Raw genomic sequence first — 142,834 nt, 5'->3', positions numbered from 1 at the left:
TCTATTCTATGAAATCTGTAATGGGCAAGTACGAATAAATATTCTTGAGAGTTTGTAAATTTATCAAAGTAGTGAAACTCACATCCCTGTTATTAGGACAAAATTTCAGCTCCAAGCCAGGGCTCTTTAGTTTCTCAGTGTGAAATTTCCTTCAACTTGGTCAAAACAGTAGCTTTTCCCGAAGATTACTCTCTCAAAAACACCTAAAATATATTTGCTGTATTTAGGATAAATTGTTATTGTAAAGTAGATACCCGTGGAAAATATGGGTCAAGAAGGTGAAGTCTGTTAAAGAGAGAGGCATTTAAAGCATTAAGCTCTTAAAATAGGTTTCTGGGAAACATCCTCTGGTAATGATCCCATCAGATTTCTCTGTTCAGATTCTGAACTTCCAAGTTGATTACACATTACAACATGTCGTTTCCTGATCAAATGGTAAATTACTACCTACTCTTATAATTAACCTTTCAGCTGCCTTATATGTATTTTGAAGTTTATAATTTTGGTAAATGCAAAAGCTCATGCATGAAGACCTGGATATAGAAGATGATACATTTGTTTGAAAGCTGGCAAGAAACCTTACTCAACTAAGAAACCAAAAAGAAGCCAAATCAGACTTCATCAGATCCTCCAGTTGGTCAAAATGGTCCTTCTTTGCTGGTGGGCAAGGGAAAAATGATCATGGAGAGTGCAGTACTGAATTGAAAACGCAGACATAAAATGGTAGTACTTGTAATTAGTGTCTGAAAAAAATCCCACACAGTGTTAATAAATATCTAAAGACCATTAATAAACATCTAAAGACTGTAGAAATCCCACCAGCTTGTTTTAAACTGTACATTGCCTAAATGAATTGTGCAGTCTTGGTAGTGGACAGAGAGCTGTGAAGGGGCTGTATCCCCACAGTTCGCCTGCTTCCTGCAGCTCCTGTGAACTCACCAACACCTCTGGGGAGAGGCTCCTGGAGGCCCTGCAGGGAGGACATGGCCAGAACTGACCCTGGCCATCCCAGGCTGTGTCTCACCCTGGTTCTCCTCACCAGGCCTGATCCTGGCCACCACTCATGGGCTCACCTCAGCCCATTGCCATTCCCAGGGAAGTGTCTGGGGTTGGGGCTGCCACATTGTCCCTGGCTTCCCAGTTGTGGTAGTGGGATGGGAAGGCCTGCTGGGCTCTGCCCTGATGTCCCCATGGAGGTCCGTCACTGCCCCACAGGGAGCCCATGGCCCCTGCAGCATCTGGCAGTCCTAGTGTTTCTCCTGTGAGCTGGTGTCTCTCCTGTGAGCTCCATCAGAGATACACAGGAGTGGGGAACATGTACATGAGTTTCTTGACCCACTTATTTTGGAAAATAAATAAAAGTTACACCCTTTATTATTAGGCAGCCTGCGCACACTGGACCTTTCCTCTTCCCCCACCAACCCCGTTCAGCTTGGCAGCGGGACAGTGAGCTACCACTGTTCAGCTCACCACACCACGTGTGACTTAAATGAGACAGGGAAAGAGCCTTGCTTTCCCCTCCTTATCAAAAGTGATGACACATTTGAGGAAACTGCTGCCTGTCTCCAGCACGGTATCAAGAAAGCCATGAATTATTTATTAGTTCAATTAGTTGACATGGGTGAAGAGTGGTGAGGGCTGTAAAATAATTACTTATTGATTTGCCTTTTCTTCCTTGAACCACTTCACAATTTTGGTGCGAGACAGCAAAAGCACAAAGGCTTGGGAGCCTACTTGCTATCCATTCTGGTTACAGTGGAGCTGGCATTACAAATAATGAGGCTTCAGCTCTGGACATGTTCAAATATTGGTGCTGGCACAACAGATGGAATAACTTCATTTGCTACAGCTCAGATGCTGTAACCCCATTATTTTCTACAGGCATGTTAAGCAACAATCAATAACTCTCTGTCTGCTTATGGCATTTGGAAATCGCTGGGGACTACTTATGACACTCATTTGTTTTTCACACTTGCCATTAAATCGTATTCAAAACACCCCAGACATTCAAAAGGTGGCTACATAATTTTTATGCATATTAAAACTAATAAAAAAACCTACCCAACTTCAGCAAACGACAGGCCATCTTACCTCAGACGAAGAAGAAGGCAGGGGTAATGGTCATTTTTCTGTTCAGAATTCCTCACAGCTTCCATAAACTTCCTGAGTTGTTTTCTTACTGCTGCTACATCAATAATGAGCAATGCTGGTTATGGTTTGTATCAATGCCTGTGTCCTGAGATCGTCGGGTAGAGACAACCTGAGAGCGATGGCTGTACATGCCTGTGATGGTGTAGGTATCTCTAGCCCTGTTGTTGAATTGTGGCTACAGGCCACTGCTGTGGAAGGTCTTCACAAAACCCTTTAATGAACTGTTTTGAAACTTCAAGTAAACTGCAAAACAGGTGCAGACAGAATTATGCTATGTCAAATAAATCAGAAGCTTTAATAACATTACTGGAAACAAACAAATCGAATCATCTTCTAATCCTTGTGGGAACTCGTAGCACAGGGTAGTGGTGTGACTAAGGAATTGTATCAGGGCCCTGAACTTCCTGCATTGTGAAGCACAATGGCTCTTGAATTTCTTGACTGTTGTCAAACTGCAAGCTAGAACATGACAAATATACCATTGTTAGTCATCACAGTCAGTGGTCAGGAAAATGTCAGGTCCACTCAAAATCATTTCCAAGCACAAAAGAATATGAAGACATTTCTATTGCGGGACCAGCCTGCAGCAGACAAAAGTGGCTGTGACAAGCACTGACATTTAAACCTTTGAATCAAATGTACAGGTTTGAAGGCAGGAGCAGGATTTTCTTTAGCTGGTGACTACCATACTTTCTGGTTGCTCAGACTCCTAGATTCACACACCACAGGGCCATTTGTTTTTCCGTACTGGCCAGAGAAGCATTACTTGATCAGACTCAGCAACTGAGCAACTTGTCTGAGTAGAGGTAGGCAAGGTGGATTCTACCTGCTGACTTTATACTACCAACAGCGTGTTTTTTCTCAATGCCATTCTTGTTGTGGTGCACATGATGGGTGACCTTATTGTATACAACACTGGCCACTGTCAACAACAGGAAAATGAAGCTTATGATGTTCTATACATCACCATATAACGTATAAGGAGCCATATAATGTCACCATATAATGTATAAGAACCATCCCTTTGCTTAAATTGAGTCACCTGTCTTGTCCCTTCCCAGCCTCTTCGCCCACCTCCAGCATGCCTGCTGGGGAGCAGAGTGAAAACCAGAAAGTCTTGTCACTGTGCCAGCACCGTTTCAGCAATAGCTAAAGCATTGGTGTCTTATTGACATGGGTTTAGTCACAAATCCAAAACATGGCACCATACAGGTTGCTATGAAGAAAGTCAGCTCCATCCCAGCCAATCTGGTGCAATTTCACACCGGTGTTGGCTTGTGAAATACCTGGACTGAGATTCTCATTCACCTTCAGCTCTCCTGTTGCAGGGCCAAGTTACAGCTTGACCAGAAGCTGCAGCCAAGACAGGCCTGGAGAGGATGAGGTTTCTAGAAGTCACGCTTGTTCCTGGCTTGCTGACTCTGGAGGGGCTGTGGTGCTGCTTATGGTGAATGTCATTGTGAAACAGCACACTGGAATTTTTATTTGCTTTAAAAAAACAAAACACAAAACTAGGAAATTACACATAAAACTGAGAAGAATACTATGGCTGAAAGCTTCAAGCACTGTAAAGATACAAAATTACATTATTAGGTTACCTTTGTGATTCTACAACAGGGGATTATCACATCTCATTCATTTGCCCTATGGCTGTCTTCAGCTCCACATTCATACACCACTTTTGCTACAGACAACTTTAATTCCAGCATTTCCTTAAGTGCTTGCCTTTGCAACATTAATGCTCTCAGCAGTTTCTCTTTAACACAGTGGGGGTGATTTAAAGATATTTGTAAGGGTTTTTTTATGTTCTTTATTTCTCTCTCTCTCTCATTTCCCCCCAGTAAAATATATTTCCAGGAAGCAAAATTGAAGACCGTTGTGCTAACCAGGGTCAGAGTGAGAAACATCAAAATCTTATTAAAAAAACATTTGTAGTCTGGGCATTCATCTCATCCAGTGGGTCTCCTAAATTTTTCTTGCAATCTGTTTGGGAAGTGAGCATTCTCAGCAAGTAAATGTGAGCAGGAAATTAGGGGAAAGTTTCCAGCAGTTAAGGGTTCTTATGTTCAAGTGTTATTTTGAAAATATTTCTGGTTAAGTGCTAACACATTTTCAAGTGTCATTTAACAGGTATGATGGCATTTCATGTGGGAGGTGAGCGTACACCAACAACAGCACTACTCCTTCAGCATGACACATATGTTCATTTTGTGTGCTGGAACACTGCGGTTTTTACGGGCACCTTGTCAATACCTACGTTGGCATCATTCACAGAGTAATCCTATGGGTGGTGTTCCCAGGAGGACTGCAAATTTAATTACTGTCAGAGTGCTTAGGGGCATTTTTGTACATCAAATCAAAACACATAAGTAAATAAACAAACTTCTCACTTCAGTAATGGCACTTTCTACCAGCTGTAACACTACGTTCTGCTGCCAGCTTCCTGCCCCCATCCATATTCAGGTACAGAAGTACAACTTGGCCCCATCAGTAGCCACAGCAGTTTCTGAATGCTCTGTGGTCATTGCAATCTTTGCTGAATTGCAGAAACAAAGTAAACATAGATGCTCTAAATACATTTGGTCCAGAAGGGGAGTTACAACTGGCAGAGGAAAAAGGTCAGGAGCAGTTTTGAACAAGACTGTCCATCCAGGAGGACATTGGACAGACCTCAGTGTACTCCCAGGAGAAATTAGATATCTTTCAGAAGAGAGCTTCTCCTTGGGTCCTTGCTTTGTTTTATTCTGCAACAGCAAAGGATGATCTTTCCATCATTCTGTCCATTGCCTTTTCCCCTCAGTTATACTGCGAGAAAGTCATCCTTACTCTGACGTTATGGTATTTTTCCTCTTGGAAACTTTTTCTTACAGAGTTTAGCAGCTGGTAGTAGTGAGGATGTCAAAGGTCAGATCAAATATGAGAATTTTACCTTCGTCTGTTCTGGATGTTGGGTTTATGCTCTTAGCATTGGCCTGCGTGGAACACCAAAGAGGTAGCAACTTTATGCACAGACTAGGGAATTTAAACACTTTTTTTCTTTACCAGTATTCTGCCGATGTGTACTTAGTAATAAATCACAACTCGTTTTACTAAGTCAATATTAACACAGCACTTTCAACAAGCAAACCTTTTCAATAATTAAGAATTAATGCTCCTACCACATTTTATAAAGCAATATCAAAGGTGACGTTGGATAAATATTTTTCATACTTTCTTGCTTCCAGATGTCTTTATCATCTTAAGTGGACTCACAGTTTTTGAATTAGGACACTCTAAAAATAGAGGTGTTTGCTAATGTTCACATTAGGGCTGTATGACTAATTGATGGGTGGCAAAATGGGGAACGAACTGTGGTTCAGCTTGAACCATGTGTAACTGTCTTTTTATTTTCACTGAACTATAAATCCTAAACATTTTGGTGGCATTAGTTCCTGTTTTGGCCAGTAACCTAGGGGCTAGAGCACTCCCTACCATGGCGTGGGAGACACTGGGTACACTCTTTGCTGGGTTAAAAACTGTCTGGATGGCTGGGCCAAGAGGGCAATGGTGAACGGATTGAAATCCAGGTGGCGACCGGTCACCAGTGGTGTTTAGTCAGGCATTGGAACGGATTGCCCAAGGAGGTAAGGGAAGTCACCATTCTTGAGGGTGTTTAGGAAAGGTTGGACGTGGTGCTTAGGGACATGGTTTAGTGTGTGATAGTGGTGGTAGGGGGATGGGTGGACCAGATGATTTTGAAGGTCTTTTCCAACCTTAACAATTCTGTGATTCTGTGATCTTTAAAGTCCCCTCCAATCCAAGCCATTCTATGATTCTGGGATTTTGTAAAATGGTGGGACATGCAGCAGAAGATGGGTAGAGAAAAGGTTTTCAGTCACTCCAGTTCGTATTATCCTGCTTTGTACAAATAATTCAATACCCGCTCAGGCAGGAGCCAAACCGAGATGTCCTGCCACTCTGCTGGGACAAACTTTCACTTGACTGCCTACCAGAGGAGCTCCCTGAGAATCAGGCTGCTATGCACTCTCTGTCTCTGAATACTTACTGCAACATAGACCAGCCTGAAAAATGAAAAACTAGGTGGATGCTCCTTGCATGTTAGGACATTTGAGAAGAGTGCAGCTGAAATAAGTTCATATCCACTGGTGGTTTTATTCAGGATGGGGATGTTGAAAAAAGCTCCCCTATCTCCAAATGGGCACCCCAGCTACCTCCAGTAGTCAGCTTCCAGGTGGTACAATCTCAGCTGGGGAGCTGTATGGGATACTAAGCAAACTTAAGGAGAAAGTGTCTAAAGTTTAGGTTCATTTGGATAGTGAAAATTTTAGGGCTCCTCCCCCAAAAAAAACCACCACCAACAAAAAACCACAACAAAACAAACAAACAAACAAACAAACAAAAAAAAACACCAAAAAAAACCAATGCCAAGCAAATACAATGCCAATCAATTAATGGCATTTTTCCACTTTCCCCATCTTCTGTTCTTTCTAAACAGAATATTTAGGACACTGTCTGGATTCAGCTCCTGTCAGGTAGAGGAGATAAATGAAATCCGGTTTTCATACCCAGTGAAAGAAGAATCTCTTTTAAAGATCCCATTCTCACTGATGAAAATCTAGTGTACAAGTCCCTGTGGAGAGGGACTCTTTACTTGGGTAGATAATGATAGGGCAATGGGGAATGGTCTTAAACTAAAAGATAGATTTAGACTAGACATTAGGAGGAAATTCTTCACTGTAAGTGTGGAGAGGCACTGGAAGAGGTTGCCAAGAGAAACTCTTGCTGCCCCATTCCTGGAGGTGTTTAAGGCCAGGCTGGATGAAGCCTTGGCCAAACTGGGTGGCTGTCCTGCCTATGGCAGGGGGGTTGAAGTTAGATGATCTTTAAGGTCCCTTCCAACCCAAGCCATTTGGTGATTCTATGTTATGATTCTATACAGTGAAATGCTTGGTGCTGCTGGCTTAAATCTACTTTGCATTTCTTTGCAGTTGCTGTCTTTGTTTCCCTTTCTGTTTTCCTTCTGTGATTCAATCTGTCTGCTTTTCAAGGAGAGTGTTTTAGACTGAAACCCCCAGAAGAGGTAGGCATTTTAAGTCTTGGAGCGGACAGACAGCACCCACAAAAGTTCGTACTTGGTGCTCAGGACAACAGGGTACTTGGTTTGAGTTTCTTAGGCACTGTTGGAGTAATAGTGTGCAAGGACAAAGTTGAGAAGGGTGGCAGTGAAGAGCTAATGGGTGTGCTAAATGATCTGGGCCATCAGGATTGCAAGAAGCTTCACCTGGGTGTGACTCAGAAATGCTAGTAGGATGAGCGAGGATTCCCAAAGAGAGGTCAAATAATACAATCTTAAGAGTTGTACCTTGAATTGCAGTTTCTAAATACCATTCAAAGCCTTCGTATTGCCTTTCTTTGCAAAACACAATTTCCTGTCACTATTTTGAAAGCTTTGAAAAATCGCAGTGTTTGGAGCAATGTTAACTCAGATTTCTAATAGCATTTCCTACATTAGCAGAAAGTAGTCCCTGTGAGCAAACTTAGGCTCTAGTATTCCATAAGGCAATCTTTTTTGTTGTTGTTGTTTTAATTTACTGTTTTTCTACATATATCTAAAAAAAAAAAAAAAAAAAAAAGGCTGGTGAGACCTTTCCCATCCCTTGCATGCCTTTACCCTGAATAGGCAGCAAATCACAAGTGCTGTGTGATGGGAGCTAGTTAATAAAATGCTGTTGTTCAGATATCAGGAAGCGGTCCTGCATGTTGTGATGATGTGTGAGAAATGTGAAGCTGAGTCTGAATAAGGAGTCAACTCAGGAGGGTGTCGTATAAGATTTATTAACTTCAGGACGCATATATTCACCCACTTCATTTACTCAGAATTGCCATGGGTATAAGTGAAAGCAAAGTCTCCCCAGTATCTTAAAAGACAGATAAGTGCTGAATATGCCCAATGGATCTGGGAAACTGTATTTGGGATGGGAGAAAAACAGCAAGGGCTTGTGCAGACTACGAAAGAAAGGTCAGGTCTTCACACCTCCAACCCTAGATGGGAAAGAGAAAAGTATTAGCTAACTGGAAGATGTTACAGATGTATTTAAAGTAAAGGTCAATGATTTGATTTACTTCTGTTGAGTAATAAGCACCTTCTCTTCCAGAAATATGTATTGCAGAAGTCAGCTTGAGCCTTTCAGGTGTAGGTACAGTGCATCACTCTGAGAAAGGTCAGAGCAAGCAGCAGTTTCCCTTTTTGAAAGGAGCCAAGACACAAAATGGTTTTTATTAAGACTTGTTCTGCAAAGTTCTGCCTAGACTTTGAGCAAACTATTTTCACATGTAAGCAGAACTTATTTTCTTAGAGGAAAATTCTCAGTCTTTCAAGTGTTCTTAAGATATGTGAACCAGTCTGTTAGGCAAGAACCATCTGATGATAATCCAGCTCTATAAACCATTTTAAATTGAGAAAATAATAAGATTATAAACTTTGGTTACATTTGTCTTTCCACCAGTAAATGAATGTGAAACTTCTTAGATTTTTTAATTTTTAATTTTTTATTTTTAATTTAGATGGAGCCACAAAAATTATGAATTACCAGTGCAGGGTATAGTCAATTTGATGTACTTGGAAGAGTTCTACTGCTCCTGTTGACTGAATAAATATTTATAAGCACAGTTCATGAAGTATGGAGTATTTTGTATGTCAATGGTTACTCTGATTATTTAAAGTCATAATTCCAGTACTGCTATTTTGTGACATTAAAAATAATGAGGGACATTAAAATGGTAAACTGGAAATATGCCCATGATCCAGAATAAGCAGATGCAAAAATTATGAGAATGTGATGCAGAAGTAGAAAAATAATTTCAAAAGAAGTATATCTGGAAACCTGTATAGATTAAGAAATTTTGTACACAGCATACAAAACGTAGTGGTTTGGGCTAGTTGTTGTTAACTAGATATCTATGCTAAATACATGCAACATTTAAGTCCAAAATTAAAAACTGTCAGGCACGTAATTTATAGCTATGCCCCGGTAGGTTGTGAACATATCAGACCTCATTTACTGGGTAACTGTGAATGTTTTGCAAATCACTCAAAAAAAAAAAAAAAGAAAAAAAAAAAAAAAAAGAATAATTTCAGGAATGGAGTGAAAGGTTCCAACTAATTTTCACTTGGGTAGGGATGGTTTGCCACTGATACACATCACCAAAATTTTTCCTGTGCTCCAGATTGTCTCTTACCTGGCTTCTCTTGTCCTGAGCCTCTGTGCTGGCCCCACAGCCTGCTGCCATAGTCAACCATTAAGGAGTAAAATAGTGAGCTGTTATCACTGGCAAGATTGTTGGGACAGATAACCCAGCTGTTTGTCTTGGGTTGAAATACACCATTTCTGGAGATATGGACAATTGAGACTCTGTGGTTTGCTGATGATCAGGGTATTTCAAAACCAATCCAGAACTAGACTAGACTTTTAAGGGGAAGAACAGCAAACAAACTTATATCTGCCTGCAAAAATGCACGCAGGCATATTTGGCTGTTTTATGATCTGCTTCTTGTCTCAGTGGAGTTGATTTCATTAAAGCCAAGCTTCCTCTTTGTCATTTCATTCTTTTTCCTTCAGACTAATATAATCCCTGAATGAATGATGACCAGAGGTGCTATCACAGTTCCTCCAAAGGCAGTTATTCTGGTATGAGATTCATTCTCATCCACCTCAGCAAACTGTAGCTCTTGAGCCACCCCAGTATAGTTACAGTGATGAGGTTATCCTAGAGTACATACAGTGGGGCTGGTGGAGAAGTGCTGATAGTGGCGGAGCTTGCTCTAAATCTGGAACAGAGGTAGCTCATACTTGGACCAGGTATTATGAGTGTGGCAAACCTGCAGCTATGTCTGAGAATGGGATGGTCATAAGACTGTACTCCAAAACCCACCTCCAAAAATAAAACCTTGTTTTCTGCACATGCACAGGGTAAAGAACATTACTGGCACTATTTTAGAATATCCTGTTCTGTTAACCTGTGGAATTGGTCAATATAGATAGCATAAAGCTCAGTCTGCTAAGTGGGATCTGTCCCAGCTTTTAGTGGGTGCAAATTGACGTGGCTCCACAGAAGCTAATGGGTTCACGTTGATCCACATCACTTAATGGGTATCCCACAGTTTGATGCTGACATCTTTAATCTGCCCAAATATTTGGCACCTTGCACTTTCTGTAATCATTTAAAACTATGGTGAGGGATTGAGGTAAGGCAAAGCATTTTGCACTTAGTTGGAACACAATGAGCACAGATTCTGAAGAAGCTTTGAGATAACTAAACCCTACCTTTCTTTAGAAATTGGACATCTGCCTCCCAAAGGCTCTGCTCTTTTGAATAGCATTTCCATAACTTCTCAGTCAGATGTAAGGGTGGAGAGAGTGGGGTGCAAAATTGGCCGAGAACTGTATTAATAACTTAAGTGACTTCAAGTGAAGTAAATACTAAATATATATTTCCAGTTTGACACAAAATCCACTGACAGCAACCATAATCTGAGATCCTTTCATCATGCATGATTATAATCACTCACTGGCATGAGGCACCTATCTGTCACATTTATAGTTAGAAGCAGTGGAGGCAGCTGACATCTGACAGGGAAAAAGCAGACCTGACACGCACCCCCATCTTGGCTTGCTTTTCCCCTCCCTTTCATTCCTGTCTTGTAAAAGGCTGGCAGACATCTCATCCCCATGGTGCCCCAGTCTCAGTGCTACTAAAGGGAAATGTGACTTTATGGGGTGGCTTCACATCCTCCCTTCTGCCCTGATGATAGCCAGGGACATGGGCCTTTGAGGTGGGTATGTAATTCCTCAGAGAACAGAAACCCCTTTCAGTCAGGGCACACGCACGTTCTGTTTGCTCATGCTCAGGGATTTCTTTTCTCTCTGGGTACCCTTTAAAAACACAGCAATGTGGGATCCTTCCTGCATGTGGCCTTGGTAGTAAGGATTGCTGCTGCCACATACATTTAGCAGCCCCAGAATGCAGTGATCCCTGTGGACGAAGATGGCTGCCACGTCTCTTCTGTGAGGAGCATGCAGTCTTTGAGCTGGTTAGCCCTATAGTCAGTCCTACACTGTTACAGGAGAAGATGAATAACTACATACTGACTAAATAAGTGTTTTATCTTCTGCTTCTTTTTTCTTCCTTGAAGAGGGTAATGTCTACCTGCCCTTTTCCCGGTAAACCTCACCTCTTTCCTCACACTTGTTTACTGCTGGAAGTCATCACCTTGGTCATCCTCCATCCACACCCAGTCTGTGGTGATTCACTCCCTTCCCATCAGCAAATAGAGAAAAGAACCAGCTCAAAAGCTGTTGCCATTCTGTTCCCTCATCACAATTTATATGATTATAATAGTTCCTAACTTTATGTGCCATGTATATAAGATTGTCTATAAAATAGCTCCAGCAGACCAAGGGAGAATAGTGGGTGAATGAATGTCTAGGTTGGCATATGTCTTTCTAGGAAGTTCCTTTTTTTTTCCAAATCTTGCTGTGAAAAGGACCATGAATTCCTAATCATTTATTTTACAATATTAAACTGATCTAAACTGTTCAAAAGATGAGACTTTGTGATAAAATTTGCCTTTGGTACCTAACAGGCAACTATCTCAACTTGTTTTTCTGAACTGTTGTGCCACAGCCATGACACTTGTGGTCTTCCCATTGCTGAAACAAGGAACACAGTTTTTTATTTTATTACACCAGCATAGATCTAGAATAACACCACCTTTGAAATTAGTGGTGGATTTTGGCCCATCAACATTTTGTGAGTTTTATAACAGCAAGGAATTGAAAAGAAGCCCATTGTTTCCAACTTTGGTACAGGAACTTTATCTATCCGACAGCTGCTGTAGTCTACCTGCAGTTGATTGATGTTAGCTTAATAATGATGATCGATTAGATCATCAGTGTCATCCTTAGAAAGAATGTACTTTGGCTAATGACATCAGTTGACTAATAGATTCCTGTTTAAATGTCAAGGGGCCAGAGAAAGACACTCTGCTAAGTACTTACATTATACCTATTGAAAAAAATCCAATCATCTACCTTACAAAGGACTTTTGTGACATAGTTATAAGCCCTTTATTTCCTCTACTACTGACAAGCAAATTTTGCGTAAAGTTGCAACAGCGTAAAGCTGAGTTACTCCATTTGTCTTCAAAGTTTGGCTCAGCCTTTCTAGAAAGCTTCAGATATAAATCACTGAGCTGTTCCCTGCTGTCATTACAGAAAGCACATCTCTAGCCCTGAAACCAGAGGTATGTGAGGTGGCTCCTTTGTCCACTGCTGTCTCAGAAGAAAAATGTTCTGTATTTAATTTTCTATTCCATTGTGTTTGCTTTTGGAGAAACTCAGATTCCGTTCTTCTAATTATATTACACATCCTACAAATATCTTGAGAATATCTTGCATCATTATTGCTGAAAACAAACCACATTTCCCCTTCCCCTCAAGCAGAAGACTCTGAATAAATTTTACATTAACGTTACGCACAAATTAGTGATTCCAGTCGGCTATATCATGCAATGAAATTTTCAAACATAATTTCCAATTGATTTCTAAATTATCATTCAAGGAAATACTTGCTTAATGCAAACTTACAGTAGGTAAATACAAATGGGAATGTCATTCTATTAGTATTTTCTGTATGGATTCCTTACGGAGAGGTACAATTTATGACAAGAAATGACTAACATACATCTAATTGAAGGAGGTGGTTGAATGAGGGACAAAACTATTCTCTATGCAGATGCATAAGTGCACAGCAGAAGATAATTTTGTACTTTTAACTTTAGGCAAAATGTACAGAACTGTGAGCAGACCAGTTTATTTTAACAGTACATCTACAAGCTTTCTTCCACTGAAAATTAATTACTGGGCAGATTTATTTTATTCCTTTTCAGAAAATCACTTCCAGTGTAAAACTAAATTGCAAAGCTGATGAGAAATTATTACAGATACATGTTTAGGTTTCTTTATTCACAAGCATGTATAATTAAATCCAGCTGCCCACCCAGCAGTGGTTGTTTTTATAACTCAAATTTGAATGTGTTCAAGTGAGTGAATTATTTGCATGGCTCTGGCTCACTGCTAAGTCAAAAATCTTCATGGAAAATTAACTATAGGTGCTGCCTGAGCTAAACAAACAAAAAAATTAACAAGCAGGGCTGTTTGCTTGGAGAAGATGGCAAGTTTAATTGTTACTGATCTTCAGTTAATTTGAACACATTCCTTCTGGAGCAGGCAGATCTGAGGGGACTATTGCAGCAGCAAGGAACAAGTGAACACTGCTGAAGTGGAGGAGCACTTCAGATCCCTGGAGAATCAGAGGAGAGTCTCTACCTGGATGACAGTTTTAGCCACCATTGAGCTCTTAGGAAGGCAGAGATGAGAGTTTCTCTCCTGTTTATCACTGTCCATAGCAAGGGAGGAAGCAAGCTAGGGAAACGTATATACAAAAAATATTCCATCATCCCAGTAAGAATCTGAAGGTTCAAACACAGAGGAGGGTGTGAGAGTATCTGCAGCATTTAATTTTACATGTCCAGCTTAACTGGCTAAGATTATCCACAGCAGGCTCACTGCCAAAATATTTTTACTGGACTGAACTGGCAATGGGTAGAATCTGCTACATCCTGATTTATACCATTTTTTCCAATAACATCTGTGGCTCTTGGTCATGCCACCTTGCTCCATCAGCATGCAGGGTTGCTCACAACATATGAGCATCACAGACTGGCCTTAGCTGTTCTTTCCTTGCATCAAACCACCTCACACTGCTGGGAAGACAAAGACAAAATCTATTCAGGGGATAATGCAGCTGTGACCTTCCTGGATAAGAACAAGGGTTTCATTTGTGGGGTAGTCTTCTCTGCACAGGATGCACTGTAACCTGGAGAAACTTCAAAACTTCAATAAACTAGTAGTAGTTCCAGAAAAAGCCTGGTGACAGCAGTGCAGCACTTGGGGTAAAACAGGCTATAGGCAAGCAATCTCTTGCAGATGTGGCTGTGCCAGTAGAAGATGTCTTGCCTCAACTTTTCTTTGCTGCCCACTCTTAAAGAGTGGTGCTGCTCTGATCTGCTCACTCAACTACATGTCTGAGTGCTCCCAAACCCACCTCAGTGGAAACAAGCTAAAGCTGAATTTGCTGTTTGGAAGGGGCTTTGGGCAACCTGGTCAAGTGGGAGGTGTCCCTGCCTATGGCAGGGGGTTGGAACCAGATGGTCTTTAAGGTCCCTTTCAACCCAAACCATTCTACGATTCTATGACTCTATGAAAATAAAAACAATACAGCTTGGCAGACCCAGCACAAAATTGCTCTCATTGCAATTTGAGGACAAGAAGCGCTCATTGTCTCATTGCATGTTGCATCATTTTCTCATTTCACCTTCATCTCATCTATCTAAAGAATAAAAACATACCAAGGATGTCTGTTATCAAGAGGAAAAACAACTTGAAAAGAACATTTTCGTGTCTGTCTATCTACCTTCCTTCCTATCTGTCCTCTAATTCAAGTCTTTAGAAGTTAATTATATATTACAACCACGAATCCAGATTAAAACGTTGTATGGAGTATAATTTGGCATTGTTGGAAGCATTTTAATTTTTTAAAAACATTTTTGTTTCCCTGAAAAACTAACATTTTTAATGATGGATTTTGCAAAAGTGTCTTTTAAAATTTTCTGTCCAGTGCATCATGCAGTGACTCATGGAGTGCAGTTGTATAGGTCACATCAAACTTCTTTCTTTAAGGAAAACATGATGTCACGTATGCAGCCCAATGTGATGTGTCAGAGCACATGAGGGGTCATGCCTGAAATGTGACAGAAGCTGTTCACAGATTCACTTAAAATCTAGGGACAAATAGCAAAGTGCTAGATAAAGCTGTCTCATGATGTTAATAGTATAAACTCTTATGCTTTTCTATAGCACCTTTAATCCTAAAATGTGACCATCTTGTGACCATCTTCTGTTTCAAGTAAGGCTTAAAAGGATGTCCTTCCTTCCTTCCTTCCTTCCTTCCTTCCTTCCTTCCTTCCTTCCTTCCTTCCTTCCTTCCTTCCTTCCTTCCTTCCTTCCTTCCTTCCTTCCTTCCTTCCTTCCTTCCTTCCTTCCTTCCTTCCTTCCTTCCTTTCTCTCTCTCTCTCTCTTTCTTTCTCTCTCTCTTTCTCTCTTTCTCTTTCTTTCTCTTTCTCTCTCTTTCTTTCTCTCTTTCTTTCTCTCTTCCTCCCCCCCTCCCTCCCTCCCTCCTTCCCTCCCTCCCTCCCTCCCTCCCTCCCTCCCTCCCTCCCTCCCTCCCTCCCTCCCTCCCTCCCTCCCTCCCTCCCTCCCTCCCTCCCTTCCTTCCTCCCTCCCTCCCTCCCTCCCTCCCTCCCTCCCTCCCTCCCTCCCTTCCTTCCTTCCTTCCTTCCTTCCTTCCTTCCTTCCTTCCTTCCTTCCTTCCTTCCTTCCTTCCTTCCTTCCTTCCTTCCTTCCTTCCTTCCTTTCTCTCTTTCTCTCTTTCTCTCTTTCTCTCTTTCTCTCTCTCTCTCTCTCTCTTTCTCTCTTTCTCTCTCTCTCTCTTTCTCTCTCTCTCTCTCTCTTTCTCTTTCTCTCTCTCTTTCTCTCTTTCTCTTTCTCTCTTTCTCTTTCTCTCTTTCTCTCTCTCTCTTTCTTTCTCTCTTTCTTTCTCTCTTCCTCCCTCCCTTCCTCCCTCCCTCCCTCCCTCCCTCCGTTCCTCCCCCCCAGATTTGACATGGACCCACCTGGATTTGTGTTAAAACATAACATCTCAAGGGGTACTGAGGCCCTTAGGTTTACAATTTTGATTTCACTTGACATGGTACTGTCACTCATAGACTGTTGCTTCAGTAATAACATGAAAAGAAAGCTACCGCCTACAGAATCATCAGCAGTACATTGACCCAGAGCTACAAATGTACCCTGAGTCCATAAATAAGTGCACTTTTTTTTAGATTTAGACTCCTGTTGATGACCACCAGCCTGATGCAATGGTTGGGCCAATTAAATACCATGATCAGAGAGCCAACTGCTTTGAGTAATGTGTTTATCTGCTTTCAAGTTGATTTTGTACAGCGTAGCACCAATGATAAGTAATAGATTTTGTTTAAAATAAACTGTCAATTACAATATTTAAACAATTTTAAATGGGAAGGCATGAACATGTGTATATGTGCATTTTATGAATTAATAAAAAATTAGTTTTATTCTTCTGAACAGTGACACTTCATTTTTTGTAATACATTTTATGAAAGTGGACACAGTTATCATATCACTGAGAATTTATGTTTAATATTTAGTCCCAGATTCTCATGCAAAAAAGAGAAATCCATTTTACATCACATTTTGATAAATCTTTGACCAGATTTGCTCAAAAGTTTGAACATTTGTTTTTGCTTGAGTCCAGGCCTTCCCTACTGCATGATGCAGATTTTTTTTCTGTAAGTAGTAATGAATGCCCTATAATTTCTGAAAAAACAGCAACATTGCATCTCATTTTTTCTCTCAGTTTTGTTGCATTGGTGCATTTTTTTTCCTCTTTACTTGCACTAAAGCAAAGAAAATTGTGTTCTGTGTCCATGCCATAAGTCTGTCACATAATAGATCTATATTGGACTAAGGTCTTTATATTTAAAAGTTTCAGTCAAGATTTCTAAATATTCCTGAACATGACACTGTTAATGGGAATAGCTGCCAGATGAAAATGATTATCTCTAAGTTTTGTACTTTTTCTATACATTTAGCAACCTCTTTGGGGTAGTTATTGTCCTTTCCTATTGAAAAACTTCATTATTTGGTAAAAATGCCAGTTTTTTTGAAGTACAGGACCAAAATTCATTTGATGTCTTTGCCTAAAAAAAATCTTTAATTTCCTGACTCTTCTGTGAGAACAAATGCAGTTAAAAAGGGCTGATTGCTCTTTTCTAGTATTGCCATTGGAGTTACGTTTGGGGAGATGCAAGTCATCATTTCTTCTTCTCCTAAACTCTTCTAAAATGTCACTCTTCACTCATACTGTATATACACTGCAAAGTGTGCCCAGATCCAAGATCCAGGCTCGGATCCAAACCTCTGGTCTGGCCAGGCTTTTGGTTTTTACCGCACACAATCCATGCACGTGTCTTTGCTTCCATTCTGTTGCATCAGTTCAAAGAGAGTTCAGTGCTAAGGAGTTACAGGACTGTGTCCCAGAGTCCTCAATACCTTCTTAAATAGAGCCTCTTGAAGGACTAGTTCATGGGAGAACCTGTCTGCATAACAGCCGCCCCAGCCTGAGCCTGTGTCTGGTGTCCCGAGGGATGAACATAGGCAGAAACATTTCCCAGGGGAAGTGAGATGGGCTTTCCGTCACCTCAAGTTGCCTCCTGCTTGCTCAGGTAAGAAGGAGGCATCCTAGCTCTGTGTCACTGCAATGCCACCCAGCTTTGGTCCAGTCACATGAGGGTGAAATGAACCATCTAGAGCTTAGGGATATGGTTTAGTAGGGATTGTTAGCGTTAGGTCAGAGGTTGGACTCGATGATCTTGAGGTCTCTTCCAACCTAGAAATTCTGTGATTCTGTGTGTGTGATCTTGACTCGTTACTGTACCAGGAAAGTGTTGCTCACAGGGCTGGTGCTGGTGGCACCCCTCTGCTGGGACCAAAGCCGGGCAGGCTGTACCCCAGTTTGTAGTGCAGACACATCTGGGCAGGAAGCAGGGAGCTCCTGGGCTACAGACTGAGTCAAGAAGAAATTCCTGGCTGACCAGCCTGGCTACCACAGGCTTTACGATTTTACAGAGGCAATATATTGAGTCAAGAACAGTTAAATACCAAGCACAATGCATTCACTCATCTTCAGGGGCACATCAGCCTCCAAGAATAACACCCAAACCCTTGTTTCAGTTTATTCCCTTCTCTTATCTATATTCAGAAAAAAATGGAAGATTTTTCCTTAAAATATTCATAATCCTCTTTGTGTAACTAGTCTAAGTTCTAAATTTAACTTTCCTCCTAAAGCCACAAAACACTATTGGTAACAAATTCTCTCTCTCTCTTTTTCTTATTTGGGAAGGAAAATAAATTGTTTATTTTTAACAATTCAGTTTAGAGGAAAAAATTATAGCATAGTGAATAGCAAGTAAATTAGCAATTCCATCTATTATCCAAACCAGCGGGTCTTCTATTAGCAAGAGCAGTTTGTGGCCCCTAGATTATGAAATCAATCAGGCAGTTTATTTTTCTTTTATTTCAGGGAATCAAGTAATTGTAAATCGGTCAAAAGCCACATGTAGGACTTGTATTTACCTGTGCTGCATTGATTTAACTGATTTAATATCACTTTCTTACTCCTTTTTATTTATTTTCTGAAGCGGGGGCTGCTGATTGTGTGTAATTTATCCCAGATTGAGGGCAATTATTAGATACCCACTCCAGCACTTCTGATACAGACAACACCTTCACTCCTCTTTAAGAAATGTGCTTAAAAACCTGACATTCAGCCAAAGGGCTGGTAACTACGCATAGGCTGGGCAAGGGGAGCTTTCCACCTACTCTGTTTTGTTTGCAAATTTAATGGAAGATTATTATTATTATTTTTTTAATCAGGCAGGTATGTTGGCACAGAGAGCAGCTTGGTTAGCTGTCTGAGGCAGCTCAAATAAAACTTAAATACACAGATTGTTTCATGTCCCTGCTCTGAGGCTGGGTTTTATTGAATTGTAGTAGATAACAGAAAGCTCTGAGTGATCTGCAGCAGAGACTACCACTGTGCACAAACTGGGGTTAGAGGGAAAATATCCATCTTCATATTCTGCCCTTCTTAAAAGGACAAGTGAGACCTAATTGAGTTCTTCTTTGCCTGTTGGTCTTCACTGTCTGCTTGCTATACCTAGGAAGCAGGAAACTTTGCATTTGGCTTGTTTTAAATCCCTTGACTGTCCATAGACATTTGCCACTTGGCAGCCTCCAACTTTATGGTCCAAAGGCCATACACAACTTCATGTGCACATGCACCTCAAGTTCTTTTTCTGAGGTGTTGAGTTGGTGCCATGAAATGGAGCCAGAGCCATAGCTGTCGATGCTGGGAAGCATGCAGTCTAACCCAGGGAGAAGAGGAGCATGGATAGATGATGCCACAGCCACTGGCCTCATCAGCTTCTGCAGCCCTGGAGGGACATTGAGCCCCGAAGAACTCAGAGCAGCTTCAAGACTGGCCTGAAATATGCCATGGTGTCAGTCAGTCCTTTGGATCCCGAAGCCCACTGAAGCCATTCAGGTAAGCTCCAATGTAACTGGCAGTCTGTTTTATAACTTAGGTCCAGGACCAGAGATCTTCCCTGGAAATTCAAGCAGCAGTCAACTGCATTACTGGATTGCATCGTTTTGCCTTTGAAGATTAAAAGAATTCAATGGTTAAGATTAAAGTATACTTTCACTGTGTGAAGGCATACAATCCACCTACTCGGAGAATTAGATGAGTCACTCAAAAATTCAGTGCATCAATACATTATTTTTTAAACACAAACAAAATCTGAATTAACAATGGTTGCAGGTTTGAAAAGGATGTGAATGGGCACATACTTAGTTATGAGCCTTCATGAGAAAACATTTAAGCTAAAGAGTGTATCATTTAAAAAAAAAAAAAAAAAGAAAAAAAAAAACTGTTTCTAGAAAGAAGAGTAGTAGTAGATGTATTTTGCAAGGTTGGTCTCCGCTTCTGGTTCTACATTATCAAGGACAAAGTAGATATGAAGATGGATGGTATTTCAGGCCAGAGAGCATCTAACCTTAAATCCTTTCTGCATCACATATATGCAGTTCAGCATCACCTCTAAGCTGAATTCAGTAACATCAGGGCAGGTGCTGAACTCTGCTCTCTGGGGACAGTGACAGGACCTGAGGGAACGGCATGGAGCTGGGACAGGGGAGGGCCAGGCTGGGGGTTAGGGAAAGGTTCTGCACCCAGAGGGTGGTCGGGCACTGGGACAGGCTCCCCAGGGCAGTGGTCACAGCACCGAGCTGCCAGAGTTCAAAAAACATTTGGACAATGCTCTCAGGCATATGGTCTGGTTTTTGTGTGGTCCTGTGTGGAGCCAGGACTTGGACTCAATTATCTTTGTGGGTCCCTTCCAACTCAGGATATCCTGTGCTTCTATGATTCTATGTTTAATGAAAGATATCCCAGAAAAGTACCTGGTCCTGTTCTGAAAACACTGAGAACTGGAGAGCCTATGCAGACTAGGCAGACCTTTATCCAGTTTCATGATAAAAATGGTCTGTCTTTTCTGTATTGGATCTGTGCGGCACATTTCCCTCCAGCTCTCACATCTTCTTATGCCTTTCCCCACCAGAGCAGAGAACTCAATGGAGCAGAGCAGCAGTCAGCCACTTTTCAGTCAGTCAGATGTCTTAATTACAATGTCAGCGATGCGAATGATCCAGGAAGGGAGCTTTGCAATTCCTCAGCCTCTCTGGAGCACCGAGAGTACTGCCTTGCGTGCAAGGGCTGCACTGTAGCCTAAGCTTGCTCTTCTGTTCCTGGAAGCCCGTATTAATTATCCTCCACAGCTGTAAAACCGAAGTTGTGCAAAGGTGATTCAGCTTTTTAGCATCCAGTACCTCAGGGAGAATAGTGTGCTCTCCACCCTGTCCATGGACTTCTACTGACTACTGACTGCTCCCCCACCCTCTGCCCTGCAACTAAGGGCAGGATTCAGCCACAGCTTAATGACAAGTGTAAAACGTGGCTAGGTTTGGGTTGTACAGTCAAACCACTTCTCTTCAGCAACATAAAGGTTCTTCAGTGCTGCTGTGGCAAGGTGGAGGTGCCTTACAATATATAATAGTTTTATTTTACATTCAATTGAAGGGATTATTTTATTGCCGAAGTAGCAAAAGGAGACCATATTAAGGTGCAAACTGAAATTTTTGGAGGCTACATCTACGCTATGCAAAGGAACAAAATGCAGAAATTCATGAATCAAGTTTTCTGAAACAATTGTGTAGTAACCTCAACCACGTACAGGACAGTCCTATGAGGAGGTGCTATCCTGGGTCCCCTATAGGAGCCACAAAGTCCCATTTCTCAGCAAGGTTAGAAGTTGTGATGCATAACCCATGCAGCCAGATTGCTACTGGTTCCTAAATGAGCTCAGTAAACACTAACTCAGGGGTCTACATACCTTCAGCAAAGCATTTGAGTCAGTATGTCCAAGACCCAGTGCTTGTACTTTAGGACTTGTAAATATTAGCAGTCCGTAGTTTCTGTGCTGAGATCTGGATGTGTCAGTCTAGAGGCCTTTACTACCTTGTTCTCTTTAAGTTGGTTTATACATGGACTGTGCTGACCAGGCTTCATCTGGAAGAGAAGAAATCCAGCTGCACATGTTCCACTGAGCCTTCAGCTCCACTGCCTCATCCTTGGGATGACACATGTCACAGGTGATATAATGTTTTCTTCCACAGCTCAGGAGCAGACTTGTTAGTCACTGAAGAACTCAGCACAACTCAATTAAATTTCTTCCACTACCTAATTGACATTTAGTCAGCTAGGAAGAAAACAACACCAACCAAAAACAGTCCTTGCTTTCAGTTAAGATGTTATGAAACTTCATGATCCCAACTGGCCAAATGTGAGGAAGAAATGAAGAAAATTTAATTAGACATTGCATGGCCTCTCCTCCAAGATTAAATGTAATATATTTCTGGTTACAACTTCCCTTGAGGATCCTCCTACTCATGTCAGGCACACAAAAGTGCTGTAACATCTGTGACAGCATGATGCATAACATAATATGTAATCTGTGGTCACAACATCAGGATTCACTTCCAGCCAAAGAAGGTGATCAGGCTGCAGACATATATGTTAAAGGTCTGAGGCTCTGAGCATTTGTGATAAACTTAATCTCTGAAAGTGAGGTGGACTCATACAGCCAGTACTATTGTAATGCAGAGCATGCCTGAGCTTTAAATGCTACAGGACATTACTCTTCAGAGTGATATAAGACAGTGTTCCCATCTTTGGGAACAACGCCCTACAGTTTCCAGCATTTAACATTTTTTAACACCACTCCTTGAGCTATTTTGTTTTTTCCTAACAACTCCTGAAATCATACAAACATAAGAAAGCATACAGATGTCATGATCCCACTGCCTCTTAGCCGAAGTACTGTGATGCTGTGACATAAAATGTATGAACTCTCTCTTTTCTCCAGAACCTGGGAAGGGGAGTTAATCAAGAAGAAACAGATGAAACTTGACTCAGTACAATTCTGACACTATCTCGAGCGTATTCGTCTTAAGCAGTCTAGGGGAACTCAGTCTAGATCAAGTTTCTTTCTGGTAGTCTGTGGACTTCCCTCTAGTTTATCATAAGATACAAGAGGTGAGTTTCAAAGTAGTTGCTAACAACAGTTAAATAGAAATGCATGCACACTTCTTTACAAGTTGGGAAGGCAAAACAAGGAGGGAGGGGAATTAAACTTTCATCTACTTTTCACCACACCTAATTCTCATACAGTAACATTGCAAAAGGTGGTCTGTGGATTTTCTCTCTCTCTCTCTCTCTCTCTCTTTTTTTTTTTTTTTTTTTTTTTTTTTTTTAAAGGATTTGAGTGGTTCTTGTTGAAGAAGAATGTTCTAGATGAAAATACAGCAGAACTATTGTAAATCTGATTTAAAGTAATTGTTCAGAGGGTAGTTATGATTTTCTTTCCAGCTGAGAAGATGTGTCCAAGGAGTTATAATGTGGATTTAATATTCAGCATTTGATTAATGGTTTGGATGATAGAGTAGAGACTATACCTGTTAGACAGGCACATAACACTCAGCTGGGAGGGGCAGCATGAATGGAAAAGGAAAAGGAATGTTCTTGACAAGCTGGAAAAAAAAAAACACAACAAAACATCTGGCTGTGCTAAGAAGTAAGAAGCTGCAGCTCAACAAGCAAAATTCTATTCTTAGGAAGGAAAATGCACAAACTTAAAATGGGGGGTTTCACTAGACATATTTTCTGAAAAGTTTCTAGGGATTATAGCAGATCACAGCCTGAACTTACATCAACCATGTCACATTGTTTGGATGAAACAATGCACTAAGGTGTGTGAAGAGGAACACTAATTTACTCATTACTGATGAGGCTTTACTTTAACACTGTGTCCACCTTCTGGCATTATCCTGCAAGAAGTGTGTTTAGTCCAGAGGAGACTACATGTAGGTGTGGGTGCTGCAGTCCTAGGAAACAAAGTGTGTGTGGGTTGAGGAAAGCAATTGGGAAGGGTTAGTACAGAGAAGATTGAGTGAGGCAGTTGCTGTCTTCAAACAATGTTGGGTTTCCTAGGATGAGAACTCATGGTCAATGCGGATGTTGAGGTTAGATGTTAGGAAAACTTGCTAATGGTCAGGAAAGATTGATAGGAGAGGATGTGGAGTCTCTGTGATCCTACCTCGAAGCAAGACAATGGTTTGGTGCGTCTCAGACAGGACCATCAGACGAGTGAGGTTGTCTGGAGGCACAGCTGCCAGCAGCATATGTGTCCTATCTGCCTTCTGCTCCATCACAGCCAACCAGAAATAATTTGTGGTGTATTTCATATACGCTACCTCCTATTTTTACTTGTGTTGAGCTTCCTATATCCAAGGTGCTGGGTTTTCCATCTCACACTTTCACTGGTTGTCTTTATTTTAACTACTGATCATCTGGAAGAGAATGCTTTTCTGTACTATTTCCTTCTGGCTTCACACCAAATGAGTTACTCAGTAGGAAACAAAATAATCCATATTTCTCTACATGTTTCAGCAGCCGCAGAAGCACTATTAGGGCACATAGTAAGAATTACTGTCAAAACCAAGTTTCACAATGTCTGCAAAGTAGGTAGGGGTCCTGAGTATGTAGGAAACAATAATGGAACTGAGTTGCACTATGTAGAAAGTAGCAGCTAAGAGTAATCCCTTAAAGTAAGTACAGTTGTGGTGGTGCAAACCAGGTCTAGCTGAGAGGAAAAACAGGCTCAAAGAAACTTGACTCATGTTACATTATCATAAGATCAGCTTCATCTTCAACCAACAAGCTTCCCACACTGATTTTGATTAAACTCTTGTCACATGTAATATTGATTTCTACTAAATTATTTCTATTCACACAATGTGAAGGAGGCGGACTGTCCCTAAGAGCATGGAAGGTCTGTGCGTCCTTCAGAAAATATATAGAATGTAGTCTGCCCTTCCAGCATCGATTATTGTTTCAATACATGCAGGAGCAGGAAAGCATTATGCATGTGCATTTCCCAATGGCTAGTTTCAGCACTGAAGGGAGAAGTAACATTTGCATTCCTTAAAGAACTGATTGAGATTCTAAAAACAGATTGGAAACTTAATGGTAAGAAAGGCACAGCTTGAAAGTCTTTACTTTTTGGCATGAAAGTGTGGACCAGATTGACACAATCTGTGACGTAGTTTCTAATGAAGCATTTGTAATGAGACATTTAAAGCAACTCAAGAGGCCTCTCTATCCTGTTGGGAAAGGAACACAAGGAGCACATATTTGAAATTCATTCAGCAATGAATACATAAGCTGATCTTGACATGAATTTAGAGTAGGATTCAATTGTAGATAGGTGCTTGGGGAAGAAGTTGCTTGTAGCAAAAAAAAGAAAGAGAGAGAGAGAGAGAGAGAAATTAAGAGCTAAAATAGTTGGAGGAAGCTCTTGGGAAAACTGCCAAGAGAGAGAGGTATCTGCTTATTGAACTGTTGAATCATGGAACTGATTTCAGTTGAAAAACTTTTTGCTGAGATTTCGTGCAGAGACAAATTTGGCTTTCTCAGTAGGCAGGTGGGAAGGGTGGGACTCTCAATTTCTGTTTCTCTTTCACATCTTGCTTACGCCAGGTGGGGGGGGGGGGTGCCTTTGGTGCTCATTAATACCCTTTAACAAGCCCATTTTAAAGCTCTGCTGTAGGTGAGGTCAGTGTAATTGAAACACTTTTTTTATCTTGTTTACATGTTTATTAGTTAGGCAACTCAAAGCTTCCCACTGGGCTTGATCTGGTCCCACTAACATCTGTTAAAATCATAGTTTACCTTATTTACTTATTAAAAAACACCTGTTTGCCTGCAGAAAGCCACAACAAATGAATGACTGTGCTCTAACTATCTGACCTTGTTTCTGTAGCTCCATTTTCTCATGTTAAAATTTTGTTTTTTCTTGCTTCCTTTGCTAATTATTTAGGGATTAATTTTCTACCTAAGCTGCTTGTGAAGCTCTTTGAATATAAAGTGTTTTTAAGTGCCAAATATTGCTATTACTGCTGATTAGGTTATTAGGTAATAATCAGTAGCTGAAATCGGACTTCCCAGAATAAGAAAGAAGTCTGGCACTCTTCCATCCTCCTTCCCATCTGAGGAATGACTGACTGGCTCTGAGGTACATGCATGGCATGCTTGTAAACACCCCTCTGAGGTGCATACCTCATGTGGTCATATACACAGGTGCGTTTTAACACCTGATCATGACATTAACTTTTGGATGCCACGACAGCTGTCGCTTTTAGTGACATGAGCACTATATGCCACACTGCAGCCATCCTTTGGGACTATAATATAGGGATGGGAGAGCCCCAAAAGACTAATGTCTTGATTCACGTGGTCTGATTTTTACCCCAGTTTCTGTGTCTAATATTTCCTCTTGGCTAGCTTCTGGCCTTCAGAAGCACTGATTGAAAACACTAGGTATAAAGAACCAGGTGGAAGTAGGGCTGAGTGAACCCAGGCAGAAGCTTCCTTCTGTCTCATGTGAACATCAGAGAAGTGGCAGATTACAAAAGCTGTCATCATCCTCAGTAGTCACGAGCTGAGGCCTATCTCAGGCACAAAAGAAATTCTTGTCCTTGAGACACTGTGATTGATTTCACCATTGGGATATAGGTCAGGAAGGCACACCAAGGCCTCCAAGGTTAGGTCTGCAGCATCTTCTAGGCCTGGGCTCGGATGGCACCCTGCTGAACTGCATCACTGAAGGAGCTGGCTTTATGTTGTCAAGTGTAATAAACCCAAATGTTAGCATGAATTTGCTAACAAATGAAGGTAATTGGGTTCTTTAGAAGGGAATGAGATGACAGCTTTTACTGTACTTCAAATATCAGTCCCAATTACTGTAAATACGATCATGATGCAAAACATTAATTAGGAAAATCTGAACTGTTTGAAATGTAGAGTCCCATATGAATGATTAACTACATGCAAAATATTGTGCCTGATTAGAGGCATTCTACTGAGACATCCATCTGTGAGCTCTGAAATAAACCTGGTGGGAGCAGAGGAGAGATTGCAGCACAGAGGGGCTGGTTTGCTTGAGATGACCTAGGAAGCTGTTGGGCCATGCGTATCTCCTGTAGGGTGATAGGGCTTTCGGGACTGTAATGTCTGTGTACCCTATATTCTCTGCCGTAACAATCTCCAGAAAGACTATTTCGGGAGTAAGGAAGTCAGGCACTAAAACAGTATGGGACTTATTCAAAACCACCTAGGACAACAAAAGCAGAGAAAGGAACCGAGCATTGGTTGTCCACGTCTTAGCCTAACCCTAGCTCTCATGCAAGGGTGGAATTGGCTGTCCACAGCCGGGTGAGAAATAAAACTTCTCAGAAAAGATGATGAGTACACAATTCTGGAAAGATCAGGAACAACAGCCCTGTCTATAGATCACCCCAAGTGCTCTCTCTTTCTGGTGGTGTGAATTCTTGTAATACTGCTTCAGCACGCGCTCTTCAACTACTAATGAAATAACACACCTGGAAATACTGGCTTTAGGTGTTTCCTATGGGACAAAGACATTTGCTGGTTACCTCCACTTAGTCATGGGCAAACACTAAATGGAAAAAGACATTCTACTGAAGTAAATAATACCTGCCTCTAGGACATGGCTCCGTGACAGAATTGATGTAGGAAAAAAATGGCAAAGAAATAATCTCTGACATTGTGACTTTTATTTATTCACCTGTTCTTTGTCAGGGAGATGGACCATGGGAGATCAAAACACTTTATCTGCTGGCTTGTGTCTTGTTTGAAATGCATTGGTCTTCTCAGTTCATTAAAAATACTAAATAACTACGCTATTGCTGTTTTATTAGGAAACTTGGATATATGCTGCCAAATGGGCTATTTTAAGCAAAATATTCTGTTGTAGTCTAAATGTACTATTGTTCCCTATTTGGACATGTGTCTGTAGCCACTGAAACATAAAAGCTCACAAAATGGTGTTTCTTTGTCAAAACCTTGGTGAAAGAATCAAGCAACAAAGGATAATTGTTGCTAGTTTGGACTCCCTTTTTCAGTCAGTTCTTAGCCCGAGAGTCCCCTCTTTTTTTGTTGGTGGTGCCACATTCATTGCTGGTAGAGCAGCTCACCACCAGATCACCCACTGATCCAGCTGGAGCATGAATATACACTCCCATTCCTGTCAAATTACTCAGATCACGTGCTGTGGTATTTTTGCTGCCTCCATCTTCTGTGCCAGCTCTAGGGGGAACAGATGATATACCCAGAGCAGCACAAACCCCGCTGGTACAAAATTAACTTGCTTTTGAAGAATTCCTATCCAGCAGCTCTTTGCACCAGGTGGCTGCAGTACTTTTGATCCAATACTGGCAGGCGCCTGGTCAGATTTGCAGTGCTGAGTACTCAGAGCTGTGTGCCCAGAGCTTGCTCTGATCATGTCATGAGCTTTTCTGCTTTCCTTTCTCAGCAGCTTTAGTCTTCTCAGCCTTGTTCAGATGTATAGCCTTCCAAAAACAATGTCCAATAAACTTCCCCTGCTATTTATGCTGATGTGTGGCTTTATTGGTGACGTGTGTGCACTCTGGGGACAAAGAAGAGTATCAGTTATTGTCTGATTCCCTGGAGTACTATAATTGATACTTGCATCTATCCCAAAATGGAAGGTGACCATTGCATTGACATGTTCCAAGGAAAATTGGTCTAGTCCATAACAATAAAATGTTATACAAATTATGTAAGAATATAATAATGATGAATTTAAAATAGGTAATATCCTAGCATTTGGATTTCTTATCTCAGTATGCTCATTTATATGATGAAGTAAAAATAGGTTCATTCCTGAGCAGCTTATGAAATTTCCCTTAAAGTGCTATATCAGCTAATCGTTTAGGAGCTCTTCAAGAAATTCCCTAACCGTTGGTCAAAACACTACAATTTATTAGCTTTCTCTTGTTGATTATAAAGTAAAATCTTTAGTGGTCTTTTTTTCATAGAATAAATGAAGTTAATGAAGAAGGCTTAAGCATCCAAATTTTAAAGGAAATAAATATAGAAAACACATTGGAAGCTGTAAGTGGAGAGTTCTTTTAGGTGACTTTGAAATCAGTTGCTAAAGGATGGTGCAGGTAACAAGTGATAAATGCTGTTAGGTGATAAGAAAACTGGTTATTCACTGCTCTCCTTGAGAGGCCACACGGAGGGTACAGTTGCCATGGGACTGATTTCCCAGTTTGGCCACACACCAGTAGGACAAGAAAAACCTCAGACACTGCAGATGCTCCTGCCAGTGGTGCTGTCAGTGAGCATCTCCGGTGCTCTTCCTGCTTTCTTACCCAAGGCCCCTGGTCAATCAGAAACGTGATGTGAGTTCCTATCTGAAGTGTTTCGCTGCTGCTGAAAGAGCTTCTGGTAATTCATCCACAGTGCAGGGCGCTTGTCGCTGACGAAAGGCCTGGTGTTAGTTTCAAGCATGATTTGACTCATGCGTATTTTGTAGTGTGTTGCTCTAGTGCTCAATTTAGGGACAATGAGACAAGATTAACTCATGAATATTTCCATCTGAGGTAGTTGTTCTCATTATATTGATAATGAGTGCTTCTGGCTGTAGCTGGGAGCGAACAGTTTCAAGAACTCTAGGAAGTGAGCAGTAAGAATTGAGGATGATTGTTTTTCCAGAACAGTTAATCCCCAAAACTAAAACCCAGGTTACAGTCCTTCTAACAGCACAGACAGCTGAGAGACTAAACGATGCGGATAGGAAACATTATATACAAAGCACAGTGAGTGCAGCCATCTTTTGCATCTTTCCACCTGAAACCCAGCTGGAGCAGACTTTGCTAGGTGTGAGATAGCTGAGTTCTAGCACCACCTCTTGGCTCCCACCTGTAGGTATGGGACAATTCGAGCTAAATAAATGAATGCTGGGGACTCAGGAATCTTCGCCTTTTTTGATAAAGATCACTCGATGCTTCTCTTCATGGAGAGACGTTATTTTCTCGGCTAGAGGCCCACAGCAAGCAACACACCAGTCTCACAGAGCACTGATGGGATTTCTGATATTTTCATGGGAAATCTGAGCTGTAATTGATCATCTGCCTTGTTTATATTGTGGAAGAATTGTATTTCTACAACAGTTTGAAAATAATTTCCTTCCTTTTCCAATGTAAGGGCAGTGATGTCAGAAGCAAAGACATCTTTCTGGGGAAAAGAAGGATCTTGTCAGTTTTACACATGGGTTGTATGACTGAAATTCTATTTTTCTTATCACGGTCTCATTATATGTTAGGATCTGTTATAAGGCTTCTTTATTTTTTTTATTGCAGATGTCGTTTCCAGATAAAGCACTTCTCAATCAATCCTTGCTCAGACAGATTCCTGAAAGAAAATTCTATATTATTCTATTAAAATTCTATTCTGTCAAATACAAACCCTGTCACTGGATCACAACGTCCCTGAGCCACAGATCGCTTCCCACCAGAGCCCCTGCAGACAGAGCTGCATGGTCAGGCCCCAGCACACAGCACAGGGGCAGGGAGCACTGTTTGACTGGATGCTCAGTTGAATGAATGACAGACATGCACCATATTCATGCAGTACAGTAAGCACCATAATTTTTGTTACTTCTTCAACCTTGAGCAGGATAGCACAGTTGAAGACACAGCTAGTTTTATGGCTCGTAAATGAGGCACCCACGAGTTTCTACATGAACTCAGGATGAGCGCAGGTGGGAGATGCAGCCTGGGACTGGTGTCTAGGTGGAGGTGTGATGCTGATGCTGTGCTTGGCAAATGGAGGAAAGCCAGGTTATTTAGAATATACAACCTGCGTGTGGCCTAACCAAACTCTTGCTATCAAAATTAAAAAAAACCTGTTTTCTCTCTCCAAAAGCACCAGGAGTTATACATGCCTTGAGTTCACCACAGCTCAATTCAGTCACCCCCTGAAGAGGAAGATTTACTTCAGTTTATGTCCTTGAAAACAACTTAGTCTGTCTCAAGCTACATCCTTGCCATAACTGAAGGCTGAAGGAGAAGCATACTATTTGTGCTTTGGTAATGAACAGGGCTTAGTTATCAGTAGGTGTCAATGAGCATGAAGAGATTCACCAGTGTTTTCTGTGACTTCTCTGCAATTGGCATGTTTCATGTCTGATTCTTAGAAGACAAAAATCAAACTGAATAAGACCTCTGTGATGCTGTGGTGGAGTTATATGTGGAAAACTCGTTCCTTGTGGCTCCAGTCGTGTTGACAGGTAGCAGGTAGAGTTATTTAAGCTATGGCATTCATTCTTTGGAGCATGAGGTGGCTCTGCCTCAAGCTCCATGTGGCAGCTCAGCCAGAACCATGCAGAGAGACGCAGTTACACTTCAGGACAGTGCTCAAGATTTGAAATCTGGCCTTGATCCAAAACAGGGATTTTGTTTTAATTCTCTGCAAAGAAAGAGTCAAATAACATCTTCTGTCAGCAGATTTTGACTCTGCTTTGTGTTGACTTCTATGGATTTTATAAAGGGGTCATTGTGGAGCTCATTTTTGAAATGAAGAACTGTTCTGAGGGGCCCAAACTAGGATCTTTATCCCCCAGATAGTTATCTAGGGTGTGGAGTTTATTAGAAGTTTGTCCTCAGATGTAGCTAAGCAGATGAAGGAGTGAGGATAGCCCTGTGCCTGAGGCAGGAGACACAGTTCCCTACTACCACAAAAAATGTGTGCTGCAATTTATTTGCTCTCAGGATGGATTAATACCTCATTCCCTTGCTCCCTGCAGGGGCTACTCGAGCATTTCCTTGCTCTAAGTAGAGCTGTGCTGGAAGTGTTGGTTGGTTGTGAAATGTACAACATTGCTTCTTGCTCATCTCTTTAATTTGGGGTTTATTTCTTACCAGGAGTAGTAAATAGACCCAGAGAACAAATCCACCTCGTAGGCACAATCCCCGTAGTAGTGAAATTGGACGGCATCTTGAGTCACCTTTATTTATCTGTTGTCATAGTTCTTGCTGACATAATAGAGACATTATTATGCCGTTCAATCACCTGTTGCCACGTGGAAGCCAATTCACTTACCACTGCCCTTCTTTTGCAGTTCACCGGTTGCCTGCTACTGACATCTCCTTTCCATTCCTGTTTTGCAACAGTCAGCCAGTCTCCATCACACAGCTCTGCCAAAAGCTGTGCCAAGAAAAATAGGAGGAAAGTGTGCGTGCGTTTCAGTTTGGGGCCAAAACAAGTTTAATTGCAGTCAGTGTCAGAACCCTAGATTTCAGGATGCACATTTTTTTTATTCCCACTGAGCTGAAAACCCTACATTCTCCTCCTCAGGAGCATTAATACAGATAGGATAAGTGAGGGACTGGGGTGTACTTCCCACACTACACCCAGAGGCCTTCCTCCTCCTACTTGCGGAGGAAGAGACAGTTTCAAAGCTCAGTTTCAAACTCAAGAGCAATTCTGACTAAGCTGTAAGTGCTTTTGTGTCAAAGCTTTTACTGGGTGTGTTTCCAGGTTCCTCTGAATCATTCTCTCATAGTAGAGGTCTAGCTGAGCAGTCTGCCTGGGATGGCATCCCTTGGATGTTCTGGGGAGCTGCCTGTTGAGCCAAGGATTTTTAAAATCTTCTCTGAGCCCAAGACACTCAGAGAAAACCGAAGAGAGACAAACTCAGTGAGTGTGTTTGCCAGCACTTCACACTGTTGTCTTACAGCAACACCCAAAGGTCAGTGACACTCACTGTTAACACCTTAAATTTGGCTGCTCTAAAATTATTTTTCACACAGACTTCACTAAGGGAACTGGAAAAGCTTTATCAGGACATTCCCAACCTTTGTATGCCCAAAAATGTAGCTGCCTCAAAAGAGATGCTATCAACTCAAGTATTACTTGAGATTAGACTTATTAAAAAAGAGGCACAGAATACTTTTCTGACATTATTTTTTTATATACTCTTTTAAAAAAACAACAACTTTGGCCACTCTAGTAGCAGCTGTCTTCTCCCATTTCAAAGCATCCTACGAGCTGTGAACACGGGGCTCCTAATGCCTGTGATGCCACCCTATGGCTTTTAGCTTTAGTTCTTGTCTCCTAAATTCTCAGCCTCTCCTTGTCATTTAGTAAAAACTTCTTCCGTACAAGCCAGGTTATGTCAGAGATGGGTGCTGATGAGCTCTTGGCATTTACCTAGATGTCTACAGCCAAGGTTTGGTTTAATTGTTGATCCAAGGGCATGTAAAGCAGAGCAAAGTGAGAGCATGCTGCTCTGCTGCTACTCCAAACCCACGTGCCTGCTCTTGCACAGAAAAACAAGGAGCTGCGAGCTCTCAACAAGACTTTTATATGAGATGCAACACTGCATTACCAGAGCATCACGCAATACAGGCGGGGGTAGTCCAAGTACCTCCATGCCCGTTACATGAGGTAGGCCTACATGTAACAGCCCCATCCTGCAGCCTTGCCTGGGTGCTGTATCCATGCATATTTCCTGGCATTAGCTCTAGCCCAGTCTGTGGGCCTTAATTGCGGGTGGTGTTGGACCACCTCAGCCTTCTGGGGAATGGAGGAGGCTTGATATTAGGCTGGGGAGTTGCAAAGCTGCTGTATTTCACTCAGTACAGAATGCACTTCTCTGGTAAAGGACATTAATTCTCTACAGCTACTCATTAACCTCATTAATTTCAGAGGTAATATTTGCAAAGCAATTCAAGATCTGCTTTTTGCAGATCTGTTTGAGACCTCCAAGTGGCCTGATGTCAGGCCACTGACAGTGCTGCTTCCTGGTGAAGGAGAAATCAGAAATGTAGTGGCTAGAAGTACACACCATCCATCTTACTTGATGTGCATATCCACTAGCCCGAAACAGAGGGGTTTGTAATGATATCCCACCATTCAGGGACCCCAGGCTGAAGACATATCTGCTTCTTAATTACCTGGAAGCTCCTAGTCATAGAGAAGCAGCTACAACACCTGATGCTTTCCTTTGCCCTCCCAGCACCAGGAGTTAAGAATAAAGCCAGTATTTTCTTCCAGGCTAAAACCTTCCTCATTTGTTAAAATAGTAGTATATGGCAACAAGTGTGGCTGTGCCATCAGTGGCCTCTTTGTTTACATCTGCAAGATGACAAAGCAGAAGAGGGATGAAAGAAGCCATCCAGTAAGTACATTCCTTAAGTGTATACCTTGCAGTATCAGTAAACCATAGTGAGAATGAAATGGTTGAGGAATCTGGAGATTTTGTCCTGTGGAGACCGACCATTTCCTCCATTTATTAACTGGCATGATTTGTGGTTTTGTTCTGTGCTTTGATTCCATCACTCGGTCTTTCATCTTGTCCATATCAAAACTCACTCCAGTGTTCTCAGACACTGCAGCTCTGAATTAGAAGAACCAGACAAAAAGTCCTGCCAAATTCCCAAGAGTAGACTGTGTTTTGGAATTAGCATTGTCTTTTCCTCATAAAAATAACGTGATGTCAAATAAAACTCCATTAACCACTGGCTTAGAGAAATGTTGTTTGATCCTGAGATGCTGATGAAAACTACCTTCATGTTCCCAGCTAATTTAATACTACTATTTACTATGATGTACCGCTTGAATTGCAGTAGCACTTAGGATTCCTAGTCACAGACTAGGGCGCCGCTGTGCTAGACACCAGGCAGGCATGGAACAAAAAAGAAAGTCCCTTCCCTTAAGAATTTGCAGTCTTTGGCATGGGCATGGTCATTATAAAGATAACAATCTTTTTTTCCAAGAAACGCCTCATCTTGTTCATTATCCTTTGCAATTAGTCTCATGGGGCTCCTCTTCCAGCAACACACACCTGTTGGTAAGTGCAGCCTAGTCGGAGCTAAGAGAGACTTTGATTCTTCCATTTTTTAATGAACAACAAATGGTGCATTAGAGATGTTTGCTCCTTCAAATATGCAGACATCTGAATTTCTAATTGTTTAGCATTAGTCATAACTTAAGTAGGACAGAGCGGATTCTATATATAGTCTGTTGCCCAGCCATTCAAGACAGATAGCGTTTGTATTTCTTCCCATACCTCCTCACTTGAAGGAAGTGAGAAGGCAGTTGCTGCATCTCTAGCCTCAAGTATTCCAAAAACTGTGCTGCTCCCATCTCTTCCTCCCCCAAATATTGAGATTGTGCTCAGAATCGTGAGATTTTTAAAGAAGATGACGTTTTGAGCTCTTCCTGTGCTTATCTGGGGTTTCTCAGCCTTGATGGTGTAGTTGGGTTGTGTTTTTAAGCTAGAAGGCTAAAATTTCCTTTTTTTTTTTTTTTTTTTTTTTTTTTTTTTTTTTTTTTAGCAACAGTTGAGGGGTTGTAACAGGATTTGAGGAGCAGGAGTTGCTCTTAGTATCACAAACCTTCTCCAAATCACACTGATTATTTTCCCTCTGTACTCAGTTTCATTTCTCTGTCTCCTTCTCATTTAGTGTATGCTTTTAAATATAGAAGTATCATGTGTGCTTACATTATGAAGAAAACTCCAGTTCACAACAAATAAACACGGTGGAAGTGAATGAGGGTTTCACTTTCTGCAAATCCGAACTCTAACTTTTCTCCTGTTCTCTTCTCCTCTGGTGGGACAGCAGCAGGTTGGCCACTGAAAAATCAGAGACGCAGCAGTTTGCTCAAATTCCTGCTGCTTGGGTGCTGGAAAATGTGACACTGGCACAGCTGTGCTCAAATGTTTCTTTATTTTCAAAGTGACCCCTGGATCCATCACCCCAGCAGCATGGTTTCCCCATGCTTGTATGATGGCTACGGCTTCAGGGCTGAATGAACTGTGTGTTGCTGGTGACACTCATGGCTAATGGAGGCCTGGCGCTGCATGGGGCAGCAACAAGGCAAGGTCCCTGGTGTAGCTGATGGATGAAGCTGTCAGTGGCTCAGTGCCCCTTTCTGGTAGAGCATCTGAGCTGGACAGTCTCTCCTCTTCTCCTGGCCTTCAGTATGTGATTCCTCATAGACTCTCTGGAGAGAAACCACTGGTAACATGGTCTGACCTGTGTGGGCTCCCCTCCTTGCCCCTCACCCAGTGTCAAGTAAAAAGACAGGTCTGTGCTCAAACCTCGCTGTGGCAGGGATGTGTCTGAGGAGAGGCAATGTAAGAATCCACGCCTGCCCTCCAGGTTGACACCAGCCCTGGCTCCTGCCCTCCTCTGACCTGGCCTCTGCCCCCCCTGCACACCCCAGTCCATACGCTGCTCCCGGAGGGTCTGGGGGTGTCCTCGCCCGCCTCCCTGCCCACCAGGCTGAACCCAGAGTCAGTGGGTTGCTGGAGGCATGCATGAGGTTCCCCTCAGCCTTGCCCCGGGCCCGGCAGCTGTGTTTGCCAAACACGGGCAGACAGGCTGGGCGAGCACACAGCAAAGTTTCTCTTACAGCAAAATGCACCCAGACACTGAGGCAACCGGGAATACAAATTGCTCGGCGCTTTCACAGGGTGATCGTTTGATGGATTTCCTTGTTGCTACCAATAATTGTGAGATTAGTTCCTGCAGAATTATCATTAACAGCGTAGAGAGCTCGCATGCATAGCCGCCCAGCCTTCTCCATCCGTTATTTGAGTGCAAGAATAGCAACTGACAAGTCTTGTGAGGTAAATATAAAGGTCAGCTGTTGCCTCCCTAGATGAAGGCTGTCAGGAGGAGAAAGGCACAGCTCTTAGCATGCACACTCCTCCCAGCCTGCTTCTACAAGTCCCTTTGCCAACTGCAACGAGAGAGCGTGGCTAAGAGCCATAATCACTTTTTGGTGGCGCCCAAGGGGGTACATGCACAGCTCCTGCCTGTACCACTTGCATAAATTCTCCTGGGGGCACAAGGAATTAAGCACATTTTAGGAATAAATTCTTCTCTGAGGGCAGTGAGGCACTGGCACAGCTTGCCCAGAGAAGCTGTGGATGCCCCATCCCTGGAGGTGTTCAAGGTCAGGTTGGATGGGGCTTTGGGCAACCTGGTCTGGTGGGAGGTGTCCCTATCCATGGCAGGGGGTTAGAACTAGGGGACATTTAAGGGCCCTTCCAACTCAAGCTGCTCTATGATCCTATGAATCTATGTTGGTGAGCTATACCACATAAAATCACAGAATCATAGAATGGGTCAGGTTGGAAAATCCCCATGACATGAGCACATAACCCCCTTCCTGGAGTGAAATCATTTAAAAACTGTCTGAAAGAGAAATTAAAACTGAATGAGAAAGTTTTGAAGACTTTTGGGTTCAGAAGAAATGACAAATAGCTGAAGTCCTTAATAGTGTATTTTTTCTTATCCTGACCTAGAACATAGTTTTAAAAATTATTATTTTGTTGATTTATTTTTATTGAATTTCATAATTCACTTTAATTGTGGTTCTCTATGATTGGTCTAACAAATTCAGTCTGATGAGGAATAATAGGCATAATTGGCATAACAGGAATAGTATTTTGTTCTTAAGATGACTTATTACCTTCAAGATACCTTGATTTTTTCTTCCTTTTCTCTAGATTGCCCTGGAATCCATAATATTTATGACCAGAGGATTTAGATTTCTTAGTGTCAGGAGTAGCAAAGGGTCAAATGAGAATGTAATGTATACAGGAGTCACTGTGTGACTGCTGGCACTGCAGAGTGGGCAAGATGTGCTGAAATAGTCACAGAATAAAAGATCATATGTTGGAGACCTGATCAGAGGCACCAAGTAATGATGGTGATCACACGAAGTGGTTAAGTGAGAGGATATGGAAATATTTGCTGAATGCAGCAAGACCAGAACACCTTACTGTCTTCTGACAAAAGCTAGAATTATAATGAAATATTACACTATTGTAGAAAGCTGATCTACATCTGGTGTGTGTTCTTCCATGTTTGTAGATGGGCATCTTCAAAAATACCTGGGGTAAGAGCCATACCCTCCGTTTAACATCATCACTTCTATATTGTTATTTTTAGAATCACGTGAGCTCTCTGCTATGGTCAATCAATGAGGATGGGATTCTTCTCTCCTAACATTAGCTATTTAAAAATTCAGTGACTAGACTAAGGTAGCTCTCTGCACTCCCTTTATAGACAAGGGAACAAGGTGAGCTTCTCCAGAAGCCTCAAGATATTATTTTGCGATGGGTTGTATCATGCACTGGGCATGCTCTTGCTTTCCATTAGCTACAGCAGAGTGGCTATAAATTGCCTTTCAGCAGGTGCCTGAGTTTGAGATTGCTAATGCTAAAGTGCAGGTGCCACCCAACCCATGTTAGTATAGAGGAGATGGACCTTGCTAACACTTTGTGTTTCGAGACATTGTTATTGTGCAAAAATTATGTTTGCACCTGATGTTGCAGAATGAGTCAAATATGAGCACTTTTCTTATGAAGAGCCTGCCAATATCAAACTGTGTCACCAAATGTAAACTCTACTCCAGATTTACCTGATATCCGCCTTGTTTCTCTTCATCACCACAGTGAGAATCGCCCTCCAGTGAGAACTCAGGATTTCTTCTGTTGTAATCTTCTTCAGGAGTAACAGCAGAGATTTTGCCTTGAAACTGGTTCCTAGTTGGAGAAATGAGTTCTGTGTTCACAGGAAGTCAGTTCTGCATTTGAAGTACTGAGGGAAGCACTTTTAGTTCAGGTATCTGTCTTGTTCTATATCCCTTGTTATTAAGACATACAAGTATCTCATAGTCTCCCTGCACTGAAATTGTTGTGAGCCCTCTAACACGTCATTCAGGGTCTATGGGGAAACCATGGGCTAATGTGCCCATGTTGGATTAGAAGTAAGTGTGCATGAGAAATACAGAGCCTGCTCAGGGCCAGGGGTTGGGAGAAAGGTAAGAAGAACCTGGCAGGTTACACAGCCCTTGTGAAAATTACAGGAGCTATCCTAGCCCACTCCTTTGCTGTATTTGCTGTCACTGTAATTCTTCAAGGGATGAAACTGTCTGCCTAAAGGGACCTAAATAATATTAAAAACGATGAAAAACATAAAATAATCTGAGCCAATTCTAACTGGCATCAATCTTTTGGAGAGAGGCAGCTCTGTAACTTATTCAGATTTCACCCACAATACTAAGAAAAATGTGTTTGGATCAGAATGTTTCCTTCTTTGTGTTTATGATCTCATTATTTTAAGAGGTTTTCTGGTCTTTAAGGGTGTACTAAACCTATAAAGGGAGGCACTGCAATAAAACCCACCCCGGAGCACATCTGGAGGGTTTGAGTTTAATAAGTGCCTCTTACATTCAACTGATTGAACTTAGTTCCTGCTTCTTTGAACCTCTTGTTGTTCTCACGGAAAGCTGTGCTGACACGCTTTAAAAGCATACAAATAGCGTCTGCTGTGACTATCTCCACGATATATTCTGCTCTGTTTTTGTTGAAATATGCTTTTCAGTTCATGAATGCCTGAGCTAACGGAGATAATGCAGAGACAAATCTCTGGTATTACTACTTGTTTTTCCATTTGTGTGTTTATGATGCACACGATCGGATTCTTTGGCACTTCAACAACGACGTCTGAGGCTGGAGGTAGGTATAACAAAAATTAAAGTGTATAGCGTCCCTAAGGAGATGCTCAGAACTGGGCTGTGGCCAACCTCATATATTAAGTGGTTTGAACTTCGTTATTTTGTTAAGGAAATGGATTTCGGATTCATCACTGATGTAGTGTCGATAACACACGACCACCTTCTGCGGTCTGTTCAATCTCCTCGCCGTGGTGGGACACGCACATGTGCATGGCCCCAGGCATTTGCAGTCTGTGCAGGGTGAAACCGGTAGGGTTTTCAGTGCAATTTTCCGATGTAAAGGGAAGGACATGACGAATGTTGCAAGCGAGGCGGTGGTGGAGCGGGACCGAGCTGCAGTGGCATAGCTGGTGGGATGCAAAGGCTGAAGAAGGCACGTTGGGCGTGGAACGGGCGCTGGGCAGAAGTTCTTGCCACAAGCAGTGCCACCTCCTGAAGAGAGGACCTGACGGTGAGCAACCTGGCTGGAGATACTGGTGGAATGGAGACCGAATGGTGACGGGGGAGCACTGCAAAGGGACCTCAAGGCGTGCAGTCACCCACGGAGGGGGGCAAGCAGGGAGACCGGTGACCAGGAGGGCGACGAGGTGGGGAAGATCGGTGCGAGGGAAAACCCAAAGGTTTTCTCGCTCTCCACCTCGGCAAGAGGGGACGATGGAGGGGAAGAAGGGCCAGAAGCCAGGCGGGGAGGAGGCCGGGGGGGCACCTGCCCTGCCCGCCCCCCGGCAGCATCACGGCGGGCGCAGGGGAGTGCTTGGCACCGGCGGCTTCCTCGGCAGCCCCGCGGAGCCCCCGGCCGGGATGAAAAGGACCGGGGAGCGGGTGGTGGTCGTAAGGGGGAGGGGGTCGTCGGAGGCTGCCCGGGGTGGCAGTCCCGGTGCGGGTGGGATCGGGCCGGGTTCCTCCCTGCAGCCGGCCGGCGAGTGGAAAGTTTTCCCGGAGTGACCTCGCATAGTAGGCGCCCGCTAGGAAATCTCATTCAAGTATTTTTGTCAATGGGGTTGGGGAGGGGGGGGGAAGAGAAAAGAGGGAGGGGGGCACCCCGCTCCCCGTCCCCCGGCCCGGCTGACGTCACCGCAGAGGCGATAAATATCTGTTGATATAATTGGCCGTGAGATTTGGGGTTGCGATAGCGAAACTCGGCCCATCGGCGCTCCGACGGGCCCCCATGATTTATTCAGCAGTGGATCGGGGCACGCAATCGGGCTGTCAGGAGAGCGTCAGCTTATTAGGCAAGTTCTGCGTGATTCCAGGAGAGGGTCTAAGCTATAAAAATCCCGCGCCCCGGCTCTGATTAGGACCAAATCTGATCCCAAGTTCGCCACGAGCCGGCTTCCGAGGGAGAGAGAGCGAGAGGAGAGGGACGCCGGGCACCGCCGAGCCCCGCCGCCTCCTGCCCTGCCGCCGCCGCCCCGGGTAGGTGCGGAGCGGTGCGGAGCGGTGCGGAGCCGCCCGCGCTGCGCTGCGCGGGGGCTGGGGCTGGGGCGGGCGCAGCCCCGGCCGCGCATCCCCGGGGCAGGCGGAGGGGATGCGCGGGGGAACCGGGCGCAATTTTGAGCCCCCCGCGCATCCTCCGCGCCCCGACGGCAGCGGCCGGGACGGGCCGGGGCTGAGTGCGGGAGGGCTGCGGGGCTCAGAGGGGCTCGGGGAGGGCTCGGGGGGGATCAGAGGGGCTCGGAGGGGATCAGAGGGGTCGGGGGGGCGCGCAGGGGCGCGCATCAGCACCGGGACAGCGGCCGCGCTGCGCGCCCCCCGCCGGCCGCGTAACCCCTCGCCCCGATCCCGTCCCCGCTGCAGGTCCCCGACCATGAAGCTCCAGGTGCTGGTGTGCACGGGACTGCTGCTGCTGCTGGTCGCCCTCCTGCCCTGCCAGGAGTGCAGGGCGCTCAGCAAGAGCCCCGGAGCCGCCCACGGGGCTCTGCACCAGCCGGATTTCTTCCCGCAGCAGCAGCAGCAGCAGCAGCAGCAGCAAACTCTGCCCGTCCTGCTCCGCATGGGAGAAGAGTATTTCCTGCGCCTGGGCAACCTCAACAAGAGACCCGCCGGCTCTTTCTCCGCCTCTTCCAGCAGCAGCAGCAGCAGCAGCAGCCACCCACAGCCCCAAGCCTCCGCCACCAACTTTTTCCGGGCGGCGGTGCAACAGCTGCAGCAGCTGCCCGAGCGCTCGCTGGGGAGCCCCGAGGAGGGCGAAGGCGAGGGGGAGGCCGTGGAGAGGGAGAAGCGGTCCGAGGAGCCCCCCATTTCTCTGGATCTGACTTTCCACCTCCTCCGAGAGGTCTTGGAGATGGCCCGAGCCGAGCAGTTGGCGCAGCAAGCCCACAGCAACAGGAAACTGATGGAGATCATCGGGAAGTGAAGCGGCCCCTCCCCGCCTTGCCAAAGAGATTCCGCGGTTAGCACAAGAATAATTCCACACTCCGATGTACCATAGTGCTGCTCTGATGTCATCTCTTTATTTTTATATAGCTTTAAACCTAGAAGGGTGTACTCCGAACAGCCTCTGTCCCTTGACTAGCATGCACGGCCGCCTACCAAGTGCAGAAACACGAGTGTCGTCCGTAACCTCCCCTACCTTTATTTATTTCTCCATTTCCCAGTCTTTCTAGTGGCATCGCTGCGTAGGGATGTGTGAGCATTGGAAGAAATGTCGCCGAGAAGCCAGATAACTTTCCTGGCGGGGGCAGGGAGGTGGGAGGGGGAATCTCTGTAAGCTACTTTAAATCCACTTTTTTTCCTGTAAACATTTTCACAATAAAACATCTTTTCAGCGCTCGGTCAATTTTGTTGTGTAAGAGAATGTTTAATATTTATATTTTTAATAAAAGCTGCAAATAACGATGGCTGGCTAGACTTTCTTGCCTAGGCACCCCGGGGCGAGCCCCAAAGCCGCCCCCGCCGCGCGGGGTGCGAGGGGAGCAGAGCGGAGCGTGGTCCCGCACGGGCTCTGCTTTAGCCCTAATTACGATTAATTGCAATTAGCACCCCCCAGCCGCTGCAAACGGCCCCCGGCCCTCACGGGGCATTTTGGGGGGAAACGGCCACAAAGCAGGGCTGCAGTCCCACAGAGGCAGGGACCAGGGGTGGCACCGCCAGGCTCCCCCGTGCCCCCCGGGGCCGCGCAGCCCCGTCCCCGACGGCTCCCTCCGTGCGGGGCGCTGCATGCCCAGGGCTGTGCTCGGCTCCTTCAGCCCCTGCCCGGAGCCCGACGCCAGGTCCCTGCGGCACTCGGCCCCCCTGGCAGCTGCCCGGTGTCCCTTAAGGGCTGCCGAGAGCTGGGGCCCCGTCCGAGGTGACAAAAGGCGCGGTGTCACCTTCAGCAGGTCTCCCGTGCGCGAAGCTGCTTTGCACGGCTCCTCTCCTGCCCTGCAGGCCGGCGTTCGCCCTTCCCACGGTGTGCCGTGGGGCCTTCAGGTGAAAACCTGATGGCACGGCTCTGTGCCACCTCACCGCACCTGACGTGCTCCCTAACATCAGCCCCACACGCTCAGTGCTGTCCCGCATGGGTGCCTGGCACGCACATCCTCCTCGTCCCTCCCCGCCCGAAATCTGTGCAGGTGAGCATCACCTGCTGTGGCTCAGCAGGAAAAGTGAGTGCAGGGGGAGAAGGAAGGAGCAGCGGCTTCCCTCAGCCCTCCTGCGCTCAGCCTCTGCGGCATGGGATGTGCTGATGGATCCTGAGGACCACAGATGGTGCCCAAATGTAACCCAAATGTGACTTTGGGGTGCCAAGGGGGTGGCAGTGCCACCGAGGTCACCCCGTAGGCTGGACACGGGAGGGTACTGAGGGGAAATGCTGTGCAGGCACAGGATGCTCCTGGTGAATATCACAGCAGCGTTTTAGCTAACATCAGTGAAGTACTTACACCTACACGGGGACGTGCCAAAAAGTGAGTGAATAACAAAACAGTAGCAGTGCTCATCCTGCAGCTGTAGCGATGCTGCTTTTCCCTTGGAAACCAGAAACTGGAAAACACTCTGATACACTGAAGTACAGCAATTTGTCCCCATGCTCCCACCCCTGTCGCGACTCTGTCGTCTCAAGGGCCGGGCACGACGTGGAGGTCAACTGAGTTCCCGGGAACGAAACCTGCTCGGATGTCCCTTTCCAGGCCAGCTTCTTTGTCGATTCCAGCCAGGCTGCCTGCGCTTGCCGTCCCTCGGAGGAGCACACCAGAAGCCAGCCGGAGTGAGTCATCATTCATTCAGAGAGTTCAACCAGGAGAAGGAGAAGACATGACGAGCCGGCTCGCCACCCCTCTCATTGCTCACGGGAGTTTCCTCTGCTCGTCCTTGAGGGGACGGTTCAGAGCCGGTCTGTAAAGGAAGGAGAGGTTGGCAAAGGGAAGATGAAAAGATGGGCTGCATTAAAATACATCTGATTTCACAACACGCAGAAAAAACGGAGTGAGGTGGGAAAGGGGGGAAAGGCAGGGAGCATGGAAATTTGGGGAGGCCAGCCATACTTTGAACACCAGAGAAGGCAGAGGGACTTTTGCCACAGACAGTGGTAGAAGAAGGATTGCACTGTGTGAGCATCGCACTCGTGCAAAGGGCTGAGCCCTGGTTTGGACCTCTGGAATATTATCGCAATGAAGGTGATAACTGCCTGCTTAGAAGGGATCCCGAGCCAGCTTGGCTTGTGTAGCTGGGTCTCCAGATTGATGTGGACCTGAGCCAAAAGTTATTGTCAGTGCACTGCCACTCAAAGTGATCCTTGTTCTGCTGTCATGAAATCTGCCTTGGATGTGCTTTATTTTATTTTGTTTCTTTAAAGTCTTTTAATAATAATTTCACTTCAGTTTCACTCAGACCAAGAACAGAAAATAAATAAGAGAGAAATATAAGCTGCTGATTCTACTCCCCAGTGTAGAATAAAGAAAATCCGGGGGAAAAATCTGCCTTTTATTTGCACAGGTATCCTACACTTGCAGTAAAAAAAAAAAAAGAAATCTGTACTGGATGTGCTGTCTAGCTAAAATATAACAATAGCTAATAATTGTTGTTATATTTTAAAACTAGATGGACATCTAATAGGCCAATATAACATACTGAAATATTTTTACTAGTTCCAATGTTTTCAGATTCCTTTGGCAGAGAACGAACACCAGCTTGGTGAGGATAACCTGATTTGGTAGCTAAGGGATGCCTTCTGTCTTCATCGTTGTAACCACAATTTAACAAGAAATATAGAGGATTTTTCCTCTATATTCGTGTATATGTACATACATTATTGTACATTCTTAAAACTCAATTATTTGTATGAGCTTTGGGCCAATGCTGCCAGCCTTCTCTATGCAGGATTTCACCTTACGCCGGGAAGTTCAGCATGATCTCAGGAGAACCATTTGGTGTCAGGATATTACTCAGGAGAGGCAAAATGCCAGAGTAGTGCTCTCTGAATTTTAACTCATTGCAGACTTTTATACTACTCCCCTAAAACAGAAAGTTACCGAAGCGGTGATGCTAACATACATATCCAGGAAAGAACAAGGAAGCAGGGATGCTTATGAGGAATGGAAGCACAGGATGATGGTTTTTCTTAGCATTTTTGTAAGTACTCAGTGTTAAAATGTACCATAGGAATTAGTGCGAAGTGGTGGCATGTTACGTATAGATATATAGTATATCTATATGTATCTATAGTATATATAGATATATACTGGGCTTCATTCCAGTTACTACCTGTTTGGGCATTGTGACACCAACAGATGAGACACAATGGGGGTATGAAAAAGTACCTCCCTATTTCTTTACTCGTATCTGATTAGATTTCATAGCTCCTTCTTTAGACCTAGATCCTCAGGTGCTCTAAACTGGAATAGCCTTATTTGTTCCAGTGAAATAATATCTGAGAATCTACTTTAATGTTGGAAACATGCACTTATCTTTGATTTAGACTCATACTTGCCAAGCAAGGCACCTCTGCTACTCACTGCAAAATAGAAAGGATTTTTATGGACAGGTATCCTTCAAAAGAGCATTACTTTCCATGCTAACTTTTTAATGCACCCTAATGAGCACACAAGTGGGATGAAAGATCTGGGAGGAACAGCTGCCTACTCGAACACAAAAATCCCTTTTCAGCAGCGCTGGTGAGGAGGGTTGTTTCCCAGGCTTATGCGAAAGTATTGCAAAGAATCGGGCCCATGGGGCCAGATCCTCAGCTGGAAAAGCACGTAGCTGATTGAGCCCCGATTATAGAGATGTGACTCTCAGACCTGGAAAGTGCTGAATGCAAACCTTTCAGCTGAAATGTTCCAACACAGATTACAAAAGTCAGGTATCAGCAGTAAATACATGGCTAGACTTTCAGAGTCATAAGGGGTTGTGTGCTCTCCAGATCTCAGTAAATGTGGGAGCGTAGGTGGGTTATTAGTCCTCTGTGGTGTTGAAAATTTTGCCCTTTATTTTTGGAAGGACACCTGGAGTAGCTAAAAGTAGTTTTGAAATTGGTTGTGCAATTTTGTACACCAAGCCCTCAGCAGTGTGTGTGACCAGGCATGGGGCTGACCTGCAAAGGAATAGGATTGGCAAGAGGTTTAGAACATCATTTCCTGCAATTTCATACTTTTTTACTTAGAACCACAATTGTAGCTTGCCATTTGTCTTCTTATGCAAGACAGGCTTTCTATACCACCTCCACTTGCTATTCCAATAAGCCAATAGCCAGAAATATATATTAAACTAAGCTCAGCTCTGAAGGAAAGAACGATCTATGGGCTTAAATTTAAGCAGCTTTTTTCATAGACTTTGGACCTAGCACGTTACAAGAAAGAAAGCCTTGGTTGGGAAAGGTGACTGCATTCCCTTGTTAACCAGCATTGCTGGTGCTGCATTTCAAACAAAACAATCTTTGTCTACATCACTGACAAAACCATGTTTCATAACATGTTAACTCCTTCATACGCTGCTGAGATGGCATCTTCCTGTGTCAGCAAAACAGCGCCGGAGCCCCGGCACGTTCCCACTGGGTTTGGCTGGGTGAAGCATTCTCTCCCTGCACCTCGCTGGACTCAGCAGGCTGCCAGACTGCAATACCTCAATGCACCTTTCCAAGAGCAATAACCCACCATCACGCCCAGCCGGGAGTGAGGCAAGTGCAGAACTGACAACGGGGCTATTCCTTGGCTTTTAGGCTTGTGTTTTCACACCTGTGACACTTCAGGATTTGTGCTCTGAGTCACGCAGTCACTGAGGTATGCTATCCTCATGTGAAGCAAGAAACCATCAAAGGGTGCCAGGAGAGACTCTTTCCACGTTACTAAATCCATTTTCCCCTTCCAGTGGCAGCTCACACAACACAGAGTAATACAGTGTGTTGGATTTTTTTTCCCAACGGTTTTACAAATCTTTTACAAAGATTTCACCTTTGTAAATATTATTTATTTATTTATTTATTTATTTATTTAAGTAGGAGGTGATTCTGCAAAGCAGAAAGCAGAAGCAGGTCCCCTCAGCATCAACAGGGTTTGGGCATCCGATCTCCCCATGAGTTCTTGCATCTTGTCCCGGATCAGTTCCCTTGCCCTGTTCCTGCAGTCCCTCTCCACTGCCAGGGAAGAGCTTTCTGCTGAGCATGGCTCAGCCCTTGCCACATGCCTTTCAGAGGTTTCAGATTCAACACTTCATCGTGTTTGTCCATTGCTGTTAGGTAACTGCTGTTAAGCTGCTACCTGAGCTTTATCTTAGTATTGGAGATCTCATGGGTAGGGCTTGTTTTTCACTTTACCTAGAATAACAAGCCCCAGCCCTCTGTTTGGGTCCCTAACAGCAATAAAGAATAACTGAAGTGTTTACCTCAGATTACATTAATCACATTAGGCCAATGCTGAGAGAGTGCTGAATACTTACACTTTGATTTATATTTTCCCTTGTGGTGTCGAGTGACATCAGATGATGCTTTTAATAAGCACCAGGAATTTTCACCAGGCCAGCTCATGAAGCGGGGAGGGAAGCACACCCTGCATGACTGATGGTTGGATTTGTTTTCCGCCTAAGTGAAGCCCAGGCTGGAGTTTACATGCCAGCTCTGTGGAGGTGCTGAGCAACCACAACTCCCACTGAAAAATCCATTTAGCACCCCTCAGCAGCTGGCATGCTGGAATTTGCATGGATAAACAGTATAAGGATCTCGGGGTTTAGCAGATGAGTTGTAGCAAAGTTATAGGTGTTCAGCACTTTCAACATTTGCTTCCTTAGGCACAAGCACTACTTAAGTCTGTATAGGGTTTGAGCAAAGGGTGTGGAGGGAGGAGAAGAGTGGGTAGACTGGTTTTATCACAGACTTTTTATTGATTAGGGCCCAGCAGTTACCCTATTTATGGTGTAGGAATAACAGGCAGTCCAGTCCTTGTAGGTATTTGAAACATAATGACGTCCACATGCTGTTTTCTGTTCTGCCACTGCTAATCTCCATAGCCTTTAGGTACAAAGACTGGGACCCATATTACCAAGCTTTAGTCATCCAGAAGTGAGATATCTGGTCAGGCAAACTGCATTCATTCCCTCTAGTGGGAGTGATGAGAGAAAGGCACCACCAGAGGGTGATTTGTGCCCTCCTACAAGAAGTGTCTGTAGCGTGGGTTGCCTTCTGAAGGCGCCCGGTTCTCCCTGCTGACTCCAGAGTCACTGTTGGTGACCAGGTTAGACTAGGTCTGGCTTTTAAATAATTACACAAGAAAGGTTCCACCCAAAAACCTCAGAATATCACAAAACTGATAGAAATGATGAACTTTGATGGCACCATTTCTCTTACAAGATCAGTGCCTCTTTAATTTATAAGGTAAGGATGAAAGGTGCAGGGTCTTTGTAGTCTTCTTCAGTTTTTTTTTTTTTTTTTTTTTTTACTTATTTTTGATTATTTCTGATAAAGCAGGATCTGGAGAAACCAACTTTATAATGGACCTCTCAGAGGTTGTGTCACATCAGCTTGCAAGGAGATGTGAGAGCAATGATAGCTGAAATACTTGTTTCCTATGGTGCTGTAGATCACCCAGCAGTATGTTTCATTTGGCTTGAACATGACTAAATGATCAGAATTTTGTCTAATTAGTCCAAAACTAAAAATGGTCACTGGCTTTATGCTGGTCATAGGAGAATATATTGTGCCTTTGCCAGCAAAGCAAAAAATTATACACATTTTCAAAAGTTCTCACATTTTTTGAACAAATACAGTCCTTCATAGTGATTTTGAAGTTGAAGACTACTACTAGTCAAAGACTTTGTGCCACCTGAATATGGTATTTCTGACTTAGTGCTGAATTCTCCCAAACTGTATTTGCCACCTTGTGGAACCCTGGTCTCAGTGCTGATGGTCACAAAGCGAAAGGTCTACATTTACACTGAAATTCATGAGGAGAGAATGCATGCGGCTTATTGTAACTCAATATGCCCTAGAAAAGGGGTTTATTTCTTACAGCCATGTACATGGATACACTAGCTGGTTACAAGCAGCCCTCTTGTACAGCTATATCAAAGCTTGCTGGAGCAACAGCTCCCCAAACCAAAGAAGGTTCTGCCCTTTGGCTCCCCTCCACCCCCTCCTGCTTTCCCTCCATGTCCCGCTGGCCATTTGCACTGCTGCAGCTGTTTGCAGGGCAGCACTAAGAATGGGAATGCCACTGGAATGACATCAATTTTTTTTTGTTGTTGTTTTTGAGTTGAAGAGTGATATTTTTAACCTGGACCATTTGAATGATTTGATTCCAACACAGCCCAACAAGCAGCTGCATCAGCACAACTGCTATGCCAGTGGTGGCATCTAGGCAGGAATAAGAAGCAGGGTCATTTGGCAAAAAACTCCCATACTCCTAAACTACCTTTGATGCCAAAAAAGAAAAAAGAAAAAAGAAAAAAAGAAAAAAAAAAGGATCTACACCCTTAAAGGTATGTGAGCTATGCAATGCCTTCACTGCCTCCTCTTGATACAGCACAATTGCAAGAGTGAATTTGTAAGAAAATATGGGTCTTGGAGGGAGAAGCAGTGAAAATATAAACTTCTTAATTCTATGGTTTCTCTAGCCTCAAAAAAGGAGTAAGAAATTAAAGTTAATTCCCATATTTTTTTTCTAGCTTGTTTAGAAACAACCCCTAGTGTTGACAAGAACAGGCAAGATTAAAAAAATGCTAGCTGGTCACAAAGCCATCACAGAATCTGTAGGCTATGTTTGTCTGCCTCAAATGTCAAGTGTTACACTTCTGGCACTCAACACTTCCAGGCAGCGGAAACAAAGGGAGCACAACAGGTTATTTTTAAATGGTTTAAACTTTAGTTCAAGCATTTTGTTTTCATATTTTTAATGCAGTCTAGCTCCTTCAGCAAAACACCTGGCAGCTGTCACATATATCACAACAATACTCTTTCAGGCTAAGAGGCTGCTTATTTTGCATGGATCTTTTCTTTTTATTAGTAGGAACCAACAGAATGTTCTCTAAATAATTGCTACGATTACCTGCTACAAAAACACATATGGTGGCAGACAAAATAATATGCAAAGACATATTGCATATTATTGATGGAGACAAACTCCATCAATCACAGTACTAGCTATGCCACTTTCTTAACAGTGGTTGACAATGAATTTTAAAAGTCTATTGGGAGAAAATGTTTTATTTCAGTAGATTTTCCTTATATTACAATTAACAGGATGTGGCTAATGTGTCTATTGCAATGTCTCTTGCATAATGACCTGGTGATTTGGTGTCATTAAAGACACCAAATGTAGTTCAGAGGAAAACAGGCCAAATAACTTATTTGGTGTAGGATTTGCACATCTCCCATAGGATGCCAAGGTCCAGGCATTTGAACCAGTAGTGAAAACAGTTTTAGAGAATAGTGTAAGGGGGTGGCTTTCTTCTAGCTGGCAGTTGGGAAAAATGAATTCCCTTCTTCATGTAACCAATCTTTTTCATGACTTGAAAAAAAAAAAAAAAAGCCAGAAATAAGACACATTTTCAATATTTCACTCATTGCTGCACCTTTCTGGAATTACTTTTTCTTGAAAGTAATTAACAACTGACCTGCATAAAAAGTAGTCCCACTAGTGATCAGGCAAATGAAGGAACCCCAAGAGGGGAGTTTTACAGACATGAATGTTAAGGCTCAGTCTTTCCTGGATTTATCCACACATCATTCTTTGTTGTTCTGATGGAGAAGTTTTTGAGGACCTCCTGATCAATGAGTCACCTATTCTAAACATAGCAATGAGCCACCTATTCTAAACACATAATTTCTGCTGTTTCCAGTCCTGCTGGACAACTGTCTAGCAAAGGAAGAATCATCTTGAGAGGCTGCAGGAGTAAGTGGCAAGCACTGGCCACCGGTGCCAGAAAGCTACTCATGGCTACCAGCTCTCTCCTCTTCCTGCTACTCCTGCTTCATCAGATAAGTAGATATTACTTCACACCAACAAATTAAACATGAAGTAAAGACCTTCCAAGAATGTCTCTGTGGTACTAACCCATCTAAGCCATGTTAGAGAAATTTTGCTATTAACTTTCAGAGAAAAGGAGCAGATCTAGTAATGGTTTAATGTCACGTTTGTCTCTTTCATATATTCTTTCCTTTGAGTAATGTGGATTGTTGTAAATTAAAGCTTTTTCTTCTTCTGCAAACGGTATTTTTGTAGAGCCAATGAATGAGACACAGTGCCAGTTCAGACTCTGACTCACACCAGAGCTCCATTCACTGGATCAGATAACACAGCCAGCATAGCGGCGAGGTGTGTAGACACATAGCATGCTTTAGAAGTTGGAGCACTGCTTATTCTCACATCACGAGTGACTGACTTAGTTGGGTTGGTGTGAGTGAGTGTGGGGTGAGCTGTCCGCAGCTCATATCCTCTGGGAGACAAAAATTACACTGATGTAGATGCAGGAAGAAAAGCTGCAACGTCAGCTCAAGCAACTGGTGGCCATTCCATAAAGTCACTGTGTAGAAGAAACAGAAAGTCTTTGCCACAGATAAAACACGTCTCCTTCCTTGCCTGTTGCATCTGCCCCTTTTCCTATGTGTGCTTGCTTTTCCATGTGTTTGGTTGCCCATATCTCCTTAATTCAACCACAGCAACTGTATCTGGTAGCCAAGAACTGTACTCCAGTCATGGTGCATTGCTCAGCTAGCAGCACGGTGACTGCCTGGGCAGATGTCTGCGGCATCACATCGCAGTCTGTGCTCACCCATTATTAGCAATGCTGGCCTGCTCGCACAGTGCTCGGCCAACTTGTGTGCGAGATATTAAATCAACCTTCCTTCTGCCCATCTTGCACTGTTTGCAGGTGAAGTCTGCAGAAGCTGTGATAAATACTGCTCTTAAGGCCTCGGATTCAGTCACAGTTATTGACCTGGTTATTATTGGTGCAGGGCACAGACCACAGGCAGCTGTCACCAGAGCCAAGTTTGGAACTGACCTGCACCTGGGTGGACACAAATTCCATTAAAAAAAATCTGTTTATTTTATAAAATGAAATTACAAAATTGCACATAAATATAAAGATGAATGCATTTGAAAAATTAAATCTGCTGCCGGTCATTGAAAAGCTCACCCTTACTGAGGGAGGAAACAACAGCCACCTTTCCTCAGTAAGGCATTTTGTAATAGAGCAAATCAAACAGCAAGTGTGTTTCATCATGAAAAATAGCCACTTCTTCTGTGAGCAGAAATGCTGAGCCAGGAGTGCTCTGAGAGACCAGGTCTGTTTATCAATCACCACCTCTGGTGGTTGAGATAGGCTCAGGCAGATTTTATAGGGTGCTCTCTAAATGAAAGAGAACAATAGGAAATTCGGATCACTTATTCTCCAGCGCTGTGAGATCCTCGTTCTCTGTTCAGTGAAAGGAGAAGTAGGCGTGACATCTATGTGGGACATCTAAAGCCTGGTTTGGATATCATGGCACCAATCTATCTCCATTGGACAGAAATCCAGGATAACAGGCTGTCTGAATTAGTCATTAGTCTCTTACTTAATGACCTGAAGATTATCCTAAAGATGTCAGGAATAAAAACCACCTGAGAAGGGATCTAAGACAAAATCAGCTCTGTGTTTGATATGGCCCTCTCCTTCTCTCTGTTTCTTTTTGGATGTACAGCAGCCATCCACCCTGCCTCTCCATGTCACTGCTGGGTGGGTGCCAGGAGGACTTTCACGACAGCTAGTCAGATAGGCTGGTGTTTAAGTATTGATCCACCTGAGAGGGTTCAGAGACAGCAGGCACTGCTTTACGTGGCTGAGCTCACAGCTACACCGAAAGCCTGAGCTGTCTCCAGGTAGCGGGATGACAACCGACCAAATCTTTTACAAACAGGCGGCCTGTGTTGTTGTGACACAAATTGACCACAACATGATGTAAACCAGCAACTGCTCATCCATGATTAAGAAATACTTTTTGTTTACACTCCATTTTCCTTTCAAAATGCCCTAACAATGAACAGAGTGAGCAATGCTTTGAGGAAGAGGCTTAATGGAGGTTGAATTCAGTATTTAAATGATCTAGTTGCTGAAAGACAGCATCTAGGTGAGCCCGGCTTTGTATTAATTTAAACAGCAGAAATAATTTTGCCCATGCTGTCATTGTTGAGTCCTATTGCTTGTAATGGACTGAAAAATGAAATATACATAAATCAGATGGTACCTATGACTCACCAGACAAATCGCAGACCAGACTATTCAAGGTAAAACTTCAGGTGAAATATTTGCCACTCATATTAATTATGAGAAACTGTTGTCTGAAAGCTGGCCCTAATACATTGCCCTTACGACTCATCACTGAATCACTCAGATAATTCTCAGAAGCCAGGGAAAGTGAGGTGTTAAAAGAGGAGCAATCAAGACTTTCCTGATTTTCTCTGCATGTGTTCACTAAATTAAGGGAAAAAAAAATCTCACCTTAAGCACAAAGGCAAGATGCAAAATGGAAATTTACAAGCAGAATCTGCTTCCAACTAAATACCAGCCTGAGTGGCCTCAGACCTGAACATTACACCCGAGTCCCAGCTCAGTTAGCCAATTTACGAAGAAGCAAAAGCAGAATTTTGAAAATGGTAACTGAGGGTTTTGCATACAAGGTCTGCCCTATATTTTAGCTACAGGTTGAACACCTTTTTATTTTTTATTTTTTTTTTTTTCACACAGTGAAATTTAAGAGATATTTAGGAAGAAGCTTCAAAGAGAATTCAGCTGGGGCTTGTAGGCTAGCTGGTTCATGGGTCTTCTGCAAAAGGTTCAGCTTTGCTGACAGTAGATGACCCATTTTTCATTCAGTCAAACTGGGTGGATTTTTTAAAAGTGTACAAGCACGAACTCATCCATTTTTTTACCTAAGATACAGTCCGAGTGTATCCAGAGGTAGATGTTAAACACCAAGCTGCATTTTGCTCTCTGAACTCCCAGGCCTTCCACTAAGTACAGTTGTTCAAGGGAGCAGAGAGCTTTTGGAGCAGCAGCTGGCTTCCTGGGCTACCTCTGCTGCTGACACTCACTTCTTGTCCTGCTCTGGGGACAAGCTGTGGGGAAGCTGTGTTGGGTGGGCCAGAGGGGAGAGAGACCCTTGCTTAGCATCACTTCCCCAAAATCCAGCCTTGCAAGGCTGTTCTCTCAAGCAAGCCCCCCTCTCTGTGGGAGATGTTGGATTTATGAGGGTGACTTAGCTTGCTTACCTGAGCAGAGTGGCAAGACTGAGTTTCCAGTTCACAGAAAAGAAAGGAAATGGATATTTGCACAGCCAGGCACTCATACCAGAGCAGCACTGCTCTAAAATGTAGATCCACACCTCTTAAAGAGTGATGGAGGAGCAGAGGCACACGAGCAGTGAACACAGCCTGATCTTAGGCTTATTTTCATTTTAAATTGTCTTATTTCGTCCATGTTGTCTGCATATTGACATGACAACCAATTGGCTAAAGCTTAGCTAAATCCTGACCCCACTGGCATGTGATTTAAAGCTGTCTCGTGGAAAAAAGTATGAAGGATCACCAGCTGAAACTGAAGCGTTCAGCAGCAGGGCAAAGACAGCTACGGTACATGAATACAGAGAGGACCGTCCCTATGGTAATTTTGGCAGATGGCATAAGGTTGCAGGCAAGTAATAGAAAATTTTAAAACTAATGAAACAAGATTAACATAGGCCACTCTATTAGTATTTCTCCTCCCAAACAGCTCAGTCCTGATTATATTTTATATCCTCATGGAATTAAAGCACTGTACTTACTGGCAGCAAAGGGAAATTAGATCAGAATATTGTTTGTGTATGATTAACTTGCATTTTCTTTCAAACTGTGTGTGTGCGCCTGAGTCCTCCGGAACCACAGACAGACACTTCTTGATGGGAGATCTGAGCAACAGCCTATGGGGTCCAGCACTTTCTCTGGGGTGAGATAAACTGGATAACCAGAGACCTAGGTGAATACAACACTCTCGCAAATGTACATGGTGTCACTGCATGAGAGATGTTGCCTACAAAATTTGGAGTAGGAAAAAATGAACAGACTTTTCCTGATTTATGTATCCACTGCCTTCTATTTAATCAGACTTAAAAAATTTGAGCAGATATAAAGTCTTTGGGGATCTGCCCTCTGCCCCTGATAACACAAGAATGTTTTGCTATACGATACCCATCCCTATTGATTTTGGAGTTCCTCTATTACAAGCTGAGGGACAGAGTGGTTCCAAATGTGAAGGTATATTTAATCATTACACATTCCTGGAAAGTGCTCCTACTGCTCTTGATGTGCATGGCTTTCTCCAGCTATCAGAGGTCTGCACAAGTGAACTAAAGGACAGGACTGAGGGTTGGCTTTTCAAGTTTGGTTTCCTGAAGCTGGGCATCAAGATGGGCTTGACAGCTGGGAGTATTGAGCATTTGTAGAAGAGACAGATATTCAGCAGTCCTGAAAACCTGTCTTACTGCTAAGGGTAACTCAGTGTATATCTAAAAGTCAGATTTATGTGAGACTGAAGGTCCATGTCCCCTCCGGGTGCACAAGTCCAAGGGTTGGATGCTATGAGCATTTATAAAGCATACACACTATTCTTCACGTGTCTAACGCTTCACAACTATATGCCACTGGAAGCATCCTTCAGGTTAAACGAGCAGAAGGACACATGCCTGAGTCCTGAAATGCCAAGCACTTGAATGAGTTTCTTAAGTCTAACACACAAAAGGTGCACTTTTCTTCCTATCCCACTTAGCCTGTCTTCCGAGACCGAACACACGAAGACAATTTCAGACTGGATAAAGGTTTGCTTCACCTCCCTCTGTAACTTGTCACACACACCACCTCTAATCTTTCTTGTTGTTGTTTTGGACTCCGAGATCTGTTTCTCCTGTGCGCTGGGATGGGCTGCTTGTTAATGCCGGTGCCATCCTCCGCTAACACATGGCTCCCCACGGGGGCGAGGCAGCACATGGATCTATTCCTGCTCCCGGTGTCCCAATCATTCACCCCTGGCTGTCAGCCGCAGAGGCTCAGACTCACTGCACAACATCTCCCTAACTTCAGACGCTGAGCAGAGGCACCTGGGTTTAGAGCGATGTCACCTCAAACTCAGCAGGTGGATGTGAAGAGGGTGCCAAGAGTGCAGCAGCCGCCGGTAGAGAGATGCCTCTCTTCTTCCACAGAAGCAAGCCACAGAAGCTGCTTGCGGTGACCATGCCCCTGAATTCCTCGTTCCCTGGAGTGGGATGTGTCTGTAGTGTGGAGGTCCCTTTGTGTGTGAATCACCTCAAGCTGCCCCTTCTTAGACCAAGCAGGCTGTAAACCTGTGGGCTGCACCTCCTGCTGCCTGTCCTGACTGATAGACCCTTCTGTATGCCGGAGGGAATGACGCTGATACCATGGCTCACAGTGAAGTGAAGTGACCATTAAGTAAAGTAATTTGGGGTATTAAGAGGGAGAACTGACTTCGTGCTGCTCAAACACAAGGAAATCCCTATCAGTACATTCCACTGAAATAGCCTGAAAATAAATCATATGCTGCTTTTATGGCAGTCATACAGATTTATATTACTATTATTATTATTATCATTATTATTCTAAATTATTATTATCATTTTTATTTCCCGTAGTTTTGTTATTTGGCTTTCAAACAGAAAAAGAAAAGGGCAGCGACCTGATATTTCACATGACAGATAAAGACACGTAAAGTGTCTAAACAGCCACCTCACCACACGTGGGGAAGCAAATCATTTTTATGCAAATAGAGTCTGCGACCAAAATGTCTTTCTTCCTCACCTCCCTTCTATTTCATGATTAAATAAATCATAAAGCTGTCACTAGAGACCACACAAAAAGAGGTCTCAAATGGCTGAAATGAGAGCCTTCTGCATTGGTCTATTTTTAATTTCAAAAGGTATTTTGAATTAAAAAAGAAAGAGAGGGGAAAAAAAAGAGCATGATGCTATTCGCATGCCTGATTTCCCAGGAGTACAAGCAAGCTCTATGTCCTCTTGTAATAACATAACAAATTTTCAAAACCAAACACAAATAAATGAAAATTAAATGGTGCTCCGTAAATTTAATTGAGATTCACAGTGTCCGATGCTTTTCAAATTCAAATTACCACCAGACAGTGCAGCCTTTTGCATAACTTATGTAGATAAAGCACAGATGATAACTTCTTTTTCCCTCTGTTTTTTTAGTTTTTATTTTTTTTAAGGAGAGACTTCAGTCCTAGTGCTGGAATTTTTGCACATAAAAGCTGAATAGTAATTTACCATTTTTCACAGAGGCACCATATCGTGTTGTACAATGTTTGGTGTGCAGTACATAAAATAAGCAGGGAGAAACAAGCATTTTGTGCTGAATAATAGACCAAAACTGTTTTTTTTTTTTTTTCCTGTCATTAGAGTGAATGCTCAAAGGTAACTACTGTTACTCTCTGTCAGAGGTCTTTGGTCTTCAGTAAACAAGATTAAATGCTCCAGTGATAACATAATTCTCTGCAGATCAGCCATATCGCTTTGGAAATTGAATATAAATATATAGCTTACCTACAGAGGGTGTGAATTTGGACCTGGAGGAAATAAATCATGGACCTTGTCTACAAAAAAGGAGCTACTCCAGAATAGAAGTTATGGAACAGATAAGGTCTAACTTACAGTTGTTCTGTTGTTTTCAGGACAACTTCACTGTGCAGTGAAGTTCCTAGTCCTTGATCTTGTAGATATTTCAGCTCTAATTAGTGTGATGTAAGGAAAAAAGCCTTTGCCTACAGAAAAACATGTACTAATCATGCTTTTTGCTGTGCCTCAGTATAGAATGGACCTTCTTAGTTTGGATCTACCTGGGGACAAAAAAAGGGAAGAAAAAAAGAAAAAGAGTATTCACAGCCTGCCCTGGGATCCACATTTTGGAAGCAGCCCCTCAGTTTATGACATGCCCGCTAAAAACCCGCAAAATCCAGCCCTAGCTTGCTCAGCTTTATTGCTATGAAAAGCCCATTTTCAAGACATTTTTTTTTTTAAGTGCAGATACTTAAAAGCACACGCACAGCCTTGGGTGGTATCTGTGCGACGGTAGTCCCATCTAGTGTGTCTGGTGAGATTTAGCAGTGCTGTCATCTTCCACCCCATGTCACCGCAGGCTTGGGGCACCTCCTTCCTTCTAGTGAGCCCTGCTGTGGGCACCACTTAGCTCATTTTTTATTTATTTATTTATTTTTTTTCTTCTGGGGGAGGGAGCTGCTATGTTGTGATTCACTGATGAAAGCACCGCTCATAAGCAGTGCCCTCGAGCCCATAACTATGTCGCTGCATCCTTTAGGGGTAGTTATAGGGAGTGTTTGTAACCAAACAACCCTGGATGCTTCGAGAAAGTTGGGCTCATCCCTCATAGTGTGGGGATGTGTTTCAGGGCCATGTTGGATGGCTTGGGCTCTGCTTCCCAGAGGGGACAGGCTGCCTCCCGGTGCAGGGTTATTTGGTGGAATTTTCTTCCTGACGTTTACCCCTCTGATGAAAACCATCACCCTCCAGATTTTACTCCATGATTTGTTGGATTTAACAAGCTCAGCTCATCACACCTCACATCAAACCTCAGGGTCTCTATCCTGCTGGCCAACTGAACAGCAACTGAAATAAAAGCCCATGGACCTGCGGAAGTAAATTTCCCTGTCCATTTTGAACCAGGGGGATGCAATGTTTAACCATGCAGGAGTAAGCTGAAGGGTGGCGTTCTGAAGGTGAGAGGAAGGAATGTTTTAGGCAGCTTGACTTGTGAACCAGCATGATGTTTTTGGATGGGGGGAAACAAAAAAGGGAAAACTTCCTTTAAGACCATATAGGAACATCACCAGAGACACTATTTGAACTGTTAGTTAATGGTAAAATGAAATATTTCCTACCCATGAAAGAACAAATGTATTGAATCAGATTCCAAAGATGATGTAGTATGATTAGAAATGCCAAAAGTGATATGCAGAATGCTAACTCCTGTGAGAAAATAAGAAGAATGCTTCACCAGCATTGTCATAACACGAACTCGTCATTACCACTACACTCGGTGAAAAGCTCTGTTTCCACAACACTTTTCCACGACATTCTTTAAATGGAGCGAGGGAGTAAAAACAGTGTTGTAAGGAACATCAGCCAGGATTTTTGAAAAATCAGCCTGTTTGCCATTGGAGAGTGGGTTGTGTCAAAGTCACATGCAGGAAGGAAACAAAGTTCACATACTGAAAAATGACCAGTGGCACGCGGCACGGCCATTTTGCTCACGATGCAGACTCATTTCAGCTCAGATCCATAGCTCTGATGTGGCATCATTCCTCCACCCCGCCCACCTTGGTCTCTCCAGCTTTCCTGTTCTTCAGCACACTCTGCACCCTTCAGCTCCCCTTGCTTTCCCATTCCTCCCCTTGCCTCCAGCCCTGGGACAATCCCATTCCCAATTCTTTCTTCCCCCATCCCCAGAACCATGCACTACTCTTTTCAACCTCCTCCTCCTCCCAAAATGTCAGTGTCACTCATGAGCCTATAAAATGTCAAGACACAGCACCCACAGGTCCACACAACCCCAGGCACTGGCAACCTTCCCACTTGCCTGTTTTCGCTCCCTGTACCCAGCCATGAAGAGCTGGGTACAACAGAGCAGCTATGATGTGACTGGAAACCACATTTCAGAAGTTTGGCCACACCAAACATTATTTTTGCTCCTCTATTTGTTGCTGGTAAATTAGGACCCCAAGGAAGCAGCCTGGAATCAGGGAAACTCAGTAAGGATTTTACCTGCCTATGGTGAGGCTTGGGTGCCCATTCATTAGTGGAACTGATATAAAGAAACAGCAGCGAAAGATTTCATTGTGAATTTACCTGCCTTTGCCAGCTCATTTGGAATATACTTAAGAAGACAAGGTCATAGAGGATTTGATAAATGTAATATATATATGTATATATGCATGTATATTCCATATTCATATCAAACCCTGACTTGAAAAATAACTGCTGGAATTTGTGGGTCAATTTTTTCTCTTGTTATGACTGAAGTCACTGAGAATCCTCCCACCAAATTCAAGTGTCTGCATGAAGCCTTCAGCCAACAGTTAAGTGTCCCTTTTATCACATCTGTATGAAGCCCTTCTTCTAACTTCTTGCTCACCACATGATGATTTATTATTGCAGAGCTGCTCATGTATGCTGAATGGTCAACTTATCTTTTGAGGAAACAGCACTGAAATATTTACTACCCACTTGTGCTTTTCCACATGCACACACGTACTCTCCTCCTGTCACATATGTACAGGTAATATCTTTGTTAAATCAGACAGCTTGAGCCTGACGTCTGCAAATCAGGACAGTCTGATTTGGAGTGCTGCTAATGGGCTGGTTGTCACCCACTAGAGCAGGAGCAGGTGTGATGTGCAAATACTTCACACACAGTCTCCTCAGCTCTGCTTCTTTAGTCTTTGACCCATGCAAAGTTCACACACATATGCAGAAGAAAGAATATTCAAATTCAGGTTATCCCAACTCTAACATTGTCATTTTAAGGGAAACAGCCTCTCATACCTTATGACATTAATCTCTGTAATCTCATCATGCTGCTGGTAGTCCAGCACAGAACTGGAATATGTTACCATGATGCTCTCCTTTAATCAAGTCACAAGGAGGAAACCCTCTGCAACAGATCTGAACCCAGTAAATCACACTGCTTACTGCTTGGCCACCAAGCACACTAGGAAGCACCAGGTATTTGCATGGTTTTGTGTACACAGGAAAAAGCTGTACACTCCAGTTGCAGCCACCAAACTGCAAAAGGCAAAGCCAAGCTGCAGCTGCTTGGTGTACACGTGATGTGCACAGGCTTTCAACAGGTGATGAGAATAATCTCATGCATGGGATCCGTCTGCTGCTAACACATGCAAACTTCTGATGGGCAGAGGCATCACAGCCTTTCTGACAGCTCCTGAGCATGTGTGCAAGCAACTCAGGTTAGGTGCACTGGCAGCTAAGCACAAACAACTGCTGGCATGCTCCTCTGAAGCTGACAATCAGCCTGTCACATATTCCAATCATCCGTAAACCCAGGGGACCGGCCAAGATGACGATTTAGCCTGCTTCCATATTTCTCAGATTATTCTTTAGCATGCAGAGGAAAATTAAGTCAGGTTTTCCTCAACAACTGCTGCACGCCACAACCCTCTGGGGTGAGCGCGGTGGCACTGACCTTGGACGTCGCTGCAGTGGCATTACTTTCCTTACCGCTCCCCGGCGCGCTTTCCTCCACTGCTGCCGCTTCCGGGGCTTCTGCCTTCTTTGCACTTGTTTCCAGAGAAACGGGAGCCCCTACTTTCCCCAGCCCGCTCCCGGGGGTTGAACTCGGGCTGCTTGCTTGCCGCGGCTGAGCCTTATACCAGCTAGGGTAAAACAAGGGGTCGACGGTTTCTGCCGCGGGTGGCACTGGACTGTCAGACTCTGCAGTCTGCTGAGAGCCACTTGGTGTCACAACCTCATCCTTAATCAGGACAGATAAAGAGAAGAAGAAGAAGCAGAGTGCACCGCGTTACCTTCCTGCCGTAGCCAACGTTTCTCTGCATGCCGTGTTTGTTATATCTCACTGCAAGGAATGTATTTGCCCTAATACGAGGTCCAAAAGAATTACAGTCAAAATGCACAGCAAAAGCAACTAACATTTGAAAAACACAAAGAATATAAGTTACCAGAAGAATAAAACAGGAGGGCAGAATTAGCAGGGAAGAGGACCCTGACTGAGAAAGGAGTGGGCAAGCTGTTCCTTAGTCCATATTGTTGTATTTTTGGGGCCCATTTTAAACCCATTTCTAAGTCAGAAATAACTCTCTGGAAGTCATCCGAGGCACTCAGTGTTAATAATGGGCATTGGAGGAGAAGGAGACCCTGTGTTTCAAATATACTGTCCAGTGAAACTCCAGTAAAGGGATAGAGCTGCCTGCCAAATTACAGGCATTTGATTAGTTACTGTATTTCATTCCATACACAGATAAAGACACAACCAGATCCCAAAACTATAAGAAATCCTGCATAAGAGCCTCATGAACTGTCACCAGCCATGAAGAACAGGTAAGATACCTTTGAATGGTGTTTTGGGTTGAGAGCAATGCATTTGCCAACAAAACTGTTGACATGAACAGTCAGATAAGGAGAATACAAAGACAGTGGACAGAAACGTTTGCCCACCAGCCTTGCTATCAATACACTGACCAATTTCAGTCACATTTTGCTGAGAAGAGGAGCAGTCGGATGAACTGCACCTCTCTACTTGCACCAAGCTCTTGGGCTTGCTCACATTATACCTGCTATCACAGCTGCATTTCTGCTTTGCCTTTCTCACACCAGAAGGCAAAAGCTGAGATACAGGTATCCCACACATTGCAACGCACATGCCACGGCGTAATGCACATCTGACCAAGTCATGATGGCATTTCACAATTGCTGCAGCAGCATGCCATACACTTTCCATTTTAGCCTTAGAAGTGAGGGACTTGACATTAGTGGTCAGGCTTTCTTAAGTCTAATTCTTGTTTGATTGTAAAAGTACATCTGTTATGCTACAGAAGTTTAGTTGAATCAGTGCAAATCTTCAGAAGACAAACTTTGGTTAAATCGATAAAACCTGACTTAAGAGCATCTTCACACAACTGGTGCAAACCCATGTATGCTCTTAAATCAAAGCAAGACTCAATCTATAGTATTTATTTTCCTTCATTTTATGTGGAAAGCTTCCAGTAGTCAACAATTCACCAATTCCTCTCTTGTTTTTACACTGACCTCTCCAAAAATCATCAGAGCTGTCTCTAGCCACTCAGCAACTTCACTGGGCAAATTGCATAAGAGCAGAATCTGCTAAATTAGTTGTATCTATGGGCAGCTAAAGTAGCACATGAAGTATATTTTTTATATAGTCTTTTAGAATATGCAGCAATTATAGCCTCATTCTAATCGCGTTCCTTAAGAAAAAATGCTGGCCTAAATTATTCACACTCTGAATCTGCTTGCTGCCAGGTTGTAACGTTGATAGGCTAAAAGCAGTTCCCTTTTCTGCTTGGTGTGTGATATCCCTTCATCCACTTAGACGATAGTTCTAGGATGACCAGAGCAGAAGAAGGTAAGTGCCATTCCCAGTAAACAAGATTAGAGGTATGATCTAAAAACTGCTGGTGGAAAGCTTACTGAATCCACTGGGAATGCCAAATTCTCTTAGTATAAATATTTTAGCAACCATTTCATTTATAACAGTTAGTCTGAGTTAAAACACAGGACACAGCAAGCAGAACATCCATTATTATATGCTTAACTCCCAAATTGAATCTCTTTTATTTATATCTTATGTATCCCATATATATTCTGGTTTATAAAGCAAGGCAATTCTTTGCCCATCAAGCGATCTTTACGCAGGACCAGGTACAGTCATGTGCATCTGTGAAAGGGCAAGAAGCAGCTTTGCTCTCCAGTGCCTGGACTCTCTTAGCCTTGCTCCTGAGACACGGTGCCCACGGGCTGCAGGTGAGGGTTTTCTGGCTCTGCCAGACAGCTCAGCAGAGCTGGCAGGGCAGCGGGGCAGCGGGGGCAGTTACCTGGCCAGCTGGGGGGGCAGGCTGTGGTGCTGGGGCAGGTTCAGCTGGGGGCTCGCCTGCTGCGCTCTGTGGTTCAGGATCCTGCTGAGGTGGCTGTGATGCTCTCTCAGCCCCTTCCTCCTCCTCCTTCTCTTCTTCCTCCTCTTCCTCTCCTGATGACTCTGTGTGGACTTCATCCAAATCTTCCCCATCCACCGTCTCCTCCTCTTCCTCTTCCACCTCCTCCTCTAAGGGGACAAGTATAAAAGGAGCACCACGTGAAGATTACTACAGTCTCTGTGTAATGGAAAGGCCATTTACAGTTGCACAGCAAAGCTACTGATGATCCACCTCCCTGGCAGACGTGAGGAGCCTGCACGGGGCACAAGCAGGAGCATCACAACAGGGAGGACACCAAATGCACATGCTTTAAAGTCTTAAGTTAGCCCTTCCCATGGGAGGGAGGGCAGAAAGGCCTGTTCTCCTCAGTTATCCTCATGAGGGATTTGCAGTACAGACCTGCAGTCTTTCATGAGAGGATAACTGGTCTGGCACAGTCTACCAGACTAAAAGTCTCTCTTGCAATTTTATTTGTTTTAAACACTGAGGCCATACTGAATTTTTCCAGGTCAGTGTTTTGCAATACTTACCTGTGGAGGCCTAGGGTACCAACCTCCCTAAAACCAGACTGTCAGACTTGATCAAACCATAGGCTGTACATCCTACAACACATCCTGTTGTCAGCATTCATGGTTGCTCCCTCATTTCCAAAAGGAACTCTCTAACAATGTGTTTTGTTTTGCATAATCATGGTATTCATCCAGACAAACATCGGATACTGTTCAGAGCCATCCTGGTAGTTCAGAGAAATAAACCTAGATGGATGTATTAACCTACAAATTGACTGTACTTTTTGCACAGGCTGTGGTTCTGCCTGAGACTGTAGAAGGAATGCAGATCTGCAAATCAAATAACACTCTTGTAATGGAGAAATATGCCTGCAGGCAAACATTCTCCTACAAGCAGAGTGTTAAATCTCTGCTTCCACACCCCCTGCATGCAGAGGACCTCACTGACTGTAGCAGGACTGAAGTCCTGATTGCCAAGGCTTTACTAATGCCTTGTCCCCAGGAGGTGGGTGTCACATTCCCAGTCTCGTGGTAGGGTGCACGAGGTCATGGTCTTGGCAAGTGCACGCAGGTGGCAAGTGCACACAGCTGTGGCTGATCACAGGGACAAACCGGGCATGAGGCTGTGAGCAGGGACTGTCCCTCACAGCACAAATCCCTGCAAGTTCACGGCCCTGTGAGACAGCATCTGATCCTCTGCTGCTGACTGGTGCCATGGCTGGTGTCCCGCTATATGGACCCAAGTCCCAAGTAGAGTTAGTCCACGGGTCCCATCTTACAGACCAAGACCTGCAGCAGGCATGTAGGGTCTCTTGTAGGGACCAGCCACATGCTCTGAAGTTAGTGTAAGTTCTGGCATGGGAGTAAGTGATAGGTGCCAGCGGAATGAGTCTCAGGCATATGCATGAAACTTAACTGGGCTGACAGAGGTAAATGTGGATGTATTAGCAGAACCTTGAGCCAGCAAGAAAATCAGAGATATCCAGATGACCATTAGTAGAAGAGATGAGAACTCTCCTCTTTTAATAGGAGAGTGCTTATTTGAAACACTCGTGTCCATTAATTTCTTGTGGCTTACCCTGTAAGGTAAAGCATAGATGAGCCTGGGTTTCAGGCTGCCTTGTCAAATGTAGGATTGCAACTTTGCTTAAGCACATAGACGTATTAAGCATGTCATGATGTCACAACAAGCTACATCACAAAATGTTAAATATATGAAAGATGATGACAATTTTTGCTTACTTCTATAACTCTGTGATTTTGAATTTTGATCACATTTCTGTTACATTTCTCTGTTAGAACAAACATGTGTGTCTTTTCTAAAGAAAGGAGTATTTTTAGTAGTAAATTTTCTATTTCTTTAATGACTTTCTATAGCAGGCAGGCCATACAATAATAGCATCTTTTAGGGGGAAAAAAGTACTTTATAGACTGAAATAAAAGCTTAATGTTGTGGTCCCTTCACATGAGGAAGCAGTAAAGATCATGCTCTTAGGAAAATCTTGAGGCAACATAATAGGTAACATTAAGGATGTTGACAGGTTATGCGATTTCTAACTGATGGATATTTGGTTTTGATTATAATTGAAACAAAATGGTCTAATTAACCTTGGGATGGACAGAAATATCTGACTCAAGTTTTCCTGCTCTGTATCATCATGTAAATTACACACAATTGCTATGTAAGAAAGCAATTTAGGTGAAATAAATGACTTACCTCTGTCAAAATCAATTTCTCTTATTATCTTTTCTTCTCTACTGAGGTTCACAGTGAACTGGTTCATATTTTCATACCCATCCTCTATTTTTTCCATTTGAAATCCTTTAGATGCTTCAGTAATTCTAAAACAGAGAGATTGGTTGTTTGCATTTGCAGATAAATTTCCAATTTGTAATTCATTATAAAGATCAAGTGTCATAAGTTTAAATACTTACTTTTGTAGCAATGTTTTGGCATTCTGTGAAAACAAAAAGGAAATAATGGACTTCTTAAATGTTTCCATTTTCTGAGAGACTTTATGCATTGAGATTTAGTTCTTACACTGGCTGCTTCTAAGTGCACTACTATGGATCTCATAAATGATAACCACAACATCTACAACTGAGATCAGATTTGAATAGTGATTAGTATACAGCAGAGTTCATTGAAGTTCTTAGTTCATTGAAGATTTTTTAAATTAAATTCTGAATATGACAGCAAATACCAACAATTTCTACAAAAATGAAACAGAGATATTTATACTCCTTTTCTTTTTGTATGTGTTTTTGGTGAAAAGCAATTGTTCTGTTACCACCTCTAGTCACAATAACTATATCCATGACTGTCCATGACAACATACTTCTGGAGTCACAAAATTTTATTTGTCTGGAAAGAACTCTTCAACAGCAATTCTTTGATGATTTTTTTGTTTTGTTTTTGTTTTTGCTTTCTGTTTAAGAAAGATCTTTTCAACCTGTAATACAGAGAAACTGTAACATTGCAGGACAGAAATTCTACACCAGTAAGTTTAGTGAACAGGCTGCTAACGGTTTCTAATCAGCTGTTGTAGTTTATAGTATGAAAACAAAAAAAGTTTTGAGGTAAAGGCATAAAAATGTGACTTAGAACATCCATATCTAATCCTGGAAAGTTAATCACAGTGTCAATATGCAAAAGAAAATGCTGTAAATCACAGAAGTACACATATATGTATGTTTTAGTGGTGGGACAATAAGAATATGTAGGAAAATAATAAAATTTATGCTTTCTCTTGGGGGAACTCAAAATCATTCTTGGTTTTAATATTATTCACAAGATGCCTAGTCATTTGCCTGTGTTGATGCAAGTTTTCAAAGAATGAGTTTTTCTGAATTCTGAATGCTCCTAAAACTGAAAAATGCTTAAATTGTATTTCAGCAAACCCACTGCTCTACTTCTGCTTCTACTTATAGACTTTGTACCTGCAAAAACACAGCCATTTCTGGTTCTTCCATGAACTGGATTCCTGATTCCACCAGCTTTGACACGGCTTCCAAATGATCCGCATACTTCTTCATCAAGGAGCGGACATGTTCCAGTTTCTCCTCTTGGGTTCTAGTGATTATTTGTGTCATCTCATTTTTTCTTTCTTCCAGTACGGAATAGAGATAATCAAATTTTTCACACAGCTGTTCTTTCTGTCGTCTGCAGCATTCCTGTGAATCATTTGGTTTATGTTAAACATGTTATGTTCTTAAAAGAGTTTCTATTTTTACAGTTACTTGGAAGCATTTTCATCAAAGAAATTCCTCTTTCTGAGCAGTGCAAAGGATTCTGAATGACCCCAGAGACTTTTATAATTTTCAAAGTTCAAGCTATTGGAACAAAAGTTTTAAAACTGTTCTCAAACTCTGGATTTCAAACCACTGAAAGCCCACAAACAGGTTATTGTATAACTTGTCAGCCTTCTAAAAAAACTGTAAAAGGTATTTATGATGTCTGTAGTGATACTTCAAAGCCTGCAGAAAAAGTAAAAAACATCACCATAGTAGCAGCTGGGTTCATTTGCACGAACAGAACGTTTTTGAAAGGAGAGATCATCTCAAAGCAGTTCTGGAGAATTTTCTTTTTCTACCTGGAACTTTCTTGCTTAGGCTTGATTTTTACATAAGCCCTTTTAGACTCTGTTTTGACAGCAGGTGTCCATTATATTCCATTTACTGTGTACTGAATGAGGTAGAGGTACCACGAAGAAAATGGTGTGCGACAAAAGCACAAAGACAAGGAGGAGGAGCCAGGTCCCAACCCTACCTTCAAGCATTGATTTTCACATCATTTTCCAAGACACTTTTACTGTCCTTCCACCCAGACAACACAGCGTATTTCACCAAGTAAGGAAGGTGGGTTTGATGACTGCTTCATTGTACACTCTCTAAGAAGAACACACTGCACTTGCAAGGGAGGATTTACGGGGAGGAAAGTGGAGACAGGTTATCAGTAATGTCTGAGGCCTACCAAGAAGAAGCACTTGACTCATCTCAGTGCCCTGGGGCATGTAGATGGGCATATCCTTATTGTGGTTATATCTGGTTGTGGATGGGGGTGGTTATTTTAATCTCCTTCTTGGGAACCGAGGCTGAATCAATTCCTCTTCTTCATCCCTTGAGGCATAAAGCTAAGATCCTGGCAGCACAGACTTATTAACAACCCCACAGTACTTTTGGAACTGGTATTATTCACAGTATTTGACCACTTTTTTTCTTGAGTTTCAGCCAGAGCTCTTTCCTAAGAGCTGGAGATGGTCTGCTCTGTATTGTTCAAAGGAGAAAGCCTTTCAAAGATGGGTATATGGCCAAATATCACAGCCTGGGTTGCACGATGAGGAGCACATACATATCTTGTATTGGCTCAAGTATCCACCTCTCCTTCCCAATGAGGAAGAGTAGGCAAAACAGGAACTCCTAATTTAAAACTTGTGGGTTCAGTCATGACCTGTCCTCCTGGCGGTCCTTGGCATTTTCCAGAAATTCCTCTCATGAGTGAATTATAGAGTGGGGTTAAGGAACTTTTGAACCAAGTGAGACACGATTTCTGGGTGTCGTTCTATTGTTCAGACCTCAGATAACCTTCCTCTCCTCTTTCAATCCTTTCCTCACTTTCTCCCTCTGTATCCTGCACTTCCTCTTGCTGCACACTCCGTTTTAGTCTACAATGACCTCCTCTGAAATGTCACTCAGATCACTTTTTAAACAGCCTTAATTTCAGGACAGGTGTGTGCTATTTGCAACATTTGATATAGGACAAGTATTAGGGGAAGAAGAGAGACAGAGTGATATCAGGGTGCCCTGAGAAGTCCTTCCCAATCTCTAACTTCTAATATATAATATTTCCTGCCAGCAGATATTACAGAGTTGTGAACTTCAAGTGGGAGAGAACAAAGCTGGTTCCTAACTGCAAATGCTGAAATATTTCTGAGTACTATCTTCTCTGTATAAAATGTACCCTTACTAAGCCTCTGTGTGATAGAATTATCCTAATCAGATTCTGAGTAATAAAAAAGGTTAATAAATACATGACTTTCCGTTCTAAAAAAAATCTTAGCTTTTTTTTTTTTTTTTTTTTTTTTTTTTAAGCACAACTCCAAGAGAAAGAAAGAACATGAGTTTCACTGCTTGTTCTGAAGTATCTGTGTTGCCTGTCTATGCTATTAGCATTTGAAAAAGACACTGTATTTTTTTCTTCATTATCTGACTCTTGTTTTTACAGAACTAAACTTTTTCAATATTTACTATTTTATGTTCTTCTGCTTTATCTTGTTTGTTTTCAGTATAATATGTGGACTTGGTAAACCTTTCAAACAGCTAAAAAGCTATATTAGTATTAATCAGGTGTTTTTGTTTGTTTGTTTCTTCTCTTTTTTAGTCTTGGATAGGAGCAATAGCTAAATATAGAACTGTAGGCTATTGCATACTCCAGCTAAAAGAAAAATGATCATGTATTTTCTGCTGGAGCAGACACTTATTGTTCTCCTCAAAGCATTAAGTAAAGAGAGAAGAGACAATCCTGGATTATGAGCATTACTTCCACGTGTGCACATTTCTCAGCTCCAGATGTAGCTTTTCATCTTCAAGGACAAACTGATGTCAATTCAGACAAAGCTGTTGTATGGTAGGAAATGTGATTTGCTTGAAACGTAACATGGAAGTGCCAAGGTAAGCTCTAAGATCTATTTTCTGCAATCTCTGACTTTAAAGGTGAAAAGCCTGTTAAAACATCTGAAGGTAAAATGGCTGCACTTTCTCTGGGCTTCGAGTTTAAAGGTTAGGCTTTAAACTGAGTGGATGACTCTGAGGAAGCTAGTTTCAGAAGCTGTTGTATTTTTTAAGTATTTTTAGCACAGTGTTTTCTCCATACTTCAGATGATGTTTGAAGTTTTGTTTCTATATCAGCTAGTTCAACTTAAATGAGCATAAGCTCTTACTTTTGTATCATTTAAATTTCTGCAGTTAACCTACTTGAAAGGCTTGTTTCTGTCTGCAAAGTCCTGATAGCAGCCAATTTCATCCTTGCAATATGAAGGCTTCCTGACTACAAAGTTCTGACTCTGCTGCTAACACTGTCTCATTTATTTGGGCTAATGGTTTTATGTTCTTTGAACCAAACTTGGACATTTTCTGCTCTTTCTTGCTCTGAGGAAATAGGAACCTTCATTAATTGTGTACGTAGATAGTGGAATCAATTTTTGCTCCCATTTAGAATCTATACATCTTGGATTATCTTCTTTTTCACTGCAGTTTCCCTTTTCTGCTCCAGCTCTGAAGGGTCAATAGAATTCTAATTGGGCTGAGAGGGATGCGACTTCTTCACTAGATGCTTCATCAAACTCTGATCATAAAATCAATTCATATGAGCTGCTTTCAGCCTATTACTCTGTGATGCTCAAATTGGTCAGAGCTGAAATTTATATTTGCTTTGTTGGTGCAAACCTCTTGGAGGAAATGAAAGCCACTTCTGCTACTGAATAACACAAAACCAATTCCAGCTTTGTCAGAGAAAGACCTTTACCAGAAAATCCAAACTCACAGTAACAACCCAAACTTGACCCACACATGAGCAACACAACAGGATTCCTTAAAGGACAACATGAGTATATTAAAAAACTACTGCACAGGAGGCAAAGTAAACAAAGAGTTAATTGACATACTTGGGAGCTAAGCTGAGGCTACCCTGTGTCTGAGACTGAGGTTCTCCTCAGAATCAGTCAGGACTAATACTGGTCTTCTACAGCTCTAGCACTTGAGCTGAGATGTTAAATGAACTAAGAGTTGATGGCATTTCTGCTTTTATCTTCAGTTACAACCTATGCAACTAAGAACGCTGAACAAGACGTGTTGACATGGATTATTTTACTCTTTGTCATCAGTCAAAGTGGTCAGTAGTCAGTGGTCAGTGCCAGAGGCAGGGTGCTGAGCAGGACATATCCTTTGGATGAGGTACTACAGCTAGTCCTACAAAAACACACAGATTTGGCAGAACAATGTGGGAATCCATTCGGGTAAGGTGAGATGTAGTGTAGAATGATCATTACCACCAAAAGTTTAAAAGATGCAACTCCACTCTGACATAACTGCATGTGAAAGTGTGCTACTTACCTCAACTGTCTTGCAGGTCTCCTCCAGCTGTGTGACTATCCCTTGCACTCTGTCATTGCTCCCCACCAGGACTGCGATGCCATCACTCAGCTCGGACTGGTCAGGAAAGGGAGAGGACGTGAGAGGGTGTTAGACACTTGGGGGGCACTGGCAGCCAGCCACCCACCGTCCCACCTCAGAGTGGCCCATCTAACAGTGGGGAGCAGGGGGATGAATAAGCCATACCAGGGTATTAGCTGCTCTTTTCACCAGAACCATGGAAGATTGAAGCATTACCTGCTCACAAGTTGCCTGCTAGTATTTTGACATTTGTTTCCTCTCCCAAAACACTAAAAAGGGGGAGAAAAGGGTGGAGACAGAGTCATTGGCACACGGGAAACAGGTGAACACTCTCTCAGGGACCAGACCAGTGGGAACATGGAGGGCCCTTCTGTGTGATAGAAGGGAAAAAACATACAGGGAGGAAGGAGCTGGAGATGTTGAGGCAGGGACCTCTACATGGAGGAAAAATGAAACACCCTGACATGAATGGGAGATGTCCTTAGAAGAGGAAAGTCAGAGAAGATACTCCACAGGGAACTTGGTGAGGGTGCAGAGGAGGGCAAGGAGCCCTTAGCATACTGATGGAGTGATCTGTCCACAGAGACATCCGTGCCTGTGGCCTCTACAGCTTTGTAGAGGATCCTTTGAAGCTTGCATCCCACAGGCTATGGGTTAGACATCCATTCTTGGGCATGAAAGCCCCTTTCCACAGGCACGCTGGGGAGGAAACCACTGCTTGCAAGTCTACATGAAAAGGGAGTGATTGAGGGCATGGATTTAGTCCAAGAAATTTCTCCCCATTCTCTCTCCTTTTTTGATCAAAAAGGATGCTTGTAACTACTTTTCTAAACTGACTTCTCATTTGTAGTTTTCACACACAAGCATCTGTGTGACAAAGTTGGAGGCTGGGATTGCAAACTTGTCCTGTCTGATTGCTAGGCCCACCGGGGCCCTCCAGAAAAATGAGCTGTTTATCTCATGAGGATAACCCAGTGAGTCAGGTTTTAAATTAATACTGTATTAAAAATAAACAAGTCTTTTACTGGTGACAGCAAGGGCAGAGGATGTTAGGTACATCCTGTGCTGCCAACTATTGAATATTCCTGCATTTACTTGCAGGAGGTTTTGCACTTAAAATTTCTTAAAAATGGGATGCTTAAAGGCAAAAGTGCCTGATAGATAACTTTTTGATTTGTAACGGCCTGTTCTCTTTTTATCATGTTCTGTTCTGTAAATCCTGCTTATTTTTGTGATCTAAGAGCACTGAAAAAATAGATTAGGAACCTCAAAAGGGAGATCCTCACCTTCACATCAAATCTTGGTCTAAAGTGTTTACTTATTATCCTAACAAAAACTGAGACAGTGTAATATCTTTCTGTGTGATTTCTCATAAATTTATATCTCTGTGTTCCAAAACAGTTTCAACAGATTTGTGTGAGCCCTTCATTCCCTTACAGGAATGGAGAATGTACTCCAAGACCCCTTTGGAAACTCACAGGAAGCTCATGGGAATACTTTCCTGTTGATGGTCCTTCCAGTTGCTGGGAGGACTATGAGATATAAAAAATTATTTACCTTCTGTCTCTGGTAAACGTTTGTGAGAGGAGCAACCTGACAGTCTTTGTGGGCACCAAAGACTTTGCACAAGGAGCAGGTGGGCATTTCACAGTTCAAACAGTAGATATTAATTCTCTCATCTTCATGCTCTTCACACATTGGCTGGTCACATTTCCTTTCAGGCCTGCAAAAGAAAATAAGTTTAAAATAATCTTGGTCTCATAAATTTCTGATGACAGTACTCAGAGTATCAACATGAAACGGTACAATCATATGGCAGTGTCCGAGGTTGAGCTGAATACTCACTGTAGATTTAAACCTGTCACACAGGCTGACTAAATAGACAGAAGTACCATTTAATATTCTGACACGAAAGGATGTGATGAGAATATAGAAACATGATTTCATTCTGTGATTCCAACTGGGAGTGTGACTGAACCCTCACTCATGTTTAAAAATGTAAATAACCTCACCAAGATTGGTCTGAGACTACCTGTGTACTGTAATTAGCATGTTGTCCATCATCGGCCTGAAATAGGAGACATATGCAATTCCTTTAGGGTTCATCATGCAAAATGTTGGGTGATTGGCCTTGATGCAGAATAGCTTCTATGTAACTTTGAAGTAAGAGTTGTAGGTATCAATGGGCCTTCATGCCTCTAACTCTGTGATCTCTGCTGACGTGCCAAGGTCCAGGTCAAGCCTGTTGATATCAAACTGGACCAAGTCCTTGTGGCCTTTACACCATGCCAGCAAACAAAATAAGGTCTCACACAAACTAATTTTAGCTGGGTGGCTCGTGTCTAGCTGGTTGGACTTGGTGACCCTGAAGGTCTTTTCCAACCCAGATGATTCTGTGACTCTATAGCTTGTACAGTGTCAAGCTTTTAAAGAACAGCTCATTTGATTGTGCCAGCCACCAAGGGTATGGCTACACAAGAAGTGTGTAACCTCACCTGTGCTAAGCCAGGATCTATCATTAGCCTCACTAGCCCAGTCCTGATTTCTTTTCACCAAAATGATTCACACATTAGTCAACCCCTGCCATTTGAGGAATCAATTTAGTTGTAAATTCCTTTAATGAGCCATCTAACTGACATGCCCAGTGTAGGTGAAAGCTCTGGTCCTGTCTGTATGGGCAGGATGATGATTTTCTGAGCCTGTGCTCCATGCTTAGCACCCTAAGAACATCCGTGAGAAGCACATGAGCGTGTGACATGGCACTAGAGCATAGGGTTAGTGGAGTGTGCCTGGGGGTTTCAGCCTCCAAAGGCTGCCACTCCTACTGTGGTGTGTGAAATCTTTCCGGTATAATTCATTATACCTTTATGCTACCTTCTGGAGGGAGAACTATGGCTTACCTGTAGCAAGTGAAACAACAACAACATAGAAATACGTTGTCGTCATTGGATAGAAAATATTTCCCCAAACTATAGAATTTAATGGCATTAAATGGAAACTTTTTTTTTTTTTTTTTTAAACCATTCTACAGAGCTCCATAGCAAGGAGGCAATGAGTCATTCATTCTATCACAATTGTAAAACATTCTGTAAAGATCATTATTCTATATTGTACTACAGTAGAACTTTCCATACAGTTTGGCAGAGTGGAAATTTTTTAATGACAAAGTACGGGTTTTCTCTTCTGACCTTAAAAAAGAGGAATGGAATGTGATCAATTAAATGCATGTAAAAAAGATTGAGCAACAAAGAAAATGCTTCATGCCTTTGTTTTTTATTTTTAAAGGCACTAGAATTAAAAGTGTTTATAAGGAAACCTGTGATCTTCAATATAGCATGCTTTACAAAAATAAAACCAGAAGAACATTTCTGGAGGAAGCCTGTATTATTTGGGTCAGATCTCCAGCATACATTTACACAAGGCCCTCGATGTGTCAAACTGAGCACCATTTCAAGGCCAGCCAAAAGAGGTGTGTCCCCACTGTGAAGGATGCTTTACGTTGTTTGCAGCTGACTGCTAACAGCCCCTGCTATGTTATGGTGCACCAGTGGGTGGGCCCACCTGCCGGGGCAGTAACAGACAATGAATATCAAAGTGATTAATTAAGCCTGAAATAGCTGCTCTTCCTGCAAATATTTACAAGACCAGAAACTACGAGAATGTTATTTGACACTGGAGCTGTGCCACTAGCATGAAAGACACACAACACAGGGCAAAAAGGCGATGGTGTCGAGCAAGTTCAGCCAGAAGTAGCCAACCTTCAAAGGTGCCGCAAGGAGCTGGAGGAAACCTGGCAGAACTCCCTGAACTAGCGGGGCCCTGAAGACAGTGACAGAAGATCAGAAGTAAACAGATTTATGGTCTCCTTCCTAGGCTTTGCTAAAGGAGAGATATTTTGCAGAACATTCCCTGACTTCAGAGGAGATCCTCTAGGTTTACATTGGGGTAGCAAAGGCTGAAACACAGCTCCTACATGTAAAACAGTGGCTGCTCCTAAGTGGAAGATTAGAAAGTAGCCAGTAGGACAACAACAACATGGCTTTACTAGGAAAAAAGATTCATCACAGATGTGGTTGTGACCAAAGGATGGGCAGGCAGCTGAAATACCCTAATAGTGATTCTGTGATTCTTTGTCTCTGCTCTTTGAGATACTCAGCCTGCGTTTGACTGCTACAGGCTTATTATTTTCCATTAAAATTGGACATGGACCTTAATGTGCAGAGTGTTGTGCATGCTTTATGGAGAGGAGGCCTCCCGGCACTGGCGAGGCCACATCTGGAGTGCTGTGCCAAGCGCTGGGATCCCCGGTACAAGAGAGTCCAACAAAGGGTCATGAAGACAACTAAGGGACTGCAGCATCTCTCCTGTGAGGAAGGGCTGAGAGAGAGAACAAGTCATAGAGAATGGAGCCAGGCTCTGCTCAGTGGTGACCAGGGACAGGACAAGAGGCAGTGGGCACAAACCAGAACAGAGGAAATTCCACAGAAAACCCTTTTTTACTGTGGGGGTAATCAAATACAGGGAAAGGTTTCTTAGAGAGGTTGTGGTGTCTCTGTCCTTGGAGACCTTCAAAAGTCGTCTGGACATGGTCCTGGGCAACTTACTCAGGGTGGCCCTGCTTGAGCAGGGCTTTGGACCAGATGGCCTCCAGAGGCCCCTTCCAGCCTCAATCATTCCACAATTCTGTAATTCAGTGAAGAATTTCAAAGCTGCTGGGTTCATGAAGGAACACATTTTATTTAAGGAAATAGGAGGACCTTAACAAAATTGATATTAATATATTGATATGTAGAAGTGTATTTATGTAGTTTTATATCAAATGAAGTTTAGGACCTCATATTCCCATTGTTCTCTCACAAAAGAGTAAATTCGTCTAAGCTTGACAGGGAACTGCCTACCTTGTATACACCACACCACACTATTATGTGTATTAACATATTGTGCCAGGTCTGACCTAAATGGCACAGATTTTTAACAATTCCACTCCTGTTGCTTACATCCTCTAATGTCCTTGGTTACATGGGTAAAAGAGTTGCAGGAATAGGTTCTGTGACACAAAACCGAGGGGTGAATTGTTTAATTAGAAGTCATGTTGTACATAGTATTTATACAAATACAAAAAGATCTCCGTTGAAATCCTGAATCCAACTTTGATAGTGGTTTTACTGAGGAAACCTTTACCTGTATTTGACCACCCTTACAGTAAAAAAGGGTTTTCAGTGTTTTCTGTGGAATTTCCTGTGTTCTAGTTTGTGCCCATTGCCTCTTGTCCTGTCCCTGGGCACCACTGAGCAGAGCCTGGCTCCGTTCACTTTGCACCCTCCCTTCAGGTACCCATAGACATTGGTGAGATCCTCCCTGAGCCTTCTCTTCTCCAGGCTGAACAGTCCCAGCTCTCTCAGCCTTTCCTCACAGGAGATATGCTACAGTCCCTTAGTCATCTTCATGGCCCTTTGCTGGACTTATTCCAGTATCTCTCTTGAACTGGAAAACACTTGTCCCATCATCTGAGTCATTAATGAAGATAGTAAACTGCATTGTGCCCCAGTATCAACCTCTACCTACACCACTAATGACTGGCCACCACCTGACTTTGTGCTGCTCATCATAACCAGTTGAGTCTGGCAGTTCAGCCAGTTTTCAGTCCACCTCTCTGTCTGCCATCCCCTCTCAACATTACTTCATCAGTTTGTCAATGAGGATATTATGAGAGGCAGAGCTGACAGTCTAGTTAAACAACATCCACTGTTCTCCTTTTGTTCACCAAGTTAGTCATCTCGTAAAAGGCCATCAGGTAGGTCAAGCACCATTTCCCCTTCACGCTGACTACTTCCAATCACCACCTTGTTTTTTATGTTTGGATATGAGTTCTAGGAGAGCTTGCTCCAATACTTTTCCAGGGATTGGTATGAGGCTGACCAGCCTGTAGTTGTCACAGTGTGACATCTGCTTTCCTACAGTCCGTAGGAACCTATAACTATTACCATGACTTTTCAAAGATTATCGAGAGTGGTTTTGCAATGACATTGGCCAGCTTGCACACCACTCATGTGTGTATCCCGTCAGGATGTCAAAAGTAAAAAAATGTTTCCCAACCTCATCCTCCCCCACTGAAGGTCAGTCTTTGCTGTAGACTCTCCCACTGGTCTCAGGGACCTGGGATTCCTGACGGCCAGTCTTACCATTAAGGACAGAGATGGAGAAGGCATTGAGTACCTTGGCCTCTCCTGTGTCCTATTTAGCAGTGGACCCACATTTTCCCCAGCCTTCCTCTTGCTGCTGATGTACTTGTAGAAGCTCTTCTTACCCTTCACATCTCTCACTACATTAAGCGCCAGGTGGGTTTTGGCTTTCCTAACTCCATCTCTACAAGCTTGGAAAATATCTCAAAATATTCCTGGGTCATCCACCTGCCTTTGTTTTTTTTATTATTTTTTATTTTTTTAAGTTTTATCGGGAGCTCTTTGTTAATCCATGCAGGTCTCCTGCCACCATTGCTTGAGTGCTTGCACATGGCAATGGACCACTGGAGGCTGGATGAAGATTGAAGGAGACTGTCCTTGAAAATCAACCACAGTGATGGACTCCCCCAAAAGAAGTAAACAGTCCATCAATACTCAAGGCAGAAGTGGGGCTTGAAAAATTAGAAGACAAAAAAAAAAAAAAGAACTTTGGGATTCCTGCAGTTCCATACATACATACCACCATTGTGAATGCCCGACCCAAGAAAACCTTTGGCACAGGTAAGGCCCATGGGGCCTTGGAGAAGGAGACTTCCTTCTCCATGGGGACTTGGAGAATATCCAGGTGATCTCTCTCCTCATTTCTCGTGCTGTGCAGTCTGTGGGGCTCCTCTTGCAGCACTGGTTTGTGACACAGACTCCTACCAGGGCCCACCACTCTGGTCTCCCTGGTCCAGCCATCTGAGAGCCCAGGCATCCCCGCAGCCCATCCTGGAGAGCCACAACCTCCCTTGGGAGCTCACGATGTGACCACTGAGGTGTCAGGTTGTGGCAGTGCCACCCTGCCACCACAGTCGCAGACCCCGTGCACACTGCTCTCAGCATGGTGCCTGGTCCCTGCTGCACGTGCTGCTCCATCCACGCACAGGGCTGCAGGGCCAGCCCTCACCTAGTAGGTGTAAGGGAGAAGGGGCACTCGACCCTCACTGAGCAGGATTCAGCTGGAACAAAGCCCAGAAGCACCCTTTGATCAGGAATAGCCGGCTGAGCTCGTTAGAGGCTGCCAGAGCGTGTGAGAAGTCCCAGCTTCCTGCAGCTACCCTTTTCTGGCAGCAGCAGGCCCCCTGATGCTCCTCAGAAAGTTTGGGTAATCAGTGGCCCACAGCCTTTCAAACATCGGTGTAATATTTTAGTCAACTCTATTTCCACCCAGTTCAGCACTTTGGCCTCCTTTAAAGCTTTGCAGGAGCCACATCCTGCTTGAATATTTTTTTTTCCTTGTGTTGCTAATAGGTTCTAAATTGGGCAACGGGCTCCGCTGTCATCGGCTGGAGTTTGATGAGCAATGTGATAGAAGATAAAAAAATGATGTGATTGTTATTAATAAGAAGGGCTGCATGTGAGGGCTTGGGCAGAGCTTCCCAACCCCATGGCAGCTTCTGCCCCAGCTTTTATTTTTGAAAGAACAATGCCTTAATTCAAATAGAAACTCAAATTAGAAAATAATATTTCTGAAATAAATTATTTTTGTCTAAGCAGGAAACAAAGCTTGCTCCTTATCTGGATTTCCCTCACTCTCCTCAGCTCATGAAAAAAGCACCTGGGGGCTGGCATCAATCTGGCATTCATTTATGGTGAATTATATCCACAGGAAGACCTGGGGGGAAGAGGCTCCCCTCTGGAAGTCACAGGAGCTACTGTCTTGAAGGATTGTCTTGGGAACACTCAAGGATGCAAAGATGACATCTCACCCTTCCTATGTACCTCTGCCAAACCCAGCCCTCTGTTTGAAGGAGACTGGTACAAAAGGAAGGAGGGGAGACTTGATTTTCCTTGACTTTCTTGTTTCAGCAGGACAGCACAGGGTAAGGCAGTGGCAAATCTTGCTCACACACCATGGGAGCCCAAGGAACGTTAGGCAGAGGGAGATAAGCAGCTGAAGCCTACAAAGTGCCAAATAGTTTAGATAATGCTGTTATGCACTGCCGCTGCTACGTAACCCTGATAATTATTTTAAATCTAAGGACATGCATGAAGGTTAAATAAACACCTGAACAGATTAAACAAACGAACATTTTGGATAGATAGCTAAGCAAATATATGTTCATATTTAGATTATTTCTATTCTCCCTTTTTATTCTCCATGTCGCATTGTACTTTACTAGAATTAAAAAAAAAATATATATCTACTAAATCTCTTATGTTTCTGTTTAACTGAATTTTGTTCAATTTGCCCATGAACTACATGACAAAAAGCAGCTGCATTTCCATATTTTTAAAGTTAAATACAACTCTGAGTAGAAAAAAATAAAGAAAAAAAAAAAAGACATGAGGCCACACATGTCCAGCTAATTTGGTTGAGAGCAAAGTCCACCATCGTAGCTCTGCTGATTCATTTCCTCCGAGACTTTCTTGACTCAAATAATATTTGGATATCAATGACACACACGAGGGTAGCTGACCTTCCCTGGGCTTGGAGTGCTAAGGGCAGCAGAAAGGACAATTTTAAGCCAACTTCGTGCTCTCCAGCGTTTTGGAGCTCGAAGCTATGCCCAGCTACAACAGTCCCTGAAGGAATTCAAACAGCCAAGAATAGCCAAAGCCACTGCTGGGATCCAAAATGTCCTGTCTGCTGGTAACTGACCTCCTCTGCTGGAGGAGGGTAGAAGTGTCCTGAGCTGTGCTCCAGGGGTTGTGTCCACCTGCTCCACCAGTATCGTCTCTGTTATCTGTGCAAAGCCCAGACTCTTGTGGGAGCAGGATGGGATGACTATCAGGGAGTGTGGCTAGGATTACACCTTCCTTCAGGTGTACAAAACGCCTTGCCATACAAAACCGGCCTTATGGATGCATGCTGGTGACAACAGGCTGTGTCTCTGGGTCAGAGCTGCTTAGTTGATGGCCTGGGACCAGGCTTAGCTTCCCTCTTACTACGTTCCCCAGGGTGGTAGCATATGTCCGACCCATCCCAGAGCAAGAGAGAGAGAAGAATGCAATATTGTTCTACTGCTGGATCTGTTACACACCCATTACAGGCAATTAACATGAGGAGCAATCTTACTTTTTAGGATTAACCCACTCCTCTGCACTGGGATCCTGATTCTTGGACACAACCACATAGCATTCATATATATTGTTTGTTTTTTCCTTCACTTTTACAGAATCCTGAATAAGGCTTGATTTCATCCCAAGTGTTCACATTCCAAGCTGACAGGAGTGGAGGTTTTTTACTGAGTTTTGATTTGATCTTATGATGCAGGGCATCCTCTCTGTGCAATTGACCTATCTCCTTGTTTGTTCTGTCTGTCCCTCAGAATTTTCTAACAAGATTTGAAATTCCTTTCCTTTCTTTAGCATGAGAACATACAGGATAAAGAGAAAGATGTTCTTTTGAACAGTTTATAAAATGAGCAACATGAACCTATCTACTTTTCCCTTATCCATATGAATACCCACTTTGACTTCAAGGTCTTTGCTTGCGCAGGCAAGTGTTGCTCATGTGAATAAGTATGGCACATTCATCTTCTCTAAGTGGTAGTGAGGAAACTCAGCATTTATTTGGATACTGTTTTCTGAGCTCAATAAGTGAGAGCTGACATCACTGTATAGCAAACAGGCAGGCATGCACAGCAGCACAATCCCTTCTGTATTTCCAAGAGAGAAAATAACTAAATAAACCTCACTTCTGACAAATAGAAAGACCAGAAGGACACCAGAATCACCTAAGCAGCGTCTGCTTTTGTGACAGATCTTCTATGTAGGGTACAAATTCACTGCTTACCTTGTGGACTCCTGCTTGTATATGTCAATGATGTTCTCCACCAGCAGGTTCCTCTGCAGCCCGTACACCCCGTGCCGGTCGAGGACCACTTCATGCCTGCATGAGGGGCAGCGAAACCGGCCTCCCGAAGCCACAGTCGTGCCTCCCCTGGTGGGCAGGTAGGGGTTCGAGGCCTGTTCTTGCCAAGTAGCACAAGAAGAGGTGAGTAAGGCCATGCACACCTTTGCCAAAATGTGTTTGGACAATGAGTCATTGTTCTTGGAGCACACGGAGGCTGTTTTGTGATGGACCAGAGCCCACTGAAATCAAGGCCACATCCCTCTCTCTCCCCTCTTCTTCCCTACGAGCCCAAGGAGCTCTGGGTCAAGCCATTCAATATTTAAAAAATTACTGGGAGAAGCAGCTGAAGTTGTTCAGATCAGGCCCATGGTGCTGCAACGACCTGTGCTAGAGATAGCACAGCTCTTCCAAAAGCACCAGAACAAAACCCCGTGTGTAACAAACCATTTGTAAGTATGCCCGAGGAGAGGGCTGCTGCACAGAGGAGCCCGGGACAACACACAAAGACTGCAAGATGTGGGGCTGGCTCCTTGGCTCTTGAGTGCTGCCACCTCCCTGCAGCTCACAGGGAGCAATTCAGGCTGGTGCAAGCTCAGCCTCAGCCCCGAGGAAGCTGAGCCCTGGGAACATTTCCCCAGCTCACCTTCTGCTTTAAAACATTCCCCCCCAGTCTTACCAACTACTAAAATCAACCAACTGAGCCGTGTGATACTCGGCTTTCCCATTCATTCAGCGAGTGCCACTTGTTCCTGCAGAAGCCAGAAAGCAGAAGCTTTCCACGGCAGTGAACCTACCTGGAAAATGTCGCTGGCACACTTCCTACACAGGTTGTGCTGGCAGGGCAGGATGACCACCGGCTTGGTGAACATCTCCAAACAGATGGGGCAAATCAGCTGCTTCTCCAGGTTATCCATGGTCTGCTGCTCTTTGGAGAAGGACTTGTAGTTCAGGGAGGTGCTCATCCCTAGCTTTTCCAGGGGCATACGCTCAGGATCAGGGCGTCGCAGCTCGGTTTCCGGGTTAATTTCCCTTGAAATAAATCCAAGGCTCCGCCGCGATCAGAGGCTCGCTGGGCTGTGCTCACTGGAGGACATTGTTTAAACGGGGGGCCGAGGGGAGCCGGGGCTGTTTTTAGCAGCACGGCGTCACGAGATGCCATTCAGCCGTGCCCATATAAGCGCGTGAGAGGAGGACAGGCTGGGACAGGTGACAGCTCCCGGGGGGCCGGGGGGGCAGCTGCAAGGCCCTGGCTCTCCTCACTCGCACATGGCAGCCTTCACCCCCCCGGGAGGAGGCCAAGCGATAAGCAAGCGCCATCTGCTCCCCGCTTATCGCAGCCACTCAGTCCAGCGATAGGATGAACACCGAGGAGGCCATGTGGAAGCTGCAGTTTGGGCCTCGGGTTTCGGCAGGCTCCAGGAGCTGGACTTCCCAATGTGTGGAGCACATGAAGCCCCCTGAGAAGGCAATAAAAGCAATGGCTGCTCTTGGGCTCGGTTAATTCAGGGTGTAAACCTGTCACCACCTTGAAAACCAGCTTTAAAAAATCGCCTGCCTATATCTGCACTTAATGTCCAGTATGACTTTTTTAAGGAGCTGTAACATCAGAATCTAACAGGGCTGTTCAACACATTAATTCCACAGCAGCTTTAACATGCCCCAAAAAACATTATTTGAACTTCCCGATGGGAATGAGTCAGAAGAAATACAGTATGAAAAGCTTTAATTTGCACTGCTAGAGAATATGTACTAATTGTACAGTTTCTCTCTCTCTCTCTGCACAGTTTAATTCAAATACATTTTAGTTTTGGGCACTGCTGTGTTTGTGTCTGTTTATTAGACACTGATATCCCTCTCAGCTTGGCACTTGCTCTGGAGTTATTTTTAAAATGACAATTTCCCAGATAATCTGTGGCATGTGATGCCTGATCTTAAGGGAAAGCCATCTGTGCTTCTACTTGCCAATAATTTATCACACAACTGTACAAGTAATAAATATCTTGTCCTCAGTTTAAGCCAAAGTCCCCACATGTACTGTATAAAATCACTTTGCAACTGTACTGTATGTGGAATCAGTATATTGTCTGCTCTTTTAATGAATAACTTTAATACTTTCTCCACTGAGTGTCTTGTGGAAAACTCTCATGTTTATGTTGACTCCTAACCCTGGAGTGCTTGGATATGACACATGCTTTACAGCAGCTGAATGAATCTCCTTCATGTCCCGGGGCAGACCCCAACTCCCTTTATCTGTATGCCACACCAGTCTGCAACCTGGGCAGTTCAGGAACATAGAAAAGTGAGGGTTTTCATTGATTTCCACATGAAAATGATTCGTATTCTCTGCATGCAATGACAGTGAATCACATTAAATTCAGTGTACTACTGATTATTTTTTGTTTTGAAGGCCTTGCATAATTTCTAAGCATTCGGGTGAAACCCTGTACCCATTTGCAGCCCACCAAGCCAGAATTTCACCTACGTAAAAATACAAATTTGCCAGCAGTCACTGAAAAACAAGTAGCTTTTTCTGAAATCTTACTTCGATGAGAAATTTGTAGCAGTTTAGTTAAACTGGTTTGAACTCACACCTTTGGTTCAGCTCCCTGATGTAGACAAGACCTTGGGAGCTGCACGGGGAAAGCTGCGCTGGCAGCTGAGCGGCAGACAGCTGGGGCTTTTGGCAGGGGTGGAGGGGAGTCGTTCCTGGCAGCAGCAAGACGATATTTCTCTTCTCTCCCTCCCCACTGTGGCCAGGTCAGAGGTGACTTTGGTGTCTGAAGGAATCTGAAGGCCTCATGCTGCCCCTGCCTCAGCTGCCCCTTGCACATCAAAACCTGCGTGAATAAGGAGCTTTATGCTGGGTGAGAAAGGCTTTCCTTGCATCGCAAGGCAGATGCTTCCACCCGTCAGTACAGTGAAACTCTGTGAGGAAAAGCTGATGATTAGAAATGCCACTGTGTAGAAACATCTGCATACAGCAATGTGTGTAGCAGGGGGCATTGAAAACACAGAAAAACCCAGGGGCACTTAGGTCAATGAACTAAGGCAGCTCTGAAGGCATAATGTGTACCTGGGATGTAATTCTAGGAAAACTATACTTACCTGTGATGACCCACAAAAGTCTTCATTTAACCGGCTAGAAGTGGCATCTGAAGCATCTGCAGAGGACATCTGATGGCCTCTGCACCCACCAGCCCTGATGGCTCTCTCCCTTGAAGGAGCCACCAACCCATCTCTCAACAGAGCAACACGGGACAAGGGGATCTGCCTTAGCTCTGCACCTGCACAGAAACTCTGGATACCTGCCAGCCATCACAAAGGTTGCAAGGGTGTTTTTTTTTTATTGCATCTTTTTTACAGCATAGCTTGCCTGGGAGTGTCACCTGGCTTTGCTGACACAACCAGAAAAATAGCTCCTACAGATATGCTTGGTTTTCTAGACATCACTTCTAACTCCTCTATTTTTGCAGTGCATCACAGCTTGTGGTCTGTGGACTGAGGGCCAGGAGAGCCTGGAAGGCTGGCTGCAAAGCAGTGGGTTTAGGAAAGGGATTTGAAGGCGGAAGAAGAGGTTGAGTGATGTCCAGGTTCAGGTTTCAATACCATAATGACATCCCTGGGCTTTGCATTCAGAGAATTCCCCTTTGCAACCTCTTATCTTGTACCAGCGGCGCGAAGCTCTCATCTGTCAGTCACAGGAAATCTGCCCTGTTGCTCTCTTGCCTGACTAGAAAACAAAGGGAAAAGCGTGTTTTCACTGCATGGTAGCTCCCACATGCCTTACTTTGCCATAAGGCTCAGCAGGGACAGGGCTCACTCTGCAAGCACCAGGCTCCCTGCCTGGGTGAGGATGAAGCTGGTGAGGATGAGGGGTGCTCTCCACGCATCTCACCTCCATCTGTGCCCATTAACCCCACAGTCAGCAACCCCTTAGCAGTGGATGGTGAATACTGGCATTCCCACCTACAGCAGGCACATTGCAGAAACTCAAATTTCACTTATATTTGCAACAAGGTATTAAGCAGGTGAGCTAGCTATAAGATGAAGCCGTCCTACCTATGTAAATGCAAACTGCAAACAGTATCTTGTATTTCACAATTTTATTGTCATCACTAAACATCCCTCAGTAAATACTAAACCCACCCTTTGATTTTCAGGACTCAATGCTGCCATAGAGAGCCTTTGCAACAGGGACAGGAGCTTTCAAAAACAGCTGCCTCTTGAGATGGACATTTTTCCATTCAACATATACATTCATCTTTGTGTACATTATACATAATGATAGGCAATATGCCTATATGCAATATGACCTTCTAGACACAATCTGGGAGATGGTTTCAGGTCTCCAGGGAAAGACAGGCCTGCACAGGAGGTAATGACATCTTCCAAAAGTTCTCTTTGTATATTTGAAATCACAGCAGCAGAGGCAAGCTCAAAGCATTTTTACGGGTGATTCACTTGAAGCACATGAAATGTGCAGGGGCACAGGATTTCAGGCACAAGCTAGAAAAAAAAAAAAAAAAAAAAAAAAAAAGTAGCCAGAGCGTTGATTTCTGTCCTTTTCTTTTGATTAGGACATCCAACTGAACTGAATTGTGCCAGAAAGAAGCCTTTTCCTCTGGGTTTATCCATGCTCAAGAAGCTTCCATGGTTTGCAGCAAACAGACAGAAACATGGGATAAAAGGGTAGGTGAAATAAATCATCATTTTTATTCCAGATTCATAAGTAGTACCAACATAAACGCCAGCAGGCAATTTTCAGAGACTTGGATTAAGACCCTGAAATGGGGAGAGTCCGTGGATGAGCTCCAAGGGGAAGTCACCTCCATGTGCCGTGGCTCTGCTGCCGGCAGGATGCCAAGCCGTGGTGTTGCTGCCCCTGGATGTCTGCAGGCTTCCAGAAGGAAGGTCCCACGGCTTTCTGCTGCCACCCAGCAACACCAGCAGGCCAGCATGAACCCAAACGTCACCTGGCCTTAGGGGACACAAGCTATGCCTCCTGCAGAAAGTCCCAGTTTACTCAAAGTCTTTCAGATCAGGATTAGAAAAGGTGGTCGGGCTGTGCTCGTCAGTGAGGCAGGGCAAACCTGAACTGTGATCAAGACAAGGCATTAAGCATCTCTGTAATTATCTGTATTCTCAAAAATCTCAAAACGAGTGAGCCCGAAAAGGCAGGCTGCCCAAGCAGTGGAATAACAAACAGAAGATTACAGATTCAGCTTCTCCCTCAGCCACATGCAACTTTACAAGCCCAAAGGTTCCCAAACCCTCATTCCCTTTTGTGTACTTTGGACTCTCGAGACGTTACTGATAGAAGGAGATCTACACTTCACATGCAAGGCATAAAAGTATGTCCAAACTGCTGCATGGGGAAGAAACTGGCCCACATGACTGACCACCTAAAAATAGGTCCTCTCCAGGGCTAAGGACGCGTTTCAGAGATAACAGGCTTGATTTTCCACACACTGAAATATGTGCTGCGGAAATACGCCCTGAGAATGAGACACAAAAGGAAAGTTTATAAATAAAACAAAACCACTCAGAAAATGGAAGAATACAAGCAGGAATCCTTCATCCTCTCAGAGAGTAAGCGACCAAATGCTTTGCTCTTTTAGCACGTCTAGCCCTGACCCTTTCCCCTCCACTTTGCTATGCTAAGAGCACAGCATCCCCTGGGAGCCTGTGGCTCATGACTAAATGCCTCCCCTGTTACCAGAGGGGAAGGCATGACTGTTTTTTCCCTGAATCGTTCTTGTATTTCATGGAAAACACAGCTACTTAGTGCTGGATTAAGGAAGGATGAGTTGGTGATGTGGGGCTGGATGCAGGTAGCCCAGACGGCAGTGGTAGGGGGACCTCCCAGGCCAACCAAAATTTAACGAAAAAATGATAGCAGAGTTGTGGCAGTAGAAATTTTGACCAGGGAACAGATCTCATTTCTGCCTTGTCCTTGACAACCCATAGTGCTCCCCTCCAACCCCCCAGCTCTATCATCAGGAGACGACAGCGATGTTCAGCGGAGAAGTGATTTGTGTTTGGCAGCACAGATCCAGCTCAGGCGTCCCAGCTGGTGTCAGCGCATCGCTTTGCAGAGATGCAGCCTTGGCCCGGGGCCACGTTTCTCCCCAGCCCTGGTCCGCTCAACGTCAGCCACTCGTGATGCTATTTCAGTCGGTAGCCTCCATGGTTCAGCTGGCAGAGCAGAGGAGTGCGGGGATTTTTTCTCCGGGACAATGCTTAGGTCTGTAATTCAAAGGAGAAGCTGTTTTAATGTTATACTCAGCAAACGACTTTGCAGTCACAGGCCCCTAGACTGGTTTACTTTGTACTTTCATTCCTCCTCGTCCTGAGGGTCATTCCTTCAGGACAGAGTAAAGATTGAGGGCTGGAAGACAAAGGATCGAGCTTTGTGCTAATACAGTTAAACTAAATTTCGGGGTGTAGGGGCAGGGAGGTGTTCAGACAGCAAGGCATCACCAGGCCTGGTAAAGCCCTTGTTTGGCATGTGCCCAGTGACAGGGGTGGTGCCTTTGTCTGTTAGCCTTATTTTCTGGTGTATTTCAAGTTTATCTCTGCTTTCCTTTCATGTCTTCTTTGTCCAGCAAATGCTCTTTAGGTGTATAGCAAAACCAGCATGACTATTCACATCTGAGTGCCTGTGCCTTTTTTCTTTTGAAAGTCAGCTCAGAAGAGCAAGCTCCTCTGTTGGACATTTGCAGGCCAAGTTCTTTCCCCCTCTCCCTCACGTGGGGCTCACACGAGCACAGAGGAGTGCAGTACATGAGAGAGGGATAGAGGTGTTTGCAAAGACAACAGCAGCTGGAAGAAGTGCATTCAAACCAGTCAGGAACTGAACAAGCACAATTCAAGTTCTGCTCAGGGATGCGATCGATTGTAACATCGTGATCACTGTACCAGGCCGCAGTATATTAGATTAACATTGTTTTGAATGATCACTGCAAGAACCAGCTCAGGCACATCAGCCTGTATCCACACGTGTGGTGTTGGGTCCCCCTCTGCCACCACCCTGCAGATTTCTGACCTTGTCACGGAAGGGGCAGCTCTGAAGAGCTGTGGTGCTTTCAGAGCAATCTGTCGTCACTGGTTCAATCTCAGCTTCAAGGAGAGGGAGTTTTGTGGTGGGAGGAGGCCCCTTGCTCATCACTAGTCTTTTTACCTGGCTCCTTGGACCAACACCTTGAGGAACCTCAGGAATTGAGCCCAGGGGCTGATCTCCTGAAGAGCATCCCCAGTCACCTCTGTCAGCAGAAGATGCCTCTGCCACTCCTGACCTTCAGATACCTGCCAAACTCCTTGGTCTTGCAGCCAAAATGGGGCAGGCATGGCTATCGCTGTCCTTTGAACACTCTGGAGAACATTCCAGGAACCTGACAGGTGTTAGGTGGCCACAGGGTAGCAGTCACCTTAACCTTCAGCAAGCAATGCCTGTGGGCAACCAGTAACACTGAAATCCCGCTCAGATCAGGTCAGAGAAAGCAAAAATGTAAATAAAATCATTTATCCATGACATTCAGGATAGATGATATTTTGTTGGATACTTAAAGAAAACAACAAACAAACAAACAAAACAATCTCCAACCTTTACTCATGTAATGGATATCTCTGCCTGGTCTCTGTGAGGCCACTTTGTAAAACTGGGGGAAGAAAGCTTACAGAGGCAAATGGAAGGTGTGCAGGGGAAAAGCCAGAAAGTCACGGTAAGAAAGGAGAGAGCAAGTGGGCACAGCTGTAAGTCCCAGGATGCCCTAGATGTTGAATAAGCACTATTCCCTTTGAACTGATATCCTAAAGCCCTGCACAACTCCTCCACCTCCTCTTCTACTTTGCAGCATCTCACCCACCCACTTTTCATCCTTCCCACAGCACCTGTCAGCTCCCCTTATCCTCCTCCATGAAAACAGCAGGCCATCTCACCCTCCCCCTGAAAATGCAAGTCCCGTGAAGAAAAGAGCAGTCTCTGCTCAGGCAGAAACAGCTCCCCTTGATCCCAACCCCAGAACTAGCTTGGATTGAGACATCCTCTCCAGAACAAGGCTGATGAGGCACACACACTTTGCCATATGTCCATAGGAGTAGTGATGGCAGGCAGGGCAAAGGAGGGATGTTTATGTTGTTACAGAAAAATGATAATGATAAAAAAAGAACATAGAAAACGGTGGCTTTCAGGCATCCCTTGCCCCTCCCGTGACAGGCATCCGACGCCTTTCCCGTGACAGCACTCTCACTTGGTGTTTGGGCCAAGGGATTGTTTAGTTGGCTGGCCAGGTAATGCTAAAGGAATGAAATCATGTTTATTTTTGCTGAGAAGGGTCAGTGTGCCTTCTGGATAAGGAAGGAGTCAGAGGAGCTCCATGTTAAATCAGGGAACTTCCCTGGATGGGATTTTTTTTTTTTTTTTTTTTTTTGAGGAGGAAATTAGAGATGAGAGGCGCTTTGTTCTCCCATGAGGAAATACTTCTTGGTCAACACAGCCTGAGGTATAAGGTGTGGAGGAAGATAGCATGCTACTCACTGTGTCAGGACAGCCCGCGGCAAAATGCCTGGATATGAGGGAATGGCCTTGCTGATCTAATCTTCAAAGCAACTAACTGAATCCTGGTTTTCCCTCATTTCTCCACCTACCTCTTTTATGAGTTTATCTATCTTGGCAGCTGCGAGTAAGTGTTTTTATTTGCATTTTGTCTTAACCTGTCTTGAATTAAGTATGATTTCAGCGTAATTGGATACTAATGACTCGTTCCTTGCCAAAGGATGTGGTAAATCTCCACGTAGAGCTTGGGGCACCTCACAAGCTCTCTAGGTTGCCAGCCTGTTCTCCACAGTACCCAAAGCATTACTGCATGCGCCTTCGTCAGCTGCAGAACCCCTCTGGAGAGGCTAGGAGGGGAGAAGGGTATTTTGGAAACGGGAGCAACAAGGAAGGCTGTCTGGCACGAAGAACTGGTGCAGACCTGAATCTCAAAGGCTTCTGCAGGGTTGTTGGAGGTTTTATGGGTTGGTGGAAGAACACGTTCTTGCTTCATGGGCTGAGAAAGAAGAAAGCAGAGAAACCCTCCTTCAGACAGAATTGAACCAGCAGCTTAAAAAGAGTAAAAATTGTGTTTTTACAGTCTGCCTTGCTGCCAGGTGAGCCAACGGAGCACATTAGGAGAAGCCACCAAAATGTAGGCTTGGCAGCATACTGTCAGGCACGTGTCCTTCCCTACCTGCACGCCCTTTTGTAGCACCCCTTCTCATTTCTAGCTCTTGCCTGCACTTCATTCCCTTCATTCCCAGGCCACTAGCCTGAGTTCCCAGCTCTGAGTCCAGCTTCCTCCAAGCATGAGGATTGTTCTCTGCTTGACCAAGTTTTTGCCTGAAACCATTATTTTTGGCTGTGGCCCTGCCCAAATCCATGGGACCCTGATGTCCTGCCTGTCCTGGGCATGCGGTGGAAGATGTCTGACTGCCAACTGGAGGAGTAAACGCCAGTCCCAGCTGCCCAACTGGGAAAAGGCACTACTCCAACCCCTGCAATCTTCTGTTTGCAATTACAGTTTTCCTGTTATTAAATGCCCACCAGCCATTTGGACATGCTCACACTCTTTCATTCACTTTGTGGTTCTTCACGATTAATCCAGAAGAGAATAATAAAACCCCTTTGCAGAAGAGGAGCTATTTGCAAGTCTCTGCTTATGAAGGGGCTGCTCCCCTCAGTGCTCACCTCCCTGCACTGGCCTGAGGCAAATCAAGAGGAATCTGGCCTCATCTTCACCACCCAACTTACTAGCACCTGCAAAAAAATAAGGAGAGATAGAAGGGAAACAAAAAGAGGATGGAAATAACAGATCAGAAATGAGGTGTCTATGAAGGCAGACAGCAACTCTACCTCTCACCTACTGGATTCCTTCTCCACTTTTTCCACTGATTTGCCAGGCTGTCCCACTGCCTTATTCCCTCTCCATGTTTTCTGCTTTGTCATCTCAGGATGACTCTCCTCCTTCACAAGGCACTGAAAGTGGCTGAGCTGCTCTAGCAAACAGGATGGGGCAGCCTGTGTCTCTCCTTTCTGCACTGCCCTGGCAGCAAGGTCTTATCCCACTGTTTGCTCCGACTGGGCTGATTCACCTCTCTGACCTACAGGAAATGAAACATTTTCCTGTATTATCAAATTGAGTGTCCACAGGTTACCAGAGCAGGGACAAGTTGAGTTGTGTGGCTTAGTGCAGGGGAGGTGAAGCAAAATCTCCTTATTTTGAATCAAGGAGCAGCTAGAGTGGCTCATCCTCTTCCAACTTCACTCTTAATATCCTCTTTGTTATCCAGAACATAATTCCTGTGGTACCCCACAAGATGGTCCATGACTTGAAGGAGCACTCACAACCAAGTCAGGCTTTCTGTGCAGAGGAGCTACAGCTGCTCACCCTCATCCCACCGGCTTGTCCATCCATGAGAAGGAGAGGACTTCTGTGCAGAAGGCCTTTATCTTTGCTCACTCGTAGTGGCCAATGTTTGTCTGTCAGGCCTCATCAGATTCACAGGAAGCATGAACTGTGAAGGGAAGAGGTCTGACTGACAGGACCTGGCCTCACAGAGCAATAGTTACAAGGTGGGTTTAGCTGGATGCATTCCTGATGGCAGATAGGCCTCTGTTGTGACACTGTCACACCTCTGGCTTGAGACCAGCCAGCCAGCAGCTGCATGGCTGCTTGTGCAGGAAGAGCAGGCCACTGCCAGGGTGACAATGCAGCGAGTGCCCCAAAACACCTCCCTGCACTGGAGCCTGTTGAGGAATTACCCAAAGTAATAACAAAAGATTTAAAAAAAAAAAAAGACCTAGAAAATCAACATGTCAGACTGGTTTGGGGAAAAGAACAATAACAAATTAACAAATTTCTTGTGAAGGATGAATCTAAATCAACTTTTCCTTATGAACAGGGACAGGTCCTTGCTTTGTCTAACCTCGATGTGGCACCATGCAAAGCACAGAAATGCAATGCTTAGGGCTCTCTGCCCTGTTAATACCCAGTAGTCAGGCAAAACCAGCATTGCCAAGGGAGGTTGTGGTGACTAACATCTGTCTCCAGCAGCTCCTGACATATTCTCTGGCAGCAGATGATGTGAATCTCGTCCTGCTCCCATGGAGTGGGATGAAGAGCCATTCCTGTTTTCCCATGTTCCAAAAGGTACAAAGCTTGCTAATTCTTTTGTTGTTTGTCTAATTAAGCCATGGGTAAGTATCATGCAGTTTGTTTTTGGTAGCTGGGCTCTGTTCAGTACAGACCTGTTTATGACAGCGTGATTGGACAACCGTCAAGGCAGAAATCAAAGAACAACCAAAGACTATCACAGGAGGGAAGCCAGAAGCCCAGTGACACCTGGGTTGTTATCAGTACTGGCTTAACACGTGTGGCTGTGGTAAGATTAGCAAAGGGCTCATAAAAACAGGCAGCAAGTACTGCCAAGAAGTTCTGAGGCTGAAGCCCAGATATCATTAAACTGTGAGGTTTTCCCCAGCCCTCTCTGGAGAAGCAAAACACACTTTGGATTGACGGACAAGGAAAACAAGTTCTGGGCGTGCTGTTGCCTATGTGGAGCATGCCAAGTGACCAAGACCACAGAAGAACATTTTGGGGTATTGACCAAGAGCAACTCGGAGCTTGGGGCAGGAACTAACGTGCAGACGTGACTCTGGCGTGTCGCAACGGGAGAGGTGTAGGTATGATGGTGGAGCTGGGGTTATCTAGAAGACAAGGTGCCCAGGCTGTCCTGTCCCCAGTTGTGGTGCAGGACCAAGCATGGGGTGACCACCCCAAGGCTCCTCTGCTGCCACAGTGCTGGGGACATGGAGCCAGATCCCACCTCCCCTGCCCAGCAGGAGGGATCCCTGCCCAGAGCAGGCTGGGGAGCCAAGTTTGTGAGCAAGGAGGCATGACACAACTCCCTGAATTTGCAGACTGAACGACATTTTGCCTCATTTTGGGCATACAGGTGACGTGAGGGGACTTGTTCCCAGCTCACGGCTGCAGAGCTCTTTGTCACGGCATGGCAACGTTGGACATGGCTCTGGGACACGGTTCCCTGGCAGAACAAGGGGGTCCCACTGCTCAGCCACCATTTGTGGCTGCAAAACTCTGCTTTCTCCTCAGGAACAGGAGCTGGGGGCAGTGAGGGCTGGCACCATTGGCCTGCAGCCCCCCGGCCCCCCCTCTGCCGCCCAACACGGGCCATGCCGCCATCACCACCCAGGGCCAGTGGCGCAATGGATAACGCGTCTGACTACGGATCAGAAGATTGTAGGTTCGACTCCTGCCTGGCTCGCTGGTTATTTATTATTTTTTCCCCTCCAGAGCCGAGCAGCCCTCTGCTCGGCTGCTGTCCAGCCGCTGGAAGTGCTGGGAAACTTCCTGGGACACTAAAAGTTGTGCTTACCTGCCCAAGGAGAGGTCACTTACCCAAGTCAAGAAAAAATAACAGAAAAGTTTAATGCAGTAACTCGTTCAGCAAGGATACGCTCCAGTGGTGATAGATACTTGCAGTGGTGATGCACCGGGTTTCCCAGCTGGTCGTTTTGTCCGTGCACATGCCACAAATCTTGAAGTGCAGCCAGCACCTCCCCATGAAGGGACATTTTCACCATCTCCCCTGTGAACTCCTCCAGGCAGCCTGGGGACTTTTAACCTCATACTCTTTAACTTCCCTGAGATTTGTTCTATTTCCCCTTCCTCCAGCAGAAGAGAGAGCCTTTGCTTGAAACACAGACAAACCTTTTTGTACAGCACTGGAGCTGAAGACCCTTTCTGTTGGAGCAGCTGTCCCCTCTTGTCCCTCAGCAGCACCTCACCCCTCTGCCAGCCCACCTCACACTTTGGAGAACCAATGTGAAAATGCCTAATCTCTGGCATATTTCTGTCATTGAGAAATCTGACACAAATGATTAAACAGGATACAAGCACACAGCTTTTTATTGGCCCTAACTGGAGTCCAGGTACAGAAATAATTAAGCACTCGCAGACAGCTAGTCACTGACAGTTGGCACCTAAATGAAGTACTCAGCAACCTACTCTACCATCCAAGCACCACATACACTCTTATTGCAATAAAAAGCACTTAATATATTTATACACCTGAACACGTCCTAGACAAGTGGAAAGCTGAGCCAAACAATTACATTGATGCATTAATGTAATGTAATAAGGACATAGCTCCAGAGGCAAAGTAGTTGCTTAGCACACAGTAAGTCCTGAGATCATTGCCTGCATTTTTTTTTCTTTTCAACTTTACTTTCCCATTCTCTTCTCTTTTCTCTCTCTCGCTTTTGTCTTTCCTGTTTTTTTTTTTTTTTTTTTTTTTTTTCTTCCTCTGACTTCCTTTGCATTACAGGTAACATGCATTTATGCAGAATGGCACGTCTCACCTTTTGGGTGAGAGAGGAAAAATGTCTTTTCTCAAGCTGGCCAAGAAGTCAGGTTGCCAGGTAGAGAAGGAAAGAAGATAGTCCCTTCTCCATAAGAGGGAAGAGGAAAAAGGGGATCCATTAAATAAGTAAAAAGGAATGCACGAGTTTCCATGAACTTCTGCAAAAAGTAGGAGCAAAGGCATTTATGTACAAATAGGTGAAACTTGACTAAGAAAAATTAGTCTTCTGGCCCTGGATGGAATTGGTACCCTCTTCTACACCAGAGAGTATCAAAGGGGTGTTTCTGGACTGTGAATTCAGATTTGACTGCTAGTGTGTGAACATTTAAGGTAATGGACACCGAAGGAAATGGATGTCTTTACTCATTCTCTGCTTTCCAGGGTGCCCCTGTTCCCTGGATTTCCTCTTACATACTTCCTAAAAGGGTTTCACTGCATCACGCTTGAAGAAAAACAAGAAAAGGTGGCACAAGTGTACATATGCAAACATTAAAATGTAATAAATAATAGAAAGCTTAGCTGGGGCCAGCGATTCAATGCATAAAGTGTGTAACTACACACCAGAAGCCTGTAGGTTTGACTGTGCCTGATAAATCTTCTTGCCCAGTGACTGATAATTTTCTTACCTTCCTTATTCACACAGATAGTGGGCCTTCCTTGCACTTATATCTGAAAAGCACACTCTCACACAGAGAACACTCATTCTAGGTTCTTTTGAAGGAGAAAGCCTTCTTTCTCCCCCTACAATGCTGACAGACTTCGCTGCCTTGAGACATGTTTACTTTTTCCAGGCCAGGAGTCATCGCCAAGTGTGTTTCTTCTGCACACCGTGTAGCACTTGTAATGAAAAAGATGACATGAAGGAAAAAGAAAATGGCAATATAATAGAACATAAGACAGGGGAAAAAAAGCAGAATACGAGTGCTGGCTTGATTATTTACCACATGCCAAGCAAGCCTGTGACCATGTGTGTTAAATCCTTTCTGTGTAAAGGATACCCGTGCCCTCTCCTAATGCTCCACCTTGTTGCAGATCATCCTGTGCCTCCCCTTACAACATGACTGGAGGCCAGGGCCGAGCCTCAGGTCTTTTACCATCAGTTGGGAGATCATGGGGCGCTTTTATGCCCTGCCACCAGGAAGATGCCCTGAGCAGAGCTGGGTCAGTGGGGATAACCTGGCACCTATGGGGGGAGCTGAACTGTGGCCTGAAGACCACTGTGGGGAGGAAGCTCACGGCTCTGCCGTGCCACCAGGCGACCTAATAAAATCAGACAAAAGTGAGTTAAACAGACCTATTTTGGGGCTTCACATAGAATAATGTCAAATTTATGCATTATTACTGCTGGAAAAACTGCATACTGCCACCAGTGCAGCTGCAGCACAGCGCTCAGTGCGTACCGCACAGCTGGCACCTCGACGCAGTGGCTTTATTTTCTTTTTTATTTTCTTTCCCCCGGCTGCACCTTTGACAGGGATGTGCTCCCACACGAGCTGCGGCAGCTCGCTGAAACCAATTTGCAGGAGAGAAAGAGAAAAAAAAAAAAAAAAGAAATAAAAAAGACTTGTCGTCTCCTTCGAGCCGGAATCGAACCAGCGACCTAAGGATTCCCGCGGGCGGCGCCTCTACAGTCCTCCGCTCTACCAGCTGAGCTATCGAAGGGACCTACCAGCTGCCGCGCCGCGGCCGCCCAAGGTCCCGCCCCACTCCGCGCGTCGCTCTGCGCATGCGCCCTCCACGGGCAGCCGGCGGCGGCGGGGGCGGCGCATGCGCAGAGCGGGCCCGCCGCCGCCCTCGCATCCCACCCCGCGGCCCCCGGCGCCGCGCCGCGCGGCCCCGCCCCCCCATGAGGGGCTCGCTGAGGGGGCGTCGGCCCGGGCGCTGCTCGTGTGCGGGGCCAGTGGCGCAATGGATAACGCGTCTGACTACGGATCAGAAGATTGTAGGTTCGACTCCTGCCTGGCTCGCATGGCTTTTTTTGGCTGCGCCAGGTGGCGGCCGGCCTAACCCAGCTGAGACTTATTGCTTTGAATTTTTGTGTAAAAAAAAAGACACACTTTTTTATTTTTCTATTTTTTTTCCTGTTAAACACAGATGTCCCACATTACGTCCTGGCCAGCCGTGTTTGGCTGCGACAAAGGAGCACACACGACATGGCGGCGTGCCGCCTCCACCTGTGGCATCAGGCCTGGTGTCATGTCCTGCTGGGAGGACAGCAGTCCCACAGGAGCCCCACTAACTCCTAATGGCAGTGCTTGCTCCACGTCAACCTGTTTCGTCCTTACCTTGTGTTGAATCCACGATGGTGTATGCGTGGGCTGCTCCCACGTCTGATTACTGGGGAGTACTGGCTTGCCTCTATCACTAATGCATACTCACTGTGGTGATACTGCCCATCGCAGCGGTGTTGCTGGTTCCTCTACTCCTTGTCACAGCGCTATCTGCCATGCTTACCACACTGTACCAGGCCAGCACTGTCCCTTGGCTGGTGCCTAAGGAGGGGTAAGTGCTGAGCTCTGCTCTCTGGGGACAGCGACAGGACCTGAGGGAACGGCATGGAGCTGGGACAGGGGAGGGCCAGGCTGGGGGTTAGGGAAAGGGTCTGCACCCAGAGGGTAGTCAGGCACTGGGACAGGCTCCCCAGGGCAGTGGTCACAGCACCGAGCCTGCTGGAGTTTAAGAAGTGTTTGGACTGCGCGCTTAGAGACATGGTCTGAATTTTTGGGTCGATCTGTGTGGTGCCAGGAGCTGGACTCCATGATCCTTGTGGGTCCCTTCCAACTCGGGATATTATATGCTTCAGTGGTTCTGTCAGTGCAACTTCATTGGCGTGTTAATTGTGTTATTTGTTGCCACAGGGAATGTGTTTGACTGGGTGGATGTTTAAGTGGTCTGAAAACCTTAAGAGTAGATGGTGTTTTTTATATTTTATGTGTTAAGGTGTGTTTCTTTTGTTGTTTTGGGAGACGTAAGAATCCAATGACATGCCAGGCGTACACGTGGCACGAAATCACGAGTGCAGGTTTAAGAAAACAGAGCTAAACATAAAACAAACAGAGCTGTATAGCCGCATATTTATGTGTCAAAACGTCCAGGAGACGGAGCGCGGCGAGAACAAAAAGAGCGAGCCAGGCAGGAGTCGAACCTACAATCTTCTGATCCGTAGTCAGACGCGTTATCCATTGCGCCACTGGCCCCACACGATTCCAGTCTCCCCTCGCCCTCCCTTAGAGGCTGCCGCCGCCCCCCGCAGCGCCCCCCCCGCCCCGCGCCCCCGTCCCCTCCCCTCAGCTCCCACCCCACAGCGAGCCCCGGGCCCGGCCGCTCCCCGCCTCGGAGCCCTGCGCGGTGCGCGCATGCGCCGTGCGGCGCGCGGTGCGCTCTTGAGGCGTGTCGGCGGGCCATGAGGCAGGTCCCTTCGATAGCTCAGCTGGTAGAGCGGAGGACTGTAGGGGCGCACCTCGCGGGAATCCTTAGGTCGCTGGTTCGATTCCGGCTCGAAGGAGACGACAAATATTTTTTTCGCCGCTGGGTGCTCGCGGCCGCTATCGCCTCACAAATCACCCAGCGAGCTCCCACACCGCTGTTACAGTTCCCCATCTCGATAAAATGTCCTCCCACATCATTTCTCCTCACACATCTGCAGCCACATTTCTTTCCTTGTTTTCTCCCTGAGGCAGCCCCAGCCTCCGAAGCACCCGAAGGCTTTGCTGCCACTCGCCCACGGCCAACAGGAGCCGTGCCACTGTCACGGGGCACACAGAGCCTGCTGCACAAGTGCCAAGACCCGTTTATGTTGTGACAGAAAGCAACACAACACACACCTTGCTCCCACTCCGGGCCACCACAAGCCTTCACGAAGCAAGTAGCTGCAGGAGCATGCCGGCTGCCATCGTCCTGGCTCATCAGGGGGTTGAAACACTGAGGGCTTTTTCCAGAACCACCTCTCCTCTCCCCAAACGTCTACACACAATTTTCCGGGCTCCCCGCTAACCACCAGCATCCTTCTGGCCCTGGCACAAAGGTCCAAGCCCTCTGCTGCCACACTCCCGCACTCACCGCTTCTCCTCCAGAAACACAAATGCGTGACGTTGGTGGAAGTCTTGTTCTAAAAAAGGGCAAAAATGTAATTTTTTTTTTGACTGAAATCATACCCATACTCAGGGTATTAATTCATAAGGAAGGTAAGCAATGAAATCAAACAGCATACTACTCTGTTTGATGTGTCTTGGAGCCGCCACGGCTCAAGCTGTTTATTGTATAAACTTACTGTGGCAGAAAAGTGCAACAGCCACCTAAGTAGCTAGTAACTACCATACCGATGGTAGTCCTAAATCTTCTAAGATGTTTCTTCCATTCTGTATTTTGAGTGAAGCTGGGTGTGTGTTCATACTCAATCACTCAAAAGGACAGATCTTAGAGATGACATACATCCAGCCAAAACTGGTGCCCCATACCCATTTTTTGAATGCTTGGGCTGCTGAGGTCACAGAGGCTGGATACCATCATAGTGAGAAATACCCCTCTCTTGTAGCAGCCCAGATTATCTGGCACTCTGTGCCGGCTCTTGGACAGATGCAAAATCCCTGAGTGAGATCCTGGCCCAAGAGAAGCTCATGTGAGGTCTGCTGATTGTTCCTGTGCTAGGGGAAATTGTTCCATACAGATATCTAGGCCAGTAAAACTACCGTGTTACATCACTTCAACCCACTGCTGAATTTTCCTACGTAGACAAGCATCGTGCTGTATGTAAAGGACGCGTTTGCAATGTGTGGCTGTACCCCTGGCTGCTTTGCATAGACAGGCTCATCTGCCGCAATCCAGGAGTGAGTTCCTCTTCGGGGAAATCCTGAGCTGCTGCTTGCTGCTCGTCAGGGTGCAAAGCCATCATCCTGGGCAGCTGTTGAGACAGCTTTTGTGGTTGTTACTGCAATGAAGTTGTTGATGGTATGGAAAAATGAAGGGAGTGCTACAATTCGTACATGCAGGCTTTATTAGTCAGAGTGCTTGATGGTAAAGGTAGCTTGGAATGTGTGGTAATTTACATCTTAAACAAATGCAGCAAAATAGAATAGAAGTTTGAGCAACTGTACATTATGAGGAGATTAATGGGTGTGTGACTGAACCTTACCTAAAAACAGGTCATGTAAGCACAGCTGTGTTCACTTTAGCAACATTTTGGAAAAGCAAAACAAACAGTAAAATCTCATGGAAGAGCTAAGTCCTGCAGTCCTTATTCATCCTTTCTCAAATCAGCTGATCCTGATGATGGCGAGAGAGGCAAACGTTCTGGTACCCTGAAAACCAAGGTGCCTCTTTGGAATCAAACCGTGGGTTCAGAGACACAGATTTTTAAGCCATAAATCCTGGAGAACCCACTCAAAGGCTTGGTCATTGGTTTGTTTTGGGGTTTTTGGCTGACTGAGATAATACATGGTGGTTTCTCTGTAGAGATCCCCATGCCAGTAAAAGGGCTTTACAAGCGTGTGGCAGCTTGTCCTTATTTGCATCACCCCGCAAGATCGAGTCATGAATCTTTCCCAAGCAAAATCTCTCATTTAGAAAGAGTGAATAAGAACCACATGACTTATGGTACATCTCCAGCCTTTGGAAATCATTTCCTTGATTTCAGTAAACCTGGCTCATACACTGGGGTCCTGAGGAACATCGAAGGTGTTGCATGTGAATAAAATTACCAAAATGGTTTTACTGATCTAGGATTTAACTCTCTCCCAAGTTTCAGGCCTGATCTGCTCATCCCCCTGCTGCTGTCTGGGCAGGTAGGGCAGTGATCTGGATTTGTGCACATATGAGTGACCCCTCCAATTATCTGCAGCATGGGGACCTTACCTGCAGCCCACAGTTAAGAGGGGATAACAACCCTGGTTGTGCTGGGACTTCCCCTCCTCTCTACAGCAAAACCCAGGACTGTTTCTGAGGACAACATGAGCATTAGCTGTCCCCAGTGCCTGCACTTGGAGAGCAGGTAGATAATCTGAACTAGAATAAATGGCTTTTAAAATATCCATGTGTTGTGGGAACTTTAAAGAAATGTTAAAAGTAGTGTTTCTTGACTTTGGAGTGATAGCTGGTGCTATGAAACACACTCTTTTCCCATATATTTAGCTGCCACTAAATGACATTTGAAGTGAAAGGTGAGAATGGAAGGAAGACAATAATGTTTCACAACCACAGAATCCAATTTTAAAGAAGAGAATAAGACTTTTGACTAGCTATATGTTCACCGGTCTCTGTAATTCAGTGGTACATTACTTCCCCCTTTGGACTGCAGCACTGTGATTAGAGGAACAAAAATAGCAAGTGTACAGAACTGACAGTGATTGATGTAACATGATCAATAAAGTGAAATTCATCTGTCTAAGGCTTAAACTACTCTGTCAAACGAGACAAGTGCTAAGTTTAAGATCCCAGAGTTACTTCTTTGTCTCTTACAAATTCGGGGCCTAATTTCTTTATGCTTGCTTTAGCTGTGCCCACACATAACTCCACCGATTTGTGCAGCGGTACACCTGGTTCGCTTTTCAGAAATACATAAGCACTGTGGTTTTGCTCAAAACTGAGCATTTTGTGTGTTTGAGGGTATAACTATCAGCATGTTTCGCATCCCTACCTCTTTATTTAAAGCCATGCAACGTGCTCTTAAAGCCCGGGACCGAGGGGAGGACCCAGGCTCACCTGAGGACGAGGACCATGGGGAGGATGCTCACTGCTCTGCTGCCTCCCTGCCCTGCCAAGTCCTTGCTGCCCCGCGAAGCTGTTTGGGAGTGATGGATGCTGTCCCCGTGCCAGCAGGGTGGTGGGGACAGCGGCCAGGGGCACCAGGGAGTAAGAGAGCTGGCAGAAAGCTGTTGGCTGGGGATCAACTCCCAGCACACTGCGGCTGCAGATGGAAAAGTCGGGGCTGCCCGGCATGGACGGCAAACCCGTCCATGCAGGAATGGGAGCCACCACCACAGTGACCCCGGAGCACCTTCCCCTGACTGAGATTCACAATTTCTGGGGCTGGGCACCAGCAAGGTGCTAGCTGCTTTCCTCCTTGGGAAGGACAGCCCCAGCTGCCTTGCCACAGACCTTTTTGAGGGAAATCTTCCCTGGGGCATGGAGAAAAGGAGCTGGTGTGTCCAGTGTGTTTAGGACCACGTCTGGGAGGTGAAACCCCAGCTGAGGACAGGGGAGAAGAGCAATCGCACCAAAGAGAGTATTGCAGAGGAAAGCCCACGCCAAGCAGGGCAGCTTGAAGCAGCGAGAGCTCTGTACTGGCTGTAGGCATCTCCTTGCAGAGTGCAGATGTGAACCCACTCGAAGTGACCTAAAGGGAGATTCCGCCTCAACAGGAAATTACTCTCAGGTTACTCTTGATTAGCTTAGAGACAGCTACGAATACAGGCTGCAGGGCTTTACACGTGTTCCTCCTTGCCGTGACACCCCCTGGGAGGCACCCTCGTTGCCCGCTCTAGGAGTCCGTGCGGTAGCTCCGGTGGCTGTCCCCGATGAGCTGCGTCTTCTCGGTTGCGTTTGTGGGCTGAAGCACAATAGGAGTCTCTCCATCTAAATCGGGGAGGGAGACAAAAATACTTTTAAGAATCCTTCCCTTGCTGCCAAAGCCAGGCTTCTCGCTGGCACCACCGCGTGTCATCTGCTGCCCTGGCTTGCGCCTTGATCTCAGTTTCGGAGACAGCTGTGTGCCTGCTGAAGAGGCAGCGATGTTCACGCCGAGTCTACAAATGCTCTTACACCTCGTCCGTGCTTAAGGTCAGATTTCGGGGTGACTATTGCTATTGTAATTGAACCGGACAATAGCTTTACCTGGTGCCCCGTGGGGATTGCAAGGCAGCGGTCCCTGCCTGCTCCAGTCGCAAGTGCTGGCTCCTGCAAACACGGGCACACAACGAGCGCCGCTGTGACTCAGCAAGCACTGACCTTGGCAGCGTTCGAGTGGGCCAGAAATGAGTCTTGGAGAAGGCAAAGTTAGCAGGAAAGAAAGAAGAGAGTTAAAAGGAAAGCAACATGTGAGCGGTAAAATCTCTGACAGTGAAGAAAGCACAGACATCCTGAAAGCCAGCAAGCTGTATGAAAATGCCAAATTGCATTCCGAAGCCCTATGTAATTTATTTTCAATGGAGTTTTGAGGACCATTGTTTTGACGAGCTTGGAAGTGCCCAAACCCCATACAGTCACTATATAACTGCTCACTGCTTCGTACTTTCTCATTCCATTTAGTTGTGCACTTGGTTTCCCAATATATCTGTAAAAAAATACATTTGTTGTTGAGCAGAGAAAAGTTGAGTCCTTACGGAGCTCCCCGCTGGCTGTTGTGTTCGCTCTGATAATGAACAGGGCTTGGCTGCCCTTCTCCCAGGCCTCCTTCCAACCCACCATTTTTTTGGGGGGGAGGAGGGCACTCAAGTCCAAGAAAGTGAATTTTAAAGGTTCAGCAATCTTGGTGAAGGTGCTTTCATACGAAAATCTTTCAACTATCCATCTTGAAAATAACACAGTTTTCAGAGTAATTGAAGACAAATTGCATTTTTTTTTTTTTCCAAATGACAGAATGTTTAGGAAAAAAAAACAACACAGCTGACATTTCCTCCTGTTTACATGCCAGTTGATGGGATGAATCACGGGCAGAAGATGTAACGTATAGGAGTAACTTAACCCAGAGCAGGAATCTAACTGCGTGCCATACGGCTTCCCCTCGGTGGGGGCAGAACCGCTTCGACTCTGTCAAGGTGAAAGGCAAGGATGATAAATGCTGAGCAGCTTCTCTGTATGGGCAATTCCTAATTTAGACGCAAGGTCAAAGACAGACATGTTTCATAACTTCTAAAAGTATATGAGTAATTAATGCCTTCAGCTTGGTGTGGTTTCGCATTATTTTGGCAGTTTCGATCCATTTTTAAGTTGCTGTGTGTTTTCCAGATCTCTGAGCAGCATTCCCTCCCACCCTCTGCTGCCTCCAAGTTGTTCATTTTTTGGAAGCTCGTTTGTGGAGGGCAGAGCCTAGCAGCTAATTTTGCCATGGTGCCCAGATGTGCAACAAGAGGACCCACTGAAAATCTGTCACCTTGCTCCCGGCTGATCTGCACACAGCGCTGAGCTGACACCTTCCCCAGGTCCTTTGCTGCCTGCGCCCTTCCGAGGTGTACGATGCTTTTTTATCAAAGCAGGGACCTCTGGTATAATAAACTGTACAAATATAGAGTGTTAATGGAGAGCTGCAGAATGGAGGTGCGGCAGGATTCACAGCTTAAACTGCTTTCTATAGATAGCTCCTGCTCACTGTTCGCCTACATCGATATCATATGGAGTGTGGAGGAGACAATGAAGTGCTAAAAACTTACTGCTTCAGAGTTAGGAAAGTACTTTGTTATTCTGGTTCTTTTTTCTTTTACTTTTTTGGTTTGTTTATTTTGGTTTTCTCTTATTCTTTTTCTCTCTCTCTCTCTTTTTTTTTTCTTCTTTCTTTCTTTCTTTCTTTTTTTTTCTTCTTACTTTTTCTCCCATATTTCATTTTCTGTAAAGTGAAAGTTGGTCTAGAAATGCTTTGCTTTGTTCTTGTGAGGATAACCAAACAGGAGAGGAGAGCAAACCAGACAAACTGTCTGAATGTGTCATTGAGGGCAATCCAAACTCAAACATCATCTCACCTGGGACCACAGAAGTCAATGGAAGGTTTCCCATAGACCTCAATGAAAGCAAAATCTGTCAGCCTGCACTGTGTGCAAGTGAAAACAATGAATGACTGCATGTCTGTGCTGCAGAGAGGTGTGTGATGCTTCTCTCTGTTAGTGCATTTTCTCAGGTCATCTGTGGCATTATGGAGTGATATTACAGGTTACCGGACTTTATGCATTTATAATGTCACTTTTTTTTTTTTTTCCCCTGAAATGCTAAAAAATGTCACATTTAAAATGTAATCATCCGAATACAAGATTTATTTTGGAAATTGATCTTCTTTTGTGCATTGTGTGGCAGCCAGAGTCCTCCTGTGATTCAAATCAATAGTCATGTGAAGAAATCACTGTAACCTAAGCACAGAACAGATCCTATGAATCCCTAATCTTAGTTCTTGTTGGTGATACTACCCATGGAAGTAAAAGCTGTAAAACAAATCTCCCACAGCAGACACTCAGCTAGCCAAGCACTTGAACTAGTCAAATATTTATTTGAATAAAACTTTTTTTCTAGAGGAATATGATTTTTTTTTTCAGAATTGAGGGTTTTGAAACAATTGTGTTGATTTAAGTGACAACTCGCATTGCTTTTTCCATTTTAAAGAATGAATCACAGAATTTTTGGCCTCACGTATCTTTATTTACTAATAAATTTGTTTTATGGTATGTTAAATCGGGGAATCAAACTATGTAGTACCTTGAATTTTGTTAAGGAGAAATGTGAGGGATTTCAAAAATGACTACTGTTGTGCCCTTTCAAGAAAGGAAAGTCCCTGCTCCCACAACATGCATGCTGCCTTTTCTGCACAGTATGACTGGCTGCAAGCAGCTCCCAGGGAGCGCAGCAAGAACTGGTGGAGACTTGCTCTCAGAGATTTTTAGCGTCAGGCACTGTGATGTTTTATCACCGTTGCATTCCTCAGAAAAGGAAGGGCTGATTATAAAATATTTGGGTAAATAAAAGTATGGCCTTAGTTTGGGAATCTACATTTTGACCTCAGTAAAAGAAGTTCTGGCTAGCAACAATATATAAACTTGGGACAGCAGGAAGCAAAGAAATTAATTACCAGCTAGAATGCTCAGTCTGTGGGCAGAGGGCATGCAAAGAATTTGGATCCTGATATGATTTTCTCTTCCAAAACGTAGTCTGCTGCAGGACTGATTACAGTGTGTTTCTGAATTACCTACAAGAGCATTTCTATTATTTACACAAAGGAAGGCATGAGTATTCATTTCTCTGGCCCAACATTTGAAAATGTCTGGTGGAAAAGCCCAATCTTTTCTATTCTAGGTCATCTGGTTCTTTTTGACCAGTATCCCTAAAATCTGGTGAGGAGAAGAGGGAAAGTAACTGCAGTTTGAGCTGGTTACCATTCTTTTCTCTAAATGAAGTGCCTATTTTCCTCTCAGTTGCAGAAAAGATGCTCCCTCCATCTTCTGTCATGAAGTTTTTACTTTTATATTTTATTATTATTATCATTATTTTCATTTGCTTTTAAGATGTAGAGAGTTCTACTCTGCTTAAGCAAGCTGGTTTTGATTGGCAAGGAATTGTAGCAAGATGGAAGAGAAGGCTAGGAAAGGTAGAAATAGCTAGTTTTCTTCAAGCCCTATCCAATCACTCAATATTGTCTTCAGAGTACCTAAAACATAGTGGTACTTTGCTGAACATGCAATTTATTTATTTGATTATTTATCTATAGGCTATCTAGGTGAGACTTGGTGGGAGTAAAGGGATGGGAAGATGGCCTAACGTTACTGAACTCATGTCAAGAAGCACCACTAGTGCTGGAAGGAGGGAGAACCTTTTTTTTCCTTCCTCTTCAGAAATTTGTCCTGGATTTTGAGAGACAGCAAAATGCCTGCCAAATTACAAAAAGAGGCAGGAAAATGCTACATTAAACATTTTTCCAAGTTACACCTTTGTATTTCTGACTTTGGTGTCATAGACCCATAAGCATCAAAACCCATTTTATATTTGCACTTTTCGGGTGCTTAATGTCTTACTGTGTATTACATTTATTTCAAATAATGCACTGTGGCTATAAAGCTTTCACTAACATATTTTTTTTTTGTTACCTTTGCACTGACTGACCAACTATGATCGATTTCTAAGCTGACTGTGTTTACCTTGATATGCTTCTAGGCAAAAACAATTTAAAAACAACACTCATTGGCATATCAGTTATATGAATAGCATTTGTTTCAGCTGCTACAGGTGTTTTGTTGCATATTTATGAAAGGGGTTATTTGTGTGTAAAGAGGGGAGAAAACTCTTCCTGGTACGGGAATGTGACATTTGCAGTTTGGCACTACTAGTTTAAGTATAATAAGCCAAGCCAAGAGGGCAACCTGCTGTGAAGGGGTCCTGCTGTCCCCAGCCTGTGATCCCTTCCTTGAGCTGGATTAGCACTTGCCCTGTCCTGCTGTGAGGCACACCAGGGAGTTAAACTGGCAGGGAGCTACCTGCTCTTTAATGAACATAACTTTTCATCTGAGTCCTATCCAAGATTTGGTTCCTGGTGAGGCAGCACAATTGCTGTGCCCAGTGCAGTAGAGAGGGAGCAGCTTGCAGGTGGAAGGGAAAGGGGCAGCTCCCACTCTGAATGTCTTAGGTTACTGCACAACCCTAAAGCTGGAAGCTCTGCATCTTTTCTTAAAGCCTTTCTTTAATGGGCATGGCCAGCCCGTTACAAAAAGTGATGAATTTTACCTGAGTAAAAACTGAATGTACTTTTTCAGGCAGGTGAGATGTGGCAAGCTCCAGTCCAGCTGGAGCCAGCTATGCATGTACAGGATCTGGGATATGAAGCAACAGGGGTATGGGGGCTAGAAGGCGAGCATCTTCTCTTCAGATGAGCCCTGAGACTTCTGGTGTTTGTGTCTAATAAAGAGATGGAGGAGATATTTAGTTATTAGTTCCGTAAGTTCAATTTTTCATTATCATGCTACTTGGGAAGTTCACTAGGTCACGGCGTTAGCTGGAGAGAATTGGCACATCTCCACGGCCGTCTGGAATCAGCCTCAGCACCGCGAGCACAACATCTGGCCTACAGGCTCCAGGGGCTGCTTTGAACAGCTTTGCTCCCCAGTGAGCCCCTATAATACACACCTCTTTCCATGTCGTTCTTAATTTGCTCTTCCAAATCTTCCGGAGACACACAGAACTCATACTCTTCCCCTTCAGGTGCTTTGGGTTTGCACTTTCCACAGCAGCAGTTGAAACAGCAGCAGAGGCAGCAGCAGAGGTAGCAGCCCGTCAGGAGGCCGCAGACTGCAAACAAGCCCTGGGTTGAAGAGAGCAAGAGGAAAACCCCGTGAGCAGTGACCTTCCCGAAACCCACAGCAGCCTCTTCAAAGAGGCTCTTCAAAGGGACTCAGGCTCCCACATGCGTGGTTCTCAGAGGAGTCCGACCGCCAGACGAGTGCCTAAATCAGGACCAGACCTTCCAGGGTCCTCCTCACCCACCAGCTCCTGTTTGACGCTCGGGACCACAGCCACAAAGAAGCCACCAACCAACAGGCCCCCGCATGCCCAGCTCCTGAACGCCTGTCTTCAGCTGACGGCCCTCAGAAAAAAGCTCCAGGCAGTATGCAAAACCCCACCCACCTTAAAATGACTCATTTCCATCTTAAAAATGACTCATTTGCCCGAGAACTTTTTTTTTTTTTTTTTTTTTTTTTTTGCAAACACTTATTTACTGGCAGGTTCTTGTCAATAACAAAGCCAAGAGAAAAAGAAGCGAAGACTCAGATGCATCCACACAACTTCAGGCACTGAACTAAGGCATCTAAATTAGGCCCGCAGTCTCCTCTGTGGGCTCCCCAGATAGGTGATGGGAAGCTAAAAGACCTTCCAGAGGGTGAATCAGCCCCAGGAGAATTTGCATTGCCCTTTGGAGGTGTCTCCTTCTCTTCTTTAGCCTGTGCAGAAGCAGAGAGGTGACAACTCCTAGGTTAGACTCCTTGGGCTGTGGTTTCTATGTCTGGGGAGTTAGGCATCAAGAAGCTCCCACCAGCATTGCCCCTGCTTGCTCCTGTCCCTGTCACACCAAGTGCAGAGGCTTCAGCAGAGCCAGGCTCTAGTATTACAGGTATCCAGGCTGCCCTTTACTAAATGCACTTATGTGCTTTTGCAGTTACTTCTTAGGTTCATAAGTAAACATGCTGGTGAAGAAGAAAGGAAGCATAAATGCCAGGATATTGTCAAATTTGACAATGAAGCTATGTAAATAACACTCAGTTATGTATGCATGTCTCAGGCAATGTTAGCACGGGCTTTGAAGGTAATATGATATTTACATGTGTAATATTTACCGTTTATGTGTTCGCAGGCTCGAGGCCAATGATAATCTATTCTACCCACAGATATATCAAGAGTGAACAGGATGCTTTTTTAAAAGACAAGGAGGACTCAGACATTTCTTTTTAAAATGTTTTCCTTCCAACTGACATCTGAAACTGTTAGAAATCTCAGAACCTCTAAAATAAGTTATCCGTCTGTTTATCGTTTATGCCATAATGGGGGAAAAAACAGCACAATGGATAGAAGGAAAAGAAGTATAAAAGTTTATCAAGTGAAATATATACGTGAATGTATTAATGATAAATTAATGATTCACGATTCTTGTATTTAAAATATTGCAGTTGATAAATCAGGAATCAGAAGAACACTGATGTGATCATTAAGCTGTCTTCATGGGAGAGGGAGAATTGCTTTTTGCAATAATAGATGAATGAACAACTCCTATGTCTGCCAGTGGATATGCAGTTCAAGTACCCACTACCCATGTTAACATGTTCCAAGTTTAATATGCCTGCTAAGAAGTCTGGCAGTTCCAAAAAAGTAATTTTCACTTTGCATTTCTGCTTTCATTTGGCTTTCTTTACTTCTAATGATACACCTCCTCATGATTGTCAGATTTTCTGAGGATGAGTGTGTTAGGGAAGAGGATTTACCAGGAATTTTGGTAGCTGAAGAAGAAGATAACAAGCAAACGCTGTGGTCCCTATCTTCTGCAGACCAGAGTGGAGAAAATTAGGGGTCCTAAGATCATCCGCAGTCAGACTTAAATAGTATTATGATGGATAATATAAAAATCTGAAGCTGACCTGGCATTTGTGCGTGAGAAAAAAAGAGGATTAGTGACCCCAGCTTGAAAAAAACAATTGGTGACCTGCTTGTGCTTTGGAGGTGGCAAGGTGTGGGATTAGGGGAGAGATAGAGAGAGACCACCTGTGACAATCCTCAGGTGCTGACTATTTGCATATTTTGGATTTTTCCTGGCTATTGTGCACAGAATTCTTAAAACTCAGGAAGCAGTGATTAATTTTGCTGGGACATTCAGCACCTCTCTTCTCACCTCCAGGATGCATCTCTCTTGAAACAATCCACACGTTCCTCCTTTCTGTGTTAGGGACTTATACTAGCTTCTCTCTGTACTCTCCGCTGCTCTCCTTATGAGTCAAAGCCACAGCAGTTATTTCCGTTCCTGATTTTCTGACCACAGAGGATTTTATACTTCATAAAGTCTCCACTAACAATCAGCAAGCAGAAGAGGAAATAAAAGCTAAATGTGATGAAAACTTTAATTATCAAGACTGTTAGAGGAGCCAGTACGGTTGCTCTCTCAGCTCTAAGGGAATGCTTCCAGGCACCTGAGGCCGAAGAAGAGGGTGAAAGGACAGCAAAGAGAACAGGGATGGACCCAGCAGGAACAGAAAGCAGCTGTGGCCAGGAGCCCAGCCGCAGGCAGACAGCCTCCAGGCTGCTTCTGAGGATGCCACCCCAACTGTGCAGGTGTCATTTCAACACTGGTGCTTTTTGTTCATTAGTTTCATTTGCAGTTTGGCATTTGAGCAGCTTCCATCTCATACTGATTCAGCCTACAAAATGTGGCTTCCTAAACCCACAAATCTGCAGTGAGGGGGCTATGAGGGCAGTAAAGCACTGCCCTGATCTGTCACGAACGCAAGAATGCACGTTCCATCGTTCTGAGATCAAAGCTGTCACAGCAGGTTTGTTTCACGCTGTACAACCCATTTCCCACTTGTTCCAGCAGAGACCTTTCTTTCCTGCTTTTTATTGTTGGAAACAGGTGGGGAGAGCATTGGTTTTGCATATTTGCAGTTCTGTTGGTTTGTTACATTTCTGTAACATTTCAATATCTGCTGAAACACCAGAATTTGACATATAGAAACATCAGAGGATAACAGTGACATAAGCAAGCACATGAACACAACTCTTTTATCACAAGAGCACTCCATGAGGTGTTTTTCCTTGAGCAATATGCCAGTTTTTGATGCATCATTCTCTTCCTTTCCTGATCTCTTCCCCCACTCCCCAGTTCTCACCTTTTCTTCCACTTCCCTTCCCTCACCCCCTCACCAAGAACTGACAGGGCACGTATATGACACCATAATCCCACAGTGTTATGTATTATTATTGCTTACTTATGCTGTGTGCTATATATAGCAAAGAACACGGCTAAATTTGTACTGTAATAACTTATTAACTGGTTGTCACATAAGTGGGACTTCTCATTTTTGAACAATGAGTCACTTTTATTTAGTCACTACTGAAAAGAAAGTCAAAATTAACCTGGAGCACCAGATTCAAATCTAATTAATGTCTGGAAGTGTTACAAAACATGTGCTTTATTTACCAAGTTAGAAAGAAAAAGAAAACATTCTATATTAGCCCTCTTCTGAGCTGATGCTACATCTGCCACTGTTGATTTTCCCAGATACTTTATTGTTTAATTAAGCTTTTAGTAGTGTTTTACATCCTGATCCTACTCTTTGTTAAGCCTGTATGACAACCATGTTTTTCAGGGGGTTCCCGGTGTATATAAGTATCTTTGTGCATTATGATGCCTGCTTTTCAACAGAAAATGACAGCTTACCTTTGCCCACCAGCTTGAGAGCATGAAGTATGTGTTAACATTTTCCTCACCAAACTGCTCTGCCACATAGAGCCCTAAGGATCCATACTTGTCATAAATGTTTCGCTTGGACAGATCAGTCAGCGTTGCATGAGCATTGTTTATCTCTTTAAATTTTTCTGCAGCCTCTGGATTGTCAGGGTTCTTGTCAGGATGATATTTCAGAGCCAATTTTCTTCAACATAAAAAAAAAAAAAAAAAAAAAGGAAAATAAACATGGGTAGTGTGTGCATATAACGTGTGTATATGGACACATATAAAACATTACAAAATACTCTAGCAGAGGCATAATTATTCTGAACAGTACATTCAGCCTGGACCTTCTTATTTCCAGTTCTAACACACACAGAACATTCAGTGAAAGGAAGGTGACACAAAGTAAGTGAAAATGAAAGTTTTTGTGAAAGATATGTGCTGGTTACACTAGGCATGAACATTGTGCCTTGATACCTCATCAGCTATCAAATTAAGGGAGAAAGCGATACATGCTGGAAGCACAGATTTTAGCCTGGTAATAAATCACAAGCATTTGTTGCATTATGTATGGCAGCTGATTTGCATCATTTAGCAGGTTTCAACAAAGATAAAGATTTTGTAAAGGTTGTTTAAAAACATGTTTATCCCATCAAAATGGTCTTTATTGCAAAGGAAATTCAGCCCTTGCTTGTCTATCAATAGTAGCTATATTAAAATATAGTAAACAGTGTCTGTGTTTGCAGAAGCCCAGACAGTGATGATGAAAAACAAATTTAGGACTTGCAAGAGAAAGGAAGCGTATTTCTGAAGCACAAGATGGAAAAGCATAATGAGTTAGCCCCAATTTCCAATGCCTGTCTGAGTCTACTTCATCACTGCCACACTTAATGCCTGTCCCTAAGGTAGTGGAAGCTGATTGTTGGCCGTTTTGAGCTGTTTATGCCGGTGGAAAGCCTTTGCCAGGACAGGTCTTGGTACTGTCTCTTTTCTCTGACTGTGCTCATTGCTACAGAATTAGAGTACAGATACAGCTGGAAAACAACCATGTGGGACTGTTGGCTCACAGACGGCACTGGGGAATCAGACTTGGGGAATAAAGGGTTTGCTTCCAACCACGTTGGAGCAGTGTGAGCTCACATGTACCTGCAAAGCAAGCATAGACGTAAGTGTATCTTTTCGAAAATCTCCACTCCCTTTGTAGAGGTGGCAATAAAATTTTCCAAGGACATTTATTTAATGACTAGTGCTGACCTCTAGTGGCATCAAAAGTGATTTAATAGAGTATTCAATTCTGTCATCCTCACCTAAGTCAAGCTATGTTGTATTTTTAAATGTTCTCTCAGAGTGTTTCAGGAGCTAGTCATGACCATTATGCCAAAATAAGTAAGTAAACAAATAAATTAATTGTGGTGTGAAGGCAGCGTGCCCACACTTGCTCTAACAAATTTATCCTCTGAGTGGGATACTGATTGACTTTCTACTGAAGTCCCAGCACTGGTTATCCTCCCAGCAAAATGTAAGTGCTTTGCTCTTGATGACGGTTCCAGTCCTGGAGACATTCTGCCAGTATAAAGACTGATATGAGCCTGAGAATAGCCTCTGACAACAATATCTTTAGTTCTATACACTGAACTCAAATCATCTTCTCATAGATCATAGCTGACTCCTTAAAAATGTCTCTAATAGCATCAGTAGCTTCATGTTCAGTCATAGCTAGTATATTGTGCATATGGTACCTTAAATATAATAAAAGATGAAATAGAAGAACTGGAAAAACAAGCTAATTCTTGCATGACTAATGACATAATGTGCCAACCAAGTATTTAAGTAGCTTATGCAATCTATTCCTTTTCTTAGCTGAAAACAAAACCTAGCAATTAGAATGAAAAATGGGAGAGGCATTTCTTTCAAAACTCATGCTTGGCTGGAGGCATCAGACAATCAATCTCTGGCCCTTCTTCCTTTTCCCACAACTAACAGCCCCAAAGACCTCTTCTGCCCTCTTCACTTTCCCAAAAATCTCATAAGAATTTGAATGCAATGTCATTTCAAAGAGGTGAAAAAATATTAGTTATATTAGTTACATACTTACTTTAGCTTAGTATTGGGAAAACTCAATAAAAATATCATGCTAACTACTCCCTGCACAAGAAGTCATACATGTATACTAATTGGTGATGATTTAGTAGTGGGTCAGAGATCTATATACTGCCAGTGTGATTCATATGAGTGAGAGAAAGGACTCCATTAGGTTCAGCCCAAGAAACAGTAAAAGTAAGGACAAGAACAAAAATAAGGAAAAGAACATGACATGACAGCCTTCTGTGATAGGGTTACAGCACTGGTGGATAAGAGAAGAGAAAGTAACATCATATACCTGGACTTATGCAAAGAATATGACACTGTCCTGCATGCCATCCTTGTCTCCAAGTTGGAAAGACATGGATTTGATAGACAGACCACTCAGTGGGTAAGGAATTGGCCGGATGGTTTCACTCAAAGACTTGCGGTCAATGGCTTAATATTCACAGAATCACAGAATCATCTAGGTTAGAAGAGACCTCCAAGATCACCTAGCCCAACCTCTGACCTAACACTAACAAGTCCTCCACTAAACCATATCACTAAGCTCTAAATGTAAACGTCTTTTAAAGAACTCAAAGGTGGAGATCAATGATGAGTGGTGTTTGTCAGGGATCTTATTTAACTATTTAACATCCTTGTTGGTGGCAGGGACAGTGGGATTGAATGCATCCTCAGCAAGTTTGCAGATGACACCAAGACGAACGGTGCAGCAGACATGCTGGATGGAAGCGTTGCCATCCAAAGGGACTTTGACAGGCATGAGAGGGGGCCCTGTGTGATCAACAGGCAGTTCAACAAGGCCAAGTGTAAGGTCCAACAACTAGGTTGGGGCAATCCCAAAGAAGAACACAGGCTGGGCAATGAGTGGGTAAAGCACAGCCTTGAGGAGAAGGACATCGAATGTACCAGTGGATTAAAAGCTTAATGTGAGCCAATTTGCAACCCAGAAAGACAACTGTATCCTGGGCTGCATCAAAAGAAGTGTATCTAGCAGGTCAAGTTATGTGACTCTCCCCCTTTTGCTCCCACAAACCATTCTATGATTCTGTGAAATAAGAGAAGGTGTCAGCTATACAGAAGTTTCCCCGTGAGTCTCTTGGAAGTGAAATGTCTAGGTAGGTAGTAATAGTTGTTCATTTTGAATACAAAAGGGAAGAAAGCCAAAACAAAACAAAACAAAAGAACAACAACAAAAAAGAGTAAAATGAATTCTGGCCTCCTTCTTATACCAAACACAAAACTTTAAGTCAATTCAGATTTTTCTCATGATGAATGGTCTCTTCTTCTCCGCTGACCACTGTAGCCCTTGATAGCAGAAAGCAATGTGACACTTTTGGGAGAGATAAGTGAGAAAAAGGAAATGAGAAAAAGGAAAGACACAACTATTCCGCAAGAAGACTGGGACATTCAGAGAAAGGAATTTGGAAGAACACCCTTGGCATTTCTGTTAGTGGTAGGCTTAGAGTGTGAGCTGAGATCAGGCTGATTGTGCTACACACACAGTCTGCTGGAGGTATATCTGGGTGGAGAGAGTGCATATTGGAGGCAGGAAAGTGGGTGTAAAAACAGTGCAAAATGAATGGAAAATGGAGTGGTATAACTCATACTCCAGCCACTCCATCAATACACAGCTGGTAAAGCAGGAGATTATAGGTACTCTTGCATGGTTATCCTTCACTTGTTTGTTCAACTCCATTGTGAAGAAGTACCTTTTTGGCTCTTGCACAGATACCGTGACACCTTTGCCACCTTTCAAACATCCACACCTGCACAGCAATTGTGAGGTCAGAATGGGGAGACTGAGGTAAGAGTGCTGCTCATGGTCAAGAGTGAGAACGGGACAAGATTCAGACACAGATCTACAAAGAAAGCTCGGTAGTGGTGTGCATGCAGAATATCTGAGGTAGGCTACTTGAGTAAAAAGGGCCAGGCCCAGATTCATGACAAAGAGGCAAGTAGAAATGCAATTACAAGGTAGAAAACATGCTCCAACACAGCTCACAAAAAGCAGAAAGGGCAAGACAATGAGTTTTAAAGATTATCCATTGCAGAAGAAAGCAGGACATAGAAAAGCTGCACAATGGTCTTACTATAAAGGGCATGTCTTTAAAAAAAATCAAAGTAGACTAAGATAACAGAGAGATAAATGCTTGGAAAGCTAAAATAAATTCAATGAAAAAAATGACCAGGTATGAACAATACACTTGTTAGGTAGGTTGTCCATCACGAAAGAGGGTGGGAGAGTGGCTTAGGATGGTGTTTGATGATTTGTTCAACATCACTGGTATTGGAAGGGAGTTTGCATACTAGAGGAGTTTTTGAGGAGTGCAAATACTCTGCTCAGTAACAAGCATAAGAGTTTGAGAGATATCTAAAGGTTGTATTTCCCAGAAAGTCTCTGTGATTCCTTCGATAGCTCAGCTGGTAGAGCGGAGGACTGTAGGCTCCCATGCACGGCCATCCTTAGGTCGCTGGTTCAACTCCGGCTCGAAGGAGTGCCCTTTTGGCTCTTGTCCAGGCCACGGGCTGGCTGACTGCGAGCAGGCGGCTGCTCAGGGGCCGGCCGTGGGCTGGGGAATTAGCTCAAGTGGTAGAGCGCTCGCTTAGCATGTGAGAGGCAGCGGGATCGATGCCCGCATTCTCCAATGCTTTTCCGTCCCCTTGCCTGCTCATCAGGCCTGCGGCAGTGGGGACGCGTGTCGTCCGTACTGGGGGGCTCTGGAGAACCTGCGCAGCGTCTGGGCTGCTGCGGACGGACGAGGACGGCATCCAGTCAGTCAGCCTGCAGGCCAAGGGCAGCACGGGCTGGAGCAGGAGGGAAGGGATTCTCCTGCGCCACTAATGGGCACGCGATCGACGGCATCAAGAGAAGCACGACCTCGTGTAGGCCTCAGTGTGCGAGGAAGACGTTGAGCAAGTGCTGCAGGCTGAGAAGAAGGCCACCGTCGGGACTGCGTGACTTGGGAACACGTGCTCGCCGAGGACGCTTCGATGAACGGGGGCCTATCCAGAGCCTGGAGAAGAGTGGGCTTTGTGGGGAGGAAAGCAGCCCCCTTTCTCGGCGTCGCTTCTTGGGTCGTTGTCGATGCAGTAGGGCTCGTCCTTTTTGTCCGGCCATTAGCAGAAGAGCGCGGAAGAAGGAAGCCCTGTTGAAGCAGGAGGGGTGTCCCAGCGTGAATGTGGGAAAGTGGCTTTTGCACTGAGGAGAGTCAGGCAGCGGGTGAGGGTGGGCAGGGGCTCTGTGCGGTCCGCCTGCGTGAGTGGTCGTGAGGCGGAGGCGCTAAAGCCCTGCCACAGGCGGTATTACCGGCCGAAGGTGGGAGCTGTTGGAGGTAGCGGTTGCACTCTGCGCATGCTGAGGACAGAGTGTGTGTTGCCCTTGTGCGCAAGGCGAAGCCGTGAGGGGTTGTTTGGGGTGTTGCGGAAGTGTGGAGGTTGTTAGTGAGAAGATGGGTGATGGGTGTTGTTTTGTGAGCGTGTTGATGGGAGGTGAAGTGAGAGGAGGGCAGAAGGTTCCGGCGAGTGGTTTGAGGCGGTAGCATTCTGTTTGTGTGTGTGTGTGAGGAGAGGGCAAGGAAAGGGTTTGTGTGTTTCTGTGTTTCTGTGTCCGTGCCTGTAGTGAGGCAAGCGCCTGAGGCGTGCGTAGAGGTGTGTTGGTGTTGTAGGGTAGTGTGTATGGAGGAGGAGTTGTAGCAGAGTGGTGCTGCTTAGTTGTGGAGGCGGGAGAGGTGCGTGAGGGGCGTGTGAAGGGCGTGTTGCCGGGCAGGTGTCTGTGATTCCTTCGATAGCTCAGCTGGTAGAGCGGAGGACTGTAGGCTCCCATGCACGCCCATCCTTAGGTCGCTGGTTCAACTCCGGCTCGAAGGAGTGCCCTTTTGGCTCTTGTCCAGGCCACGGGCTGGCTGACTGCGAGCAGGCGGCTGCTCAGGGGCCGGCCGTGGGCTGGGGAATTAGCTCAAGTGGTAGAGCGCTCGCTTAGCATGTGAGAGGCAGCGGGATCGATGCCCGCATTCTCCAATGCTTTTCCGTCCCCTTGCCTGCTCATCAGGCCTGCGGCAGTGGGGACGCGTGTCGTCCGTACTGGGGGGCTCTGGAGAACCTGCGCAGCGTCTGGGCTGCTGCGGACGGACGAGGACGGCATCCAGTCAGTCAGCCTGCAGGCCAAGGGCAGCACGGGCTGGAGCAGGAGGGAAGGGATTCTCCTGCGCCACTAATGGGCACGCGATCGACGGCATCAAGAGAAGCACGACCTCGTGTAGGCCTCAGTGTGCGAGGAAGACGTTGAGCAAGTGCTGCAGGCTGAGAAGAAGGCCACCGTCGGGACTGCGTGACTTGGGAACACGTGCTCGCCGAGGACGCTTCGATGAACGGGGGCCTATCCAGAGCCTGGAGAAGAGTGGGCTTTGTGGGGAGGAAAGCAGCCCCCTTTCTCGGCGTCGCTTCTTGGGTCGTTGTCGATGCAGTAGGGCTCGTCCTTTTTGTCCGGCCATTAGCAGAAGAGCGCGGAAGAAGGAAGCCCTGTTGAAGCAGGAGGGGTGTCCCAGCGTGAATGTGGGAAAGTGGCTTTTGCACTGAGGAGAGTCAGGCAGCGGGTGAGGGTGGGCAGGGGCTCTGTGCGGTCCGCCTGCGTGAGTGGTCGTGAGGCGGAGGCGCTAAAGCCCTGCCACAGGCGGTATTACCGGCCGAAGGTGGGAGCTGTTGGAGGTAGCGGTTGCACTCTGCGCATGCTGAGGACAGAGTGTGTGTTGCCCTTGTGCGCAAGGCGAAGCCGTGAGGGGTTGTTTGGGGTGTTGCGGAAGTGTGGAGGAGGTTAGTGAGAAGATGGGTGATGGGTGTTGTTTTGTGAGCGTGTTGATGGGAGGTGAAGTGAGAGGAGGGCAGAAGGTTCCGGCGAGTGGTTTGAGGCGGTAGCATTCTGTTTGTGTGTGTGTGTGAGGAGAGGGCAAGGAAAGGGTTTGTGTGTTTCTGTGTTTCTGTGTCCGTGCCTGTAGTGAGGCAAGCGCCTGAGGCGTGCGTAGAGGTGTGTTGGTGTTGTAGGGTAGTGTGTATGGAGGAGGAGTTGTAGCAGAGTGGTGCTGCTTAGTTGTGGAGGCGGGAGAGGTGCGTGAGGGGCGTGTGAAGGGCGTGTTGCCGGGCAGGTGTCTGTGATTCCTTCGATAGCTCAGCTGGTAGAGCGGAGGACTGTAGGCTCCCATGCACGGCCATCCTTAGGTCGCTGGTTCAACTCCGGCTCGAAGGAGTGCCCTTTTGGCTCTTGTCCAGGCCACGGGCTGGCTGACTGCGAGCAGGCGGCTGCTCAGGGGCCGGCCGTGGGCTGGGGAATTAGCTCAAGTGGTAGAGCGCTCGCTTAGCATGTGAGAGGCAGCGGGATCGATGCCCGCATTCTCCAATGCTTTTCCGTCCCCTTGCCTGCTCATCAGGCCTGCGGCAGTGGGGACGCGTGTCGTCCGTACTGGGGGGCTCTGGAGAACCTGCGCAGCGTCTGGGCTGCTGCGGACGGACGAGGACGGCATCCAGTCAGTCAGCCTGCAGGCCAAGGGCAGCACGGGCTGGAGCAGGAGGGAAGGGATTCTCCTGCGCCACTAATGGGCACGCGATCGACGGCATCAAGAGAAGCACGACCTCGTGTAGGCCTCAGTGTGCGAGGAAGACGTTGAGCAAGTGCTGCAGGCTGAGAAGAAGGCCACCGTCGGGACTGCGTGACTTGGGAACACGTGCTCGCCGAGGACGCTTCGATGAACGGGGGCCTATCCAGAGCCTGGAGAAGAGTGGGCTTTGTGGGGAGGAAAGCAGCCCCCTTTCTCGGCGTCGCTTCTTGGGTCGTTGTCGATGCAGTAGGGCTCGTCCTTTTTGTCCGGCCATTAGCAGAAGAGCGCGGAAGAAGGAAGCCCTGTTGAAGCAGGAGGGGTGTCCCAGCGTGAATGTGGGAAAGTGGCTTTTGCACTGAGGAGAGTCAGGCAGCGGGTGAGGGTGGGCAGGGGCTCTGTGCGGTCCGCCTGCGTGAGTGGTCGTGAGGCGGAGGCGCTAAAGCCCTGCCACAGGCGGTATTACCGGCCGAAGGTGGGAGCTGTTGGAGGTAGCGGTTGCACTCTGCGCATGCTGAGGACAGAGTGTGTGTTGCCCTTGTGCGCAAGGCGAAGCCGTGAGGGGTTGTTTGGGGTGTTGCGGAAGTGTGGAGGAGGTTAGTGAGAAGATGGGTGATGGGTGTTGTTTTGTGAGCGTGTTGATGGGAGGTGAAGTGAGAGGAGGGCAGAAGGTTCCGGCGAGTGGTTTGAGGCGGTAGCATTCTGTTTGTGTGTGTGTGTGAGGAGAGGGCAAGGAAAGGGTTTGTGTGTTTCTGTGTTTCTGTGTCCGTGCCTGTAGTGAGGCAAGCGCCTGAGGCGTGCGTAGAGGTGTGTTGGTGTTGTAGGGTAGTGTGTATGGAGGAGGAGTTGTAGCAGAGTGGTGCTGCTTAGTTGTGGAGGCGGGAGAGGTGCGTGAGGGGCGTGTGAAGGGCGTGTTGCCGGGCAGGTGTCTGTGATTCCTTCGATAGCTCAGCTGGTAGAGCGGAGGACTGTAGGCTCCCATGCACGGCCATCCTTAGGTCGCTGGTTCAACTCCGGCTCGAAGGAGTGCCCTTTTGGCTCTTGTCCAGGCCACGGGCTGGCTGACTGCGAGCAGGCGGCTGCTCAGGGGCCGGCCGTGGGCTGGGGAATTAGCTCAAGTGGTAGAGCGCTCGCTTAGCATGTGAGAGGCAGCGGGATCGATGCCCGCATTCTCCAATGCTTTTCCGTCCCCTTGCCTGCTCATCAGGCCTGCGGCAGTGGGGACGCGTGTCGTCCGTACTGGGGGGCTCTGGAGAACCTGCGCAGCGTCTGGGCTGCTGCGGACGGACGAGGACGGCATCCAGTCAGTCAGCCTGCAGGCCAAGGGCAGCACGGGCTGGAGCAGGAGGGAAGGGATTCTCCTGCGCCACTAATGGGCACGCGATCGACGGCATCAAGAGAAGCACGACCTCGTGTAGGCCTCAGTGTGCGAGGAAGACGTTGAGCAAGTGCTGCAGGCTGAGAAGAAGGCCACCGTCGGGACTGCGTGACTTGGGAACACGTGCTCGCCGAGGACGCTTCGATGAACGGGGGCCTATCCAGAGCCTGGAGAAGAGTGGGCTTTGTGGGGAGGAAAGCAGCCCCCTTTCTCGGCGTCGCTTCTTGGGTCGTTGTCGATGCAGTAGGGCTCGTCCTTTTTGTCCGGCCATTAGCAGAAGAGCGCGGAAGAAGGAAGCCCTGTTGAAGCAGGAGGGGTGTCCCAGCGTGAATGTGGGAAAGTGGCTTTTGCACTGAGGAGAGTCAGGCAGCGGGTGAGGGTGGGCAGGGGCTCTGTGCGGTCCGCCTGCGTGAGTGGTCGTGAGGCGGAGGCGCTAAAGCCCTGCCACAGGCGGTATTACCGGCCGAAGGTGGGAGCTGTTGGAGGTAGCGGTTGCACTCTGCGCATGCTGAGGACAGAGTGTGTGTTGCCCTTGTGCGCAAGGCGAAGCCGTGAGGGGTTGTTTGGGGTGTTGCGGAAGTGTGGAGGAGGTTAGTGAGAAGATGGGTGATGGGTGTTGTTTTGTGAGCGTGTTGATGGGAGGTGAAGTGAGAGGAGGGCAGAAGGTTCCGGCGAGTGGTTTGAGGCGGTAGCATTCTGTTTGTGTGTGTGTGTGAGGAGAGGGCAAGGAAAGGGTTTGTGTGTTTCTGTGTTTCTGTGTCCGTGCCTGTAGTGAGGCAAGCGCCTGAGGCGTGCGTAGAGGTGTGTTGGTGTTGTAGGGTAGTGTGTATGGAGGAGGAGTTGTAGCAGAGTGGTGCTGCTTAGTTGTGGAGGCGGGAGAGGTGCGTGAGGGGCGTGTGAAGGGCGTGTTGCCGGGCAGGTGTCTGTGATTCCTTCGATAGCTCAGCTGGTAGAGCGGAGGACTGTAGGCTCCCATGCACGGCCATCCTTAGGTCGCTGGTTCAACTCCGGCTCGAAGGAGTGCCCTTTTGGCTCTTGTCCAGGCCACGGGCTGGCTGACTGCGAGCAGGCGGCTGCTCAGGGGCCGGCCGTGGGCTGGGGAATTAGCTCAAGTGGTAGAGCGCTCGCTTAGCATGTGAGAGGCAGCGGGATCGATGCCCGCATTCTCCAATGCTTTTCCGTCCCCTTGCCTGCTCATCAGGCCTGCGGCAGTGGGGACGCGTGTCGTCCGTACTGGGGGGCTCTGGAGAACCTGCGCAGCGTCTGGGCTGCTGCGGACGGACGAGGACGGCATCCAGTCAGTCAGCCTGCAGGCCAAGGGCAGCACGGGCTGGAGCAGGAGGGAAGGGATTCTCCTGCGCCACTAATGGGCACGCGATCGACGGCATCAAGAGAAGCACGACCTCGTGTAGGCCTCAGTGTGCGAGGAAGACGTTGAGCAAGTGCTGCAGGCTGAGAAGAAGGCCACCGTCGGGACTGCGTGACTTGGGAACACGTGCTCGCCGAGGACGCTTCGATGAACGGGGGCCTATCCAGAGCCTGGAGAAGAGTGGGCTTTGTGGGGAGGAAAGCAGCCCCCTTTCTCGGCGTCGCTTCTTGGGTCGTTGTCGATGCAGTAGGGCTCGTCCTTTTTGTCCGGCCATTAGCAGAAGAGCGCGGAAGAAGGAAGCCCTGTTGAAGCAGGAGGGGTGTCCCAGCGTGAATGTGGGAAAGTGGCTTTTGCACTGAGGAGAGTCAGGCAGCGGGTGAGGGTGGGCAGGGGCTCTGTGCGGTCCGCCTGCGTGAGTGGTCGTGAGGCGGAGGCGCTAAAGCCCTGCCACAGGCGGTATTACCGGCCGAAGGTGGGAGCTGTTGGAGGTAGCGGTTGCACTCTGCGCATGCTGAGGACAGAGTGTGTGTTGCCCTTGTGCGCAAGGCGAAGCCGTGAGGGGTTGTTTGGGGTGTTGCGGAAGTGTGGAGGTTGTTAGTGAGAAGATGGGTGATGGGTGTTGTTTTGTGAGCGTGTTGATGGGAGGTGAAGTGAGAGGAGGGCAGAAGGTTCCGGCGAGTGGTTTGAGGCGGTAGCATTCTGTTTGTGTGTGTGTGTGAGGAGAGGGCAAGGAAAGGGTTTGTGTGTTTCTGTGTTTCTGTGTCCGTGCCTGTAGTGAGGCAAGCGCCTGAGGCGTGCGTAGAGGTGTGTTGGTGTTGTAGGGTAGTGTGTATGGAGGAGGAGTTGTAGCAGAGTGGTGCTGCTTAGTTGTGGAGGCGGGAGAGGTGCGTGAGGGGCGTGTGAAGGGCGTGTTGCCGGGCAGGTGTCTGTGATTCCTTCGATAGCTCAGCTGGTAGAGCGGAGGACTGTAGGCTCCCATGCACGCCCATCCTTAGGTCGCTGGTTCAACTCCGGCTCGAAGGAGTGCCCTTTTGGCTCTTGTCCAGGCCACGGGCTGGCTGACTGCGAGCAGGCGGCTGCTCAGGGGCCGGCCGTGGGCTGGGGAATTAGCTCAAGTGGTAGAGCGCTCGCTTAGCATGTGAGAGGCAGCGGGATCGATGCCCGCATTCTCCAATGCTTTTCCGTCCCCTTGCCTGCTCATCAGGCCTGCGGCAGTGGGGACGCGTGTCGTCCGTACTGGGGGGCTCTGGAGAACCTGCGCAGCGTCTGGGCTGCTGCGGACGGACGAGGACGGCATCCAGTCAGTCAGCCTGCAGGCCAAGGGCAGCACGGGCTGGAGCAGGAGGGAAGGGATTCTCCTGCGCCACTAATGGGCACGCGATCGACGGCATCAAGAGAAGCACGACCTCGTGTAGGCCTCAGTGTGCGAGGAAGACGTTGAGCAAGTGCTGCAGGCTGAGAAGAAGGCCACCGTCGGGACTGCGTGACTTGGGAACACGTGCTCGCCGAGGACGCTTCGATGAACGGGGGCCTATCCAGAGCCTGGAGAAGAGTGGGCTTTGTGGGGAGGAAAGCAGCCCCCTTTCTCGGCGTCGCTTCTTGGGTCGTTGTCGATGCAGTAGGGCTCGTCCTTTTTGTCCGGCCATTAGCAGAAGAGCGCGGAAGAAGGAAGCCCTGTTGAAGCAGGAGGGGTGTCCCAGCGTGAATGTGGGAAAGTGGCTTTTGCACTGAGGAGAGTCAGGCAGCGGGTGAGGGTGGGCAGGGGCTCTGTGCGGTCCGCCTGCGTGAGTGGTCGTGAGGCGGAGGCGCTAAAGCCCTGCCACAGGCGGTATTACCGGCCGAAGGTGGGAGCTGTTGGAGGTAGCGGTTGCACTCTGCGCATGCTGAGGACAGAGTGTGTGTTGCCCTTGTGCGCAAGGCGAAGCCGTGAGGGGTTGTTTGGGGTGTTGCGGAAGTGTGGAGGAGGTTAGTGAGAAGATGGGTGATGGGTGTTGTTTTGTGAGCGTGTTGATGGGAGGTGAAGTGAGAGGAGGGCAGAAGGTTCCGGCGAGTGGTTTGAGGCGGTAGCATTCTGTTTGTGTGTGTGTGTGAGGAGAGGGCAAGGAAAGGGTTTGTGTGTTTCTGTGTTTCTGTGTCCGTGCCTGTAGTGAGGCAAGCGCCTGAGGCGTGCGTAGAGGTGTGTTGGTGTTGTAGGGTAGTGTGTATGGAGGAGGAGTTGTAGCAGAGTGGTGCTGCTTAGTTGTGGAGGCGGGAGAGGTGCGTGAGGGGCGTGTGAAGGGCGTGTTGCCGGGCAGGTGTCTGTGATTCCTTCGATAGCTCAGCTGGTAGAGCGGAGGACTGTAGGCTCCCATGCACGGCCATCCTTAGGTCGCTGGTTCAACTCCGGCTCGAAGGAGTGCCCTTTTGGCTCTTGTCCAGGCCACGGGCTGGCTGACTGCGAGCAGGCGGCTGCTCAGGGGCCGGCCGTGGGCTGGGGAATTAGCTCAAGTGGTAGAGCGCTCGCTTAGCATGTGAGAGGCAGCGGGATCGATGCCCGCATTCTCCAATGCTTTTCCGTCCCCTTGCCTGCTCATCAGGCCTGCGGCAGTGGGGACGCGTGTCGTCCGTACTGGGGGGCTCTGGAGAACCTGCGCAGCGTCTGGGCTGCTGCGGACGGACGAGGACGGCATCCAGTCAGTCAGCCTGCAGGCCAAGGGCAGCACGGGCTGGAGCAGGAGGGAAGGGATTCTCCTGCGCCACTAATGGGCACGCGATCGACGGCATCAAGAGAAGCACGACCTCGTGTAGGCCTCAGTGTGCGAGGAAGACGTTGAGCAAGTGCTGCAGGCTGAGAAGAAGGCCACCGTCGGGACTGCGTGACTTGGGAACACGTGCTCGCCGAGGACGCTTCGATGAACGGGGGCCTATCCAGAGCCTGGAGAAGAGTGGGCTTTGTGGGGAGGAAAGCAGCCCCCTTTCTCGGCGTCGCTTCTTGGGTCGTTGTCGATGCAGTAGGGCTCGTCCTTTTTGTCCGGCCATTAGCAGAAGAGCGCGGAAGAAGGAAGCCCTGTTGAAGCAGGAGGGGTGTCCCAGCGTGAATGTGGGAAAGTGGCTTTTGCACTGAGGAGAGTCAGGCAGCGGGTGAGGGTGGGCAGGGGCTCTGTGCGGTCCGCCTGCGTGAGTGGTCGTGAGGCGGAGGCGCTAAAGCCCTGCCACAGGCGGTATTACCGGCCGAAGGTGGGAGCTGTTGGAGGTAGCGGTTGCACTCTGCGCATGCTGAGGACAGAGTGTGTGTTGCCCTTGTGCGCAAGGCGAAGCCGTGAGGGGTTGTTTGGGGTGTTGCGGAAGTGTGGAGGAGGTTAGTGAGAAGATGGGTGATGGGTGTTGTTTTGTGAGCGTGTTGATGGGAGGTGAAGTGAGAGGAGGGCAGAAGGTTCCGGCGAGTGGTTTGAGGCGGTAGCATTCTGTTTGTGTGTGTGTGTGAGGAGAGGGCAAGGAAAGGGTTTGTGTGTTTCTGTGTTTCTGTGTCCGTGCCTGTAGTGAGGCAAGCGCCTGAGGCGTGCGTAGAGGTGTGTTGGTGTTGTAGGGTAGTGTGTATGGAGGAGGAGTTGTAGCAGAGTGGTGCTGCTTAGTTGTGGAGGCGGGAGAGGTGCGTGAGGGGCGTGTGAAGGGCGTGTTGCCGGGCAGGTGTCTGTGATTCCTTCGATAGCTCAGCTGGTAGAGCGGAGGACTGTAGGCTCCCATGCACGGCCATCCTTAGGTCGCTGGTTCAACTCCGGCTCGAAGGAGTGCCCTTTTGGCTCTTGTCCAGGCCACGGGCTGGCTGACTGCGAGCAGGCGGCTGCTCAGGGGCCGGCCGTGGGCTGGGGAATTAGCTCAAGTGGTAGAGCGCTCGCTTAGCATGTGAGAGGCAGCGGGATCGATGCCCGCATTCTCCAATGCTTTTCCGTCCCCTTGCCTGCTCATCAGGCCTGCGGCAGTGGGGACGCGTGTCGTCCGTACTGGGGGGCTCTGGAGAACCTGCGCAGCGTCTGGGCTGCTGCGGACGGACGAGGACGGCATCCAGTCAGTCAGCCTGCAGGCCAAGGGCAGCACGGGCTGGAGCAGGAGGGAAGGGATTCTCCTGCGCCACTAATGGGCACGCGATCGACGGCATCAAGAGAAGCACGACCTCGTGTAGGCCTCAGTGTGCGAGGAAGACGTTGAGCAAGTGCTGCAGGCTGAGAAGAAGGCCACCGTCGGGACTGCGTGACTTGGGAACACGTGCTCGCCGAGGACGCTTCGATGAACGGGGGCCTATCCAGAGCCTGGAGAAGAGTGGGCTTTGTGGGGAGGAAAGCAGCCCCCTTTCTCGGCGTCGCTTCTTGGGTCGTTGTCGATGCAGTAGGGCTCGTCCTTTTTGTCCGGCCATTAGCAGAAGAGCGCGGAAGAAGGAAGCCCTGTTGAAGCAGGAGGGGTGTCCCAGCGTGAATGTGGGAAAGTGGCTTTTGCACTGAGGAGAGTCAGGCAGCGGGTGAGGGTGGGCAGGGGCTCTGTGCGGTCCGCCTGCGTGAGTGGTCGTGAGGCGGAGGCGCTAAAGCCCTGCCACAGGCGGTATTACCGGCCGAAGGTGGGAGCTGTTGGAGGTAGCGGTTGCACTCTGCGCATGCTGAGGACAGAGTGTGTGTTGCCCTTGTGCGCAAGGCGAAGCCGTGAGGGGTTGTTTGGGGTGTTGCGGAAGTGTGGAGGAGGTTAGTGAGAAGATGGGTGATGGGTGTTGTTTTGTGAGCGTGTTGATGGGAGGTGAAGTGAGAGGAGGGCAGAAGGTTCCGGCGAGTGGTTTGAGGCGGTAGCATTCTGTTTGTGTGTGTGTGTGAGGAGAGGGCAAGGAAAGGGTTTGTGTGTTTCTGTGTTTCTGTGTCCGTGCCTGTAGTGAGGCAAGCGCCTGAGGCGTGCGTAGAGGTGTGTTGGTGTTGTAGGGTAGTGTGTATGGAGGAGGAGTTGTAGCAGAGTGGTGCTGCTTAGTTGTGGAGGCGGGAGAGGTGCGTGAGGGGCGTGTGAAGGGCGTGTTGCCGGGCAGGTGTCTGTGATTCCTTCGATAGCTCAGCTGGTAGAGCGGAGGACTGTAGGCTCCCATGCACGGCCATCCTTAGGTCGCTGGTTCAACTCCGGCTCGAAGGAGTGCCCTTTTGGCTCTTGTCCAGGCCACGGGCTGGCTGACTGCGAGCAGGCGGCTGCTCAGGGGCCGGCCGTGGGCTGGGGAATTAGCTCAAGTGGTAGAGCGCTCGCTTAGCATGTGAGAGGCAGCGGGATCGATGCCCGCATTCTCCAATGCTTTTCCGTCCCCTTGCCTGCTCATCAGGCCTGCGGCAGTGGGGACGCGTGTCGTCCGTACTGGGGGGCTCTGGAGAACCTGCGCAGCGTCTGGGCTGCTGCGGACGGACGAGGACGGCATCCAGTCAGTCAGCCTGCAGGCCAAGGGCAGCACGGGCTGGAGCAGGAGGGAAGGGATTCTCCTGCGCCACTAATGGGCACGCGATCGACGGCATCAAGAGAAGCACGACCTCGTGTAGGCCTCAGTGTGCGAGGAAGACGTTGAGCAAGTGCTGCAGGCTGAGAAGAAGGCCACCGTCGGGACTGCGTGACTTGGGAACACGTGCTCGCCGAGGACGCTTCGATGAACGGGGGCCTATCCAGAGCCTGGAGAAGAGTGGGCTTTGTGGGGAGGAAAGCAGCCCCCTTTCTCGGCGTCGCTTCTTGGGTCGTTGTCGATGCAGTAGGGCTCGTCCTTTTTGTCCGGCCATTAGCAGAAGAGCGCGGAAGAAGGAAGCCCTGTTGAAGCAGGAGGGGTGTCCCAGCGTGAATGTGGGAAAGTGGCTTTTGCACTGAGGAGAGTCAGGCAGCGGGTGAGGGTGGGCAGGGGCTCTGTGCGGTCCGCCTGCGTGAGTGGTCGTGAGGCGGAGGCGCTAAAGCCCTGCCACAGGCGGTATTACCGGCCGAAGGTGGGAGCTGTTGGAGGTAGCGGTTGCACTCTGCGCATGCTGAGGACAGAGTGTGTGTTGCCCTTGTGCACAAGGCGAAGCCGTGAGGGGTTGTTTGGGGTGTTGCGGAAGTGTGGAGGAGGTTAGTGAGAAGATGGGTGATGGGTGTTGTTTTGTGAGCGTGTTGATGGGAGGTGAAGTGAGAGGAGGGCAGAAGGTTCCGGCGAGTGGTTTGAGGCGGTAGCATTCTGTTTGTGTGTGTGTGTGAGGAGAGGGCAAGGAAAGGGTTTGTGTGTTTCTGTGTTTCTGTGTCCGTGCCTGTAGTGAGGCAAGCGCCTGAGGCGTGCGTAGAGGTGTGTTGGTGTTGTAGGGTAGTGTGTATGGAGGAGGAGTTGTAGCAGAGTGGTGCTGCTTAGTTGTGGAGGCGGGAGAGGTGCGTGAGGGGCGTGTGAAGGGCGTGTTGCCGGGCAGGTGTCTGTGATTCCTTCGATAGCTCAGCTGGTAGAGCGGAGGACTGTAGGCTCCCATGCACGGCCATCCTTAGGTCGCTGGTTCAACTCCGGCTCGAAGGAGTGCCCTTTTGGCTCTTGTCCAGGCCACGGGCTGGCTGACTGCGAGCAGGCGGCTGCTCAGGGGCCGGCCGTGGGCTGGGGAATTAGCTCAAGTGGTAGAGCGCTCGCTTAGCATGTGAGAGGCAGCGGGATCGATGCCCGCATTCTCCAATGCTTTTCCGTCCCCTTGCCTGCTCATCAGGCCTGCGGCAGTGGGGACGCGTGTCGTCCGTACTGGGGGGCTCTGGAGAACCTGCGCAGCGTCTGGGCTGCTGCGGACGGACGAGGACGGCATCCAGTCAGTCAGCCTGCAGGCCAAGGGCAGCACGGGCTGGAGCAGGAGGGAAGGGATTCTCCTGCGCCACTAATGGGCACGCGATCGACGGCATCAAGAGAAGCACGACCTCGTGTAGGCCTCAGTGTGCGAGGAAGACGTTGAGCAAGTGCTGCAGGCTGAGAAGAAGGCCACCGTCGGGACTGCGTGACTTGGGAACACGTGCTCGCCGAGGACGCTTCGATGAACGGGGGCCTATCCAGAGCCTGGAGAAGAGTGGGCTTTGTGGGGAGGAAAGCAGCCCCCTTTCTCGGCGTCGCTTCTTGGGTCGTTGTCGATGCAGTAGGGCTCGTCCTTTTTGTCCGGCCATTAGCAGAAGAGCGCGGAAGAAGGAAGCCCTGTTGAAGCAGGAGGGGTGTCCCAGCGTGAATGTGGGAAAGTGGCTTTTGCACTGAGGAGAGTCAGGCAGCGGGTGAGGGTGGGCAGGGGCTCTGTGCGGTCCGCCTGCGTGAGTGGTCGTGAGGCGGAGGCGCTAAAGCCCTGCCACAGGCGGTATTACCGGCCGAAGGTGGGAGCTGTTGGAGGTAGCGGTTGCACTCTGCGCATGCTGAGGACAGAGTGTGTGTTGCCCTTGTGCGCAAGGCGAAGCCGTGAGGGGTTGTTTGGGGTGTTGCGGAAGTGTGGAGGAGGTTAGTGAGAAGATGGGTGATGGGTGTTGTTTTGTGAGCGTGTTGATGGGAGGTGAAGTGAGAGGAGGGCAGAAGGTTCCGGCGAGTGGTTTGAGGCGGTAGCATTCTGTTTGTGTGTGTGTGTGAGGAGAGGGCAAGGAAAGGGTTTGTGTGTTTCTGTGTTTCTGTGTCCGTGCCTGTAGTGAGGCAAGCGCCTGAGGCGTGCGTAGAGGTGTGTTGGTGTTGTAGGGTAGTGTGTATGGAGGAGGAGTTGTAGCAGAGTGGTGCTGCTTAGTTGTGGAGGCGGGAGAGGTGCGTGAGGGGCGTGTGAAGGGCGTGTTGCCGGGCAGGTGTCTGTGATTCCTTCGATAGCTCAGCTGGTAGAGCGGAGGACTGTAGGCTCCCATGCACGGCCATCCTTAGGTCGCTGGTTCAACTCCGGCTCGAAGGAGTGCCCTTTTGGCTCTTGTCCAGGCCACGGGCTGGCTGACTGCGAGCAGGCGGCTGCTCAGGGGCCGGCCGTGGGCTGGGGAATTAGCTCAAGTGGTAGAGCGCTCGCTTAGCATGTGAGAGGCAGCGGGATCGATGCCCGCATTCTCCAATGCTTTTCCGTCCCCTTGCCTGCTCATCAGGCCTGCGGCAGTGGGGACGCGTGTCGTCCGTACTGGGGGGCTCTGGAGAACCTGCGCAGCGTCTGGGCTGCTGCGGACGGACGAGGACGGCATCCAGTCAGTCAGCCTGCAGGCCAAGGGCAGCACGGGCTGGAGCAGGAGGGAAGGGATTCTCCTGCGCCACTAATGGGCACGCGATCGACGGCATCAAGAGAAGCACGACCTCGTGTAGGCCTCAGTGTGCGAGGAAGACGTTGAGCAAGTGCTGCAGGCTGAGAAGAAGGCCACCGTCGGGACTGCGTGACTTGGGAACACGTGCTCGCCGAGGACGCTTCGATGAACGGGGGCCTATCCAGAGCCTGGAGAAGAGTGGGCTTTGTGGGGAGGAAAGCAGCCCCCTTTCTCGGCGTCGCTTCTTGGGTCGTTGTCGATGCAGTAGGGCTCGTCCTTTTTGTCCGGCCATTAGCAGAAGAGCGCGGAAGAAGGAAGCCCTGTTGAAGCAGGAGGGGTGTCCCAGCGTGAATGTGGGAAAGTGGCTTTTGCACTGAGGAGAGTCAGGCAGCGGGTGAGGGTGGGCAGGGGCTCTGTGCGGTCCGCCTGCGTGAGTGGTCGTGAGGCGGAGGCGCTAAAGCCCTGCCACAGGCGGTATTACCGGCCGAAGGTGGGAGCTGTTGGAGGTAGCGGTTGCACTCTGCGCATGCTGAGGACAGAGTGTGTGTTGCCCTTGTGCACAAGGCGAAGCCGTGAGGGGTTGTTTGGGGTGTTGTGGAAGTGTGGAGGTTGTTAGTGAGAAGATGGGTGATGGGTGTTGTTTTGTGAGCGTGTTGATGGGAGGTGAAGTGAGAGGAGGGCAGAAGGTTCCGGCGAGTGGTTTGAGGCGGTAGCATTCTGTTTGTGTGTGTGTGTGAGGAGAGGGCAAGGAAAGGGTTTGTGTGTTTCTGTGTTTCTGTGTCCGTGCCTGTAGTGAGGCAAGCGCCTGAGGCGTGCGTAGAGGTGTGTTGGTGTTGTAGGGTAGTGTGTATGGAGGAGGAGTTGTAGCAGAGTGGTGCTGCTTAGTTGTGGAGGCGGGAGAGGTGCGTGAGGGGCGTGTGAAGGGCGTGTTGCCGGGCAGGTGTCTGTGATTCCTTCGATAGCTCAGCTGGTAGAGCGGAGGACTGTAGGCTCCCATGCACGGCCATCCTTAGGTCGCTGGTTCAACTCCGGCTCGAAGGAGTGCCCTTTTGGCTCTTGTCCAGGCCACGGGCTGGCTGACTGCGAGCAGGCGGCTGCTCAGGGGCCGGCCGTGGGCTGGGGAATTAGCTCAAGTGGTAGAGCGCTCGCTTAGCATGTGAGAGGCAGCGGGATCGATGCCCGCATTCTCCAATGCTTTTCCGTCCCCTTGCCTGCTCATCAGGCCTGCGGCAGTGGGGACGCGTGTCGTCCGTACTGGGGGGCTCTGGAGAACCTGCGCAGCGTCTGGGCTGCTGCGGACGGACAAGGACGGCATCCAGTCAGTCAGCCTGCAGGCCAAGGGCAGCACGGGCTGGAGCAGGAGGGAAGGGATTCTCCTGCGCCACTAATGGGCACGCGATCGACGGCATCAAGAGAAGCACGACCTCGTGTAGGCCTCAGTGTGCGAGGAAGACGTTGAGCAAGTGCTGCAGGCTGAGAAGAAGGCCACCGTCGGGACTGCGTGACTTGGGAACACGTGCTCGCCGAGGACGCTTCGATGAACGGGGGCCTATCCAGAGCCTGGAGAAGAGTGGGCTTTGTGGGGAGGAAAGCAGCCCCCTTTCTCGGCGTCGCTTCTTGGGTCGTTGTCGATGCAGTAGGGCTCGTCCTTTTTGTCCGGCCATTAGCAGAAGAGCGCGGAAGAAGGAAGCCCTGTTGAAGCAGGAGGGGTGTCCCAGCGTGAATGTGGGAAAGTGGCTTTTGCACTGAGGAGAGTCAGGCAGCGGGTGAGGGTGGGCAGGGGCTCTGTGCGGTCCGCCTGCGTGAGTGGTCGTGAGGCGGAGGCGCTAAAGCCCTGCCACAGGCGGTATTACCGGCCGAAGGTGGGAGCTGTTGGAGGTAGCGGTTGCACTCTGCGCATGCTGAGGACAGAGTGTGTGTTGCCCTTGTGCGCAAGGCGAAGCCGTGAGGGGTTGTTTGGGGTGTTGTGGAAGTGTGGAGGTTGTTAGTGAGAAGATGGGTGATGGGTGTTGTTTTGTGAGCGTGTTGATGGGAGGTGAAGTGAGAGGAGGGCAGAAGGTTCCGGCGAGTGGTTTGAGGCGGTAGCATTCTGTTTGTGTGTGTGTGTGAGGAGAGGGCAAGGAAAGGGTTTGTGTGTTTCTGTGTTTCTGTGTCCGTGCCTGTAGTGAGGCAAGCGCCTGAGGCGTGCGTAGAGGTGTGTTGGTGTTGTAGGGTAGTGTGTATGGAGGAGGAGTTGTAGCAGAGTGGTGCTGCTTAGTTGTGGAGGCGGGAGAGGTGCGTGAGGGGCGTGTGAAGGGCGTGTTGCCGGGCAGGTGTCTGTGATTCCTTCAATAGCTCAGCTGGTAGAGCGGAGGACTGTAGGCTCCCATGCACGGCCATCCTTAGGTCGCTGGTTCAACTCCGGCTCGAAGGAGTGCCCTTTTGGCTCTTGTCCAGGCCACGGGCTGGCTGACTGCGAGCAGGCGGCTGCTCAGGGGCCGGCCGTGGGCTGGGGAATTAGCTCAAGTGGTAGAGCGCTCGCTTAGCATGTGAGAGGCAGCGGGATCGATGCCCGCATTCTCCAATGCTTTTCCGTCCCCTTGCCTGCTCATCAGGCCTGCGGCAGTGGGGACGCGTGTCGTCCGTACTGGGGGGCTCTGGAGAACCTGCGCAGCGTCTGGGCTGCTGCGGACGGACAAGGACGGCATCCAGTCAGTCAGCCTGCAGGCCAAGGGCAGCACGGGCTGGAGCAGGAGGGAAGGGATTCTCCTGCGCCACTAATGGGCACGCGATCGACGGCATCAAGAGAAGCACGACCTCGTGTAGGCCTCAGTGTGCGAGGAAGACGTTGAGCAAGTGCTGCAGGCTGAGAAGAAGGCCACCGTCGGGACTGCGTGACTTGGGAACACGTGCTCGCCGAGGACGCTTCGATGAACGGGGGCCTATCCAGAGCCTGGAGAAGAGTGGGCTTTGTGGGGAGGAAAGCAGCCCCCTTTCTCGGCGTCGCTTCTTGGGTCGTTGTCGATGCAGTAGGGCTCGTCCTTTTTGTCCGGCCATTAGCAGAAGAGCGCGGAAGAAGGAAGCCCTGTTGAAGCAGGAGGGGTGTCCCAGCGTGAATGTGGGAAAGTGGCTTTTGCACTGAGGAGAGTCAGGCAGCGGGTGAGGGTGGGCAGGGGCTCTGTGCGGTCCGCCTGCGTGAGTGGTCGTGAGGCGGAGGCGCTAAAGCCCTGCCACAGGCGGTATTACCGGCCGAAGGTGGGAGCTGTTGGAGGTAGCGGTTGCACTCTGCGCATGCTGAGGACAGAGTGTGTGTTGCCCTTGTGCGCAAGGCGAAGCCGTGAGGGGTTGTTTGGGGTGTTGCGGAAGTGTGGAGGAGGTTAGTGAGAAGATGGGTGATGGGTGTTGTTTTGTGAGCGTGTTGATGGGAGGTGAAGTGAGAGGAGGGCAGAAGGTTCCGGCGAGTGGTTTGAGGCGGTAGCATTCTGTTTGTGTGTGTGTGTGAGGAGAGGGCAAGGAAAGGGTTTGTGTGTTTCTGTGTTTCTGTGTCCGTGCCTGTAGTGAGGCAAGCGCCTGAGGCGTGCGTAGAGGTGTGTTGGTGTTGTAGGGTAGTGTGTATGGAGGAGGAGTTGTAGCAGAGTGGTGCTGCTTAGTTGTGGAGGCGGGAGAGGTGCGTGAGGGGCGTGTGAAGGGCGTGTTGCCGGGCAGGTGTCTGTGATTCCTTCGGTAGCTCAGCTGGTAGAGCGGAGGACTGTAGGCTCCCATGCACGGCCATCCTTAGGTCGCTGGTTCAACTCCGGCTCGAAGGAGTGCCCTTTTGGCTCTTGTCCAGGCCACGGGCTGGCTGACTGCGAGCAGGCGGCTGCTCAGGGGCCGGCCGTGGGCTGGGGAATTAGCTCAAGTGGTAGAGCGCTCGCTTAGCATGTGAGAGGCAGCGGGATCGATGCCCGCATTCTCCAATGCTTTTCCGTCCCCTTGCCTGCTCATCAGGCCTGCGGCAGTGGGGACGCGTGTCGTCCGTACTGGGGGGCTCTGGAGAACCTGCGCAGCGTCTGGGCTGCTGCGGACGGACGAGGACGGCATCCAGTCAGTCAGCCTGCAGGCCAAGGGCAGCACGGGCTGGAGCAGGAGGGAAGGGATTCTCCTGCGCCACTAATGGGCACGCGATCGACGGCATCAAGAGAAGCACGACCTCGTGTAGGCCTCAGTGTGCGAGGAAGACGTTGAGCAAGTGCTGCAGGCTGAGAAGAAGGCCACCGTCGGGACTGCGTGACTTGGGAACACGTGCTCGCCGAGGACGCTTCGATGAACGGGGGCCTATCCAGAGCCTGGAGAAGAGTGGGCTTTGTGGGGAGGAAAGCAGCCCCCTTTCTCGGCGTCGCTTCTTGGGTCGTTGTCGATGCAGTAGGGCTCGTCCTTTTTGTCCGGCCATTAGCAGAAGAGCGCGGAAGAAGGAAGCCCTGTTGAAGCAGGAGGGGTGTCCCAGCGTGAATGTGGGAAAGTGGCTTTTGCACTGAGGAGAGTCAGGCAGCGGGTGAGGGTGGGCAGGGGCTCTGTGCGGTCCGCCTGCGTGAGTGGTCGTGAGGCGGAGGCGCTAAAGCCCTGCCACAGGCGGTATTACCGGCCGAAGGTGGGAGCTGTTGGAGGTAGCGGTTGCACTCTGCGCATGCTGAGGACAGAGTGTGTGTTGCCCTTGTGCGCAAGGCGAAGCCGTGAGGGGTTGTTTGGGGTGTTGCGGAAGTGTGGAGGAGGTTAGTGAGAAGATGGGTGATGGGTGTTGTTTTGTGAGCGTGTTGATGGGAGGTGAAGTGAGAGGAGGGCAGAAGGTTCCGGCGAGTGGTTTGAGGCGGTAGCATTCTGTTTGTGTGTGTGTGTGAGGAGAGGGCAAGGAAAGGGTTTGTGTGTTTCTGTGTTTCTGTGTCCGTGCCTGTAGTGAGGCAAGCGCCTGAGGCGTGCGTAGAGGTGTGTTGGTGTTGTAGGGTAGTGTGTATGGAGGAGGAGTTGTAGCAGAGTGGTGCTGCTTAGTTGTGGAGGCGGGAGAGGTGCGTGAGGGGCGTGTGAAGGGCGTGTTGCCGGGCAGGTGTCTGTGATTCCTTCGATAGCTCAGCTGGTAGAGCGGAGGACTGTAGGCTCCCATGCACGGCCATCCTTAGGTCGCTGGTTCAACTCCGGCTCGAAGGAGTGCCCTTTTGGCTCTTGTCCAGGCCACGGGCTGGCTGACTGCGAGCAGGCGGCTGCTCAGGGGCCGGCCGTGGGCTGGGGAATTAGCTCAAGTGGTAGAGCGCTCGCTTAGCATGTGAGAGGCAGCGGGATCGATGCCCGCATTCTCCAATGCTTTTCCGTCCCCTTGCCTGCTCATCAGGCCTGCGGCAGTGGGGACACGTGTCGTCCGTACTGGGGGGCTCTGGAGAACCTGCGCAGCGTCTGGGCTGCTGCGGACGGACGAGGACGGCATCCAGTCAGTCAGCCTGCAGGCCAAGGGCAGCACGGGCTGGAGCAGGAGGGAAGGGATTCTCCTGCGCCACTAATGGGCACGCGATCGACGGCATCAAGAGAAGCACGACCTCGTGTAGGCCTCAGTGTGCGAGGAAGACGTTGAGCAAGTGCTGCAGGCTGAGAAGAAGGCCACCGTCGGGACTGCGTGACTTGGGAACACGTGCTCGCCGAGGACGCTTCGATGAACGGGGGCCTATCCAGAGCCTGGAGAAGAGTGGGCTTTGTGGGGAGGAAAGCAGCCCCCTTTCTCGGCGTCGCTTCTTGGGTCGTTGTCGATGCAGTAGGGCTCGTCCTTTTTGTCCGGCCATTAGCAGAAGAGCGCGGAAGAAGGAAGCCCTGTTGAAGCAGGAGGGGTGTCCCAGCGTGAATGTGGGAAAGTGGCTTTTGCACTGAGGAGAGTCAGGCAGCGGGTGAGGGTGGGCAGGGGCTCTGTGCGGTCCGCCTGCGTGAGTGGTCGTGAGGCGGAGGCGCTAAAGCCCTGCCACAGGCGGTATTACCGGCCGAAGGTGGGAGCTGTTGGAGGTAGCGGTTGCACTCTGCGCATGCTGAGGACAGAGTGTGTGTTGCCCTTGTGCGCAAGGCGAAGCCGTGAGGGGTTGTTTGGGGTGTTGTGGAAGTGTGGAGGTTGTTAGTGAGAAGATGGGTGATGGGTGTTGTTTTGTGAGCGTGTTGATGGGAGGTGAAGTGAGAGGAGGGCAGAAGGTTCCGGCGAGTGGTTTGAGGCGGTAGCATTCTGTTTGTGTGTGTGTGTGAGGAGAGGGCAAGGAAAGGGTTTGTGTGTTTCTGTGTTTCTGTGTCCGTGCCTGTAGTGAGGCAAGCGCCTGAGGCGTGCGTAGAGGTGTGTTGGTGTTGTAGGGTAGTGTGTATGGAGGAGGAGTTGTAGCAGAGTGGTGCTGCTTAGTTGTGGAGGCGGGAGAGGTGCGTGAGGGGCGTGTGAAGGGCGTGTTGCCGGGCAGGTGTCTGTGATTCCTTCGGTAGCTCAGCTGGTAGAGCGGAGGACTGTAGGCTCCCATGCACGGCCATCCTTAGGTCGCTGGTTCAACTCCGGCTCGAAGGAGTGCCCTTTTGGCTCTTGTCCAGGCCACGGGCTGGCTGACTGCGAGCAGGCGGCTGCTCAGGGGCCGGCCGTGGGCTGGGGAATTAGCTCAAGTGGTAGAGCGCTCGCTTAGCATGTGAGAGGCAGCGGGATCGATGCCCGCATTCTCCAATGCTTTTCCGTCCCCTTGCCTGCTCATCAGGCCTGCGGCAGTGGGGACGCGTGTCGTCCGTACTGGGGGGCTCTGGAGAACCTGCGCAGCGTCTGGGCTGCTGCGGACGGACGAGGACGGCATCCAGTCAGTCAGCCTGCAGGCCAAGGGCAGCACGGGCTGGAGCAGGAGGGAAGGGATTCTCCTGCGCCACTAATGGGCACGCGATCGACGGCATCAAGAGAAGCACGACCTCGTGTAGGCCTCAGTGTGCGAGGAAGACGTTGAGCAAGTGCTGCAGGCTGAGAAGAAGGCCACCGTCGGGACTGCGTGACTTGGGAACATGTGCTCGCCGAGGACGCTTCGATGAACGGGGGCCTATCCAGAGCCTGGAGAAGAGTGGGCTTTGTGGGGAGGAAAGCAGCCCCCTTTCTCGGCGTCGCTTCTTGGGTCGTTGTCGATGCAGTAGGGCTCGTCCTTTTTGTCCGGCCATTAGCAGAAGAGCGCGGAAGAAGGAAGCCCTGTTGAAGCAGGAGGGGTGTCCCAGCGTGAATGTGGGAAAGTGGCTTTTGCACTGAGGAGAGTCAGGCAGCGGGTGAGGGTGGGCAGGGGCTCTGTGCGGTCCGCCTGCGTGAGTGGTCGTGAGGCGGAGGCGCTAAAGCCCTGCCACAGGCGGTATTACCGGCCGAAGGTGGGAGCTGTTGGAGGTAGCGGTTGCACTCTGCGCATGCTGAGGACAGAGTGTGTGTTGCCCTTGTGCGCAAGGCGAAGCCGTGAGGGGTTGTTTGGGGTGTTGCGGAAGTGTGGAGGAGGTTAGTGAGAAGATGGGTGATGGGTGTTGTTTTGTGAGCGTGTTGATGGGAGGTGAAGTGAGAGGAGGGCAGAAGGTTCCGGCGAGTGGTTTGAGGCGGTAGCATTCTGTTTGTGTGTGTGTGTGAGGAGAGGGCAAGGAAAGGGTTTGTGTGTTTCTGTGTTTCTGTGTCCGTGCCTGTAGTGAGGCAAGCGCCTGAGGCGTGCGTAGAGGTGTGTTGGTGTTGTAGGGTAGTGTGTATGGAGGAGGAGTTGTAGCAGAGTGGTGCTGCTTAGTTGTGGAGGCGGGAGAGGTGCGTGAGGGGCGTGTGAAGGGCGTGTTGCCGGGCAGGTGTCTGTGATTCCTTCGGTAGCTCAGCTGGTAGAGCGGAGGACTGTAGGCTCCCATGCACGGCCATCCTTAGGTCGCTGGTTCAACTCCGGCTCGAAGGAGTGCCCTTTTGGCTCTTGTCCAGGCCACGGGCTGGCTGACTGCGAGCAGGCGGCTGCTCAGGGGCCGGCCGTGGGCTGGGGAATTAGCTCAAGTGGTAGAGCGCTCGCTTAGCATGTGAGAGGCAGCGGGATCGATGCCCGCATTCTCCAATGCTTTTCCGTCCCCTTGCCTGCTCATCAGGCCTGCGGCAGTGGGGACGCGTGTCGTCCGTACTGGGGGGCTCTGGAGAACCTGCGCAGCGTCTGGGCTGCTGCGGACGGACGAGGACGGCATCCAGTCAGTCAGCCTGCAGGCCAAGGGCAGCACGGGCTGGAGCAGGAGGGAAGGGATTCTCCTGCGCCACTAATGGGCACGCGATCGACGGCATCAAGAGCAGCACGATCTCGTGTAGGCCTCAGTGTGCGAGGAAGACGTTGAGCAAGTGCTGCACGTTGAATAGTAGATCCAGGGTAGCGCGGTTTTTCACTGAAGGGAACCTATTTTCTAGCCTTGAATGGAATTTAATTCATCAGTTTGTGTGTGACCTTGAATTTGGTCTCTTTGTTCAATATGTGGTTGAGAAAATACAGCCAGGTGAGTAAAAGGCTACTACCAGGATTGTGGTCCTTAATGAGTTGATCAGTTATAACCTGGAGTTTAGATGTTTTTGTTATCTTGTGTCTTTTGGGTGATTGTTTAATAATACTATAGTATACGTAGTTTAATGAGGAGTAGTACAGGCCTCAGCATTCATGGTTTGATATGCCAGGAAGGCATTTTTTATATATTTATTTAAATATTTTTAGATGTTTTGCATTTTTCTTTATATACCCTGTACTATGATGGTTTCAATGAGATGTATTTTTTTGGGAGGAGAGTCAGTATAAGAGATCAGTTTGTTTACTTTATTTAGAATTTTTCTTACTTTGGAAGTTAATATGTAGATATCCCCCTTAAAGATTACGTTCTGTAGGTTTTTATCATTTTAACAAAATTCTGTTCCTAATGTGTAGTCTCATACAGGTATTGTCTCCATTCATTGAAGGAAAATTTGTGAGGTACTTATAATTTTTGTCTATCCAAAATGTGTGTTTTCAAACTCCTGAGGAAGACAGGAAATATGCTCTCTCTCTGCATGCTACTTCACTGTCAGTCTGGAAAGCAGAAGTCAATATGCAGTTTAAGTTATTATGGCAAAAATTGTTCTAAGGAGTATTTTTGTAGGGAATTGAAGGTAAACAGATCTCCTTTGAAATTCTGGTGATTAAAAGCCTGTTAGCTCTATCTCCTTGAAAATTTGATTGTGCCAAACTCCAAATAAAAACACAGAGAGGTACCTCTGTCATGTTTATTAAAAAGTAAATTTTGCCCTGGGCTGTGGTAGTATGATTAATACTGACTTAATTAATAATGGCATGGAACTCAGAATCAGGTATTGCTGGTTTTATACCTTGTACTAAAGATTACCCGTTCAGCAGCAGATTTGTGGATTAGCATAAATTAAATGATAATTAAAGCAAATCTATGAGACTGACTCATCATTTTATCTTGCAAATATTTACAGCTATTCCATTAAAAGTGAATCCCTTTGACATTTCCACTTTAGTTAGAAGCAGTCTTTTTTTTACTATAATTACTAATAAAGATGGATAAAGCACCACTGTCAGTTTTACCATAGATTGTTGTGTAAATCATCTGTATTCATGTTCAGCATTAAATAAAGTTAATTTCATTTTACATTCTTCCATGACAACTCTCTCCTTTGGGGACTAAAGAAAGCTTCCTTTCCAGAAACTTAAATGTAAAAGCAACAAGAAAACATGAGTTTTGATACAGAAGATGGTTTCCGCAGCCAGGCTATACTACAGGGACACAGAAGGTGCAAGTCATGAGTGAATGTGATACTGTAGTAAATTTATCCTCTAGTGCTGTAGTTATGCAAGACAGAACTGTGCAATATAAATAGTTTTGTTTCTGTTGTGTTAATAGTTTGACCGTTCATTACTGCCACTGCCTCCACTGATCATATGCCTTTTGGTATCAGAAAGAGGGAGAGATGCAATTTGTTCAAAAACACAGAGTCCCAACAAAAATCAAGCCAAACAGTATATGAATAGATTTATTTCCTAACATTTCTTTCAGTTCAAATACATTTTTACATTTGATAGCAAGGTGTGTTGAAGAGAAAGTGCTAATACAGGGCAACCAACAGTGTCCATAATGATGCTGTAATAAAAATTTTACTATACTATTAAACCTGTAAATACATGCCTGGCATGTTTTGCTGTCAAGAACACCTATTTCACTCATGACATTTAATGTTCTTTCTCTTTTTAATAGCAGCAGTACAGATTTAAGAGCAAAAAGACCAATAAAGTCTTCTAGCCTTACTTCTAGGTCTTGTTGCATGTCATAATGTTGATAAGTTGTGTTTGAGTAAAACTTGTTTAAAGTCTTCCTACCTTCTTTTTCAAAAGAGAATCTGCCAATTCCTTTGCCAGTATGTTTCAACTGTTTATTACACTCACCATTAGAACCAACTACCTTATTTTAAGCTTGAATTGATTTTAGAGTCCATCCACTGGTTTTGGTTATGCCTCTCTTCATAAACCGAAGACCCCTCTCACACCTAACATTATTCCATTTAAAGGACATTCCACATTGTAATCAAATAATCTGTTTTTATTTATTTTATGATAAGACAAACTAATTGAAGTCCTGTCTCTCACTCTTATCCTTGAATCATCCCCTTTGTGCATAGGCTATAATTTTTAATATCAGTAAAAGATGTTAACACAGAAACTGGATGCAGTATTCTAAGACTGCACTTTGCAAGTGTGGTCTGCATTCTTTATCATAACACTCTGACCTCTTGTTTGGCTGAATTAAAACATTTTAGATTAATTATTTGTGGGATTAAATTAATGGATTCACACAATCATCAGAATCATATCTGAATCTTTTCAGTCTCACAGACCAAAAAGAAATTGTAATAACAAATTCCTTACTCAAAAGGTTTTACTATTGTGTGGATGCCATAAACAATTTTTGCTAAGAGTTGTGGCAACAGGAAAAAAAAAGTAAATAGTTATGCTGGTATTAAGTACCTACTGTCAGAATATTTTGTGTTGCTTCACTAAATTAAACTCATCTGTGGTAAACACTTGTATAAAAATACAATACTGAGGAGTAAGTATGTTAACTTAAGAAGCATTTTTTCTATGGGGATAATTTCTGGTTTTGCAGTTTGAGACAATGACTCAGATGCAAACTCCTCTGTTCACCATTGATTTAACTGGTTGGTAACTTCAGGTTCAACTTAATGATGACATAATATCAATATATCAACTTCTGACTATTTTAGTATTTTGAAGGATGGCAGAGCACTGAATCTCACAAAGGCAGAAGCTAAATTAAACACCAAAAACCAAAAAAAAAAAACAAAAAACCACAACACCAACCAACCAACCAACCAACTACAAGGAAACACAAGAAAAATCAGAAAGAATTTATGAAGAAAATTGTTAAAGAATTGTGAAGAAAAAAATCAGAAAGAGAGTAAAATAAGCAAAAAGAAATAAGGAGCAATCTTAAGAATAAATATGTTTTGCCACTGCAAGGTGGTGAATATAGCAATGTTAGCAAACACCTTCAGTGTCATAGTTTTGTATGTTCTATGGAGGGTTGCTTCTTGAACCATACATGCTGGCTGCTGTATACAGCACAAGCTCTGTGGAGAATTCATACAGTGTCTTTGCACAACACTATGGATCTGTAACTATCTATTGTGATAAGATTTTTAAAAAGTTGCCTGTGATTTAGACACATTGCAAATCACATCTTACATACCTGTAGGACTTCTTAATCTCGTCATGTGTTGCTCCCTTCTGTAGGGCCAGGATTCCATATAATGCTTCCCCTGATGTTGACAAAGCACGTTGCCTTTGTTCAGCCATGTTAGCAGTGCATTACCAAAGCTGCTAATGTAGAACAGAATTTAAAATAGTACAGGCTACATGTATATATGGATAATATTTCTTAGTAGAGGTTAAAATTACTTACATGATTTACATGAAAGTAAAACCAAAATAAAATCTCCTTTAAATTGCTCTCCATTCCTTAAGAGATTTTAAAGGGGTGTTAAAAAGTGGAAAAGCAAAAACAACAACAACAACAACAACAACAAAAATGAGAAGAGAAGCTCTTGCACTATATATATCACTGCTCATAATAAAGATTTGGTGTTTTTCACACTGAATTCAGTGGCTAAATTTTCCACAGCACTAATGTCTGCATGTAGTATTTCCACCTAATTTTATTTGTATTTATTTTTCTTAAAGTCAGATTCAGTCTAACCAATTATAGGTGCCTAATTTGAGTGATTAAATGTGAAGGTTAGTCAAGCAAGGCTCCCTGTACAGTCAACAGACAGAGATACATGCTTGGAGGACAATTTACCAAGCACTTTCTCCCTATTACTCCTGCAGGGTGCTTAGGATGGCTGCAATCCCAAATCATGTGCCTAAAGATAGATGGAATTAATCTGGATCTAGGCAAGTGGGAGAATGACCTCTGTTTTACAGAGTATGGTGTATTATTTATTGTAATCTTATGTATAGAAAATACTTATATCCATCAGCATTTGGAGTGTGGTTTATAGTACAATAATTCGGACAGTTCATGAGCTGCTGATATATTTACCATTGTGACGTTACTTTATAATGTAAGTAAAGGCTAAACACAGGTTAAAGATTTAGTTCCCTTAGATTTATCATTCATTCCTTCATGTATCTCAGAGGTAAAGAAAACAAACAAGCTATTCACAACTGAATGGCTCTACTACCTACTCATTGTTCATAGTTCATACTTCTAAATTTGAAGTCCCAAACATTTTAAAGCAAACCTTGATAATGCTAGGTAATGACATGAAGAAACTCATATACACTGTAATCTAAAACACCCAGTATAGATACCTAAAATTCATAAAGAGAAAGGTGCAGCTCTTTGATGGCAGACTTGCTACAAAAAAACTCTCACCACAACCTCTTAATTTATTTGAATGTTGCACCTTTCTCTAAATGTTGACAAGTGATTACAGAAAAAGCCTAAAAATAAGTTGTAACCCCAGTCATAAGAATAATTTCTAAGAACCTGCTTTATGAGGTAAGACTACCCACTCTGCTCTTTCACCCTTCTCACTGCTGAGCTAGAAACACTATCTTGATGTTATTTATATATTATTTACTAGGCCACATTTTGGTTCAGAAACAGCCGTGTAACACTTTTAAGCTCTTTAGCTATGTTCAGTACTGAAAAGGAAATCAAATACCACGTAAGTGCACACAGACATATAATAAACTGAGTAATTCAGGTAACGAGTAAGCGATTTACTGAGCAACTTAAATTTATTCATATTTACTTTGATGTTTTCTTTTTCTTATAAGCTAACACACAATTTAGGATCTCAAGATCAGCTGAAGAAAAAAA

At 46.3% G+C, this 142,834-nt stretch overlaps 3 protein-coding genes across 7 annotated transcripts; 1 reads left to right on the top strand and 2 right to left on the bottom strand.

Moving 5' to 3' along the window:
- Window positions 1-39,998: 39,998 nt before the first annotated feature.
- CRH (corticotropin releasing hormone) lies at window positions 39,999-41,731 on the top strand. The gene is made up of 2 exons (XM_084510361.1): window positions 39,999-40,368; window positions 40,750-41,731. The coding sequence occupies exon 2, from the start codon at window positions 40,760-40,762 to the stop codon at window positions 41,306-41,308; it is 549 nt and encodes a 182-aa protein (XP_084366487.1). The 5' UTR covers window positions 39,999-40,368; window positions 40,750-40,759; the 3' UTR covers window positions 41,309-41,731.
- Window positions 40,882-82,001, bottom strand: TRIM55 (tripartite motif containing 55). Of its 5 annotated transcripts, none has more exons than XR_014689855.1 (11): window positions 81,593-81,978; window positions 80,739-80,911; window positions 72,333-72,498; window positions 70,716-70,811; window positions 66,546-66,779; window positions 65,541-65,563; window positions 65,323-65,447; window positions 62,998-63,224; window positions 60,612-60,899; window positions 42,178-43,266; window positions 40,882-42,143 (listed from the first exon to the last, which is right to left on the bottom strand). XR_014689855.1 is itself a non-coding variant. In XM_084510358.1 (11 exons), exons 1-11 carry the CDS (start codon window positions 81,779-81,781, stop codon window positions 43,218-43,220), a joined length of 1,623 nt encoding a protein of 540 aa, XP_084366484.1. In that variant the 5' UTR covers window positions 81,782-82,001; the 3' UTR covers window positions 40,882-43,217. The 5 variants fall into 5 exon arrangements, 4 of the variants coding, with proteins under 4 accessions (XP_084366484.1, XP_084366485.1, XP_084366483.1 ...); XM_084510358.1 differs by adding an exon at window positions 58,291-58,378 and having other exon boundaries at window positions 40,882-43,266; window positions 60,647-60,899; window positions 81,593-82,001; XM_084510359.1 differs by having other exon boundaries at window positions 40,882-43,266; window positions 60,647-60,899; window positions 81,593-81,990.
- A 19,561-nt stretch (window positions 82,002-101,562) lies between these two features.
- On the bottom strand, window positions 101,563-141,303 carry DNAJC5B (DnaJ heat shock protein family (Hsp40) member C5 beta; the record flags this gene model as incomplete). The annotated part of the gene is made up of 4 exons (XM_084510547.1): window positions 101,563-101,789; window positions 107,028-107,202; window positions 110,821-111,034; window positions 141,197-141,303. 4 exons carry the CDS (start codon window positions 141,301-141,303, stop codon window positions 101,695-101,697), a joined length of 591 nt encoding a protein of 196 aa, XP_084366673.1. The 3' UTR covers window positions 101,563-101,694.
- Between the last annotated feature and the right edge of the window lie 1,531 nt (window positions 141,304-142,834).

This window comes from Aythya ferina, assembly GCF_964211825.1.
Source record: "Aythya ferina genome assembly, chromosome: 2".
In the NCBI taxonomy this organism is placed as follows: Eukaryota; Metazoa; Chordata; class Aves; order Anseriformes; family Anatidae; genus Aythya; species Aythya ferina.
The sequence above is the reverse complement of the archived record's forward strand: the minus strand, read 5'-3'. Positions and strand labels throughout refer to the sequence as shown.

Bases quoted from the DNA above. Each gene is read 5' to 3' on its own strand.
- CRH (XM_084510361.1), top strand. From the start codon at position 40,760: ATGAAGCTCCAGGTGCTGGTGTGCACGGGACTGCTGCTGCTGCTGGTC.
- TRIM55 (XM_084510357.1), bottom strand. From the start codon at position 81,781: ATGCCCCTGGAAAAGCTAGGGATGAGCACCTCCCTGAACTACAAGTCC. The intron at 60,900-62,997 runs GTAACTGCCCCC...GTCCTGATTAAG, and splicing joins CTGCCCCCCCAGCTGGCCAG to GATGAGGTTGTGACACCAAG. The intron at 43,267-60,611 runs GTCAGTGCCACC...CTTCCTTTACAG, and splicing joins CCACTGCAGCGACGTCCAAG to ACCGGCTCTGAACCGTCCCC.